At 38.5% G+C, this 144,179-nt stretch overlaps 4 protein-coding genes and 1 long non-coding RNA gene across 9 annotated transcripts; 4 read left to right on the top strand and 1 right to left on the bottom strand.

The window, feature by feature from the left end:
- Positions 1 to 897: 897 nt before the first annotated feature.
- LOC134311821 (von Willebrand factor A domain-containing protein 5A-like) lies at positions 898 to 41,407 on the top strand. Of its 4 annotated transcripts, none has more exons than XM_062993497.1 (22): positions 898 to 997; positions 10,943 to 11,024; positions 19,325 to 19,527; positions 20,909 to 21,131; positions 21,492 to 21,661; positions 21,752 to 21,866; positions 22,355 to 22,500; positions 22,623 to 22,711; positions 22,831 to 22,975; positions 25,208 to 25,287; positions 27,211 to 27,325; positions 28,042 to 28,191; positions 29,594 to 29,703; positions 30,079 to 30,296; positions 30,412 to 30,486; positions 33,436 to 33,489; positions 35,061 to 35,084; positions 36,008 to 36,058; positions 37,345 to 37,365; positions 40,067 to 40,206; positions 40,647 to 40,770; positions 40,885 to 41,407. In XM_062993497.1, exons 2-22 carry the CDS (start codon positions 10,985 to 10,987, stop codon positions 40,962 to 40,964), a joined length of 2,373 nt encoding a protein of 790 aa, XP_062849567.1. In that variant the 5' UTR covers positions 898 to 997; positions 10,943 to 10,984; the 3' UTR covers positions 40,965 to 41,407. The 4 variants fall into 4 exon arrangements, 2 of the variants coding, with proteins under 2 accessions (XP_062849567.1, XP_062849568.1); XM_062993498.1 differs by lacking the exon at positions 898 to 997 and adding an exon at positions 1,566 to 1,648; XR_010011484.1 differs by lacking the exons at positions 37,345 to 37,365; positions 40,067 to 40,206; positions 40,647 to 40,770; positions 40,885 to 41,407 and adding an exon at positions 34,360 to 34,573 and having other exon boundaries at positions 36,008 to 36,060.
- On the bottom strand, positions 40,026 to 43,807 carry LOC134311846 (uncharacterized). Its single transcript, XR_010011486.1, has 3 exons — positions 43,723 to 43,807; positions 40,573 to 40,960; positions 40,026 to 40,160 (listed from the first exon to the last, which is right to left on the bottom strand). It is a non-coding gene; the product is annotated as an uncharacterized LOC134311846 (long non-coding RNA).
- On the top strand, positions 43,390 to 64,048 carry hdac10 (histone deacetylase 10). Its single transcript, XM_062993504.1, has 20 exons — positions 43,390 to 43,581; positions 43,700 to 43,834; positions 44,986 to 45,082; positions 45,175 to 45,272; positions 45,488 to 45,592; positions 45,673 to 45,741; positions 46,734 to 46,860; positions 48,373 to 48,438; positions 48,522 to 48,581; positions 49,222 to 49,311; positions 49,411 to 49,517; positions 50,184 to 50,251; positions 50,843 to 51,077; positions 51,875 to 51,965; positions 53,056 to 53,141; positions 53,386 to 53,439; positions 54,861 to 54,942; positions 56,084 to 56,275; positions 59,471 to 59,633; positions 63,688 to 64,048. The coding sequence occupies exons 1-20, from the start codon at positions 43,520 to 43,522 to the stop codon at positions 63,741 to 63,743; spliced, it is 2,043 nt and encodes a 680-aa protein (XP_062849574.1). The 5' UTR covers positions 43,390 to 43,519; the 3' UTR covers positions 63,744 to 64,048.
- Positions 64,049 to 67,191: 3,143 nt separating this feature from the next.
- parvb (parvin, beta) lies at positions 67,192 to 96,531 on the top strand. Of its 2 annotated transcripts, none has more exons than XM_063003575.1 (13): positions 67,192 to 67,453; positions 86,109 to 86,198; positions 87,711 to 87,781; positions 88,370 to 88,472; positions 89,648 to 89,788; positions 90,764 to 90,879; positions 90,978 to 91,036; positions 91,133 to 91,152; positions 91,277 to 91,338; positions 92,197 to 92,265; positions 92,418 to 92,519; positions 92,640 to 92,712; positions 96,161 to 96,531. In XM_063003575.1, exons 1-13 carry the CDS (start codon positions 67,342 to 67,344, stop codon positions 96,235 to 96,237), a joined length of 1,095 nt encoding a protein of 364 aa, XP_062859645.1. In that variant the 5' UTR covers positions 67,192 to 67,341; the 3' UTR covers positions 96,238 to 96,531. The 2 variants fall into 2 exon arrangements, with proteins under 2 accessions (XP_062859645.1, XP_062859647.1); XM_063003577.1 differs by lacking the exon at positions 67,192 to 67,453 and adding an exon at positions 81,325 to 81,412.
- Positions 96,532 to 104,196: 7,665 nt separating this feature from the next.
- Positions 104,197 to 115,050, top strand: parvg (parvin, gamma). The gene is made up of 12 exons (XM_063004047.1): positions 104,197 to 104,251; positions 104,433 to 104,497; positions 108,863 to 108,965; positions 109,067 to 109,216; positions 109,332 to 109,447; positions 110,761 to 110,816; positions 110,922 to 110,941; positions 111,058 to 111,116; positions 111,727 to 111,795; positions 113,281 to 113,382; positions 114,700 to 114,772; positions 114,904 to 115,050. Exons 1-12 carry the CDS (start codon positions 104,197 to 104,199, stop codon positions 114,975 to 114,977), a joined length of 942 nt encoding a protein of 313 aa, XP_062860117.1. The 3' UTR covers positions 114,978 to 115,050.
- The last annotated feature ends 29,129 nt before the right edge of the window (positions 115,051 to 144,179 follow it).

Below are 144,179 nucleotides of genomic sequence, written 5' to 3' on the forward strand. Positions count from 1 at the left end.
CGAGTTAATTTTCTTGATACTGCAAGTGTTGTATAGTGTTTTCATTCAAGCAAACCATACTGTGATTTAATATTTACTGATTTATTATGTTAAATACATTTGTAGTCACACCAAGAACTGAACTTTTTAGTGATGAGCTGGACAGAGACTTTCATGTGAGTTTTGTATTTATTATATTGTATGTATATATTATGCTCAGGGAACGTTTTCATAACTTAAAAAAACTTTCTGAGAACATTAAGAAAACTGGACAGATTACCGTTGAAGGAACGTTCTAATAAAACATTCACACAATCAAAATGGAACGTTATGGGAACGTTCAGAGAACATCATTTTGAATGTTCTTAAAACATTCCAAGACAACGTTCCTAGAATGTTACATTATTGTTGCAAATGAGGTTTAGGTGACGTTCTATAAACGTTTTCATAACTTAAAAAAACGTTCTGAGAACGTCAAAAAAACTGCACAAAATAACGTTGAGAGAACATCCCAATGCAACGTTCCCACAACCAAAATGGAACGTTTGGGGAACGTTCTCAGAACGTAATGTTGTTAGATGGGGTGGATGTAGCCAATAGGCAGTGGTGTATAGTAAGTAATAATACTTCGTTACAATACTTAAGTATTTTTTGAGTATCTGTACTTTGCTTGAGTTTTAAAATCTACATTTCCTACAGAAAATGTATACTTTTACTCCGATACATTTGCCGCATGTAAATTCGTTACTTTAAAGTAAAACGTCATGAAATTTGGTAGCTAAATGACGTTAGATGTGTGACAGATGGCAAGCAAACAGGTGAGGCGCATGTGCGGTGATATGCGCTTGTAAAATAGATCAGTTTAAACATGTCAATGCGCAGGTGCAAACAAGTTCTCTAAAAGCGGATGGAGTAAAATATCCTTCGTATCCAGTGTCGCCATTCCTCGGGATTTTCCCTCAAACCTTGGGATTCGGGGATTTTACCAAATAATCTTGGACTTTTAATTTACACTCAGGTAATTAAAATATGCATGCAATTTTATGGTCTACAGTCATGAATATGGAATGACAGAGCGTACTCCCAGCTAACACAGAACGTTCCCGTAACGTTAGATTTTGGCTATGGTTATTTATAAGGAACCATCCCATAACGTTATGGTAACGTTCTATTTTCGTTAAAAAAAATCAGCGCTGTTCCCGGTAACTATGAAACCTAACGTTCTCTCATGGTTTTATGAAAACTAACAGAGAACGTTATCTAAAAGTTGCCTTAAGGTTTTCTTTCTTATGTGTTTAAAGTAACGTTCCAGTAACGTTCCCGGAAGGTTTTCTTAGTAGGTTTTTTAGTAGGAACTTACCAAGCAGCCTTTTGCTTGAGACGGTCCGTGTAGATCAACCTTTACTTACAAGTACCAACTATAAAACTATAAAACCTAACGTTCTCTCATGGTTTTATGAGAACTAACAGAGAACGTTAGTTAAAGCTTGTATAAGGTTTTATTTCTTATGTGTATAAAGTATCGTTCCAGTAACGTTCCCGGAAGGTTTTCTCATGATCCAGTGAGAGAAATTAGCTCTATACCGAGCATGCGCACATCGGATTTTGACTTGTTGAGGGGAACGCCTGTAATCCTCTACTGACTGTGCCTGACTTATTTCTTCCAGCGGTTAGTATTGTATGGTTTATTTTTAATTCCTTAAAAAGTTTAAGTATATGTAATGCTGTTATTGTGTGATTTTTTTTTTTTTATCTATATGAAAATATGCAAGGTGCTTAAATTAGCTGTACTTGATTGATTACTGCTGAATGTGTTAACGTTTAATTTAACCACGTTTATACATGCCTTTGTATGTGTAAGGTGTGTAAGGTGATTTTAGATCCGTTTTTCATACATATAGGTAATCCAGTCATTTTTAATTACATTAACTTTACGACAACATTTGGTTATTTTTCAGTTTTGTGCTTAATTAACAGATCAATAGGTACAATATTTATATATGTAAAACTATTTTTGTTGCTGCTCCCTTTTTAGTTCTATTCTAATTATTTGTTCCTTATTCCATGTTTTTGTAGCTATAGATAAGATCTGTGTGATCTAAAATTTTCCCACTGGGATCATATCCAACAGGGTATGATAAATCACTGAGACAAAACCTTAGAAGATATTTATCATAAAGGGTTTGCATATTATTCACTACAAAATGTTTTGTATACTGGCTAATACACAAGATGTTCTGTTAATACAGATCTGTAATTTTATCATGTTTTTATTGTTAATGTAGATGGAAAACTGTTACATGGAAGCTGAAGGGTGGTAAAACCAAAAAGGAGGCCAAACTCCTTTTTCAGGAATTTAACTCTACCCCAAATGGTGGACACACTGGCATTTTAAAAACACATTGTTTAAAAACAATGTGTTCCATATTTTACTGGCCTGGAATGTCAGTTACACTGGCAAATAGATGTTTGAATCATCTAGCAATTCCTATGATGTATGGATGAGTTGCCTTAGTTAATTCTACTAGTTGTTGACCAGGGCATTCTGTGGAACAACTTTTGTATTGTCATCTTGAAATTGGAGTATTCATTCATGCCTGTTTCTGTTGCAATTCTCCTTTCAGCTGCTCCAGTTATATACAGGGGTTGGACAAAATAACTGAAACACCTGTCATTTTAGTGTGGGAGGTTTCATGGCTAAATTGGACCAGTCTGGTGGCCAATCTTCATTAATTGCGCATTGCACCAGTAAGAGCAGAGTGTAAAGGTTCAATTAGCAGGGTAAGAGCACAGTTTTGCTCAAAATATTGCAATGCACACAACATTATGGGTGACATACCAGAGTTCAAAAGAGGACAAATTGTTGGTGCACGTCTTGCTGGCGCATCTGTGACCAAGACAGCAAGTCTTTGTGATGTATCAAGAGCCACGGTATCCAGGGTAATGTCAGCATACCACCAAGAAGGACAAACCACATCCAACAGGATTAACTGTGGACGCAAGAGGAAGCTGTCTGAAAGGGATGTTCGGGTGCTAACCCGGATTGTATCCAAAAAACATAAAACCACGGCTGCCCAAATCACGGCAGAATTAAATGTGCACCTCAACTCTCCTGTTTCCACCAGAACTGTCCGTCGGGAGCTCCACAGGGTCAATATACACGGCCGGGCTGCTATAGCCAAACCTTTGGTCACTCGTGCCAATGCCAAACGTCGGTTTCAATGGTGCAAGGAGCGCAAATCTTGGGGTGTGGACAATGTGAAGCATGTATTGTTCTCTGATGAATCCACCTTTACTGTTTTCCCCACATCCGGGAGAGTTACGGTGTGGAGAAGCCCCAAAGAAGCGTACCACCCAGACTGTTGCATGCCCAGAGTGAAGCATGGGGGTGGATCAGTGATGGTTTGGGCTGCCATATCATGGCATTCCCTTGGCCCAATACTTGTGCTAGGTGGGCGCGTCACTGCCAAGGACTACCGAACCATTCTGGAGGACCATGTGCATCCAATGGCGGTGCCGTGTATCAGGATGACAATGCACCAATACATACAGCAAGACTGGTGAAAGATTGGTTTGATGAACATGAAAGTGAAGTTGAACATCTCCCATGGCCTGCACAGTCACCAGATCTAAATATTATTGAGCCACTTTGGGGTGTTTTGGAGAAGCGAGTCAGGAAACGTTTTCCTCCACCAGCATCACGTAGTGACCTGGCCACTATCCTGCAAGAAGAATGGCTTAAAATCCCTCTGACCACTGTGCAGGACTTGTATATGTCATTTCCAAGACGAATTGACGCTGTATTGGCCGCAGAAGGAGGCCCTACACCATACTAATAAATTATTGTGGTCTAAAACCAGGTGTTTCAGTTATTTTGTCCAACCCCTGTATGTGTCCACACTAATTATTTTTAGTCTTTCTTGCATGATATTATGTCTCAGTCATATTATTCAGTTCTGTGCAAAAGACTTAAGGTAGAGCATTGAAACTATAGGTGCTACCTATAGTTTATAATAAGATATAAAGCTATTGAGATGTGCTACCTATAGTTTATAATAAGATATAAAGCTATCGAGATGTGCTACCTATAGTTTATAATAAGATAAAGAGCTATCGAGATGTGCTACCTATAGTTTATAATAAGATATAGAGCTATCGAGATGTGCTACCTATAGTTTATAATAAGATATAAAGCTATCGAGATGTGCTACCTATAGTTTATAATAAGATAAAGAGCTATCGAGATGTGCTACCTATAGTTTATAATAAGATATAGAGCTATTGAGATGTGCTACCTATAGTTTATAATAAGATATAAAGCTATCGAGATGTGCTACCTATAGTTTATAATAAGATATAAAGCTATCGAGATGTGCTACCTATAGTTTATAATAAGATATAAAGCTATCGAGATGTGCTACCTATAGTTTATAATAAGATAAAGAGCTATCGAGATGTGCTACCTATAGTTTATAATAAGATATAGAGCTATCAAGATGTGCTACCTATAGTTTATAATAAGATATAGAGCTATCAAGATGTGCTACCTATAGTTTATAATAAGATATAGAGCTATCGAGATGTGCTACCTGTAGTTTATAATAAGATATAGAGCTATCGAGATGTGCTACCTATAGTTTATAATAAGATATAGAGCTATCAAGATGTGCTACCTATAGTTTATAATAAGATATAGAGCTATCGAGATGTGCTACCTGTAGTTTATAATAAGATATAGAGCTATCGAGATGTGCTACTTATAGTTTATAATACGATATAGTGCTATCGAGATGTGCTACCTATAGTTTACAATAAGATATAGAGCTATCGAGATGTGCTACTTATAGTTTATAATACGATATAGTGCTATCGAGATGTGCTACCTATAGTTTACAATAAGATATAGAGCTACCAAGATGTGCTACCTATAGTTTATAATAAGATATAAAGCTATCGAGATGTGCTACCTGTAGTTTATAATAAGATATAGAGCTATCAAGATGTGCTACCTGTAGTTTATAATAAGATATAGAGCTATCGAGATGTGCTACCTATAGTTTATAATAAGATATAGAGCTATCGAGATGTGCTACCTATAGTTTATAATAAGATATAGAGCTATCGAGATGTGCTACCTATAGTTTATAATAAGATATAAAGCTATCGAGATGTGCTACCTATAGTTTATAATAAGATATAGAGCTATCAAGATGTGCTACCTATAGTTTATAATAAGATATAGAGCTATCGAGATTTGCTACCTATAGTTTACAATAAGATATAGAGCTATCGAGATGTGCTACCTATAGTTTATAATAAGATATAGAGCTATCGAGATGTGCTACCTATAGTTTATAATAAGATGTAGATCTATCGAGATGTGCTACCTATAGTTTATAATAAGATATAGATCTATCGAGATGTGCTACCTATAGTTTACAATAAGATATGAAGCTATCGAGATGTGCTACCTATAGTTTATAATAAGATATAGAGCTATCGAGATGTGCTACCTATAGTTTATAAGATATAGAGCTAACAAGATGTGCTACCTATAGTTTATAATAAGATATAGAGCTATCAAGATGTGCTACCTATAGTTTACAATAAGATATAGAGCTATCGAGATGTGCTACCTATAGTTTACAATAAGATATAGAGCTATCGAGATGTGCTACCTATAGTTTATAATAAGATATAGAGCTATCAAGATGTGCTACCTATAGTTTACAATAAGATATAGAGCTATCGAGATTTGCTACCTATAGTTTACAATAAGATATAGAGCTATCGAGATGTGCTACCTATAGTTTATAATAAGATATAAAGCTATCAAGATGTGCTACCTATAGTTTATAATAGCACGTCTATTGAGACGTGCTACCTATAGTTTATAATAAGATATAGAGCTATCAAGATGTGCTACCTATAGTTTATAATAAGATATAGAGCCATCGAGATGTGCTACCTATAGTTTATAATAAGATATAGACATAGTTTTAATGAATTTAAGAATATATGGACAAAACGTAAATATTTACTACAGGAATACATTTTGATAAGGTAGGACAAATCGACAGATATGATCTATAAATCTGCGCTACGGTAGGAAACCGTACGGTAGGGAAGCGCTTTTTTTTTTTTTTTCTACACTCTTTTTAAGTCTTACACATAAAACAGCAGTATAAAAAATATATTAAACCATGTTTTAAACAAGAAAATGAACAGAATTTAAACCAGCAATTTTATGTATAAAAATAAATCAAATACAATATTGTAGATGGCAGCACAGTGGCTCAGTGGGTGACACTGTCACCTTACAGCAAGAAGGTCCTGGGTTTGGGCTGCTCAGGTGGCGCAGGGGTAAAAACACACGCTGGAACCAGAGCTGGGATCTCGAATACATAGTATCGAATCTCAGCTCTGCCTTGCCGGCTGAGGGTGAGCGGCCACATGAACAACGATTGGCCTGTTGTTTATGTGGGTGGGACTAAGCCGGATAGGGTCTCTCTCATGACTAATGCAATTACGACCTCTGCTGGCTGATTGATGGTGCCTGCACTGAGATGAGAAAAGAGTGCTCTTATGGTGTGTCCCTCCTACGCCGCACTGCACTCGTCGGCGGGAGCGTGGGTTAGCTTTGTTCTACTTAATCAGAGCGGCATTGGTGGAGAGGAAGCATGATGCAGTTAGGCAATTGGACGCGCTAAAAGGGAGAAAAAAGGGGGAGAAAATGCATAAAAAAAATATATACAGTACAGTGCCATCAGAAAGTATTCACACCCCTTCACTTTTTCCACATTTTGTTACGTTACAGACATATTTGAAATCCGATTTCAGTATAGTTTTCTTTTAAAAAATCTACACGAAATAGCCCATAAGTAAAAACGTTTTCAGACATTTTTGTAAATCTTTTTAAAATGTAAACATTTAAACATAATAGGTACATAAGTATTCACACCCCTTGCTATGACGCTGAAAATTGAGCTCAGGTGCATCCAGTTTACACTGATCATCCTTGAGATGCTTCTACAACTTGATTGGAGACCACCTGTGGTAAATTCAGTTGATTGAACATAATTTGGAATGGCACACACTTGTCTATAAAAGGTCTCACAGTTGACAGTGCATATCAGAGCAGAAACCAGGCAATGAAGTCAAAGGAATTGTCTTTAGACCTCCGAGACCGGATTGTGTCAAGGCATAAATCTGGGGAAGGATACAAAAACATTTCGGCAGCATTGAAGGTCCCGAAAAGCACTGTGGTCTCCATTATTCGGAAATGGAAGAAGTTTGGAACCACCAGAACCCTCCCTAGATCTGGTCGCCCGACCAAACTGAGTAATCGGGGAAGAAGGGCCTTGGTCAGAGAGGTGACCAAGAACCCTGGCTAACACCATCCCTACTGTCAAGCATGGTGGTGGCAGCATCATGCTGTGGGGATGTTTTTCTGTGGCAGGAACTGGGCGACTAGTCCGCATAGAGGGTAAGATGACAGCAGCCAAATATAGAGAGATTCTATATATATCGAGAGATTCTATATATCTAGAAAACCTGCTCCAGAGTGCTCTGGAACTCAGACTAGGGCGACGATTTATCTTCCAACACGACAATGACCCAAAGCACACAGCCAAGATAACAAAGGAGTGGCTTCAGGAGCAGTCTGTGAATGTCCTTGAGTGGCCCAGCCAGAGCCCGAACTTGAATCCAGTTGAACATCTCTGTAAAGACCTAAAAATGGCTGTCTACAGACGCTGCCCAGCCAACCTGACTGAGCTTGAGAGGATCTGCAGAGAAGAATGGGAGAAAATGCCCAAAAACAGGTGTGCCACGCTTGACAGACATACCCAAGAAGACTTGAGGCTGTGATTGCTGCCAAAGGTGCTTCAACAAAATAGTAAGCCATGGATGTGAATACTTATGTACCTATTATGTTAAATTTTTACATCTTTATTAAATTTACAAAAATGTCTGAAAACATGTTTTCACTTTGTCATTATGGGCTATTTCATGTAGATTTTTAAAAATAAAACTATACTCAAATCAGTTTTCAAATATGTGAATACTTTTTGATGGCACTGTATATAAAAAGACGGTCCTGGGTTTGATTTCCAAGGGAAGCAGCCCGGATCCCTTCTGTGTGGAGTTTGCATGTTCTTCCCATTTCCTCCGGGTGATGCGGTTTCCTCCCACCGTTCAAAGACATTCAGTTGCCCTGTGTGTGTCTTGTGTATGTGTCTGTGTGTTTGCCCTGTGACGGGGTGGCGATCTGTCCAGGGTGTTTCCTACCTTTTGCCCAGTGAACTGCACCAACCGCGACCCTGATCAGGCTAAGCAGTGGTAAAACAGACAATAAATAAATGAATGAATGAATGAACAATATTATAGAGTAGATCAGACAAACAAACGTGAAGTGTGGTGCCAGTAATCCTTTGTGGGTGGAAAAATGAACACACCCATTATTAGTTGTGTAACCTAATAATCTATGATGGATGCTAGTCTTAATTGGATCTCCCAATTTCCTGTGCATGAATACACATTGGTGTGGTAAGCAATATGTTTAAATATCTAGTCATCAGGCACATCAAATATGTCAACGTCCTCTTTTTTTCCACTTTCTATTACAAGGACTGCCAGATGAATCCTCTGTAATCATACAGGAAATGGTTTATTGTGCTCTTCCAATTTTCCTGTTTTTCCCATTTTTAAGAAGGTTTACCATTAAGTGACATCTCGACCATTTGGTACAGGGTTTTTTGTTTGTTTGTTTTTTTTTTTTTTACAAAATATTACACCATATCACACAATTTATCATCATTTAAATAAATAATTCTGTTTAGGAGACTATATTAAATTGAAAAGATAACTTTCCTTTTATGGATGATTTTTTAGCTCCTAGCTTTAATTTGACATATACGTTAGAAAGAGTGTTTTCTTAAAATAACATCTACATCTGTCAACTGTCACCTACCAATATTTTTGAGTTTAGGGATATTCTTACAATTCGGTGCCTTTTTTGTCCCCAGTACTGATCATTGTATTTATTAAGTAAATTTGAAACAATACAATTTCTAAACATCTTATGGAAACAATTAACACTTTCAAATTCTAAACACATTGTTTGCAACCCCCCCCCCAAAAAAAATACATAAAATGACTGTATACATACTGTTTTTATCTCTTAGATAGCAGAGGTTTTCCCATGTCCCCAGTGCTGTACATTCTGATTTAGTGATGGATATATGAGGTTTAATCATGAAAATTTCTCAGTCAATACTGTTTAAAATGTTTTGCTTAAGTCCCTCTAAACCTTGGATTTGTTTTTCTTTATGAGTTTTATTTTATTGCTGATTATAAGGGTTTTTCACATGTCCCTCAAGTTGCTGTCCACCCTGTTATTTCTTACTACTGTCTCTTAAAATGAAGAGCTGTTTTACATACTAACATCATTTCCTGGAGCTCACATGATCTTTTTGGAGGGAAAACTACTGTGGAAGATTGAACTAAGTGGCTAACTCATGTTTAATGTTGTTTTTTCCACATTTTATCCTAAAAGTCTTATATGGTCAGCGATAACATGTCCACCCTGTTTTGGGATATATGAGAAAAAGCAATACGATTTCACACTAAATTATCACACTAAAAAGCAGAGAATTCTTTGTCTGAATTCACTTTTATGCTAGCATGGTTTTGCTCACTCGCTAGCTAATGGCTAATTTTATGTCAGAATGTCCACCTTGTTATGGTCCACCCTGTTACGACCTAATACGTAACAGGCTGGACGTCACAGTGTATAAGAGGTGCATGTGTAATTTAGCTTGACCAATATTAGTTTGGAACAGTATAACACATCCTTTTTATAATAAAATTTTAAAAAAGTTTTAAGGTCCAAAAGGCACCCAAACCCAGGAATGACCCTTTAACACTTTAACACCAAGGAGTAGATATGGCCCAAACAAGACTTTTTAAATAAAAAAGTTTATTTTTACCCAAGTATTTAGACTCAAAGTGAGCTCAACCAAATGGTTTAGCAGACCGTTAAAAGGCTAAAAGCACCATACGTTTTGTTAAAATCTCTTGAGTTTTGCTTCAAATTAATTTAGTCAAAATTCAGTGGTTATAGGTTATTGAAATATATCTATGACCTAAATGTACAACCCAAATCAGAAAAAAGTTGGGACAGTATAGAAAATATACTGTCCCATACGCAGTGTTTTTTTTACATTGACTTTTATTCCGTTGCAGATATGAACCCAAGATATTTCATGTTTTGTCTGGTCAACTTCATTTCAGCTCTTAATAAACATATATATGCATTTTAGTCCTACAACACATTCCAAAAAAGTTGGGACAGGGCAATTTAGGGCTAGTAATGAGGTAAAAAAAACTAAATAATGACATGATTTCAAACAGGTGATTGTAATCATGATTTAGAAGGAAGGAAGAAAATGTATTTTGTTTTATAAATTCTTGTTGTGAAGACCTGTTTTTTTTTCTGTACGTGTAGGGTAGGCTCCATTATTAAGGTGGTTTCATATTTTTTTAAATTCTGAAATGCTGTTTTTATTTACAGCATTTACTTTTTTCTACTTTCAATACTTAAGTACATTTAATATCAGAAAATTACTTTTAATACTTAAGTACATTGAACATCAGATACTTTAAGACTTTAACTTCTATCAAAGTAAATTTCTGGTAAGATACTAGTACTTTTACTCAAGTATAGCTTTTAGGTACTTTATACACCACTGCCAATAGCTGATTAACTTTTCTTAAGGTCATGTGGATATCTGATCTGGCACAGTTTTGCAGCTCTCCTGAATGTCCTACCTGAGATAACTCTTCTTTTGTAATAATACTAAAATGAGCAAAACTTTAGTGAGTTCACCTGAGAACAATGACGATTATAGCTGTATAATTATATACATCATGCTTTAATAAACATTGTTTACATTTGTTTCAGAAATTCACATTAATACTGAGCTCGAAATTTTAGCTGAGTAACATGGAGAACTGTGGCTTGCTTAAAAATACAAATGAACCAGGTAAGAAAACATTTACATTTTATTACATATTTTATGCACTTTAATTTTGCATTTATTTGTTACCACAATTAACTAAATAGTTGGTTTCTTTTATAGTGATGTATGTATTTGTTAGTAAAAACAATGTTTCTTTAAGAAAGCTTGGGAAGGATTTGCATATTTCTCCCTCTACAGTGCATAATATCATTAAACTATTCCAGAAATCTTTAGGAATTTCAGAGTGTAAAATCATCAATAGCTGATATAACTACATGGACAAGGGATTACTTTAGAAAACCTTAAGAAAGCTTGGGAAGGATTTGCATATTTCTCCCTCTACAGTGCATAATATCATTAAACTATTCCAGAAATCTTTAGGAATTTCAGAGTGTAAAATCATCAATAGCTGATATAACTACATGGACAAGGGATTACTTTAGAAAACCTTAAGAAAGCTTGGGAAGGATTTGCATATTTCTCCCTCTACAGTGCATAATATCATTAAACTATTCCAGAAATCTTTAGGAATTTCAGAGTGTAAAATCATCAATAGCTGATATAACTACATGGACAAGGGATTACTTTAGAAAACCTGTCAAGCACTACAGTACGGAGTTACATTTACAAATTTAACGTATAATTTTACTGTGCAAAAAAGAAGTTCTTTTACTTTTTATGATTTGAGGTAAAGGAAGTTGTATCAACTGTACATAAATAAATCAATGTGCACATGTATATAAATGTGTAAACCAGGAATGTCTAAACATCAGCCAGCAGGCCATTTGTGGCCCGTTACCATTTTTGAAACTGTTTGTGAGGTATTTAAGAAACAAAATTAAAGTTGGTCTGCTATTAAGCAGGATTTTTAAAAAAAACCAGCTTAAACCTGTTTTTGAACTCTGGGTGTCACAATGGCATAAGACAAATCTAAACTGGTGTTGCCACCGGTCGGCTGGGTGCCATCTGGAAGGCATAATTGGCAGTGCCTGCATAGTGGGGGCCGGACTACGTGTGGGTGGGTGGGTCTTCATACGCTGTGTAAGGTCCCTGGTTGTCGGAAGAGACACCTGTGCAGAAAGCACGGGTGAGAAGAGGAGGGCTGTGCACGTGTCGGAAGAGGTGTGTACAGCGACGTGCTCTCCTTGAATGCAATCTGGTATCTCTCAGCAGTGAAAGACAAAATTGAGTGTGCTAAATCAGGAGGAAAATAAGGAGAAAATGCATTAAAAAACATTAAGCTAATCTAAACCTTAAGCTAAACAAATATTTGACTAAAGTACCCTAAGCTATGCTACACAGTGCTAAAGATGCTAAAGATAAACTTGAAGTGGACCCACTGGATACTACTACTAACATGGACCTAACACACAACATGAACATAACTAGAACACTAACAAGAATTCTAAACAAGATTCCTGACAACCAAAGATCTATACAAAACAGCCTGCACTGAGTGATCCACTGCCTCACCTTAAATGCCTTGAGCACTTAATCTGCAATGACGTTTAGCTGTGGATAGCTTCAGTGACCAATCATCATGATCGGCTAGCCACTATAAACAAATTCACCTTCGACATGTGCTCTCAGAGTAGCACATAAACATGAACTCCAGGAGCACAGAGAGGTTGGATTTGTGACAAAAACAAGTTGCAGCTGAGACAGTGAAATCAATGCAATTGTTTGTCATATTTCTTCTGTTTTGAAAAAAACCCCATCACACCGACTGCTCATTTGCTTACTGGTGGTATGTAAATTAAAGCAGTATTTACATTTGACCAACTTGAACAATATGATGAAACCTACACACACACACACAGATGAAAGGAGGCAGCACGAATGCTGGCAGCGTGAAGTGGGTGGAGTTGCCAATGGGACAAAGTTGAACATCTAGATGACTCCCAATACTTTTTTGATAATATTTTTAATGCAGTGCCATTTGAAGGATCAGGGGATTCTGGATTTGCTGAGAATGTTAAGCAATTGGTGTTCTCATTGATCACTAAGTAGGAGTTAAGGTTAGGGTCTGGTGATTTTCTTTACAATAAATGTGTTTATTGATCTTGCACAGGATACTAAAACAGAAAATTGCCTTCTCCAAACTGTTGCCACAAAGTCGGAATTATATATTTTATATAAATGATTTTATACACCAGCTAGTGTTAGTTGTAGCTGAAATACTTAAATGCAATAATTACATACATTTGGAGTGTATGTTTTGTTTAAAAGTTGTATGTGGTTTGGCACAAAGCAAAATAATAGATATTACTTCTAATGCTTCTTTTGCTTCTGTTATTACACAGAGGTGACAAAGCATTGTGAATTTTAAATTGGTATTTCTAAATGTTCATAGATCAAAATGTTTAAAAACCTTTGACACGAATCCAGCCTCTTTGAGCTCCTGGAGCCCCTCTCTCCAGGAGCACATGTTAGATGGTGATTGGTCTCCGGCTAATTACCCCCAGCTGCACCTCGTCTGAGTAAATGGATTTTGACTCTGGCTGTCTGGCGCCTTTGTGCCTTGTTTTGGTTTGTTTGCCCTGTTTGTCCTGTTGGCCTCTGTCTGTTTGTTAATGGAGTTGGTGGCGGTACTGCACCTGAGGAGGGGTTGTCACAACCGGAAGGGATGGCGACGAGAGGAGGGCGTGACACGCTGTTACAGGCGGTTGGCAACGACTGGGCTGTGAGTGGACAGGAGTTTGCAGAGGGAAGTGACGAATCAGGAAATGAGATGGTCCAGGGAAGCGGGAGTTTTGACGAGTGGAATGTAGTAAGGAGGAGAAATAAACGTAAACAGAGGGATAAATCGGATGAAAGCGATAGTGATAAAAGAGCAAATGAAGTGAAAAGGAGCAGAGAGGAATATAAGGTGTTCATTAAAATGGAACAAAAGAAATCTACGTTTGATGATTGGAGCCCTATGCAACTAACCAAAGTGATACACAAAGCAATTGGGGAGGTAAGATTCGCTAAAAAACTAAGAAATGGATCACTGATAGTTATCTGTAAAAACGCAGAACAACAAAAGAAAGCAATCAAAATAAATATGATAAATGGCAAAAAGGTGAAATGTTCAATGGGGTATGACAAAAAAATAATTAGAGGAGTAATTTTTGGGATCCCTTTGACTGAATCACTAGAATCTATTAAAGAAAATATAACGAATGTAAAAATAAGAGAAGTAAAACGAATGAAGATGAAAAGAAATGGAAATATTATGGACAGTCTATCAGTATTACTTACATTTGAGGAAGAACGGCTCCCGGAAAAGGTACTTATAGGATACATGAGCTATGAGGTCAGACTATATATCCCACCGCCGCTTAGATGTTTTAAATGTCAGAGATTTGGACATGTAGCTGCAGTGTGTAAAGGAAAACAAAGGTGTAGTAAATGCAGTGAGGAACATGAATATGGTAAATGCAAAGAAGGAGCAGTAATGAAGTGTTGTAATTGTGGAGGGGAGCACAGCTCAGCGTATCGCGGCTGCATGATAAGTAAGAGAATGCAGGAGGTACAGAAGATTAAAGCTGTGCAAGGGATATCTTACGCAGAGGCTACCAAGAAGGTCCCAAGAGACATACCTGAACTAGAAAAAGGGAAAAAAGATATGTACAAAAACAAGGATCAATGCGCTAAATGTGATAAATTAGATGAAGAAACATTATTGGTGAGTAAAGGTAACTTTGTACTTTTTATGGCAGAGATAATTAATTGTTCAGCACAGACAACTAGAAAAAATGAAAGGATTAAAATAATAATTAAATCAGCTGAGAAATACTTGGGTATGAAGGGGTTGTCCTGGGAAAATGTGAGAGATACGCTTAATGTAGAAGCACCACAGGTTCAGACAGGGACAGGATCTTCACAAGCATAATGATTTTAAATATACTACAGTGGAATGCAAGGAACTTAATTTCAAATGGGCAAGAATTTAAGAAGTTTATTGAAAGTTTAAGCATCAAACCTAGCATTATATGCATTCAGGAATCATGGTTGGTACCAAGGCTGGATTTTATTATAAAAGGGTACACTGCAGTAAGAAGGGATAGGAAAACAAGAAAAGGAGGAGGAGTTGTAACCTTTGTTCAAAGAGGACTACAATACAGGGAATTTAAAAAAGGGAAGGATATGGAATATATAATTATAGAAGTATGGTCAAACAAAGGTAGTGTGAAAATAATTAATTATTAAAACCCATGTCAGCGGATAGAGACAGGACATCTTAATGAAATCTGGAAGGATTTAAAAGGGAAAGTTATCTGGTGTGGGGATTTTAATGCACACAGTACATTGTGGGGTGAGAGGGATGATATGAACGGAAACGTAATAGAAGAATTCATAGAAGAAGAACAGTTAGTATGCCTAAATGATGGGACAAGCACAAGAATTGATATTGGGAGGGGCTCAGAATCAGTAATAGACCTCACTATAGTAACAAAAACAATGTCTGATAGATGTGAATGGGAAGTAATAAAAGAAACTACCATAGGGAGTGATCATTACCCCATAATAATTAGAATAGGAATGGAATTTAAATTTGATCGGGAAATTAGAGAAAAAAAATGGGTCCTAAATAAGGCAGATTGGAATAAATTTAGAGAAAATAGTGAGAAACTTTTGTTGAGAATTGAGAATAAACAAAACATTGAAAGGATAAGTAGCGAAATTAGTTCAGGAATAAGTAGTGCTGCGGAAATAGCAATCCCAAAAACTAAACTTAAGAAAATAAATAAAATAGTCCCATGGTGGACACAGGAATGTAAGAAAGTAATAAAAGACAGAAATAAAGCATTCAAAATCTTAAAAAAAACACATAACTTTCAAAACCTAATTGAATATAAAAGGACCCAAGCTATTGTCAGAAAAACAGTAAAATATGCCAAAAAAGAGTACTGGCAGAGGTTCTGTAATTCAATTGGTAGAACTACACCAGTGGAAAAGGTCTGGAGTATGATAAAGAAAATGAAAGGGAATGGTAAGGAATATGACTTTCCAGTATTGATACAGGACCAAAAGGTAGTTACTACTAGTAAAGAGAAAACAGAGTTAATAGCAAAGACTTTAGTTAATGTACATAGCACAAATACTTTGAATGAAGATGAAAAGAGAGCAAGAAAATAAATAACTGAAAAGTATCAGGTTCAACTAGAAAATGAGAGAGAAGAAGGAGACGTATTGAACATGTTATTCTCAAGAGCAGAACTTAATAACGCACTAAGGAAATTAGGAAAAACATCACCAGGGGAAGATGGAATATGTTATTGTATGTTAGAAAACCTAAGTGACAAGGGAAAGGAAGTGCTGATAAGTTTATATAACAGGATATGGATAGAGGGGCACATTCCAAGTGCATGGAAAGAATCAATAATCATTCCAATCAGGAAGCCGGGAAAAGACCCTAAATATCCTAGCAATTATAGGCCTATTGCTCTTACATCTCATATGGGAAAAACAATGGAAAAAATGATAAATGAAAGACTGTCATACTGGATTGAAACTAAAGGAATACTGCAGAATCATCAAAGTGGATTTCGAAGAGGAAGGAGCACTATAGACCCAGTTATACGACTAGAAGATGACATAAGAAAAGCTCAAATAAATAAAGAGACATTGATAGCTGTATTTTTTGACATAGAAAAGGCATATGACATGTTATGGAAGCAAGGTCTGTTAATTAAACTAAACCAAATAGGAATTAAGGGACGAATTTTCCAATGGGTTAAGGAATTCTTAACAAAAAGGACAATAAAAGTTAAAGTTAATGGAGAAGTTAGTAAAAGTTACATCGTTGAAAATGGTGTTCCACAAGGAAGTATTATTAGTCCTTTACTATTCTCTGTAATGATAAATGAAATATTCAAAGATGTAGGACAGTCGGTAAATGTTGCACTGTTTGCAGATGATGGAACTATGTGGAAAAAAGGAAGAAATATAGGTTTTGTGATAAACAAGATGCAGCAAGCTATAAATAGTATCGAAGAGTGGGCCCTGCAGTGGGGATTTAGAATATCAATCGACAAAACTAAAACAATGTTTTTCACCAGAAAGAGAACAGATTTAAATGTAAAACTTAAAATATCAGGGAAGGAGCTGGAAAAAGTAGTCATTTAAATATTTAGGAATTTGGTTTGATAAAAGACTTACATGGGCAACACATATTCAAAAGATAATTGACAAATGTAAAAAAGTATTGAACATAATGAGATGTTTGCGAGGTGTTGAATGGGGAGCAAGCAGAACTGCGTTAAAGGCTATCTACACAGGGCTCATTAGATCAGTGTTTGATTATGGATGCTTGGTGTATGGATCTGCGGCCAAAAGTTTAATAACCAAACTAGACATTATTCAAAACCAGGCATTAAGATTATGTTGTGGGGCAGTTAAAACAACACCGGTTACATCAATTCAAGTAGAGATGGGGGAGATGCCTCTACATCTTAGAAGAGACCAACTGGCCCTGGTATATTGGGCAAATCTTAAAGGTCATAATGAAAACCACATAAGCCAATCAGTATTAAGGCAGTGTCAAGAAAGAGTGAAAGAAAAAGTTAGAAGCTATGGATGGACAATAAATAGCAAAGTTAATGACATGGAAATAAAACAGTTAGAAGTAAGTCCTACAGTGGCATATCCAGCTGTCCCTCCCTGGGTACAAGAAAAAATAACAATAGACTGGTGCCTGTTGAACAAAAGACAAGAACATGAAATAGACAAATACTGGGTGATGAATTATATGGATAAAAAATACAAAAACAATACTATAATATATACAGATGCATCAAAAAGAACAGACAAAAGAATGGGAATATCATATGTCATACCAGAACATAAAATATTCTGTAATAAAAGAATAAATGATGAGTTGGCTGTATATACGGGAGAATTAGTGGCAATTCAACAAGCAATGACATGGATAGAGCATAATAGACCAAAAGAGGTGGTAGTGGCATCAGATTCCAGCTCAGCTCTATTAAGTCTTGAATTATCTCAGGTTGAGGCAAGACAAGATATTGTATGGGAAATAAAACAGTTGGTAAATGACATAACAAAATCAGGGACAAGAATTTCATTTGTATGGGTTCCGGCTCATATAGGAGTAGCAGGGAATGAATGTGCAGACAAATACGCAAAACAAGCAGCAGGAAAAGAAAGAATTGAAATTAAGATCAAATATAGTAAAGCAGAAATTAAAGGTATTATTAAAGCTAAAATGAAAGACAAATGGCAAGAGTTATGGGACACAGCACAGACAGGTAGACAGTTTTATAATATTCAAAGAAGAGTGGGAAAGGGCAGAACCACAAGCAGAGGAAAACAAGAGGAAGAAGTGTTATCAAGGTTGAGATTTGGACACACAGGGCTAAATAGCACACTAGCAATAATTAAGAAACATGAAAATGGGAAATGTAATTACTGCAATAAACCGGAAACAGTAGAACATGTAATTCTTCACTGCTCTAGGTATCATTATTATAGACTCAGATTAATACAACAACTAGAAGAAAATAAACTTAAACTGAATGTTCAGGACATCCTAAAAAAAAGGGTCAGGAGAAATTGATTTTAAGATTCTTTTTTCTTTTTTGAAGGAAACAGGATTAGTAAACAGGATATAGGAAAATAGACTAAAACTCTACAAACTACTGGTTCCATACTCCAGTCTAGATGGTGGCGGTAATGCACCAAAAAGCTAGTTGCCATCCGCCAAAAAAAACAAGAAGAAGAAGAAGTTTGTTAATGTTCATGCCTTGTTTAGTCTTGTTTCTGTTTTAGTTTAGTTCAGTTCTTGTTTAGCTTAGGATTCATGTTAGCTTAGCTTAGGGTTTAGGTTTAGTTAGGTTCATGTTTACTGTGTTTAGATTAGCTTTAGCATTAGCATTTAGCTTAGTGTTTAGCATAGGTCCTTTGTTAATGTGCCTTGTCTTCAACCCCGTCTTGTTTCTTGTCTATTGTTTAAAATAAATAGTGTAAATGTCTTCGCGTGTATGCACCCACTCTTGTCCGTCCTAGCCCAAATTGTAAAAACCTTGTTAAAGAACAAAGCAGCATTCATTTGGTTTCTGGTTTAAGTTGGTTTCTGCTATTGAATACAATTTATTTACAGGCAGTTTAAATGCTGGCTGGTGAACAGCAAAAACTTGTTCAAAATACAAAAAATGATTATGATCATCTAGACCTGCTGGTCTGTTCTGTTTATTTTTCTTTTCTCAATGCTGGGAGTGGAACTATGTAATTGGTGTAGTTTAAAGAGATACTAAATGGTTCAGTGTTTAATCCAGCGCTTTCTTACCAAGTACTTGTTCTGTGTGTTTTTTGTTTAGTTCCACTAAAGAGCATTGAGGTGGATCTGCAGGTTCAGGGACATGTAGCAACAGTAACCTCCACCCTTCAGTATGTAAATGAGGAAGAAAACCCACTGGAGGCCATTTTTGTCTTCCCCATGCCTTCTGATGCTGCTCTTTGCCACTTCAGTGCCAAGATTGCAGACAAAGAGGTAGTGGCCGAGGTACAGGAGAAAGAAAAGGTAAGTGAAAATAAACATTGTTTAAAGAAACATTGCTCATATAATACAAGGGTTAAAACAACTACCAACTACCAACCAACTTCAAGTCCTAGATGCTTTAGTTTGAAATGCTGAATTATTCATTTAAAAATAATAAAGATAAGTACATTCCTACCCATGAGCTCATGTATACAAATTAATGCATTCATAGTAGGGATGCAAATGTTACTGACTGTCATTAGTCAGGGCTTATAGCATCATATCAAAATGAACTCATCACTGAGTTTAAGATCAACAAATCTTTATACTTCATTTATTGAAAATGCTGTAATGTTGTGCATGCGGTTTTAATAGAGAATAGTAGCATGAACATTAACATTGTAACTAGTTCAATATTCAGAATGTAGAATTAAAACAAATCTGTAGAAAACAGTTCGTTACCAGCACTAATTAAACATGCTATTCATAAAGAATAAAGATGCAGTCGTTATATTGATGCTCTTCCTGACAAAACTGTTAGATGTTAAGCAGAGTTTTACTGTTGCTGGGACATGATATTAATATGCTGGTGTAAAATAGCACACAGATTCATATGTTGAACATGAGGTGATGCAAAACAGCTTCTCTGTTATTATTTAAATAATATAAATGCATAAAGTTTTACTGTTTAGGTTAGACTGTAGTGCTCTTTATGTTTATACTTAGAAGTAGCACATGGGCACTGAGAGTCACCTTTTCAATTTCCACTCTCAATTTAATTCTAATCTATCAGCTGTTGGAAATGAATTGAAATGACATTTTAAACCAACAACTCAAACACTAAATTCATTCATTAATTCATCTTAACCGCTTATCCAATTAGCAGGGGGTGCTGGAGCCTATCCCAGCTTTTAAATAGGCGCAAGGCACACAGTAACACCCAGGATGGGGCGCCAGTCCATAGCAGGGCAAACACACACACATACACACACTTATAGGGAAATTCAGTGTCTCCAATTAACCTGACTGCATGTTTTTGGACTGTGGGAGAAAACCGGAGCTCCCGGGGGAAACCCACACAGACATGGGGAGAACATGCAAACTCCACACAGAAAGGACCCAGACCGTCCCGCCTGGGGATCGAACCCAGGACCTTCTTGCTGTGAGGCGACAGTGCTACCCACTAAGCCACCGTGCCGCCCCCAAACACTGAATTAAATATCGGTTAACCGCTTACAGTGTCATGCTGATTGACAAATAAGGAATAAATGCGATTGTTTACAGGCAGAGAGTAGATCTAATTATTCAGATAGCTATGTTAAATGCAGTGGTATATATTTTTGAGCCACTAAAGAGCCTGTGATGATAACTTTGTTTAAATACTCATCTAGCAAGTTAACCTGTGCGTTTGGCTGTGTTTCAGGCACGGGAGGAGTATGACGATGCTCTCAGTTCAGGTCAGCAGGCCTTTCTGCTGGAGGAGAGTGACGAGAGTAGAGATGTGTTCAGGCTGAGTGTGGGATCTCTGCCTCCAGGCCAGAGTGCCGCTGTCACCTTCATCTACGCCATCGAGTTGTGTGTACAGGCTGATCATTCACTGCGTTTCTGCCTGCCTGCAGTGCTTAACCCACGATACACACCAGCTGGTACTAAACACATACACACTAACACTCACACACAAAATATGAATTATCATCACATTTCAATTTACACATAAGTAACTGAGGTCTGATACACCCTACCATCATGTACCTACAAAATGTTAGCCCCCTAGGCCAGGCACTGTTTTATTGTAATATACACTTACACATACATTAATGTGCTTAGATTAGGGGCAAAGGAAAAAAATGGGAGTACCTGGGGAAAATCCTTTCAAACACATTGACATGGAATATCCAATACATGATATTTATTGTGTTATGCAATACCAGATACACAACTTACCTAAATGCAGAAGTTCATGCTAAACAATAACTCATATTAAATTTACTTCCTCTTCTTTCCAGGTACAGGTGGTGGTATTGTGTCAGAAATAACATCAACTCCATCTGGTGGTGTTCCCTACTCTCTCTCATTTACTGTTCATGTGAACTCTCCAAACCCCATCACTAAAATAGAGTCCAAATGTTCTCTTGAGCCACTGGAGTTCCTCAACACAGACCACACCAAAGCAAAGGTGTGTAATAATAATCTAGCATCCTAAATATAACACCATGAATACAGCTCACCTTAAATTCCTACTTGTTTGTGTTGTGTGTGTGTTTAGGTGACCCTGAGAGCAGGTCATAAGTTTGACAGAGATGTCGAGCTGTTTTTGCATTACCAGAATCCTCATCAGCTCACTGCTATAGTGGAAGCTGGAACTCCAACTGCACAGCCAGGTAAAACTTCATCAATTAGATTAGTCTCAAAAGCAAACAAACAAAAACACATAATTTAGTAAACTATTGGAACCATGATCCAAATGTAAAAATATATGCTGCACTACAAAATTGATTTGAAATGTCAGCACTGTTTTACTGCTGTGCCACCCGAGTCTCAGATAAACAATTCAAAGCAATTTATGTTTGTCTTGATATATCCAAATTAACAGTTCATTATATATGATTAAATATATAAATACATTCTATTTCCTGCATTCAAGATTTATGTACAATGCGCTTTTAGATAAGTGAATATTCCATTACTGAACTATTGATCTATATGCAGGCCAGCTCTACAGTTTACAGTATACAAAAGTAAAAAATAAATAAATAAAACACGGTCAGGTGTCAACACATGTAGTGCATGTACCGCTGCATTTTGTCTGTGGTGCAGGCACATTATCCATGTTTTCCTCTGATTTTTTTTTTCTTTTTACACTTTTTAGGGACTCTAATGGGAGACCCTGTTGTCATGCTAAGTTTTTACCCAGAGTTTCCTCACTCAGTAATGTCATCTGTGTATTCATGTGGTGAGTTTATATTTGTAATGGACAGATCTGGCAGTATGAATCGCAACATGGCATATGCCAGGGTAAGTCAATGGCAAGATTTGATTTGTATCACAAGAAATTTTTTCCCTTTGGTTGTTTATGCAAAACATGCATTTATATAGAGCAGATAAAGTAATTTATAGTGGGTATTGAATGTCCTTAGGATTCTCTGATTCTGCTACTGAAGAGTCTCCCCATGGGCTGCTACTTTAACATTTACAGCTTTGGCTCCAAATATGAAGCTTTTTTCTTGTGAGTAAACCCATGCTTAATTAATGCCATGCACTTACAATATGACATTAATGATATCGGGTTATTAAATATCCAATTGGTAAAGTCAATTTTGTGTTTGGTGTGGTGTTTCACTTCAGCAAGAGTGTGAAGTACAGTGAAAAGTCTGTGAATAAGGCTGTGAAGAAGGTAAAAAAGATGGAAGCAGACATGGGTGGCACAGAAATTCTGCAGCCTCTGAAACACATCTATAAGCAGCGGTGCATCCCTGAACACCCCAGACAGGTAACATCAGTTAACATGCAAATCTGCAGTGCTTCCCTGTTATAGCCTAACAATCTAGCTTTCATTTAACTGTTTGTCTGACCTGTTAATGATCCTTATTTTTTTCTCATTTAGTTCATATACAGTGCATCCGGAAAGTATTCACAGCGCTTCACTTTTTCCACATTTTGTTATGTTACAGCCTTATTCCAAAATGGATCAAATTTTTTTTCCCCCTCAAAATTCTACACACACACACACACACACACACACACAAACAAACATCCCATGATGACAAAGTGGAAAAAAGTTTGCTTAAAATGTATTAAAAATATAACATGTACATAAGTATTCACAGCCTTTGCTTAATACTTTGTTGAAGCACCTTTGGCAGCAGTTTCAGCCTCAAGTCTTTTTGAGTATGATGCTACATGAGTATGATGGGAGCGTCGGTGCACAGACATTTTCAGATCTCTCCAGAGATGTTCAATCAGGTTCAAGTCTAGGCTCTGGCTGGGCCACTCAAAGACAGAGTTGTCCCGAAGCCACACCTTTGTTCTCTCTACTGTTTGCTTAGGGTCGTTGTCATGTTGGAAGATGAACCTTCGCCCCAGTCTGAGGTCCAGAGCGCTCTGGAGCAGATTTTCTTCAATGATCTCGGTGTACTTAGTTGCATTCATCTTTCCCTTTATCTGGACTAGTTACCCCGGTCCTACTGCTGAAAAACATCCTTGCATCATGATGCTGCCACCGCCATGCTTCACTGTAGGGATGGTATTGGCTAGGTGATGAGCGGTGCCTGGTTTCCTCCAGAGATGACACTTGGCATTCAGGCCAAAGACTTCAATATTTGTTTCATCAGAGCAGAGAATCTTGTTTCTCATGATCTGAGAGTCTTCAGGTGCCTTTTGGCTCCTTAACTCCAGACGGGCTGCCAAGTGCCTTTTACTGAGGAGTGGCTTACATTTGGCCACTCGACCATACAGGCCTGATTGGTGGAGTGCTGCAGAAATGGTTGTTCTTCTGGAAGGTTCTCCTCTCTCTACATAGCAATGCTGGAGCTCTGTCAGAGTGACCATTGGGTTCTTGGTCACCTCCCTGACTAAGGCCCTTCTACCCCGACCTCTAGGAAGAGTCCTGGTGGTTCCAAACTTCTTCCATGATGGAGGCCACTGTGCTCATTGGGACCTTCAATACAATTCCTTGGACGTTATGGCTTGGTTTGTGCTCTGACATGCACTGTCTACTATGGGACCTTATATAAACAGCTGTGTGCCTTTCCAAATCATGTCCAATCAACATGTCTCAATCAAGTTGTAGAAACATCTGAAGGATGATCAGTGGAAACAGGATGAACCTGAGCTCACTTTTGAGTGTCATGGCAAAGGCTGTGAATACATTTGCAAAAACAGACTTTTTTCACTTTGTCATGGGGTATTGTGTGTAGAATTTTGAGGAAAAAAGGAATTTAATCCATTTTGGAATAAGGGTTAGCATATGACACTAAGAAAAAGATGAGTTTCAGCAAGGTGTGATGGATGACATCACAAAACATGACTTTAATATTATCCTTGGGCACATGAATGCTCAATTCAACTGTCAAGGTTCTGAAGAGATTGTTGGCCCATGTGCATCATCAGATCTTTGTAATTGGGCATTTGACCAAGTAAGAGTGGTGTCCTTGTTTGAGACCTGTTCGTCTGCAGGACCTTCTTTTTTCAACTGTCTTTTTGTGTGCAGTTCAGAACCTCTTTTATTTTGGTGAAAACACTCAAAATCAAGTTCACAAACCAGAACAGCCAAAAAGGGCTATGAGAGAACCAGCCAAACGTTGGAACGTAAATGTTGGAAAACCAAATTTGCCCTCAATATCTGGCAGAAGGGGGTCATCGTTAAAGTACTGAAATGGGAAACATGAGTGCACCAACTGGCCAGGCATCACCCCTCCAAGAAAATTGTTCTGCACAGTTCTGTTTTAGTTACAATCCACTGCTGACCAACATCTATGAGTACAACAGGCAGGCATTTTTAAATTTAATCTGCATCTAATGTATTTATTACATGTTTATTTACCTTAAATAACATAAGTTAGATGTTAAGATATGTTGTTGCTGAACATGCATTAATGAGCATTCCAGTACCAGTTTGAAACATTGTTTTACATTGTATTCTTGTGACAGAATGTTGTTTAGGTCTTTGTTTATTGTCAAATGCCACTGGTTTTCTGATATATTTATTTTTTTCTTTCCACAGCTGTTTATTTTCACAGATGGAGAAGTAGGAAACACCAAAGAGGTTCTTTCCTGTGTGAGGCAAAATGCTGATTTTCACAGGTATGTACTTCTCACAGCTTACAATATCTGTAAACATTTTACTAGATAATTAAAAGACTAATGTGCTAAATATAATTCTAATTTAGGAAACAAAAAGTTTACTAACTTACATTTATAGCATTTAACAGACGTTTTTAATCCGAAGCGACAATTATGAGCCATTGAGAGTTGAGGGCCCTGCTCAGGTGCCCAACAGTAGCACTTGGCGGTGATGGGGTTTAAACCAGCATTCTTCTTATTACGAGTCCAGTTCCTTAACCACTATGCTAACACTGCCCCTTTAATTATTTATATTTTACATTTACACATGTTCATACTTACACATTTCTGGCATTTAGCAGATGCTTTTAACCCTTTTTTGGCCCAACATGGCAACTTGGCAGAGGTGTGGCATAAACCAGCAAATTTCTGATCACTAGCCAAGTACCTTAACCACTAACCTACCACTGCCACTTGCACCTGCAGGTTGGGGAAGGGGGTAGGGGGTTAAAAAACTATTCTGTACCATTAACCTAATATTTAGTCAAGCTATAAAGCACATAAAACATGACATACAACCTTATTGTACTTGTGTGATTTGTGTGCAAGCTGTGAACTTGCACATCTGTATTCTGAATGTTCTGGATTCTTGATCTTCGTATATGGTGTGGCATTTTCCAGAATTTTTTTGATTTACTATTAAACATATATTTTGTTCCTAATATAAAGTTGGATTTCTCTGACACTTCCAGTGTTGTTCGTACTGCCTGGGTTGCTTTTATCAAGTCATATTAATAAGTTTGTCTCATTGGAGGCGCTTTGAAAATGTAATCAACAAACTGAATCAAAGTTTAATCAAGTCAACTTTAAAGGAAGAAAGCGCAGCGTCAAGCTAAACTGCACCACCGCATTCCATAGGAAACAATAGCAGCACAAAAGTGGTTTTGTTACTTTTCATGTGAAAGCACCCAAACCTCTACAACTTCACACATCTACAGGTGACATTTGTTCCACGTTGGCTGAAAAAGGCTATGAGAGAACCAGCCAAACCAGTCAAATGGCTTACCAGGCTGTTCAGTGAATGTTTGAGAACCAAATTTGTCCCTCATATCTGGCAGACCGGTATCATAGTCAGACTACTGAAAGTGCACCAACTGGCCAGAAATCACCCCTCCAAGAAAATTGTTCTGCACAGTTCTGTTTTGATTCACTGCTGACCATCTTATTGGTCAGCAGTGTGGCGTTATTTACAACCCCATCTAATAATTTCATAATAAATATCAAATCGTTACATTTTAAGTTGCAACATATTTTTCTTGTTTTGTCTCTTTGTCTCAATTTGGGTATAGCCCACTCTGTCATTTACATAAATGGATGGGTTGAAGCTCAAGAAAAAGTGGAAAAGTTCATGAGTGATTATCAGTCTTATCTGAGATGGATTGACACCAAGTGACCATGTGTGCTATCTGTTGATGAGTCCACTTTTTTTTAAAACAATGGGCATTGTGTTCTTTGCCCAGAGAAAAAAAACAGACCATACCATTTATTACAATTTTCAAAATCCAGCAATTGTCACCTGGACATTTAACCTCCCACTGAAAACCTAACTAAATGCTTAAATTTTCCCCCCAAAAATTACATCAGATATGAATTATGTAAAAATACATACATTTATTTTGGGACTGTAATAATGCAAAACCTTTTTAAATATAATTTCTAAGGTAAGGAAACAAAAATAAGTGTAAAAAGTAAACAAATATACACATAAATCCATAATATGAGGAAATATAGGAAATCTACAAATTGTATGTGTAGCCCAAGTTATGTCAGTAATCATTTACATTTAGGGGCTAATTTGTGTGTAATTGTGTTGTTGTTTTCATAAATAATTTACACGAGAATTGTTTATGAAATATAATTACTTCATGTCCTTTGTTTGAGCAGGTGCTTCTCGTTCGGGATTGGTGAAGGCGCAAGTACTGCCCTCATCAATGGACTGGCTGAGAACGCCTCTGGCTACGCCCAGTTCATCACTGACACTGATCGCATGCAGGCTAAAGTACGACTTTTTTCACCGCAGCAAAAAACAAACAAACAAACAAATGAATGTGTACTACAGACTAGCTGCTTCAGATGAATCACATATCAGCTCAATAATCAGGATTTATTTTAATAATTTGAAAAAGCAAAATTGATTGACATGGCAAAGAGATGAGGGATAATGGAGATCATTGCATGACTCTCCATACATGATACTGATCCCTGTGTAAAGCCACATTATGCAGCTTTAACTTTTCTTCTTCTTCTTTTTTTTTTTTTATTTCCCCCCATTTTTCCCCCTAATCTAATCATATCCAATAGCCCTGGTTGCGTTATGCTTCACCTTTACCAATACAACCCTCCACTGCTGACTAAGGAGCATCGCAACTGACCCCCCCCGGACAAATGCACAGTACCGACTGCCTCTTCTCACCTGCACAAGGCGAGTTCATATGTGGATCAGCTTTGTGTACGGAGAGCCACAATCTGTCCACATCATTCCTCGACCCTTGTGCAGGCACCATCAATCAGCCAGCAGAGATCGTAGCTGCATCAGTTATGAGGAACCCTGGTCCGGCTTTACCACCCTGTATGTAATGGGGGTGTAAAGAGCTGAGATTCGAAACGATGTGTTCGAAATCTCAGCTCTGGTGTGCTATAGAGTCTTTAACTTCTCTTAACTTTTTTTCCCACACATATAATGTAACATTGTCTGTATTAAACTGTGCTTCTTAGGTGATGCAGTCTCTCCGCTATGCTTTACAACCAGCTGTGGTTGATGTAAGGGAGGTGTGGTCGGGTATGTGTACCACCCATCTTAGCCCTCCCACTAAAACAATCTTCAATGGTCAAAGGGCACTTATTTATGCCCAGTTAAAAGGAGAGGTAAGACCTTTCATCACTCTGTCTGTGGTTAAATGCTCATTTTCCATACATTTGGCTATATGGCCAAAAGTATGTGGAAATACTATTTGACTATAAGCAAATCCATAAGCATTTATATGAAGTTGAGCCCTCTTTTGTTGCTATACTAGCCTTCACTCTCTCTGGAGTTGCATTCCCCTGTTTTGCTGCTACTGGGGTTTCAAACAGTATTCAGACACCTTGATTTTTTGCATACTTTTTATTACGGATTTAATTTTGAATAGATTGCACTGGACATTTGAAGTAGCAAAAAATGGAAATCTTAAATGAATGCATCAAAATCTGAAATTTCTTCTGAAAGGAATTCACACCAATTATCAATACATTGTATTATACAAGCCTCTTTAGCAGCAATTGCAGCTGCAAATGTTTTTGGATATGTCTGCAAGCTGTGCACACATGTTAAGGCGATTTGGGCAGTTTATTCCATTCTTCATGGAAGATCATTTCGAATTGGGTCAGATTGGATGGCAAACTTCTGTGAATTGCCATCTGTAGGTCTTTCCATTGATGTTCAATTTCAGTTACACATTTATCCTTTACTGCATTAGTAGGGATGTTATTTTATTGCATAGCAACATTAACATAAGCTGCATTTTGGCTAAATGTATTGTTATAAATAATAAATACATATGTTTATAAGATTCTTGTCTTTATTCTTATTTGTATTGACTACTGTAGTTTATGGTAACACATTGTCTTGTGCTCTGTTGGTGAATTATTTGCTTGTAAAGTGATCTCATACATCTGTTAGCAATTGTTGTGACAAAAAAACTACAGTTCAAAATTAGAAAAGTGTTCAAATGTTTTTGGCCAAGTGTTTACTCATCCATTAGATTATAATTACACACAATTAGGCATATTTAGTTTTGAAGGGTGGCACGGTGGCTAAGTGGGTAGTACACTACTGTCACCTCACAGCAAGAAGGTCCTGGGTTCAATTTCCATGTGGGGCGGTCTGGGTCCTTTCTGTGCGGAGTTTGCATGTTTTCCTCGTGTCTGCTTGGGTTTCCTCCGGGTGCTTCAGTTTCCTCCCACAGTCTCCAAAGACATGCAAATTGAATTGAGACATTGAATTGTCCTATAGGTACCTAGCTGCTAGGATGCATAAACAAGTGCATTATAGTGCCGGTCCCAAGCCCGGATTAATAGAGAGGGTTGTGTCAGCAAGGGCATCCGGCGTAAAAACTGTGCCAAAATCAACAATGCGAATAATGATCCGCCGGCAACCCCTAAACAGGAGCAGCCGAGAAAATAGAGAGGCATATTTAGTTTGGAAGAACTATATAACAACAGTGAGTTAAAATGTGAGTCTATGACTGGTTTTCACCCATGATTAAACCACACCTCTGTAAATTGCCAGGACTGCCAAAAGCTGGACACCAGGAGAGAAGTATTGGTAAAATACCACCTAGGAGATCAAGAAGTCACTAACACTCTTGAGTTTTATCTCAAACCTGAAGAGAACAGTGGGTAATGTATAAATTTCATTCAATTGTTTTGTATTGTATCTTTTTAAAGTATTTAGCTGTCTCTTAATTAATTGATAGTCTCCTTCTCATATAGGACATGAGTATTCATGTAGCAATAAGTAGGTGGGTGACCTTAGCTGATGTAATATAAAAAGATCACTGATGGTGCCTGCTGTTTGTTAACGATATATTTGTTAGTAGATGCAAAAGAAAGCATGAGTCTGTTTAGTATGAGCATTAGTATTTAGCTATGACAACAGGTTTTGTGGTAAATCCTTAAAGATGTTTCACTTCTCATCAGTTGGGCATATGTTTTATAATTCTTTTAGGCACATTTAACTTTAATCAGGTTAATTGTATATATGTGCTTGTACAGACTGACTATCCACAGGCTGGGGGCTCGCTCTCTGATCCGCTCTCTGGAAAGGGAGGAACAGGATGAAGTAGCTGATAAAGATGCTCTCAAAGCCCAAGTGGTGGATCTAAGCATCCAGTCTGGAGTAATCAGCTCCCACACTGCATTCATTGCTGTCCATAAGGGGAGTGGACAGGCTGTAAAAGTACCAATGCTGACAAGAAGAGTGCCTACAGCATGTTAGTTTTTATCATTACCATAACATGTTTATTAACATTTTAGTCATTTTATGCAAGTACACAATATACTGAGCACATAGTGATTGTAATCTCCTTTTTGTTTGCCTTTTACTAGTACGTATGTGCTGTTTACTGGATTCCCCTTATGATATTGAAGGAACAATACCTGCTGAACAAGCTTGGGAAGGATGTAAGTGTGCACAATCACGTTCTATTAAAATAAGTAGCTTGCATAAAGTTTATAGAAGTGGCATAGTATTATGTTAACATAATAAAATGTGGATAAAGTGAAGTGCTGTGAATACTTTCCGGATGCACTGTATTTCCTGTTAGTAACTCCTAAAATAACCAAAAGAATAAAAGTCAGCATTAAACAACCAAAATATATACACAGCTCCAGTCTCATTTCTTCTATTTTTTTGTTAATTTGTTGCATTTAAATATTTCAGATCTTCCAACAAATTTTTATTTAAAAATAGGATAAAGACAACATGAAAAAACACATATTGCAACTTTTAAATGGTCATTGTTATTTTATTTATTCAAAACTTATATAACTTATGTGAAAAATAATAGTCCATCTAAACTTAATAACTAATTGTGACGCCCTTAGCAGTAACAACTGCAATCAAACATTTGAAGTAACTTGCGATAAATCTTTACAAAACTGTGAAAGATTATCGGCCAACTCTTCTTTGCAGAATTGTTTTATTTCTGCTACATTACAGGGTTTTTAACATTGAAATGCCACAGCATCTCAACAGGTTTGAAATCAGGACTTCGGCTCAGCCATCCAAAACTATTATTTTGTTTATTTTTGCCATTCAGCCATTGAGAGGTGGACTTGCTTGTGAATTTCCGATCATCCTGTGGTTGAGCTTTTGGTCATGAAATAAAAAACAGACATTCTCCATCCCCCTTTCCAGTGGTTGTCTTGTTGTTGAATAAATGCATTGACCTAAAAAAAAAAAGAATCCAGATGAACATCAAAAGAACTGCAGACCTCGTTTGCACCAGTTGTGACTTCCTTTTTGGCGACCAAACAACTTTGAAAAATGCAGGTTTAGTGTTTTTTTACTTTTTAAAAATCCAATATGCAGATCCACAGCAACTTTAACGATGATAAGTCAATTAGTAAAAATAAATGAATGAAATATAAATTTTTTTGCTAAAAATGTGAACAGACTGTGCAATGACTATCCAGCTGGCTGCATTTTTAGAGAACTTACTGACATCAGTAGAGAACTAAAGTGACACTGGAACCCAAATAATATAAGTGGCATCAGGATTGAAGGATCACTGGATAGTGCTGTGCACTCATTTATCTACCTTAATTCCTGCTGCTATTTATTTGTATATTCATATACTTTTATTTTAATTATGTGCTGCCACTTACATCATATACTTTATAGTTTAAAATCTATGCTGCTGTATATTTCATTTGATATACTTTCATATCTTAATTCTATGATACTATGTATCAATGCTTTTTTTCGCCTACTTTTTTATATTCCATGCGGGCCAATTGCAACAAAATTTCGCTCTGCATACACTTGTGTATAATGAATGACAATACAGTTCGTCTAAGTCTAGTATGATAGTGTTCAGCTGATCTAGAGCACTGGTTAGACCTTCCATCTCCAACACCTGGGACCAACAACCCATTTGACAAAGTAGGAAATAAAATTAGAAAGTCCTAGGACTCCCACAACACCTGCACTGATAGCACTGTTATTTATAATTATAATCCGTTAATGATTTTGCCAGTCTGGCAGCCCTCCATTAGATTGTTAGATTGGTGTCCTGCATGGTACAGGTAACGGACCTTGACCAAAAGTACACAGCCCTTTCTGGTACTGAAACAAAAACCGTGAAGTAGCTTTTCTTGCACTGAAAACATGGCTGATTTAATTTGCTCTGCTTTGGATTCGGTGCTACGTTGCCAGTGCTACTAAGCTAAAACTGCTGGCCTTTTAGTTAGCAGTAACTGAGACATGTACGATCAGTCAAAATAGCCCTCACCTCATCAACTTTCCATTAGCCTTTTGCAGTTTGGTATAGGCAATTGGAAAGTTAAAAGGTTGTTTTATTCTTATACCTATTGTTCCTCAGGTTGCTCTTCAGGGTAGACTTAAGATACAAGATACATGGAGTTTAGATGTATTTGGGATTGTGAAATGTTTTAATGAGGTGGGACCTGTTCATCTTGTCTGTAATCAGTCACGTTAAAAACAAAATGAAATCAGTGCCAGTATTAGTATTTAACAGTGGGGTGACAAGGGGCAATTCTGAGCATGGACACAAGTGCCAAAGCTTGGGTGAGGAAGTATTTAATACAAGACTTGGGGACTCATTTATAAAGCTCTGCATAGATTCTGGAGTAAAAAGAGTGCATGTATACGTAAAAAAAATGTAGGCCATTTCCCCTGTTGCTTTTATTTAAGGGATCTTGGCCCATTTTTTTATTCTATTACAGGGCATGTAAAGAATGGCCCGTTCAGTTATTATTATTATTTAATTATTTATTTGTTTATTGGTAGTCTGTTTTTCATTGTTAAAATGAGCCTTTAATGGCAAAATAGTTGCATTTATTAATTTACCTTACACTCATTTGGATCGGCTGCTTGTTTTGTGTAGATCTGGCTATTGAATTTGGTATTCCACTTCTGCCCTCATACTGTTCCCATTATATTGCTTGCTTTGTTTGATCTGTATGTTAAATATGACCTTTGTTAATTATGGAGTTTTCTTGTAATTAAAAAAACATTTTAAACATCTACAATACACCTAATACACAAACTAAAAAAAACTTTTTATCTTTACACAACAGGTACAGTTATGGATTCAAATTTGTTCTCAGCATTCTAACCTGTTTGATCGTTTAGAGCAGCATTATAAAGATTAAACTCAGTGACAGCAATGTTAAACTCCCATACAGTTTTTTACAGTAGGAATGTTCTGTGGAGTATAGTTTGCTGGTTTAAAACGGGTGCTTTAATGTGTATGTTTTCTATAAGCTTAGGGTAATTTCTGTCTCTGATTGTCATTTACAGCACAATTCAATTTATTTACTTATCAATGTCTTTGGTTTAAGTATGGTAAATGCAATTCTAATGTCACCTTCAACTTATTTGTTTAGCCGAGAGGGGGCAAAAGCAAAGGGTAATGCAGACATCAGTATCTAAGAAATCAGGTAAACAGTTGTTTCTTTGCATGAAGATACTGAAGGTATTTAAAATATTCAGGGATATGCACAACCTTACTTCATACACAAATCCTTCACTAATTCTTTTATATTGGTCAAATGGATGTGTGTTAGATTATAGGCAAAGTGGGCCGTCGGTCATCAGTATGACAGTGTCCAGGTTTTTTGTCAGTCATAGATGGCAATCTTAGTTAGTATACTGTTAACACATAGCTTACTCCCCCTCACATTGCAGGTGCTAGACACTTATGCCTAGTTCACACTACACGATTTTCTACACCTGATCTTCACTCACCAAATGGTCGGCGCTAGATTTGCCGGCTCAGGAGCAACTCGGCTTTCACTCGGCGATTAAAACTCGGCTCTCAATCGCTATGTGTAAACCACTCAACAACTTGATTCGAGCGGCTCACAGAGCACTCGGTCGTAGAGAGATATTCAGCTTGTCCAATTTCTGGATCTGAGTTGCCCGACTGGCAATGAGTGCTATATCGAACAGCCAATGAGAACACAAGATATGGGGTGATAGGAAACGCAGGGAAGAAATTGTAAAAAGGTGGGACAGGGGCATAATATAGTTTATATCACAATACATAAGCGCACACACGTTTTACAGTATTTCTGACCCTATTGTTCTCTGCAAAACATAACATAAACATAACATGCTGCATTGCAAAAATATTTATTAACCTCCAACTCACTATAGAACAATTCATGCTGCTCCTATTGTTCCTAATTGTTCTTACGCTGCACATCAGCACACAAACTTTGATCGCTCGCTACTTATTGACGTGCATTTTTGGACGTGGTATCGTTAAACTTGTCACTTCTTGTGTTTGTTTTCATGACAAAACATAGTTTGGGAGACCAGAGAAGCTCGCCTGCGATTCCAGTTGGTGATAGATGGTGTAGTGTGAAACCCTCTATCGCCAGATCAGTCGTGTAGTGTGAAATACACATCGACTTGAAAGACTTCCGATTACAAGAGGATCCAGTTGTGTAGTGTGAACTGTACAGTGACCTGACGACTTGGAAAGTCATGTAGTGTGAACTTGGCATTACTCAACACTAGGTAATGATAGAAAATTTAAGTAACAAGACCTCTAGTGTCAGAACGGAGCGGTTGCACAACAGACATGATTATGCAATGCACCTGATATGTGTTACATTACACCACTGTCACATTGTAGCATTGTGTTACAGCAGAATATTTTTAACCCATGTGTCCAGGTATTTTTGTTAGCTCTGACTCTTGAATCATTAGTATAAGTACATGAACAAACCACTTGTAATGTCAAAAACATCATTTAATATTCCAATTTAATTTAATAATTTAAAGAACAAGCCCTAAATGAATCTTCGATTAATACATTTAAACATATATAGATACAATATTTTTATGATTTTAAAGTTCAGAGCTTGTTCGCTTGTTTAAAGCTCAGCTCCTAGAGGGGTGTAGAAAGTCTAAATAAATTAATATGTTAAAATTGTCTTTAGTATGTATACATTGCACAACCAATTGGCCTTGGTTAAAATGTCACTTTTTTTTCTTTTAACAGTAAGGTCACGTCGTTCATCAAAAAGTAAGTGTGCATACCTTATTTTGAATGTGACTTTAAATGATGATGTGGGCCAAAATGTGTAAAAAACTTGCATAGAAATGTGTTATCAATTGTAACCATAATTCGAAATAACTTCTTAATGTGAGTATATTATTTAAATAAATTACATGCTAATATTGACACGAACTATTTAGAAGTTACTGAAAGTAAACTAAAAAAAATTTTTTTGCCTTGACAACAATAAAAACAAAATTTTGTAACATTTTTAGTAAAAAAAAATTACATTACAGCTGTCATCAATAAACAAACAGGGTCTATTATATTTCACTTAGCTTCTCTGGAATGGGTATTTTCTGTGCTGACCCATTTTATAAATCCAGCTCTAGCTCAATGTGCATTATATAATAATATAATTTGGTGCAATTTCACCAATTTGGGTTTAATTTTGCAGATAATTTGTATGTATGTAAATGGTTTCTTATCAATTAAGCTGTTATTGTATGCCACTATAAAAATGATCTCATAACCCATATTTTTATCCTTGCACTTTCATGAAACATGAGACATTTAAACAATTCCCTAGTTAGAAGATAATTGTTTGCAATATACTGTATATATATATATATATATATATATATATATATATATATATATATATATATATATATATATATATATATATATATATAAATATAAATATTAGAACTGGAATTCAGTATAATCAGAATTATTATTAGCATAGTCATTTCCTGTAAACAGTGTTATGTTAAACCTAAAGATAATGTAGATTCACCTCAATTTATACTCTTTGGACATTTGGACACAATGTATATTGGGCACTGTCACAAGATTTAGCCAGTTCACAAGACAAAGCAGGAATGCAAATGTCAGATTCGGTGCACATGCTGAGTTTAAATCTGTTTGTTTTATTAACTTTTGTTTAGGTGCACAAGGTGCATTTGCATGGATAGGAAATCTGTTTAGTTTCAAATCATGTAAGTAACCAAACCTGGTTTAATATATTACTTTATAACTTGTTTTCCTTTATGAAATGTCTCTTGAAGTCACATATTGCACCAATGTAAAAACAATAATTAATAATGTAAAATAATTGACATAATATTAATAATTATGTTATTTTGCACATTCAGATGGATGATTGTTTCAATAGATTACTACATGTACAGCGCTGGGACCAAATAAAATTGCCCCACTGTCTACTCGCCTCTTTTAATGTATGCTTATCACGTTCATATCATTATCAGCCAGCAGAGGTCGTAATTGCAGCATTTATGAGGAAACCCTATGGCCCTCCAGCCCTCAGACAAGGCAGTCATTGTCCATAAAGGTGCCTGACCTGCCGGTAGCAAAGCTGAGATTCAAACTACTGAGTCTAAGCTAACACGTCTTACCACTGTGTCACCCGAGCGCCCGCAGCAAAGGCATTTATATTTAATTGTTCAAAAAGATGAATAAAGTAGTAAAGTTTGCTTAAGTGCTACTATGTTGCTGAACACTTCTCAGTATTTTCAAAATACTAATTTTAAATATCAGACTAACAGGCCGCTCAGGTGGCGCAGTGGTAAAACACGCTAGCATACCAAAGCTGGGATTTCAGATACATCATATCGAATGTCAGCTCTGCTCGGCTGGGCGGCCACATGAACAACAATTGGCTGTTGTTCATAGGGTATGTAAGCCGGACCAGGGCTCCTCATAACTGGTGCAATTGTAACCTCTGCTGGCTGATTGATGGCGCCTGCGTAGAGTTGGGAATTAATGCTGATCAGGGTGTCTCTCTCCGTGCACAAGGCTGATCGCATATGAACCGCCTCATGTAGGTGAAAGGATGCAGTCGGTACTGATCATGTGTGTCAGCAGCCCCTCAGTCAGCAGTGGAGGGTTGTATCGGTGCAGGTGAAGCATAATCAGGGTAATTGGATACAACTAGATTAGGGGAGGAAATTGGGGGGACAATTTAGGTCCATTATGAAATACGTTTGCAGTAATTCATATTGCACATTGTACATCCAGTGTTATGAATCTATTATTAATTGTAGTTTTAACTGGAGAAGCCTGACTGCATGTCAAAATAAAAACTATTGGTTTTTATTCATTTCAAAGGAGAAATTCCCACAGCCACTAAATATGCCAACAATATACATTTAAAACAAATGTTACACATGATAAACATTAAAAATAAAATATTTTAAAAATTTTATACAGCTATATTGCATCTATAAATTTGTTGGCTTTTGTCTGTTTTATATTCACAATATAGGTGGACAGTCTGTTGAGGAAGGTGAGTGTGTACCTTTTTGTCCAGTTTTATCTTTTTTAAATTGTGACTCCAAACAATCCAAGCAATTGTGGGTTAAGGGTCCTGGCTGAAGTTGGGGCTTAACCCTGCGACCTTCCAATTGTTAGTCCAATACTTTAACCACTCAACTATTCCTCAGGTATGACGATTAAGGTTTAAAGCTGAGGTTACATAAAGTTTTAACTTGCTCTACTGTATTTATCAAGCTGATATTTTTTTATTACTGGTAAAATAACTGCTTTTGTAGTTTGATGATAATGATATAACATGGTGCAGCTCTAAAATGTATGTTTGTGATTTAATAGAGCAGATAAGAAATACTTTATTTATGTACAATGCTAATTATGTAGCACAGTATGCTGCTAGGCTACATAAAAGATGGTTCAACCTTTAATTGAATTGCTCAGTACGGGTACAAGGTTCAAGTGTTGATGATTTTTTCCCTTTTTTTCCCTTTCATTTTTTCCCCCATAGCAGTCAATGCACATCTGCACCTACTTGTAAATAACCTCTCTAATGCTTTTTTTTTATTATTATTAATACTTGAAGTCTGTCAGTGTACCGTACTGTACACATTCATTGCACACTTTGATGCTGTACTGTTCATGTCACTGCTATATTGTTTCTTTTATTCCATGTTTATATATAATATACAGAAGACCCTTGAGTTACCAACAGTTTACCATATGAACATTTGACTTACACTGACCTGGACACAACACAGTTTTTCACTGTCTGTCAGCGTTCTGAAGCCGCACACCTCTCTTCCAAACTGATCAAAATATTTGTGTCTAATTGTTGTGTATTTTGGGCAGCTTAGAAGGAAGTGCACCTCTGTCTCAACCTCACCTGTCCTGCAGTGACCACACAGTCTCTCCTCTCTGGGGATCCAGGACTTTTTTAACCTGCCTCTCTCGATGGCCAGGCTGTGGTCACTCAGTCTGTATTTGGTGAGGATCTGTCTCTGCTTCGTATCTCGGACAGTGAGGAGATACGTGGCCAGGTTGTATTCATGTTTTAGGGTCAGATAGCAATTTAGTCTGTTTTGGGATTGAGTTTGGGTTCTCCAATGTTCCAGATAAGTGTTTTTGAGGTGTTTGATAATTTGGGTGATTCTGATTGGTGTTTGGGAAGCAGTGCTGGTCAGAGAGTTAGGGTTGTTAGGGGTCAGTGTGTTGGTCAGTCTCTGGACCAGCTGACACAGGGGACTCTTTTCAGGGTAGAGCTCTTGGGATTGGAGTGCCTGAAACTGCAGGCTTGTTGTGGGACTGGATTTTAGGTGCATCCAGAATTTAAGGGCTCTTTTTTTAATATTAATGACTAATGGGTATCGGCCTAATTCAGCCCTGCATGCGTTGGTTGGGGTTTTTCTCTGTACATGTAAAATCATTCTGCAGAATTCTGCATGCAGGACTTCAGTGGGATGCTTGTCCCATCTAGTGTAGTCATGATGACTGAGTGGACCCCATACTTCACTACCGTATAGCGCAATGGGCAGGATTATACTATCAAAGATCTTTAACCAGATTCTAATTGGGATGTCAATCTTAATGAATTTGTTTTTAATTGAATAGAGGGCTCTGCAGGCCTTCTCTTTCAGTGCATCCACTGCCAGACCGAAGCCTCCTGAGGCACTGATTTTGAGCCCTCTCTCTCTCTCTCTCTCTCTCTCATATCTATATATAGCGAGCGAATATTCGGACAGCGTTTTTCCGGTGTTTTCTTTATATTTTGTAAAATTCTATATTAAAATATCCCCAGAGAAAGCACAGTTTTTTTTTGTTGTGTAATTACTCATGCCAGTAGATGTCACTGTGTATCAGACAGAGGGGACAGTGAGTAAGAGAGAAGAAGGAAGTTATTCTTTCGTGCAATTACAAATGTATTATGGTGTATGGTACAGCACACGTACCCGTACTGTACTGAAATGTGGCGAGGTGTGTGTTATTATGTACAGTACTACTGTGTATCGTTGTTTATTATTGTTTATTACAGGAATGTCTATTCTATAATTTAAGATTTAAAGTAAAAAAAATATACTTGTATTTATAACAAAAAAGACAATTTAATACATTAGAGAGGTTAGGTAAGGGGGTGGTTTGGGAGGTCTGGCACGGATTAATTCTATTTACATTATTTCTTATGGGAAAAATAGGTTTAACTAACGAACATTTTGACTTAAGAACAGTCCTTCGGAACCAAGTAAATTCATGTCAAGGGTCTACTGTACCTTCTATTTTTTACTTAGTCTGTCAGTGTACCATACTGTACATCCTCATTGCACATTTTGCCTGACACTACTGTTCATGTCGCTGCTATATTGTTTATATACATATATACATATATATATATATATATATATATATATATAGTGTTCCTTATCTATTAATTAACTTGATGTATGTATGTTGACACTTGTATGTATGTTGAAAGCAACAGTTGCGAAAAATGCATTCCCCCCAAAACAATTCCACCGTTTCCACAAACTGTTACCAATGGCCCATCTGTTAAAACACTATAAACACTGTTGAAATTGGGTTTGTATATTGAAATTTGGCACACATGTGGGCCTCTTTTAATGTACAGTATTATGTAAATTTTGATGGCAGCTGGTTACACCAGAAATAATTCTACAACTTGAGTTCTGTTCTGTAGGTTTATTTGTGCACTTCTGTCTCTGTAGAGTCTTCTGAATCTGTAAAGGACCCCTTGACTCAGCTTGTTTCTCTTCAGAAAGCTTCAGGTTTCTGGGAAATGGATTCAACACTGGCACAGGTCTTCAAAAAGCAAAAAGAAGAGCTGGTTAAACAGATGCCAGCGGAGGTTAATGACAATCAAAAACTGTTTAACCTACCTTAATGTCACTTGTTTACATCTTATTTATAATCCCACATGACCTTTTTTTATAAGATTGAAGAAATATTTCTAATACAGTATATTTTAATCACATGCTAATTAATATTTTAAATAATTTTGTTTCATTTATATCCATTTATTTTTATTTGTTTTAAAACATATAAACAGTCAGCTCTGGAATCAGTCACTCTTTGTATATAATGGTAAAAAAAAACATCATGAGAATGTCTATGGTTAATTAGCTCACAAAAAATATGTGCAAAATTAATCATCTGAAAATGAGAATTAACACTCCTTTAATTGAAATGTACCACAATGTAAAAGTTCACCTACTAAGCCATCGATGACTTCCTGTTTTGGAATGTAGTAGTAATGTAGGCATGTCTTCAAATGTGGTTTATGTGCAGGTGGATCCAGGGGTCTGGGCTACACTGCTAGCTCTGATCTGGTTACATGGTTTTCAGATGGATGCACAGGTTGAGTGGCAGTTTGTGGCCATGAAAGCAGTGGCATGGATCCAAACTCAGAAAGGTAAACTCTGCACTTTAACCCGGACTTACTGCTTAAACTACAATAATATTTATTTAACCCAAATATTTTACAACTGTATTAAAATCGTAGTCAATGATTGTGTGTGTGTTACAGTGGTCACTCTGGCAGAGTGTGTACAGGCAGGTAATTCTCTCCTTGGCTGTCAGGTTACAGAAGATGCTCTTGGGATCTGAAGAATTTAATGAAGAATGTTGCAGCATTAAAGCAAAAGCTTAAATTATATATGTTTACATATAATATATTTTATCGTATGTATTTGTAAACTATTCTAACGGTTCTAACGGTTTTCCTTTCTACTTAACTGATTTCTGTTCCATTGATTAATTGTCATCGCCTGAGTAGGTCTGGTCCCACCCCTTTCCTTGATTCGGTCCCTATGTAGCCCCATGCCCAAGCTGTTCTGCTGTTTGGCAGCATAAGCAAACTGTGTGGATGTGTGATTGCATGTAAACCATTTACATTATGCGATTTACTGACTAATTGGTGAAACTGTGCCTATGTAATCAAGCTTTGTGGACATTGAACCATTTCAAGTTGTGACTGTAATCCTCAGTAAAGAAGGAAACCTTAATGTAATTCTCCTGTGTCCTGTTTTACACAAGAAATAATATGCTTTCCATTTTCCATCCGTTCAGGTTTTTTTACCTCAATAACTAGGAACAGAGCCCTGACCACAATCAATGTGGGGTGACCTTAACTTAAATCTCAATATAAACAATGAGTAGGAAAAAAAAAACTTTTATTTATTTATATTATATCACTTTAAACAATTATATTGTTTGAGACTTTGAGGCTGAGACGTTGATTTGCTTTAATCTTTGTTGTGGATGAAACCCCTTTGGCATTAAGGAGAAAAACACCAGTTAAACAGTGACAGCATTGTAGCCTCTCTATACAAGTGATAAAAGACTGGCTTTGCGTTTAAGCTTTTATGTGCATTACAGAATAAAGACTTCTGTGTCTGCAGAAGATTCCCACATTTACATTTAAGCATTAAATTTGAGGGCCTTACAACTGCTAGTCCAGGACCATTGCCCTCTGAAAAAAAAAAAAAACATAAGTTGGATTTGATGCTGTACAAGTGAATGTGTGATGCCCTGGCTTAGATCAGCATCAAATGCTGATGTGGTGTTGCTCTGTGCCCAAGCCCCACATCCAGACCTTTAAGCCCCACATCAGGATATAGCAGCAAATATTTATTTATTAGGATTTTAACGTCATGTTTTACACTCTTACATTCATGACAGAACAGGTAGTTACTCATTACACAAGATTCATCAGTTCATGAACAAGTCATGAACAATTCTGCATCTCCAATTCACCTCACTTGCATGTTTTTGGATTGTGGGAGGAAACTCACACAGACAAGGAAAGAAAATGCAAATTCCACACAAAAAGGACCAGGACAACTCCACCTGGAAATTGAACCCAGGACCTTGTTGCTGTGAGGCGACAGCGCTACCCTATAGCAGCAAATAAAGATAAATCGTGTACAAATTCATTTTAAGCACATGCAAGTCATTAATCAATTATCTGTCATATCTGACTTCTGAAGTTAGTATTGTATTCTAGAAATAAATCATTTTATTTATTATTTTGATCAGAATATCTCTTTTATAAAGAACAACCTGACAGGAGTTTTATAAACGGTACCATTCAGTACTTAAAGTTACTGTATTTTGAACAATTGTTACTTCCACCATTTAACCTTAGTTTGTCTGGCAAATTTAACTAGAATTTGGTGAAGTAAATTGGTAACCGGAAACCGGAGCTCCCGGAGGAAACCCACGCAGACACGAGGAGAACATGCAAACTCCACACAGAAAGGACCCGGACTGCCCCACCTGGGGATCGAACCCAGGACCTTGCTGTGAGGTGACAGTGCTACCCATTGATCCTCTGTGCCACCCTACTACCCACCTCTAGAAATCACTAGAAATATAGCATTCAGCTTAGCTAACTTTATTCAGGCTATTATTATCCAATAGCCTAACCCAAACTTTTAATAGAATCTCTGAACTAGCTAAAATATTACACATTTAAAAAAATGCAATTATGCACAATTAATAATTTTTTTAAAGAAATGTACTGCTCTAAAATTTAGAACACCTGAGAAGTCAATCTTTTATTTCCTTTCAAATTCTTAATATCTCAAATATATGCATTTTTATTTAAGGATTTTGACTTACTTTAATTTTCAGCTTAAATGTTGACTTTCATATACCAAAACTGACTTTTCATCTTAGTGTCTTTTTGACCTTAAAAATAAGCTACAAAAGTAACTTACTATGGGTGTACTCGTAAGAAGTGTTATACAAAAGAAGATACAATTTGCAGTGATGACTTTTTGTTTAAGAATCCAGCTATAATTAAAACATAAAAAGTTTAATTCGTCTGAGACACTGAGGCTTGACTCTGAATGACCACACAAATTGCTTGTTTCTTTAACACCGCTATGGGACGAATTCCAAATTGCTTCCGGCTATACAAGCACGCAGCTATACAGACAGGGTAAAAGCACTAACCCTATGTAGTGCACTTATATAACTAAGATCTGAGGGATTTAGAATACAACCCAAGCCTACGCTCGACGAGTAAACAACATGGCAGCGCCCTGAAACAAAGAGATACCTGTGAAATCCACAATTTAAGTGACGGGAACATTACTATTAGCTTGTCAAGTTTTTCTTTGTGTTGTGGTTTGATAGCGTTAAGCAGGTTTGGCATCATGGCTGGCACGGCATTAATCTACGATGAAGAAATGACTCGGTACAAACTTCTCTGGACTGAGTAAGTTTAATAACTTCTATAACTTCTCCAACTTAACCATGTGATGTGCAGTTTTGATTTGAACAAGTTAAATTTGAACAAGTTAAAGAACATGCCTGGATTGTTTTGTTATGTGCAGCCCTGCGTGTAAAATCGAGGTACCTGAGCGATTATTAGTAAGCTATGAGGCGCTGAAGAAGGAAGGTTTGGAGCAGAGGTGTGTAAATGTTCCCACCCGCCAAGCAACTGACGAGGACATCCTTCTGTTCCACAGGTTGGGTTTACTCACTGCAACACACTGTACAACCGTGGTAAAGTCTCGCTCTTGGCCAAAAAATGACATGTACAACTTACTACATTATATCACAGTATAAAAGTCCTACAGTATGAATACAGTAATAAATCTTATCTGTACCTTAACTGTAGGACATTTAATCTGCGATACAGGTGTAGTGAATAGTACATGTCACTGGTTAACTACTACAACCTTTAATGTATTTTAAACAGTTTTTTTTTTTTTTTGCGTCATGCACTTTTTAGACGCTCCCTTAGTTTTTCGACGCAGATGAACCTCTCATTTAAGAAATAGCGTTAACTAAAAAGTAAGGGAAGATTAAAAAAAAAATGTATTTGATTGTAGTTTGTTCCTTGTTTACTGTAGAGTCAGTTCATGCTATTTTATTCATTTTGGATGTTTTTTGGCCGAAATCGAGACGAAAGAACTCAAACGTACAGCGACTATAATATAAAACAAACTTTACCACGGTCGCAAACTACTAGCGATGTTACTTTTTTATATATAGCACATATAAGTTTTTTTTATTAAGGCAGTAGCAAATTAGCATTATAAACACCAAGTCGTGTTATTAAAACCCGCACACTTTCTGACTCACAAAGTCGACCAAATTAGGTTTAAATTGAATGTGAACCGAATCGAATAGCAGAGAGTCGGATCAGAAAATAGTCGATTCGCTGAGAATCAGTTGTGGAGTAGGTTCCACTTAAACACAGCATTCAGTTAATTAAACATTGATTAGAAAGAGTCTTCTAGCCCAGAAAAGCTGGATTTATTATAATTAAAATGAGAATTCTTACAAATGAAAAGCTTGCATCAGATATTTTGCTGACAGGAGCACCGGTTGGTACTTGATGAGAAAGAAGTCCAGCGATAATCAAATATGCCCAATTGTGCTTGTTGGTCACATTGCTTTGTTTTTAGCACTGCTGAGATTCGAACTTGAGAGCTTGAGCTTTCTTCAGTGGTGGACATCAAAATATAACTATAATACCTAACACTTTTGAGTTTCTGTTTAGTTTTATTGAATGAGATTTATTTGAGATTATGTTCAATACATTACAGTTTACCAAAATGACAGATAGTCAATCTAAAAGGTCATAATTCCCCTTAATGCCCCTTGTGTGCAGCAAAGAATACCTTGAAGCTGTGAAACAGACTCCGCACATGAGCTTACAGGATCTGATGACCTTTACTCAACAATTTGGTGATGTCTATTTCCATCCAGTAAGGACTACCATAGACTCAATTTTCCCTCTTATTTTCAATCTCGTAAACATGTTTTATTTTAATTTGTTGTATTTTTGCCATGTGTATAGAACATATACCACTGTGCTAAGCTGGCAGCTGGGGCTGCCCTTCAGTTGGTGGACAGTGTGATGACTGGGAAAGTGAGAAATGGAATGGCCCTTGTAAGGTAAGAATGAACGATATTATTTTAGATTCAATTCTTCTTTAATTTTTCTTATTTACAGTTATTTAAAACGAACAGTAGTTAAAATGCAAACACTTTATTAAAGATCAGTACTGGTTGCTTAAGTTTTTATGTTTGGTGCTGGTGACTCAGATATTACATTTTATCTTTATTTTCTTCTTAGGAAATAATTTCCATTTTTCTTGTGTTTTTTTTAGGCCTTCTGGTCATCATAGTCAGCGGAGTGAGGCCAATGGTTTTTGTGTCTTCAATAACGTGGCTATAGCTGCTCTGTATGCCAAAAAACAATATAAGCTCAACAGGTATGCTGTTGCATAGCTGTAAATAGTGTCAGTGGAGGCAAACTTATCACTCTAGCCTGAGGTGGTTTTTATGTGTTCAGGATATTGATTGTGGATTGGGATGTTCACCATGGACAAGGGATACAGTACTGCTTTGAAGAGGATCCCAGGTAAGCATAGCGTTTTTAATCTGAGAATAAAAAAACCTAAGACCTAATTTGCAAAACTTTTTACAGTTAATGTTAATCTTAAAATCTGCTTTAAGTATGTTGATGTAACGATACACTCTACCCACGATGCAATGCGATTCATGATACTGGGTTATTTTCCCCATTTTTAAACAAAATTAAATTGAAGATAAATTATGACAAATGTTTTCTTTTCATTATTTCTCTTTAAAAAAATAAAATACTGTATTTGTGCTTATCTTTTAGTTATATAAATAACAATAATGAATGTCCTTTTATTTTTGAGGTAGGTACAAACTATGCAAAACAATGCTGCACATTTCCCTTTTTGTGTAAAAAAACTGAAATGAAATAAATCCCACATTAAATAAATAAATGAATAATACAAGTAAAGAAAGTATCCTCACACAAATGAATTTGGCTGGAAAATTCCGAACTTGGCAACCCTGTAGTGACGTTAACAAGACGAGGTGTGTAGCGCCAGTGCCCTCTGCTGTTTAAAGTGAATATTGATTAATTATACATGTAATCGAATAGAATCGTTACAAATGTGAATCAATTTTTAACTGTCTTGTGGTGCATTTTTACATCCCTAGCTTTAAGTAAAAAGGTAGTCAATAAATATATGAGCAAACTAGGATTTGCACTGTTAGGACAAAATCTTTTTCATTAAAATCATTTGCAATCTATAAACGGGCCATAGTTAAAATGGTTTAGTAACACTGTCGCTGTCCGCAGCAAGTTTAAACTTGTAAGTTTACTGATTATACAGTACATTACTTTACATATTAGGTACGAATTTAATCTTAGTCCAGCTATGCAGGATACAATCCTGGCAAGGCTACTAAAATGGCCAAATGTTAAAAAGTTCTCAGTTCACTTTTGCATATACCCTAGCAGCTTTATGTTTTCTTCCTGTCCTGCTATCTCCCTTTTCATACTCTCCTCCTCACTTTTTTTTCTCTGTTTTACAGTGTGCTGTATTTCTCATGGCATCGTTATGAACACATGAGTTTCTGGCCCAACCTAGCAGAGTCTGACTATGACAGTGTGGGTAAAGGCAAAGGAGCTGGCTTCAATATCAACCTGCCCTGGAACAAGGTGCTAATTCATATTAAGACCAGTTGAGGTTAGGGTACCAGTATGAAAGGAAATACTAGTTTCAAGTAATACTAATACAGATCTAGTGATTTAAAGTTTTTTTTATATCAAGTAAAGAGCATTCAGCACCTGCATGTTGCATGTCAAGTAATTTGTTGACTGTCTCAATTAAAGTAATATGGTTAATATTGTCATTAATATACAGTATATGTCATAAATATTGTCAGGTACTCTAATGCACATTGCCTTGCACAGAAATACATTCACTGCACTAAAAATTAAACAACAGCATAACTTTGATGTTTTAGGTACACCAGTATCTTAATGAGGCTTACGGCTTTTGTTTGTTGTGCTCTGCAATAGTCTGTTGTGGCTCTACCACAATAACAGCCTCCACCCTAGTGGGAAATCTTTTTCCAAGAATTTTGAGAGTGTGAGTGAGAATTTGTGTCTATCCTAGCATGCAATCAGTGCTTAAATTCATCCCATAAATGTGTGATAGGTTTCAAGCAGAACTCTTTGCAAGTCACTGCAGTTCTTACCCAAAAAAATCATCAAACCTTTTCTCCCGATTTTTAGCGCATCCAATTTTTACCCACTTGCGTTATGCTTCCTCTCTACTGGTGCTGACCCTCGCCCCGATTGAGGAGAGCGAACTGACACACGCCCTCCTCCGACACGTAAGCAGTTGCCGACTGCGTCGTTTCACCTGCAGGAGGCGGGTTCATATGCGGATCAGCCTTGTGTACAGAGAGCCACATCCTGATCAGCATTATTTCTCTACTGTGCAGATGCCATCAATCAGCCAGCAGAGGTCGTAATTGCATCAGTTATGCATAAGTTATGCATAATATAAAGCATCTATTTTATTTTACATATTGATTTTATGTGGGTGTTTCTGAAACACCTGAACACAGTAATTATAGACTATCTTATAGTGTATTAGGTTAACTACATAACTTTGTAGGTAAGTAATAGCATCACCACTTTATTATGTAGTTAAATGTTATTGTGTATGTGTGTGTTTTTAATACATTGTTAAATTAATGATATATAAATATTCATTATAAATAGGGAAGAAACTAACTTGGTACTGGCTATATCTTGTCCATGTTATAGATTTTTCTAAAGAGCTGATTATTATTGTTGTTATTTGTTCTTTGCAGAAATTAAAGCGTATTATTGCCTAGATATCAGAAAATATTGTGAATTAATATCAGTGACTTACTACAGATGGGTCACTAGATAAAGTATGGAAAATGAATAAAATCATGTAGATGAACACTTTACTACCAGAGTTATTAACCAACAGTTTGTCATCTATAATTATTTATATTCTGCTCTTCCTAACATGTTCTCACACCAGTTTAAACCCTGCACTAAACCAATAGAAAAAAGGAAAATCTAGAAATGTATCTAATGACTACATATTGACTACGGATTGACTTTTTTACTATTACTCAGTCTAACTAAGAAGGTTTTATTATTTTTTTCATTTCCTGTTTGGCACAGGTAGGAATGACCAACAGTGACTACCTCTCTGTGTTTTTTCATGTTCTTCTTCCTGTAGCATATGAGGTGGGTATTGTAGACTCCAGGCTCAAAAATGTTTCTGTACTTTTCCAAAGTGCGTCTGTTAATCGTCCCTCTCATTGTTGCAGTTTGATCCGGAGCTGGTGCTGGTCAGTGCAGGGTTTGATTCTGCAATAGGAGATCCAGAGGTGAGCCATTTTCTAAACATAGTAATCTACTTAGGCTAAATCTGTGTTCACCAAAGTGCTCATTTTTGTGATGGGAATTCCAGATCTTTTCAGTAAGTCAAATCAGCTGGTTTTACATGGTATTTCTTCTGGGTACTCGAATATTCTTCCAAATACATGCAAAAGGTGTATTGGCTGCTCTGAATTGTCTCTCAGCATTAGTAGGAGAGTGAGTACATGTGTGTGTTGCCCTATGATTGATAAGTGATCTGTCCAAATGAAATGAGGACTGTTGCTATTTATAAACTATGATAATGTGTATTATAATATATGATCTTTTTTGTATGTATGTATTACATACATTACTGATGTATTATCAGTCTTTATAAGGAAATTTCATTATAGTTTATCTGTCTGCATTTTAACCTTAATGCAAAAGCTTTGGTGTCCAAATGCTACTCACATATTCATAGAGAAGACTTTACTACCACCTTTATTGTCCAAGTCGGAGCAAAACCAGACGTGTTTTTAATGTTATTACATCAACATTAAACCTAGAACTTCAGGTTCAAAGTGTAGTCTGTTTTACAAACAACTGGAGTAATGTGTATAAATATAATACCCAATATTAACATAGTAATGTTTGTGTTTTTTCCCATAGGGTCACATGGTTGCTTTGCCAGAGATTTTCGGCCATCTTACACACCTACTGATGTCTCTGGCTAATGGAAAGATGTGCGTTGTTTTGGAGGTGGGATCATGTACAATGCTGTGAACCTAAATAAATGGTTGCGATTTGTCTAGTACTACAAAGAAATATCAGAATTTTTCCTATTTTTTTGTTTTTTAGGGTGGTTACAACTTGACCTCTCTTGCTCAATCAGTATGTCAAACAGTGCAGACTCTTCTTGGAGATCCCACTCCTGTACTGACTGGTATTGGCTCACCATGTCACAGGTGGGTTTGGCAACAGTAAAACCTTTTTTTTTTTTTTGCAGGATAGTGCTCTATTCTGATAAAAATTGCAAGTAGAGGTTGTACCAAGTGCTAAAACAGTTGCTTGAGTAATTGCAACCGTAATTTAAAAATGTGGGGAAATGTATTAAATTGATCATTATAAAACGGATAGTTCCGGTCCTAAAATCTGATTGGCTGAGCCGCATTCGAAGCCGTTGTAAAATCCCCGATAAACGCACACCTAGGACCACCTCACATCATTCCATATTAATACGCCACTGAATAGAAAAAGTTAATGTTATTTTCGCCCTCATGTTGCCTAGCAACACTGTTAATCGAACTATTTTGCGTCGCGGAAGAATGCTTTATTGTAAGTTTATACACGATAAATACATTTATGAATTAAACATTGTTGTATTTATTTTTTTTTTTTTTGACCGCCGTTTTATAAAAGCAATAAGCCACTTGAGACCGTGCATTACTGTTATGATTTTAGCACGGGGAAAGAAGTTTTCCCCGTGAACGTCATCCCCGTGCTAAAATCACAGTAATGCACGGCCTCTCGTGGCTTATTGCTTTAGTGTTGCATAACAGATGTATTTGTATAATCCTGCATACATAATTATGTTTAGCCCAACACTTATTATCTTAACATTCTCTCTTTAGTGCTCTGGAGTCTATTCATAATGTTCGAGCAGCTCACCATAAGTACTGGGGCTGTTTTAAACACACAGGTAAGTTAGATTTTTATTGTACAGACATGGACTAATTTGTTGGTAATAGCCTGAAACTGCCTAAAGTTATTGTCATCCATCATTGTTTAATCCATAGTTAATAAAAACGTATAAAATAAAAACGGACTTTACTTTTGATTTTTGATTTAAAAGAATAAATGACAGGACATATAACTTAATTTTGATGTACAGCTTTTAGAGGCAATCACAAAAATTAATATGTGTGTATATGTTTATAATTCTGATATATTCACACACACATCAAAGACACAGTGAAGTGAATGGCAGTGGGAATGGGACTGGCATAGATGGTCAGTTAGCACCATCACTAAGCTACTATTGATGATTAATGAAAGCCTTGGTCTGGCCAGTAGCCACAAATGGATGTGAAGCATGGACCCGGAAGAGGGAGAAAGAAAGATGCTTTCAAGGTTCTGAAAACAAGCATTTGCATATAAATTATGTAAACCCAGATCATTAAGAACTTTCACTAGCTGTCTTAAACCATGTATGGTCATGATCAGCACTTAAAATACTGATATTTTCAGACCAGCAATTCAAACTCATTCTTGTAATAATCTGATGTTCTAGTTATAAGCCCGGTGTCGGAGCCAAGCAGTAAGCGCTGCAGATTGGAGGACAAAGATGGTGAGCAGAAAGATGAGGAAACTGAGGATATAGTGTGGCCTCAGCCTTTAGCTAGACCTGCTCCTCCTGTGCACACAGTTGTGGTGGTACCCACAGATCTGGAGGATGTGCTGCCAGAAACTTGTAAGCACCTGGGTGAAATATCACCTAAATGTGTTGAGGAGGCAGAGAAAATTAGGTAAGCCATGACGAGTTTAATACAAAAATACAGATTTTTAAAACTGATATTAGAAATTTCATTATTAAATACCCAAGACTGTAACATTTTACAATTTGCAAATTCTGAACTCAAGACTGTCAGCAGTCATCTTCTAGCTTTACTGATTAATAACAATGTGTTAATATTCTTAATGTTATACACACTATAACACAATTTAGTGTGTTCACGAGATTATTAATATTCATGAATTTATGATATTCTTACTGAATCTAGTGTGTGTACACAACTCATAGAGACATCTTTGTATGCTGTTGAAAATAAGTCAACAAGAACCTCACATTGTACCACATTAAAAAGGTTTTATTTAATGCTGTTTTTGCCACTGTCTGACATGATGGTCCACTTCACTGCAGTATCAGCAGCGCTACGGGTCTTGAAATGAAAAAAGTCTGTACATTTTGCACCACTGCTGAAGCATAATTTCTATGTTCTTGGTTCTGAGTTTCTTTTATTAGAAACTAACATTATAATAATTAATAATATTTTCAGCTTTTAAATTGTAAGTTTTTATGGAACTATGCAGTGGAATTATTGGAATTATGCAAAGGCAAAAACAAGGTTTCAGTGAAATAAAATCATTTTGTATTTTAGGGGTTTTTATGGTTGTAAAATTACCATTGTCAACTCAATTATTTTCATACGTCAGTCACTAGAGATGCTTTTCCAACAGTCTTAAAGTTTCCACATATGCTGAACACTATTCAAATTTATTCTTGATTTAATGTAAGAGTTTTTATGTATATTTTGTCCATCAGGAATGAACATTTTAAGAATGTCACAGATGAGCAGTCAATAAAGAGCCTTCAAAATGTTGTTTCAGTTTTGGAGAAAATCAAGAGCAAAGAGGTATGTTATCGTTTATAATTAACACGTACACCCAATAGTAAGTAGTTACTTCAATTCGCTGGGTCTTCATCAGTTTATAGTAAGATTTGTTTCTGTTTTTACAAAATCTACCATCAAAAATAACTATCAACTAAGTCCTTAGCTCAACATTTCATAAATGAAAAAATATTAGGTATTCTGTGGTTATGTACAGTACATCCAACTAATCAGGACAGAGTGGTACCACTACTTACCAGTAGGTCACATCACTTATAATTTGGTAATCTACTAGCTTTAGATTAAACAAAACCAGCTTTAGATTAAACAAAACCAAAAAGAGGGAAATATCAATCCTGAAGTCATTTTCAGGAGGTTGCAGTGTGGCTGGTGCTATCCAGAAAAGAGCACAGAGTAAGACTCTTGCCTGAACAGATTCCAAAGTCTGGACCTAACACACTTGCATATTAACTCACTCACACTTACGTGGATTTTAGAGCAGCTAATCCACCTTTTGCATGTTTCAGGGAGCCTGGAGCAAACAGGGAAGCACCTGTAGAAAAATAATCATTGCTAAACTTTAAACAAGCAGTTTAAATCCATGTCTGCAAGACCACGTTGCTTGTTCATATTAGATACATATACACTTCCTCTTGTGTTCTACTGCTTTAATGTAACATTTTGAACAAAATCATTTTAATTGTTCAATTTTATAAACAAACATCCCTTGGATTTTTACCTCAACGTTTGGTTCACAAATATATGATTTGATGAGTTTGATATTAAGGAACTCCTGTGGCCTGCACAAAACCCTAAATTAATCCCATTCAACAATTTTGAAATGAACTGAAACGTTGATTAAAAACCAGGCCTTTTTTAAATTTATTTATTTATTTATTTATTTTTTAACCATTGACCTTTCAAATGCTCTTTTGACTGAATGGACACAAATATTGTGCAAACCTTTTTAAAAGAGTGAAGACTATTATAGTTGTAAACCAGGGGGTTACTCAATATTAATTTATTTACTTTGGTGAATAGGGTGTACAACATGTAGTGTAGCTTTATGCATGTGTTTGTGTAATGAACAGTTCTAACCACCAGCTATTGGCAGGTGCGGAATGGCTTGCTTGTGGTACCTGATGTGTTCATATCGCTGAACTGTGCAGTGAAGCATGCCTTAAACTCAATGTCTAGTCGGTATGAACTTTTTATAATTATTTCTTAAGTAGTGTTATTTTAACAGAGCTAAACGTCACAAACGTTATATAACATATGCTTTAGCACTTATTAAGCCCCTTGTATGAGTAGTAAATACTTTTTGAGATGAAAGGGATCTGGAAGACTAAAATATAGATATTTATCAAATTGTTTTTAGAGATACTACAACTGTAAACATACAATTTATGGTGCTGTATGTTGTTGTTTCTGCACATTATTTCAGGGTTTTGGTGCTATTTGTTGGAGATGCCAGTGTTCCAGTTGATACTGAAGATGGGTATGCATTTTACTAGGGCTGTCACGCGATTAAAAATTTTAATCGAGATTAATCGCGATTAAATAACAAAATTAATCACGATTAATCTCAATTAATCGCAAACTAATAATTAAGCAAAATTTGAACAGTTATGCACATTTTAATTGCAAGAATATGTTTACCAATGAAAACATTTAAAAAATATTATAAAATTCATTTTAGAAAGCACATTATTTGACAAAAGTGAGGATCTTTTCCTGTTCATAATACCCCCCCTCCAAACTGTTTTGGAGGAGGGCCAGATTTGATGATGTGAAAGTGCCTGAGTACCAGCAGTCCCTGATGACAGTATTTTAAACAATAAAATATGCATTGGTACCTTTGGAGTATTTCCTGTCATACATAACCATAAGACAGACGAGAAAAAAGACTTTCATATTGAACAATACTTGACAGTTTACTTAACTCAGAAATAATGCTTTTCAAAATATTTTGATCTAATATTATGCATCAATAAAGCATCAAAACACAGATATGATTATTTCATAGATCTATTAAGAAAACCTTTTAATACTGTGTTTGTGCAGAAACATGACTGGAAATACTGTTCTAAATTACCATTGAAACACCTATAAATACCTAAAACAGTCAAATTACCAGACATTATAAGTTATTGACTGTAGCTATAAAAAAGTGTTAATTAATACAGTCCATGTAAACGCTTAGTCCATATAAATATCAGATACAAATGTGTTTTTAAAACACTACAAATATCACAAATATAAATCATGTTTATAACCATGTGATTGAATAAGCTGAATAAACTGTAGAGATGAAACATCACACAGAGTTTCACTTCTTACCGGAGGGGAAGGAGGAGGAGATATGTGGTTTTGATGGGCAGCTCTAGCAGCCAATGGAAATACTCATTACAAAGATCACGTGATTTCATTCATCTTTTCAGTAACACGTAAAACTAGTGAAAACCGCTTAAAGCAGTTTTTCATCGGACAGCGACGATAATTTATTACTTTTTCTGTTTGAACAATTTAAGACAGTAGACGGGCCGTACAAAACCCGATCGCGGACCTGCCTGCTTTATACAGTCCATTGTGATCCACTTAACAGCAGTGTTTGTAAAGTTCCGTGTATAGTTCATGCGCTTTACATCATCTGAAATACAGTTCATTACCACAGAGACACATATGTATGTGGCACAAACAGCCAAATAAAAATATTTAGATTAAAAATTTTAATGTTGATAAATTTTTTTAATCGCGATTAAAATATTAACGCGTTAATTAACGACAGCCCTACATTTTACACATATGTATTTTTTTTTTGTGTTAAGTGCAGCGTTATACATGAAGATGTAAATCAACAGAGCTGAAGAAAAGTAACTGACTATTAATTATTAATTGACTCCCTGGATCTTTCCACAGAAACGTACTTCTCCTGCAGATATGCAGAAATGAGCCTAAAGATGTCAAGTCACCCTATCATGTACCTGTGTGTCTGAGCAAGGTATGTTTCTCTGAGCCATTCGTGATTGGATGTAATTATTATTAGTAGTAGCTTGATTTAAAAAGGCAAGGCAGCATACAGTCAACATACACAGATCAGGCATAACATGACCACCTTCCTAATATTGTGTTGGTCCCCCTTTTGCTGCCAAAACAGCCCTGACCCATTGAGGCATGGACTCCACTAGACCCCTGAAGGTGTGCTGTGGTATCTGGCACCAAGACGTTAGCAGCAGATCCTTTAACTCCTGTAAGTTGCGAGGTGGGGCCTCCATGGATCGGACTTGTTTGTCCAGCACATCCCACAGATGCTGGATTGGATTGAGATCTGGGGAATTTGAAGGCCAAGTCAACACCTCAAACTCGTTGCTGTGCTCCTTAAACCATTCCTGAACCATTTTTGCTTTGCTTTTTGTAATGTTCTGCTGGGAAACCTTCATCACCTGCCATCCATGTGAATGTTACTTTGACACGTACCACCTATCTAAGCATTGTTGCAGACCATGTTCACCCTTTCATGGAAACGGTATTCCCTGATGGCTGTGACCTTTTTCAGCAGGCCTGTGCCCTGCCACAAAGCAAAAATGGTTCAGGAATAGTTTGAGAAGCACAACAACGAGTTTGAGGTGTTGACTTGCCCTCCAAATTCCCCAGATCTCAATCCAGTAGAGCATCTGTGGAATGTGCTGGACAAACAAGTCCGATCCATGGAGGCCCCACCTCGCACAGGGGTTAAAGGATCTGCTGCTAACATCTTGGTGCCAGATACCACAGCACACCTTCAGGGGTCTAATGGAGTCCATGCCTTGACGGGTCAGGGCTGTTTTGGCAGCAAAAGGGGGACCAACACAATATTAGGAAGGTGGTCATAATGTTATGCCTTACCGGTGTAAATAACCAATCATATCACGAATTTCTAAAGGCACACTACATAGTCATTTGACCATATAACATATTTTACTTTGGGCCACATTTTATAGAAGCAGAGGGACTCACCTGGGAATCTGGATTAATAACACACTTTAATCTGGCCTTACTACATCTAAAGTGCATTTATTAAACTGAATTGCTGCAAGGCATTACACCTCAGTGTAGCATTAGCATTTGTCATCATGGTTAAAATCTCACTTTCTTTTTTTCAGCAAGTTTTCTCCAAGGCAAGTGTCATGGCAGCAGTGCTGGGTTTACTTTTGCCACTGACATATGAGTATAACCCAAACCTGGTGATTCAGGTCTTGCCAGATAACAGTGGTTTGTTGGAGGTGCCAACCTGGGCACAACTCACCAGTCTGTTGCAGGGAGTGGCTCAGGGCACAACTGTGGCACTGCTTAAAGTGAGTGGCAGCCTAACACGCACACACACACACACTGCATTAGCTTTAATCAGTTAGCTATGTTGGCTGTAAAGTATGCAGACACGATCTGCCAACTGCAAGTGCAAATAAAATACCAGACTTAGCACAGTGTTATGCTGGATGGCCTTCCTGAAGCGCTAAGAGTGTACACCTACCAGTGGCTTGGCTATTTCAGCCATCCAGCCAGTCATGTCTGTTCTGACAGTGGCCAACACCACTGGATGCTGAACAGTGGGGCACCCTTAAATAAGCCTGATATAATACTGGTGTTTAAAACAGAGAATGAGAGTTAAACTCTTCAATTTATCGCAGGTCAGCACATACTCCTCCACTGACTGACACATTTTAAATTCATACAATTCATATATTTAGCCACAAATTCAGTTTTTAGGTATGATTGCTGATTATATGATTAATTACGTAAAACATAATTTTTTTTCAGTAAATTAATATTAAATTATCTTCTGCAGTATCTGCAAATTTGTTTGCAAATAATGTGTTTCAGCCACTGCAATTGCTAACAGGTGTAATAAATTAGTTATATAAAGGAAATGACATGCTTTTAACTTAATTAAAATTATTACTGCATAAACAGTTTAGGGAAGGCTCTTTCCTGTTCCAGCATGACTGAATGACCACTGTGCTCAAAGCAAGAGTTATAAAGACATAAAGAAAAGCTTGCTTTAAAGAAATTTCAGGAGCCTGACCTTAGTCTTGTAATGAACTGGAACATCAATTAAGTCTTTCTTGATCAACATCGCCCAGTCATACAAATTCTCTTTTGACTAAATGGGCACGGATCTTTACTAGCTCCTGTGAGAAGAATTGTCAGACGAGTGGCTACTGATATAGCTGAAAAGATCACATAGCGCTCACTCTATTTTAATATCATTTTTTTGTGTCCAGCAAGTTCATGGTCCAAACACTCTGTCAATGTACTGTTGGCCATATAGTGTCAATTGGTGTTAATTGATTCCTGGTCATTGAATCACAATTTCCTTATATATGACTGTTTGATTTTGATGTGGCATAATAATAGACTAGTTTCTAGTAAATCTAAAACATACAGATGATTGTTTTTGTTAATTACGTATACAATTAAGTATATGAAAGTATCAAGTATACAGATAAGCTTTTTTCTGTGGCATTTCAGTATCAGGCATTTTGCTATCTTTAAACTGATACCTAACAGTCATTATTTGATCTGCCACTAACCAACAAGCTAAGTGCCACCCATTAAATTATGAAACATTAGTGTGAGTTTGAGTTTGATATTCACATATGTTTAGGTATGACATTAATATAAATGCCATGGACCAGAGCAGGTCTAGCATTTAAAATACATACTTTAAAGTTGGAAGTTAGCAGTCGATTACAAGATGGAACTAACCAAAAATGGTAATTAAAGAATACATGAGGCCAAATATCCTTATCGTTTTTTTGTTGAAAAATAACATTACACCCATTAATATTGAATATTAATATACAGTGTATCACAAAAGTGAGTACACCCCTCACATTTCTGCAAATATTTCATTATATCTTTTCATGGGACAACACTATAGACATGAAACTTGGATATAACTTAGAGTAGTCAGTGTACAACTTGTATAGCAGTGTAGATTTACTGTCTTCTGAAAATAACTCAACACACAGCCATTAATGTCTAAATAGCTGGCAACATAAGTGAGTACACCCCACAGTGAACATGTCCAAATTGTGCCCAAAGTGTCAATATTTTGTGTGACCACCATTATTATCCAGCACTGCCTTAACCCTCCTGGGCATGGAATTCACCAGAGCTGCACAGGTTGCTACTGGAATCCTCTTCCACTCCTCCATGATGACATCACGGAGCTGGTGGATGTTACACACCTTGAACTCCTCCACCTTCCACTTGAGGATGCGCCACAGGTGCTCAATTGGGTTTAGTCCATCACCTTTACCTTCAGCTTCCTCAGCAAGGCAGTTGTCATCTTGGAGGTTGTGTTTGGGGTCGTTATCCTGTTGGAAAACTGCCATGAGGCCCAGTTTTCGAAGGGAGGGGATCATGCTCTGTTTCAGAATGTCACAGTACATGTTGGAATTCATGTTTCCCTCAATGAACCGCAGCTCCCCAGTGCCAGCAACACTCATGCAGACCAAGACCATGATGCTACCACCACCATGCTTGACTGTAGGCAAGATACAGTTGTCTTGGTACTTCTCACCAGGGCGCCGCCACACATGCTGGACACCATCTGAGCCAAACAAGTTTATCTTGGTCTCGTCAGACCACAGGGCATTCCAGTAATCCATGTTCTTGGACTGCTTGTTTTCAGCAAACTGTTTGCGGGCTTTCTTGTGCGTCAGCTTCCTTCTGGGATGACGACCATGCAGACCGAGTTGATGCAGTGTGCGGCGTATGGTCTGAGCACTGACAGGCTGACCTCCCACGTCTTCAACCTCTGCAGCAATGCTGGCAGCACTCATGTGTCTATTTTTTAAAGCCAACCTCTGGATATGACGCCGAACACGTGGACTCAACTTCTTTGGTCGACCCTGGCGAAGCCTGTTCCGAGTGGAACCTGTCCTGGAAAACCGCTGTATGACCTTGGCCACCATGCTGTAGCTCAGTTTCAGGGTGTTAGCAATCTTCTTATAGCCCAGGCCATTTTTGTGGAGAGCAACAATTCTATTTCTCACATCCTCAGAGAGTTCTTTGCCATGAGGTGCCATGTTGAATATCCAGTGGCCAGTATGAGAGAATTGTACCCAAAACATCAAATTTAACAGCCCTGCTCCCCATTTACACCTGGGACCTTGACACATGACACCAGGGAGGGACAACGACACATTTGGGCACAATTTGGACATGTTCACTGTGGGGTGTACTCACTTATGTTGCCAGCTATTTAGACATTAATGGCTGTGTGTTAAGTTATTTTCAGAAGACAGTAAATCTACACTGCTATACAAGCTGTACACTGACTACTCTAAGTTATATCCAAGTTTCATGTCTATAGTGTTGTCCCATGAAAAGATATAATGAAATATTTGCAGAAATGTGAGGGGTGTACTCACTTTTGTGATACACTGTAGATATTACATACAAACCTGTTTGTGGCTCTTGAATGGTATTTAAACCTTATTTTAGTTCCTAGAGTAATATTTGTTTGTATTTTTCATTTAAAGCAAGGTTGTGAGAAGGACATTGTGAGTGCTACAGGAGCTTCTCTCTCTGGGGCTTCGGCTACTTCACTCAGGCCTTTGGATTCTCCTTTGGCAGAGGATGTGAAAGCTATAGAGGCACAGAGGAACAGACTTCAAAACCACTGGGGACTATTACGGAACACAGGTTGGTTTCCATAAAGTTTGTCCCACCACAGTTTCTGATTGTCTTTTTATAGTTTTTAGGCACACTAATTTTGATGAGTGTAGAGGGGTGGCTTAGTCATGCAGCTGTTATAGGGTCTTGGGCAGGCTACAACAGCTGAACAAATGTACCAGTCTGTTTACAGCTTAAAATAGTTTTGGGTACATATTCTTATTACAGTACAGTTTTAATTTGTTGTAGTTATATACAGTGTATCACAAAAGTGAGTACACCCCTCACATTTCTGCAGATATTTAAGTATATCTTTTCATGGGACAACACTGACAAAATGACACTTTGACACAATGAAAAGTAGTCTGTGTGCAGCTTATATAACAGTGTAAATTTATTCTTCCCTCAAAATAACTCAATATACAGCCATTAATGTCTAAACCACCGGCAACAAAAGTGAGTACACCCCTTAGTGAAAGTTCCTGAAGTGTCAATATTTTGTGTGGCCATCATTATTTCCCAGAACTGCCTTAACTCTCCTGGGCATGGAGTTTACCAGAGCTTCACAGGTTGCCACTGGAATGCTTTTCCACTCCTCCATGACGACATCACGGAGCTGGCGGATATTCGAGACTTTGCGCTCCTCCACCTTCCGCTTGAGGATGCCCCAAAGATGTTCTATTGGGTTTAGGTCTGGAGACATGCTTGGCCAGTCCATCACCTTTACCCTCAGCCTCTTCAATAAAGCAGTGGTCATCTTAGAGGTGTGTTTGGGGTCATTATCATGCTGGAACACTGCCCTGCGACCCAGTTTCCGGAGGGAGGGGATCATGCTCTGCTTCAGTATTTCACAGTACATATTGGAGTTCATGTGTCCCTCAATGAAATGTAACTCCCCAACACCTGCTGCACTCATGCAGCCCCAGACCATGGCATTCCCACCACCATGCTTGACTGTAGGCATGACACACTTATCTTTGTACTCCTCACCTGATTGCCGCCACACATGCTTGAGACCATCTGAACCAAACAAATTAATCTTGGTCTCATCAGACCATAGGACATGGTTCCAGTAATCCATGTCCTTTGTTGACATGTCTTCAGCAAACTGTTTGCAGGCTTTCTTGTGTAGAGACTTCAGAAGAGGCTTCCTTCTGAGGTGACAGCCATGCAGACCAATTTGATGTAGTGTGCGGCGTATGGTCTGAGCACTGACAGGCTGACCCCCCACCTTTTCAATCTCTGCAGCAATGCTGACAGCACTCCTGCGCCTATCTTTCAAAGACAGCAGTTGGATGTGACGCTGAGCACGTGCACTCAGCTTCTTTGGACGACCAACGCGAGGTCTGTTCTGAGTGGACCCTGCTCTTTTAAAACGCTGGATGATCTTGGCCACTGTGCTGCAGCCCATTTTCAGGGTGTTGGCAATCTTCTTGTAGCCTTGGCCATCTTCATGTAGCTCAACAATTCGTCTTTTAGGATCCTCAGAGAGTTCTTTGCCATGAGGTGCCATGTTGGAACTTTCAGTGACCAGTATGAGAGAGTGTGAGAGCTGTACTACTAAATTGAACACACCTGCTCCCTATGCACACCTGAGACCTAGTAACACTAACAAATCACATGACATTTTGGAGGGAAAATGACAAGCAGTGCTCAATTTGGACATTTAGGGGTGTAGTCTCTTAGGGGTGTACTCACTTTTGTTGCCGGTGGTTTAGACATTAATGGCTGTATATTGAGTTATTTTGAGGGAAGAATAAATTTACACTGTTATATAAGCTGCACACAGACTACTTTTCATTGTGTCAAAGTGTCATTTTGTCAGTGTTGTCCCATGTAAAGATATACTTAAATATCTGCAGAAATGTCAGGGGTGTACTCACTTTTGTGATACACTGTATGTATCATTTGCACAATACATCTGTAAAAAAATATAATCAAAAAAATTAATCCAGATTAACAAGGTACAAGTACAGTTACAAAAATAATGAAAAACACATTAGGTATTTTTGAAACATAAGGAAGCTGAATTGCAACTGTCCTTGAAGCAAACCTGCCATTCCACTGGCTTTTACCTGCTCCAACACGTCACTAATACACCAATCAGGCATAACATTAAGACCACCTTCCTAATATTGTATTAGTCCCTCTTTTGCTGCCAAAACAGCCCTGCAACTGTGATGCACTGTGTATTCTGACACCTTTCTATCAGAACCAGCATTAACTTCTTCAGCAATTTGAGCTACAGTAGCTCGTCTGTTGGATGAGACCACACGGGCCAACCTTCGCACCCCACGTGCATCAGTGAGCCTTGACCCCATGACCCTGTCGCCGATTTATCAGTCTTCCTTCCTTGGGCCACTTTTGATAGATACTGACTACTGCAGACCGGGAACACCCCACAAGAGCTGCAGTTTTGTAGATAGATAGATAGATAGATAGATAGATAGATAGACAGACAGACAGACAGACAGACAGACAGACAGACAGACAGACAGCTTTATTAATCCCAGAGGGGAAAGTCAGTTATTACAGCAGCTCCAGTACAGTAAAGCCCAAATGTATTAAAGTACAGAGAATAAAAGTACAAAAGTATAAAAATACAAGAATTAAGTACACAAGTAATGTTGTACACACTATGTAATTGAATAAATAGAATAAAAAATAGTAGTATAGAAGTATCCTGGCATTAAATATTCAGATAAGATATGTAATGTGATATACTAAGCTGTAGTAGTGTTAAATAACAACAGATATGTAGTATAGTCTTTATGAACAGAATGCTAGAACCTGCTCTATGGGTCTGTCCTGAAAGTGGTTTAGTGTTCGATGATGTCCCGAACTAGTGAATTGTTGTACAGCGAGATCGCTGCTGGTATAAACGATCTCCTGTACCGTTCCTTATTACAGCGGCGCTGGATGAGTCTGTTGCTGAAAGTGCTCTGCTGTCTGACTAACAGGTCATGAAGGGGGTGTGATGGGTTGTCAAGTATGGTAGTGAGTTTATTCAGTGACCTCCTTCCAACCACCAACTCGAAACTATCCAGTGAGCAGCCCAAAACTGAGCCAGCCTTCCTGATCAGTTTATTGAGTTTCTTTACATCCCCTGCTCTGAGGCTGCTTCCCCAACACACAGCTGCAAAGAACAAAGCCCCCGCAACAACAGACTGATTAATGTGTGCAACAAAATGTTGACCATCTTTTAAGGACCTGAGCTTTCTCAGAAAGTAGAGTCTGTTCATCCCCTTCATGTACACTGCCTCCGTGTTAGCCCTCCAATCCAGTCTGTTGTCAAGCCAGACACCCAAGTACTTGTACGTGTCCACCAGTTCCACATTTTGACCCATGATGGTGACAGATGCTCTGACCCAGTCGTCTAGCCATCACAATTTGGCCCAAACTCACTCAAATCCTTATCCTCAACTTTGATTGAATGTTCACTTGCTTCCTAATATATCCCACCCACTAGCAGGTGCCATGATGAAGAGATAATCAGTTATTCACTTCACCTGTCAGTGGTCATAATGTTATGCCTAGTCGGTTTATATCACAGTGCATTACTTTATCACAGATTATACTTATTTTAGCACAGCTAATCTTGAAATGAGAAATTTTAAAATTATGGGAGGTGTAAAGAAACGAGAGTACAGACAAAACTGTGTTGGGAATTGAACTGTTGTTTCTGTTTGTCCCACTTCATCAGCCACACCACCGTTGTGCCATATGGTAACACACATGAGTAGAGTATATGCTGTAAATTGCTCCTAAATGAAAATATGAAAATGAATGAATATGTGTATCCATCTGATGGATGAGTGCTGTGTTTTAGTGTATTCCTGTCTTGTGCCCAGCATTGATTTGTGCCAGTGATTTGTTTAAGCATTAAATAATAATGCCCAGTACTGAATTATTTATTTACATAACATTTAATATATCGTTCATGCCAATGAACTAATAACAAATAATGTGGAGTAAGATTTGAATTGTATGGTGTTAAAAAATTTAAAAGGATGATATAAGGTTTTAGAAATGCTATGATATTTAGTTCTGAGCAGTTGACTTTAATGACCGTGCATGTGTTTAGTTTCAGAAAGCAGAACTAAAAGCAGTAGAGATGAACAATCACCTGCAGCCCATTAAGGACTACATGAGACATTACTGTAATTTTTTTACACATAATTGCTGTTTTTTTAAATAGTAAAACAATGCTGTTACTGACTATCATCTGTTTATAATTGGTGGGAAAAATATTGTTTAAAATGTAATTGACAGCATGCTGTGTTTTATTGTGTTAGTTCACAATGACTTGTTTATTCTAATTTAGAGGACAAATAATAAATGTTTTAATCAATTTGTGTTTCTCAGTTTATGTAATTAAATATTTTTAAATAAAGAAAAATGTATAAATGTCTCCTTTAAAATTTTAAGATACTTTTTATCTGCTACTTCCAACAATATTGTGATTTCTTTTAAGTTTCTTTGTTTTTTTAATTTTAAATAAAGTACAATTTACCTTGTTTGATATAAAAGTTGTGATTAGAGTTTTGCCTCAATTGTTTACAAGCAGCAGATTGTGTCAGAGTGAAGGGCACATAAGGGCAAAACCTATAGTGTGAATAGCAGAAACGTGGGTTAACTAAGCTTGGGGGTCAGGCGAACTGGAATAAAATCAATATTAATACATATGCAATTTTTTTTCTAACGCTGTGTAACAACCTTTCACATGATAAAAATGTACCTAAAGCTACTAAAGTTGGGCATTTTGCAAAAAGCAGTAAAATAAGAATCTGTGATTTAGGAATAATCTTGAACCTTAATTTAACTGTAAAAGAAAGTACAAATACTTTTAATATTTACAATATACAACTTAGTTGGTCAGCCAAAAACAATAACACATTTTAAATGTAATACCTGTAAAACAAACACAAAAAGTTGGGACAGGGTGAAATAAGAGTAAAAATATATAGACTATTTATGCTACACTGTTTTGCAGCATTCCACAATAAGCTGGTAAATTGTTAACAGGTAAGGGTATCATGATTAGGTATAAAAGGAGGACTCTCAAAAGGCTGAGGTTCAGGCTCAACACTTCAAAAAATCATGAGTAATGCAAATCATTTAAGACTTTCCCCATCTACCATATGTAATGTCGTTACAATATTCAGGGAATATAGAAAAATATCGGTCTGTGTAGGGCAAGGAAGTAAACCACGATTAAATCTGTGTTACATTCAAGCCCACAGACAGCAGTGCATAATAACTTGTCATTATACTGTAATAAACTAAGCCACATGTGCTCAGAAGAACTTTGGGTATAAAAACATGAACACAGTTCACTGCTGAGGTAACAGTGCTACCCACTGAGCCACTGTGCTGTATACACCGATCAGCCATAACATTAAAACCACCACCGTGTTTCTAAACTCACTGTCCATTTTATCAGCTCCACTTACCATATAGAAGCACTTTGAAGTTCTACAATTACTGACTGTACTCCATCTTTTTCTCTGCATGCTTTGTTGGCCCCCTTTAATTGACACTGACCCCCTTGCAGTGACACTGACATGGTGGTGGTGTGCTAGTGTGTGTTGTGCTGGTATGAGTGGATGAGACACAGCAGTACTGATGGAGTTTTTAAACACCTCACTATCACTGCTGGATTGAGGATAGTCCTCCAACTAAAACATCCAGCCAACAGCACCCTGTGGGCAGCATCCTGTGATCACTGATGAAGATGACCAATTCAAACAGCAGCAATAGACAAGCAATCGTCTTTGACTTTACATCTACAAGGTGAACCAACTAGGTAGGAGTGTCTGTGAGTGGACACAGTAAAAAACTCCAGCAGCATTGCTGTGTCTGATCCACTCATACCAGCACAACACACACTAACACAGCACCACCATGTCAGTGTCACTGCAGTGCTGAGAATGATCCACCACCTAAATAATACCTGCTCTGTGGGCGTCCTGACCATTGAAGAACAGGGTGAAAGCAGGTTTTAAAAAAAGTATGTAGAGAAATAGATGGACTACAGTCAGTAATTGTAGAACTACAAAGTGCTTCTATATGGTAAGTGGAGCTGATAAAATGGACAGTGAGTGTAGAAACAAGGAGGTGGTTTTGGCTGATCAGTGTATATGTATATTAACACAGATATTGATAACTGAAAGTCACAAGTTAAAAACACAGGTTGATCCAATCTGCGTGTGTACATTTCATTACAGCAATTTAGAATGTAACTACTGTGTATGGCCCGGCCCCACGTTCCTGTATGCAATCCCAACAATGCCTGGACACACACACACACACACACACACACACACACACACACTCAAACTCAAAAGAAGCTTTATTGGCATGACAAAATAGGACATTCTTATTGCCAAAGCTCAGTTACAGAGAAATAATAAAAATAACAATAACAATAAGAACAAATATATATAAAACAGTTACAATAGGTGCAAAAATATAAAATAGAATAAAATATTAATATAAACAGTGCAAATAATAACAATTAAAAAGGTGACATTTACAATATTGAGGTAGTTAAAAAACGTTTGTTGTGTGTGTGTGTGTGCTTGTGTGTGTGCGTGCGTGTGTATGAGACATGGTCACCCACTGTCCCTCACCTGGTGGCAGATGTGTGTATAGAGTGCTGCTAGTGTGCAGTTCTCTCTGTGCTCCCACAGTAGGTGGGGCAGTTTGTCGGGGTCTGGGAGGGAGGTGAAGTTGGGGATGATGGTATTAAATTTAGGGAAGAATTGGGAGCGGATGTGGTGGTACTTGGTACACTGGGTGAGGAAGTGCAGCTCCGTCTCTACTGTACTGAAAGTGCAGTGCTGACACAACCTCTCCTCCCGGGGCAGCCAGGACCGTGTGTGTCGCCCCCGTCTCCACGGCCAGGTCGTGTGCGCTCAGTCTGTACCTCAAGGTCAAGGTGTTTCTCAATTTATGGTCGGATACTGTGCTCATAATGTGCTGCACTGTAGTGTCTGTTTAGGGCCAAATGACACTGCATTTTACTCTGAGTTTTAGTTTCAGTTTCCCAATAATTTAGATATTTACTTCTGAGTTTTTGTGTAATTTGGTTTATTCTGATTGGGTTTGCAGATTTCTTCTGTTCCTGAGTCTTTATTGTGTTAGTGTGTGTTAGTGGTGTATCAGTGTGTGTTATTAGAGTGTCTGTGTGTGATGTGTGACTCAGGACCAGTTGGATGAGGGGACTGGTGTGTTTGGGGAGTGGTATATTTCACACACACACACACACACACACACACACACACACACACACACACACACACACACACACACACATGGGATTCAAAAGTATTTTGCTGTTTTGTCACTTTGCTCTCTTTGTCTTGGATTTGATATAAAAATCTAAATAAAGAAATCTCTTATTACCAAATTATTATTATTATTTTTTAAATATCTTGGTTGTAGGGTAGGAGAGGATTTGAAAGAGAACTTGAGAACTGACAGACCCTTTTGGCGTCCCATATGGCAGCTCCGTGGCTGACTCACGTTTCCATTCGGGTTAATTTGGGCCGCTGGTCATTGTTTCCTATATAGCAGCGTGTGTTGATGGAGCTCTTCCGTTTTTTAACTGTACATCCTTCTTCTGAAAGCCGGTAGCACCAGGTTCTTTCTGTCTCTGACTGTACTAAGTGAACTGAAGGTGTGTGTGTGTGTATGTGGATCTGAATAAGAAATCCGGTCAGACTGAGATTGAGAGATGTCCGCCACTACAACCAGACCAGCAGCGCAGCAGGGAAAGATGAAGAAGGACGAATCGTTTTTCGGGAAGCTCGGTGGCACACTGGCTCGCAGGAAGAAATCAAAAGAGGGTAAGAAAATACCCCCACAGCTGGTGAATCACATCTGGATACATGTTGTGATTTATTACCGCTACTGTCCATGGTGCTGTACAGATAAACCGTTATGGATTATTATTTAACTGGTGCTGTACATAGATTAATATTTTTGTTTATAGCATTACAAATAACAAAAAAAAAAAAAAAAATAAAAAAAAAAAAATAAACATTTAAACAGTAAACAATCATATCACATTACTAATTAACTAAGTATTAGTTAGTGAACTTTAATTAACTTAATGGTTTTACTGTTGAAGTTTACATATATGGCTAAAAATTCATGGGAAAAAAACTTAAAATTGCTTTATAAATATGACCACTGTATTGTTTTATAAATATGACAATTGTACTTCACAATCCAACTTATTATTTATTTAAAAATAATTTTAAAGTGTTTGGGGTTATTTGAACCCAGTTTGTGATACTGAAAGACTGAATTGCATTCTAGAATTAAGAATTTCAAGTTAATCTTTGCTCTTTATTATAATAATTTTAAGGTAATCCTTTCCCTGCACTGTTCCACTGTTCATTTCACTTTTTGTAATGCAACAGTTCTATACTGTAATGTTTCTACCACCGTGTTTCATTACAGCGGTGGGACATTGTAGCCTAGTGGTTAGGGTACTGGACTAGTAATCAGAAGGTTGCTGGTTCAAACCCCACCACTGCCAGGTTGCTGCTGTTGGGCCCTTGAGCAAGGCCCTTAACCCTGAATTGCTTAGACTGTATACTGTCACAGTACTGTAAGTCGCTTTGGATAAAAGCATCTGCTAAATGCTGAAAATGTACATGTAAATGTGTTTAACAGTACGTACAGTGCTTTTGGACTTTCAGTCATTGTGGCAAAATTGGACCACATGGACAAAAACAGCCACCTGAAGCATCTAAATTAACTTGAGTTGCTTTAAAGTCAAGCTTTAGGGTGCTAGTTTTGAAGCAGTGACTGCTTTTTACTTAGCAACATTTAAGCCCATGATGATGTAAAGCTTGCTTGACTGTGGACAGTGTCAGTATTCCAACAGCTTATTTGTCAGACCTGTTTTTGTGGTTCTATGCGTTCAGATTTCCTCACAGCATAAGATGGGTTTTATTCCTGTACTTGACAACAGAGAATTTTATACTAATTATTGCTGTATGCATATATGACAGATTTTGTTATATTTTAGAAACACCATACTATTGTATTAAACAACTCTGTGAGTTTGTATGTGTTTTAAGTATGCGTTTCAATCACTGCCACACTGAGGGACCAGTTGCTGCAACCATTAAAATTCCATGACTGCCATGACAGATAAAGCATTTATGTGAACCTTTGCCAACATCCCTTCTGTAAGTCACATACTAGACAAGTCATCAATGCCCTGCATTTCTCAAACACAAAAACATTCTAATATTTTTTCCCCCACTTGATATTTTAGTAAATCTGACCGGACTGTGAATGTATTAAAGGCATGTGAAAAAGACAGATGGCAGACTGGCTTTGTTGCTGATGAAATGTACATAAATAGACATGGCAACTATGCCTGCAATGCAGGCCTGTTAAGATAATGTAAAATATACTAAATTAATAATCCCTTATGTTCTTATTGCTTAAAATGAAATAATGCTGTTGTTGATTTTTTTTTTATTCAACCCCCCTTATCGTAAAGTCTTTATTTGAACAGCTGTGTGTGTCTGTGTGACAGAGAGAGAGAGAGAGAGAGAGAGAGAGTGTGTGTGTGTGTGTGTGGTTTTGAGCTGTATTAAGTTTCTTTGAAGTCAGACACATAATTGCTGTGTTCCTTTAAATTGAAGCAAGTGTTTGTAGAAAGCTATGACTATTACACTGCAGTGCAAAATTGGTTGTTTTGTTATGTCAACATCGTTAGCCCATGATGCTTTGCAGATGCCTGATATACTTTTAAAACATAATATAGAGTAAATGATTACGTGTAATGTGTTATCATAAAAGTTCAATTTAAGTTCAGAATTTTCTTTTAAAAAAAGAAAAGAACTATAACGAGGTCTGTGGTAGCTGGTGAACGTGCCCCGGGTTCCCAGCGAAGCAGACATTACAGAGCTCAGAGAACAAAGGCCTCTTATACCAGGCCTCCTAATTAGTGCTGATCACCCGCAGCCGTGGGGCTGACTACTTAAGCCAGCTCCACACAGCAGCGGGTGTCGCACCTTTGTTTGTTTTCCGGTCCGTGGTGGCAGTCGTCCACACGTTCGTAGCCTTAGCTGGTAGCCCTGGTGGCGTATGCCATTCGGGTAAGTAAAACCGCAAGGTTTGAGGTAACTGGTATGTTCTGTTGGTCTCGTAGATATAGTGTGGTGCGACGCGGTGCAGTCCTCGAACTGCAGTTCATTTTGCGCTAGCAGTTAGCGTTAGCGGTTTCACTCAGCGCTGTGTTAAAGCGCTGAAAGTATTCTGGCATCAGTGCCTTCAGTTATTCTGAACATTGGATTCTCCAACCGCTGGGTGGCGACTCCGCTGAGCAAGCGGTTGCCGTGCTAAAGACCCTGGTTCGAATCCGCAGTCTAGAACTGCCTAACTTTGTTTATTTGTTTCTTTCTGGTTTCAGATTGGTGTGTCAGCTCCGCGATCCAGGGCGCGCCGACCGGTCACTGCGATTGTTAGTCGCGGTGTTGGGTCTAGCGCTCCTCGGAGTTCCCCTCCTCTCCCTTCGCTCCTAAGCGTATTAGAGGTTCTCGCGCTCCCGTTTTCCAGCACCACTACAGTGCGGTGGTAACGCTCCCGGCTGCCACGCGGCTGACCGGGGTTCGCGTCCCGCTTCCTTCTGTTTTGGTTTCACTTTGTTTATTTTTCATTTAGTTGCGCCAGCAGCTCCGTCGGAGTTTCCGATCGGGTTTTTTGTGTTCTGTTTTTCGTTTGCTGTTTATCTTTCTGTTGTCCTTATAATTAAATAAAATATTATTATTTTTATTTACTTCTGCATTTGCGTCCTTTCTTCCCACGTGACAGAAAGGTGCGACCAACCATGGACGCAGCAGAAACGCCACCCCCTATCGACGTATTACGCCACCAGGGTGTGGCGTTAGGCAGGCACGAGGTGGCCATTAGCCAATTGGCGCAGCAGGTAGCTGCGCTTAGCCAGCAGTCTCCAGCTTTAGGAGCCGGCCCACACCCCCCACCCCATTCGGGAGGATGTGGAAGCCGCGACACCCCCATTCCTCCTCCTGAAAGATATTCGGGAGAGGCCAAGAGGTGCCGTGGCTTCCTCCTCCAGTGCGCGCTAGCCTTCGAGTTGCAGCCCTCCCGCTACCCCACAGAGCGGTCGAGGGTTGCCTATATCGTTTCTCTATTGACTGGCCGAGCCTTGGAATGGGCTACCGCCCTCTGGGAGCAGAACGCTCCGGAATGCTCATCCGAAAGCGCCTTTAAGGAGGCCTTAAAGGAGACCTTCTTCCACCCCTCGGGGGGTCGTGAGGCAGGCCCACGCTTACTTGAGCTAACCCAAGGTAATCGGCCAGTCGTAGATTACGTAATCGAATTTAGGACACTAGCGGCGGAGTGTGGGTGGGATGAGGGCTCTCTCACCGCCATCTTTCATCGTGGCTTATCGGAGAAGATAAAGCTGGCCACCAGGGACTGTCCAACGACCCTTAAGGCCTCCTATACGCTGGCCACAGCCATCGATACCCGTCTTCGCCAGCGAAACCGGGAGCGGGGTACCTGCCCCCCGTTTACCCGCTTGCTGGCGCCCCCTAAGTCTCCTCCACCGGCCCTGGATCCCGAACCCATGCAGTTGGGCTCAGCCCGTGCCAATGCCCGTTCGGCATCGGGTTCGTTCTCCCGACCTCGGCGGCCGGAAAACATCTAGGCCGCTCTCGAGTCAGGGACTCGGGAGTGAGCCGACCTACCATCCCTGCCCAAGGTCTGCTTTTGCAGGCCCGGTTGTCCTGGGGCCTCGGGAACACAAACCTTCAGGTTTGTGTCGATTCAGGTGCGGTGGAGAATTTCATTGACAGCGATCTGGTACACAGGCTGGGGATTGAGGTCCAACCGCTAGCATCACCAGTGTCGGTCCATGCGGTGGATGGCCGACCTGTAGCGGGCAGCCCGATAACCCAACGGACAAGACCTCTCACGTTGCGTCTGCAAAACCACGAGGAACGGATTACCTTTCTTGTAACTCACGTTCCTCACCTCCAGGTGGTTTTGGGGTATTCGTGGCTGCAAAGACACAACCCTCAGATCGACTGGGCCACCGGATCAATCTTCATCTGGGGAACGCGGTGTCGCGACTCGTGTTTGCTGCAAGGTGGCACGGGTTCTGCTCCGACGGAACCGAAGATGGAGGTGCCGGATTTGGCAGCTGTTCCCCCTGTGTACCATGACTTACGGGAAGTTTTTAGCAAGTCCCGGGCGCAGGACTTGCCCCCCCCACAGACCGTTCGATTGCGCCATCAATCTTTTGTCCGGCACTACTCCTCCTAGGGGGCGCCTTTTTTCGCTCTCCGGTCCAGAGAAGGTGGCTATGGAGGAGTATGTGCGTGAGGCACTTAAACAGGGGTTCATCCGTCCTTCCTCCTCCCCAGCTGGGGCAGGGTTCTTTTTTGTGAACAAAAAGGACGGCACCCTGCGCCCCTGTATCGATTATCGCGGTCTGAACGCCGTTACGATCAAGGATCGGTACCCGCTGCCGCTGATGGCCACGGCTTTCGAAGCCCTTCAGCGAGCTTCTGTTTTTTCCAAGCTCGATCTTCGCAGTGCGTACAATTTGATCCGGATCAGGCAGGGGGATGAGTGGAAGACTGCGTTCATTACGCCCACTGGCCACTATGAATACCGGGTGATGCCATTTGGGTTAATGAATGCCCCCGCAGTCTTCCAGAGATTTATCAATGAGGTCTTGCGGGAGACTCTTGGTAAATTCGTCTATGTTTACTTAGACGATATTCTTATCTTTAGTCGGTCCATCGACGAGCATATAGGGCATGTCCGACGAGTTCTCCAGCTTTTGCTTGACAACCATTTGTTTGTCAAACTGGAGAAGTCAGTCTTTCACTCCCCCACGGTTTCGTTCCTGGGGTTTGTAGTGGCCGAGGGCACCCTGCGCATGGACTCGGCTAAGGTATCAGCTGTGGAGAAGTGGCCAACTCCAAGTTCTTTACGCCAACTGCAAAGGTTTTTGGGCTTTGCAAACTTTTTTCGGCGTTTCATTAAGAACTTTAGCTCAGTCGCCTCTCCGTTAACGGACCTTACAGGAAAAGGTCCGTTCCGATGGACGGTGCAGGCCCAACAAGCTTTTGACGAGCTAAAAACACTCTTGACAACTGCTCCCGTTTTACAGTTGCCCGACCCAGAGGAACCCTTCGTTGTCGAAGTGGATGCCTCCGAGGTCGGAGCTGGGGCAGTTTTGTCCCAAAGAGTGGGGCCAGAGAAGAAGCTGCATCCATGTGCCTTCTTCTCGCACCGCCTGACTCCAGCCGAGCGGAACTACCCGGTTGGAGACAGGGAACTCTTGGCCATTAAGTTGGCGTTAGAGGAGTGGCGACACTGGCTCGAGGGGGCCAATCATCCTTTTCTTGTCTGGACGGATCACAAAAATCTGTCATTCATCCAGCAAGTCAAGAGGATGAACTCCCGTCAGGCCCGGTGGTCCTTATTTTTTGGAAGGTTCAATTTTACACTGTCTTATAGACCGGGGTCCAGAAACGTCAAACCGGACGCTCTGTCTAGACAGTGGGAACCGACCAGGCCGGAGACCGGACCTGATCCCGTGATCCCCTCGACCCTGATAGCGGCCCCAGTCACATGGGGCATATCGAAGGTCATTCGGGATGCCCACCGGGCTGAACCCGACCCCGGTGGGGGACCTCCTGACAGACTGTACGTACCTTCATCCGTACGGCGTCAGGTTTTTGAATGGGCCCATGCTTCCCCATTTTCGGCGCACCCAGGTGTGACTAAGTCCCTGGTCTTGCTGCGCCGAAGATTTTGGTGGCCGGGGATGGAGAACCAGGTACGTGACTTTGTCCGTGCTTGCTCTGTGTGTGCTCTGAACAAGACACCCAGAGAGCGCCCGCGGGGCCTCCTTCATCCGTTGCCAATACCTGCTAGACCGTGGTCCCACATTTCTCTGGACTTTGTGACAGGCTTGCCAAAATCCAGAGGGTTCACGGCGGTATTGGTAATTGTCGACCGGTTTACCAAATCTTGCCTTTTTATCCCACTGCCCAAGCTACCATCCGCCATGGGTACTGCGCAAATCATCCTGAATCATGTGGTGAGAGCACATGGGGTCCCATCAGACATTGTGTCTGATCGGGGTCCACAGTTTGTAAGCCAGTGCTGGCGGGCCTTTTGCCAACTTCTTGGCGCCACGGCCAGCTTATCCTCCGGCTACCACCCGGAGTCGAATGGGCAGTCGGAGAGGCTGATCCAGGATCTGAGCAAGATGCTCAGGTGCCTGACGGCAGGGAATCCGACCACGTGGTCGGATAAGTTGATATGGGCAGAGTTTGCTCACAACACCCTGCATCATTCGGCGATTGGAATGTCACCGTTTGAGGCTCAGTTCGGGTACCCTCCGCCGCTCTTTCCTGAGCAGGAGCAGCAGGTAGCGGTCCCGTCTGTACAGCTTCATGTCCGCCGCTGCCGCGCCGCCTGGCGCAAAGCTAGGCAGGCACTTGTGGCCACCCAGCGCTCTGTGAAGCGCAAAGCTGACCGCAGGCGGCAGCCGGCTCTTACCTTCCGGCCAGGCCAACGAGTACTTGTGTCAACGAGGGATCTCCCCGTTCGAGGTGCCCCACATAAGTTGGCACCCAAGTACATTGGTCCGTTCAAGGTGGTAAAGCGGATTAATCCGGTGACGTATAGGTTGGAGCTTCCTCCCCGTATGAAAGTGCATCCAACCTTTCATGTCTCCCATCTCCGACCATTTATGTGCGGGGGAGTTTTACCCCCTCCCCAACCTCCCGCCCCTCGTATCATCCAGGGTGCCCCTGCCTTCACCGTCCGCCGGTTGCTTGACAGCAGGAAGGTTCAGGGTAGCACCCAATACTTGGTGGATTGGGAAGGTTACGGCCCTGAGGAACGTTCATGGGTACCGGCTCGCCAGATCCTGGACCCTGAACTGATCCGCGAGTTCCGGCGCAACCGAGCTGCGGGTCTTGGGACCTCAGGAGCTGTCCCTAGAGGAGGGGGTTCTATAACGAGGTCTGTGGTAGCTGGTGAACGTGCCCCGGGTTCCCAGCGAAGCAGACATTACAGAGCTCAGAGAACAAAGGCCTCTTATACCAGGCCTCCTAATTAGTGCTGATCACCCGCAGCCGTGGGGCTGACTACTTAAGCCAGCTCCACACAGCAGCGGGTGTCGCACCTTTGTTTGTTTTCCGGTCCGTGGTGGCAGTCGTCCACACGTTCGTAGCCTTAGCTGGTAGCCCTGGTGGCGTATGCCATTCGGGTAAGTAAAACCGCAAGGTTTGAGGTAACTGGTATGTTCTGTTGGTCTCGTAGATATAGTGTGGTGCGACGCGGTGCAGTCCTCGAACTGCAGTTCATTTTGCGCTAGCAGTTAGCGTTAGCGGTTTCACTCAGCGCTGTGTTAAAGCGCTGAAAGTATTCTGGCATCAGTGCCTTCAGTTATTCTGAACATTGGATTCTCCAACCGCTGGGTGGCGACTCCGCTGAGCAAGCGGTTGCCGTGCTAAAGACCCCGGTTCGAATCCGCAGTCTAGAACTGCCTAACTTTGTTTATTTGTTTCTTTCTGGTTTCAGATTGGTGTGTCAGCTCCGCGATCCAGGGCGCGCCGACCGGTCACTGCGATTGTTAGTCGCGGTGTTGGGTCTAGCGCTCCTCGGAGTTCCCCTCCTCTCCCTTCGCTCCTAAGCGTATTAGAGGTTCTCGCGCTCCCATTTTCCAGCACCACTACAGTGCGGTGGTAACGCTCCCGGCTGCCACGCGGCTGACCGGGGTTCGCGTCCCGCTTCCTTCTGTTTTGGTTTCACTTTGTTTATTTTTCATTTAGTTGCGCCAGCAGCTCCGTCGGAGTTTCCGATCGGGTTTTTTGTGTTCTGTTTTTCGTTTGCTGTTTATCTTTCTGTTGTCCTTATAATTAAATAAAATATTATTATTTTTATTTACTTCTGCATTTGCGTCCTTTCTTCCCACGTGACAAGAACTGACTAATAAAACAAATGATAAATGATGAACTATTTTTTTTTTTTAATAATGACTTTTTATATTGTTTTATTTTTTTAAATATGCAAATATATAACAAACCAGAATACACATTTAATTTTTTTAGGATGCTAAGTGGGTAGCACTGTCGCCTCACAACAAGAAGGTCCTGGGTTCGATCCCCAGGTGGGGCGGTCCGGGTCCTTTCTGTGTGGAGTTTGCATGTTCTCCCCGGGTCCGCATGGGTTTCCGCCGGGAGCTCTGGTTTCTTCCCACAGTCCAAACACATGCAAGTGAGGTGAATTGAAGACACTAAATTGTCCTTGACTGTGTTCAATATAACCTTGTGAACTGATGGGGAGAAAATGCATTAAAAAAGGAATACTCTGAAAAAAGCGTTTATCCATCACAGGGCTTTGGCCAACCCTTCAGACATAGACAATCATGTCTGTGTAGACGCCTGACGGGCCAGTAGCACCGCTGAGATTTGAACCTAGAACTAATAGGTGGTGGGCTAATGTAATGGACTGCTGTGCCATCTGGCTGGTCCTACTTTCTTGTGTAGGGCAAAATCTTTGTCGACAAACCCCCAAATTTGCCACTTAGTTAAGTAAGATGTTTACATACACTTTGTTTTTACACAGTAGCCTCTATATTCAATGAGAATCAAGCTTGCTTGACAATATATTTTGAATCAGATTTGTGAGGAAGATAACTCACCATCTACAAACTGCACATTGTCAAAACACTTGTTTAAAGCCATGCATTAATACGATTAGAAAACTGAAAGGAAGTTTTAGTTAATAATGCACGTTATGTTACACTTTAGATAAGCAAAGAGGAACTGCGTGTCTAATCTGACAATTCAACTGTCTAGTATTTTTGCAAGTCATTGTCTTTTACATACTTACAGAGTTTACTTACTGCTTACTGTAGCGTTTGCTCAGGTGCTAAGAAAGCTGCTGAAAGTAAGTTGTGTATATTTTTTACTTCTTAAAGTATAACCAGGGATTAAAATCAGGAGCATGGCAAAATATTGAGAAGTAGTAACAGTATATTTATTACAGTTAGCTAGTATGGAGTGAGCCAGAATTTACAGAACAGCTTTAGTCCTTTTTGGAATTCCCTCATACAAGTGTGTAATAGATTGTGGTGGGGATGTTAAAACATTCCCTATGATTTATTTTTTCAAATGAAATAAAGGTGGTCAAAATCTACTGCATAGTTTGTAAAACTGGACAAAGCTTCAAAAATTTTAACATCTTGTGATTGGAAAGGCTATGCAAGGAGCTTGTCTTAATCCTGGTGTTCATCTAACCACTCTAATATACCACTATACCACTACAGTAATCCCTCGCTATATCGCGCTTCGACTTTTGCGGCTTCACTCTATCGCGGATTTTATTTGCAAGCATGTCTAAATATAAATCGTGGATTTTTCGCTGGTTCGCGGATTTCTGCAGACAAGGGGTGTGTTTGAAAAGCTAGCTCTCTCTCTACATAGACGCATTTTATGTCATCCTGTGCGCGCTCCCGATTAGGAGGCTGTTCCAAATCCTAGATGCCTTAATATCCTCACTTCTTAACGTTTCAACGTTATTTTCACTCAAAAACGAGTGAGCATCCGACACTGCCTTAGTGATCAAGACAATCCCAGAATTCATTGCGGGTCAGGTGCTCCTCTCTCGCAGAAAAATAAACATGGCTGACGGTACGGTTCTTTTCAAACGTAAATAAAATATTACTGATTTTTAACTTGTATAAACTTGTACTAAGTGTTTTTATTTGCAAGTTTGGGCTTGTCAGGAAATGTAACCGTTATCGTTACATGAAGAGAGATGTTATATTGACGTTAGCATGCTGTGCTACCCCAATCCATTGGTTTTAATGACAAGATGCTAAATGCTAAAGCCGATGGAATCGGGTTATAAAAATAACCATATAAACACATGTTTTTACTTCGCGGATTTTCACCTTTCGCGGAGGGTTCTGGAACGCAACCCCCGCGATTGAGGAGGGATTACTGTATACCACTATAATATTTGTGATTTTTTAAAGACTATGATTCTGAAATATGGACACAATATTAAATACAACCCCAAATCAAAAAAAGTTGGGACAATATGGAAAATGCAAATAAAATAAAAATGCAGTGTTTCTTACATTTACTTTGACTTTTATTTGATTGCAGACAGGATGAACCTGAGATATTTCATGTTTTATTTGCTCAACTTCATTTCATTTATTAATATACCCTGCATTTCAGGCCTGCAACACATTCCAAAAAAAGTTAGGACAGGGGCAATTGAGGGCTAGTAATGAGGTGAAAAAACTAAATAATGATGTGATTCCAAACAGGTGATGTCAACAGGTGATTGTAATCATGGTTTGGTACAAAAGCAGCATCCAGGAAAGGCTGAGTGTTTGATGAGCAAAGATGATCAGAGGATCTCCAGTTTATCAACAAATGCGTCAGAAAATAATTGAAATGTTTAAAAACAATGAACCTCAAAGAAAGATTGGAAGGGATTTGCATATTTCTCCCTCTACAGTGCTGAATATTATTAAACCATTCAAGGAATTGGGAGGAATTTCAGTGCATGAAGTCCAAGGGCGCAAGCTTAAGCTGAACGCCTGTGATCTTCAATCCCTCTTCGATCCCTCTGTCTCAACTTTTTTTGGAATGTGTTGCAGACCTGAAATGCAGGAATGGATGTATATTAATAAATAAAATGAAGTTGAGCAGATAAAACATGAAATATCTCAGGTTCATCCTGTCTGTAATGAAATAAAAGTCAAAGTAAATGTAAGAAACTGCATTTTCCATACTGTCCCACCTTTTTCTGATTTGGGGTTGTAGTCTTATAAAATATTGAGTTACTGGGTCTGTAAACACACTAAATATTTATTTGCTGTTTTAAAACCATGCAAAACAATCACCTAGTGATTTCCAACAGATACTTCTGAATCCATTAAAGATCCCTGACCAGCAGTTTGGAGCAGACATACTTTGACTTCTTCCAAAATTACATTTGTACAGATGTAGGAATGATTTACATAAATATAAAAGAATGCTAGAGAATTCTTTTTCCTAGGTATACTGTAATGAATGTGTGTGTGTTTACTTGTCAAGTTCTGGTGTGTAACCAGTTTATTGTTTTTGTTTATTAACGCACATGGTTATACTGTATGCTAACATAATAATCACATTATTATGCAACACCTTGAAACATTGGGTAGAGGGCACGGATATATTCAAGACGGTGATAATGATCCTTATTCTTAAATGTCAATCAGTGCACATATCTAGGGGCACTTCCGAGAAGCCAATTCACCATGTTTTTTGTGAGATTAGACAAAAAGTTACACAGAGGTAAGCCAGTAGGACATACTCCTCACAGACAATGACTAGAGGTGAGGTCTGAATTTGGGTCCCCAGGACACATTTTGCCCTGTGACATCCAACATATGTTTCACCATAAATATTCACTTTCTTGATTGAAATACAGTGGTACCTTGTAACTCAACTTCCCCTAAACTCAAAATCTTTGAAACTCAATGCCCTTTGTCGAGAAATGTGTACCCTTAAACTCAACGTGTTCAGTTTCTTTAAAAATGTTACATTTCAAATTACCAATAACCAGCCCCTTTGTTTAGCACTTGGCTTGAGCAGTGCAGTAAAACGTCATCAAAGTGCACATATGAGACAAATCTGCATTTGTGTGGAATAAACGTCAAAGCTCCACATGTATCTGTGTTTAGCTGGATTTTTCTCCTGTTTCTCTTTTAAACTTGTGTTATAGCTTGAGGTTCTGAGAAATTGTAAGAATAGTATTTGAATAGTAGTAAATTATAAGGAATTTCGAGAGAGTCTAAAATGCTTATCGTTAAAAAGCTGTGCAAAAGCTAATCTGCCGCTTCTCAGGTCAATGTGCCTTTACTGAATGGAATATGGTATTCCAAGATCATGCATCTCTACGATTAAGAAGCATAAGGAAACAATAAAGAAGGAAAGGAGAAGAGCAGGTTATTGTATTTTATATTGATGTCTAACTGTTTTTAATTGTATTTCAGTGTTTTATATTATATCTATTGTTTTTAGTGTATAAGTGTATATCCTTACTTTACAAAGCAGAACATTCTCCATCTGTGACAACCACGTGCATTTTTCAGACCTAGACAAATATGCATTGAATGTCTAAGCCTTCAAACTCTTACATTTCAAATAATAAAAAGAAAATCTTAGACTGTAGATTAGGGTAAAAATGCTGATAAAAAAGCATGATCTTTTAGATGAATTACAATAGTATTGATCCGTGCTGGCTGAAAGTGCAGTGTAGGCTGTGCCAGTGCAGTTAGATGGAGACATTCTGCTTACTTGCATTTTGCTAATGGACTTGAACATGAAAGTGGTTTTAGAAGAGTGGTTGTAGATTCTAGGATATTTATAGCATGTCAGTACAAAGATATACATTTTAATTTAATAGTAGGACAACCTGATATCAGAATCTTTTTTTGTCCTTGTTTGTGTTCATGGCCATATTTTTATGGTGTAAAATATACACTGATTTAGTGAATTTAAAAGGCATATGTGAATTTGTTTTAATGCCTAATGACTTGGTTTCTTTCTCTGAAGTATCTTACATGAAAACTATCAAACTATTAAAAATTTCATAAACAAACAGAAAGACTTTCCAGTCAAGTAGAAAATAAAGCTATCACTTACTCTCATACAGCTAGGAGATTTAGTAAAGACAGTCCATTTTCTGCATACATATTTTATGTTTTCAATGTTTTTGCTGATTGATGTAATTGTATTTTGTAAACACATGTAGAATTTGATGTGTTCCATCCCCTTTCCTGTGAATGGGACTTTATAAGTTTGGAAAATGAGGATATTTGGCTCTCCTCTTCATGCTACACCATATATTTTGAATAGGATATAGATATGGACTGTAGGCAGGTCAGTCCAGCACATGCATTTTGTGTCTACTGTTGTACAACATACTGAATGATGCCTTTGTATCTCTGGTACATTCACGTATGCAAGTCACCTATGCCATGGGCACTGATGCTCCCCATATAATAACAAATGTTGGCTTTTTCACCTTTCATTGATAACAGTGTGGAATGTCCTTTTCCTTTTTGGCATTGCATTTAATAGATTTTGGACTTTAATGTGTAACAAAAACACACTTCAAAGTTGGATTTGATCTACGCTAACAAACTTGTTTATATTAATACATTTTCTGCCGTTGTCCACCTGTTATAAATATGGCTATGCCAAATACTACAAAATTCTAAAGTTCATGTTTTTCTTACAGATTTCTTTTTACAACTTTTTACTTAAATTGTTGAGATGATTTTAAAATTTTTAGGTAAAACATTGTATCAATTTGGACAAAAATGCAAAGTGGAAGCATGTTACTAGTGGTCTTTATGATTAAGTATTTTGATACAAAAAACATATTTTAACAAGAACACCTTACATTATTAAGAACTCATTAGTAAGTACCTTTTTTGGCTTCAGATGTTATATGTTATTTGTATGACTTTTATTCAAGATTTTCTTTAGCTGCTCCTGTCCCCTCCTCTCACATCCTCCAGTGAAACAGGAGCAGCATGGTGTAGGGGGTTGTGCCACGGACAGAAATAACACATACAGACACAGAATTCAATGCCATAGCCCCACAGTAACAGCAGCCCACTGCATGCACACAGTCATATACCTAGCCTGCTGGATCAGGGACTGTATTTTGTGATATGGCTGGCCTGCTGTGTGGGACTAAGAAGAAGAAACAAGGTAGAATTGTGTTTAAGGAAGTGCTAACCAGTAACAGTGTTTAATTATTTGATTATGTTTTATAAATTGCCATTAAACATAATTATATTGCTTCATTAGTAGGAATCAGTGTTTAAAAAAATTACTTGGTACAACTGGTTTTAATTATTATATAATAACATAATTGCAATTATTTAGGATAATCAAAATTGTTTGATTCTGTTATCTTGTTTCTATAATAATGTATTAGCATAATGATCACACATTAAGCTACAAGTATACAAAATGCCTAAAAATAACAGAGTAGACCATTTTTAATTGGAATAATGTATGACAAATCTATAATATCAGAATTGTGACAGATGTTCTACATGAATTGACATTATACTCCTTTTATGTGCAAAACATGCATCAAATTCTGACAGACTGACCCCACAATATTTGAAATTGGTGCCTTTAACTCATATAAAACCTTATCATGTTTTATCTGACCTCTACAGCAGTAAAATATATTTATTTGTATTTATATATTGGAAATGTGTTCACAGTTCACAGAATTTATTTAATTTCCTCATTTGAGGAACTTATGAGGTCAGGCAGTCATGTTGAACGAGAACGCTTGGCTCACAATCCTGTGCACAGTGTTTCTGTGTTTCTATATTTTTGTATACTATAAATACTTAGAAGGAAACAAAACAGTATAATAGGCATATAGTATTACAACTTTCAGCCCTATAATGCCATACCTATAATGTAACTCCATTAGGCCAACTGCAAACTGTTTGTCTGTTTATAAACATCCATTCCTGCATTTTAGACCTACAACACATTTCAAAAGTTTGGGGCAGTTGGGAAGTCTTTACACTTTTGTAATGTTGCTGTTTGCTCTCACAAGACTTAAAATACTTTTTAACACAGAGTAAGTGATTTAGTGTTTCAGGTTTTATTTTGTCCCATTCTTCCTGTTAACATGTGTTAAGTTGTGCAACAGTACAGGGTGGTCGTAGTTGCATTTTTTTTCCATGCATTCATTATTGTGGACAGGTCAGGACTGCAGGCAGGCCAGTCCAGTACCCATACCGTCTTCTTCCACAGTCTTGTTGAAAAATGCATGAACATCCCTGGAAAAGATTCAAAGTACTTTTCTGCATTAATGCTATCATGACAAAAGAGTAAAATACTTTTACCAAGAGCACTGACACAGCTCCATACCATGACAGACTTTGGTTCTTGGACTTGTTGCTGATAACAGTCTGGATGGTCATTGTCTTTGGTCCAGTCCAGAGCACACTGCGTCCAGTACTTACAAAACATATCTGAAATACTGATTTGTCTGACCACAATACACATTTACACTGTGTGATGGTCCGTCCCAGATGATTCTGAGCCCAGAGAACCCGATGCCACTTCTGGACATGGATGCTTCTTTTTTGCACAGTACTGTTGAATTGCAGAAATGCATGTATGAGAGATTTTCTAAAAGTTTCCGCACTTTTATATTTTGGTTGGAAAAGGTGAGGGTGGGAGAAGTAGTAATTGGTCGTGTCTGAGAGACTTATAGCTTATAGTCCGGATTTAGCACCATCTGATCACCTTTTTGGACGCTCAAAGAAGCTTTGAGGGGAAGAAGATTTTCATGTGTTGATGTGAAAGCAACGGTGCATCAGTGGCTACACCCTTGGAGAACCCCTCGTATATTAACAAATGTAATTAAGTTGACCAGACAAAACATGGAGTATCTAGGGTGCATACTATCTACAATGACATACAAGTCAAAGTAAAATTAAGAAACTTTTTTGGCATTATTTTCCATATTGTCCCAACTTTTTCTGATTTGGGTTTCTGAATAATTTAATAAAAAAATTATTTATTATAATCACTTTAATATCTTCCATTAATACCTTCATTTTTAGTGTGTTTTGTTGTAAATTTTAGTCCAGCTAATGTCTAACTCTCCTAGAAGTTGACTGGAGGTCTGAAACATTTAGCCAGTGCAATTGCTTAGGGAGGAAACAGCCTAAGCTGTAATTACCAAGAAAATGCTGATTTGCAAGAAGTATGACCTACTGTAAACTGTTTACTACAAGGCTCTCAGTAGACCTCGAATGTGTAATTAAAATGAGAGAAGCAGGAGCTGATCTGGCCTGGCCTATCATTTAATTTTACTAAACAAGAGTATGAACTGTATTAGCTTCCTGGCTTCATAACATCTTAGCTTACAGCTGTATTAACATATGAGAATGGATTCCAGATATAGGATTTATTTGTCACATACACAGTGATAGGTGGAATAGTAGTGGGTAGTGCTGTCACCTCACAGTAAGAAGGGCCTGGGCTTGATTTTTCAGCCAGGTCATTTTTGTGTGGAGTTTGCATGTTCTTTCTGTGTCCACATGGGCTTCCTCTGGGTGCTCTAGTTTCCTCCCACAAGTCCAAAGACATACAGCGAGGCCAACTGGAGCTACTAAAATTGCCTTAAGTGTGATTGTGTGTGACTGCCCTGTAATGGACTGGCGACCTGTCCTGGGTGTTTCCTGCCTTTCCAAAAAATCAGACCCACCACGATCCTGACCAGGACAAAGCGGTGGTAAAACAGACAATGAATTAATGAATAAGTGAATACACTGTTATACACAATATACCACCTTCAGTGAAATGCAAGACTGGCCCAAAATAGACAGAATAATAGATTAAATAGATAAAAGATAGATTAAATTGATAAAACTAACCAGTGTGCAAATGATGTATTAGAATTGAATGTGTGCATTTTTTTGCAGAATAGCCACACAAGTAATCAGCCTATGGTTGGTGTGGCTAAGATGCATGTTCTTTTTGAGGAGTCCACCCGAGCCTCTCGGTTTCAGTCACCAAACCTGAATGCAGGAGGCTAAACGGATGTGTATGTGTCCACCCTATCTCTAGGAGGATCTGATGATAGAATCAAATGAGACAGTTCCTGCTGTTTGTTGTACCAGTAAGGAAATGAGTAATTTTGTCACTATAAATATTACTGACTCACTGAAATAGTGGAAGAGAAAACCAGGAAAATGTGATGGTTGGGGGTGGGGTGTATTGTAACTGTCATGAAGTTTAATTTAGGAACTTGTCTGTTTAAAAAAAAACTCCAGCAGTGCTGCTGTGTCTGATTCACTCATACCAGCACAACACACACTAACACACCACCACCATGTCAGTGTCACTGCAGTGCTGAGAATGATCCACCACCCAAATAATACCTGCTCTGTAGTGGTCCTTTGGGGGTCCTGACCATTGAAGAACAGGGTGAAAGCAGGCTAAATAAGTATGTAGAAAAATAAATGGACTACAGTCAGTAATTGTAGAGCTACAAAGTGCTACTATATGGTAAGTGGAGCTGATAAAATGGACAGTGAGTGTAGAAACCAGGATATGGTTTTAATGTTATGGCTGATCGGTGTATACAATAAACTTACACTGGTAGATAAGATCAGCTCTTGAGTTTGGGTTATTTTTTCAATCAATTATTATGTCTAGCGTAGCAGAAACCAGTTCCTCCATCACCAAATGATCTTGTGTTCATCAGCTGATGAAATCAATGAATTAACTTACTGAGAAGTTGGGTATTTAGTAGATTTTATTTTTTTATAATAAATACATTGGGTATTTAGTAAATATGTCATTCAAACATGAACAAGAGCAGTGATATTCGATTAAGTTGGTCCGATGTGTAATTTTTCAACCAGTCTGCATTGCACGTCAGCAATTTGTTTTGAAAAATCTGATTACAGGGTGTTAAAACCCATAGGTTCTTTGGTTTAAACAGAAGTTTAATGTGGTAACTCACTCATTGGCTGTATTTTGACATAGCACTCGCTGCCACTCGCAACCTGCTTGCAAATCCTTTCACACTACATGATTCTGAGTCGCCGACAGGTCCAGATATTTGACATGCTAGATATTTTTCTTGAGTCTGTGAGCACTCGGCGAGCCGCTTGGCGAGCCATTGAACAGTTTACACATAGCGATCGAGAGCAGAGTTTTGATCCCTGAGTGAACGCCGAGTTGCTTCTGAGCTGCTTCCGAGTTGCCACATCTAGCGGCAAGCAGTCAGCGAGCAGAGATCAGGGCAAAAATCGTGTAGTATGAACTAGGCATTAGAGCCCAAGCTCTGAGTTTAAATCACAGCTGTGCTTCCAACTGACCAGGTGCTCACCCAGACACAATTAGCAGTGTCTGAAGGGAAGGGTGTCGACCTGGTTCCTAACTGCTGCTGTGGTTGTGGCCTCTGCTGGTTGAGGTGCCTGCACAAGTAATAGATGATTCCCTATTCTGCTCTTTGTGAGTCGCTGTCAGTCGAAAAGATGCAGTTGGTGACTGTGCCTTTGCTGGGGTGTGTGAGTGATAGTCTGTGGCTTTTACCAATTGGATAATGGGATATGAGAAGATTGGGAGAAAAAAAAGGGGAAAATTGAAAAAAATATTCATATTTACAAGCAAACGTAGATCAAATGAATAATTTAGGCACAAATTGGACATTGCTGATTACTGTATGGAAATTGGTGAACTAATGTGTAGCAAATGACAGTAACCAACACACTGGCTTTCAAGGAGTAATTCTTTCAAGGTTTTCCTAATCCAGTAGAAATGAAAATGAATAGTTAAAATGTTCTTCTGTATCTAAATCAATCTTACTATGCTTAAATATTGTTCTGTGGTTGTCTGTGTTGTTTCTGTTTAGTGAGTGACCTTCAGGAAGGAGGGAAATATGCCATTAATGCCCCACTCCTCCCAACCAGTGCAAACCTGCTCCCTGAGGACCTGCTGCTAGGTAACATACTCCTCCCTCTTCATCAATTTAACTTAATATATCATCTTATTGTTCCTATTATTATGACTGTTCCTTCTCAAATAGAATTTTATTTATATGGCACATTTAACAATATAGATTGTGTGCGAGTATCTTTCTAGATGTCAATGCCTTACCCAATTTGAGCAAGAAAACAGTGGCAAGAATAAAGTCCCTAAAATAAGTCTAGGAGAAAAAACAAAAAACGTTTGGAAGAAATAAGCCCAGAAAAGAACTGAAGTCATATGAATAAGAACCTTCTTGTTTACAAGAACTTTGAAAGGTGCCAATAATTCTGCCACATGGTTTTGTTCAAAAAAATTATAGACATTTATATATATAAAAAAAACGTACCTTTTATCATTGACATTTTTGGTGTATGCTTTTTGTTTGTACCTTTGTACCTTTATTACAATGCCAAAAATTTGTAGCTGAATATAGCTGTAATCTATTTAGCTATGCAAATGTAGTATATTGTATACTATATTATAGTTTTTTTATAATGTAGTTTTTGTTTCATTTACTAGATGAAAATGGGTTACTTTCTTAAACAAGCTGCATTATTGTAACTGTCACTCAACTGTCTCAGTCTCTCTGTTGAGCGCATGATCCCATTGTGGGAAAAATTAGTACACCCTCCCTACTTCCACAGTCATTAAGAGTGAAATTAGCAGTTGGTGTTACTAATTATATGCCAAAGATTATAATTCTATGTTTAATTATCATGATATTTTACAGCCTCTATTAAAACCGAATGATTGGCAGTTCTGGATTGCTCAGGTATATGCCCATATCATGCCAAAATATCAGTTATGACCACAGATAAGCAATTGTTGCTGGTCATCAATCTGGAAGAGTTATAAGGCATCTCCAAACAATTTGAAATTCATTTGTATACATTAAGAAAGAATGTTTACAAACTGAAAGACTTCAACACAGTTGCCAGTCTTCCCAGGAGGTGCCCCAGCTAATTGTTTCCAAGAGCAGACCATGTAATACTCAGGGATATAAAGAAAAATCCAAGAGTAACTTACTTGACCTAGTGTGCAAAATTGCACCTGAAGAAACTGAAAATTTAGTAGCAATATTATTTAGACTGATGAGAACAAGGTGAAGATGTGTATTTATTATGCATAGCTCCATGTTTGTCAAAAATCAAACACAGAGTATAACCACGAAACCCCATACTAACTCTAAAGCATGGAAGTAAAGGGCAGATAATTTTGGCTTATTATGCAGCCAAAGGACCTAGGAAACTTGCAATCATTAAGAAAATGCTGCTGCCGCTGAAATTGGGTCATGCAGCAGGACAGTGATCCCATGCACACTAGCAAACTGACATTAAATTGGCTAAAAAATAGCTGTTGGATTGGCCAAGTGTATTTTGGAAATGAGAGGGTGGAGAGTTATACATGTGAGTAAGAAAGCAAGTGATGATCTGTATTGTACATACTTTATGAATGTATTTGTGCATTCTTAATTTTTTCTTTCCAGAGGAAAGTGCTGAGAGAGTTATGTTGGATCCCACCTCCAGAGAGAATCCCAAATTTAAAGACCTACAGAAGGTGTGTTTGTTTGCTAAGTCTTTACCATTGGCAAGGCAGTTTACCTAGTTTCTCTTTGGATAGGGCACAGTTCTTTCATATTTATTGTTAATTCTGAGCTGCATTTGTTTTAAGTCTACTTTTTGTTTACTTTGTGTATACTAGATTTTGTCATACAGTATGTCCCTTTAGAATTATCAGATTTCTGGAAATGCTTAAGTGAACACCCAGTTGGTGTTTATTGTCCCTGTCTGTACTCTCTTTGTGTTCCAATAATCTGTTGTCTTGTCTTTAGAATGTAGTTTTATAAATGTAGGGTTAATTTTATGTTCACAGACTACAATTTTGTGCTTAATCTGTTTTCACAATAACAAACGATGAAACTAAGCATTTTGCATGCAATATAGTCCATAATTTTTTCACATTTAAGAAACAATTTTTTTCTGAACACCTATGCTAAATATGTATAGGTTTTATTTTATTTCATTTACAATTGAATTAATTGCCTATTCTTGGTTATTTTCATAGCTAAATGTTCAGTCTACAACTTCAATTAAAGCTGGTTATTAAATGATTAAGTATTGTTTGTTTTTCCCTCACTATACTCAGGTTCTAATTGAATGGATTAATAATGAGCTAGAAGAAGAGAGGATCATTGTTAAGGATCTTGAGGAGGATCTGTATGATGGGCAAGTGCTGCAGAAGCTGTTTGGTAAGACAATGCATAAGGAGAAAATGTGAGAGAAACATTATTAGGTAAAGCTCTGAGGTGATTGTTTCCAGTGCAATTGCAATCTTAGTGCTCACTTAAGAATGTAAAAGTTGGGTCTTCAGTCAGTGGTTAAAAATAGCAAGAACAGGTTAAGTTTACTCCACCGTCTAAATGTCAGTACTAAGAATAGTCCTAATGCTTGTCTTTCTTGAATACTATTTGTTTTAGCAAAGCTTGTAGTTCCAAAGAGAGAAAGTACAGAGTGGGGTTTAACAAGTGCTTTTAAGTAGTTAAGGTATGGCCTATTTTTGGCTTTGCAATGAAGAATAAGTATTTTACAGCTGCAGAAAGGAAGCAGATGGTACACAGCAGTGGGCTGATGAAGGAATACTAATATCAGACATGTGGCTGACTTGTTTAAATTTTTTATAACAGTTGTGCATGTTGGTCTGGGATTTATTTAATGTTGAGCTTCTGTTAGTTACTCATATTACATGTGGGAAATGCAGCGGAAATGGGTAGCATAAAGATCTAAGTAAAGACTCAGGTTGAAGTATTCATTTAAGCCGTGATGAGTACCCACAACAGTGGTCCAAGAAGGGTCAAAGTTTTTAGGCGGCCAAGACATGAAAGCTGTGGTATCTGGTATGGAGTACCAGAAGAGCTACTACTGCTTAATTTGCAGATAATTCTGTTGAGTTGAATGTGCTGTAATACACAGTACATCAAACAATTCTGTATATGGGCTGCATAGTTGCAGGCCAGTCAAAGTGCCCTTGCTAACTTTGGCATCGAAACTGGACATCTCAACAAAGGAAGAAAGTTGAAGAAGATGGCAAACACGTGTACTGTTTACTTGCATGGCATCAGGATGCACTGTAGAATGATCCACTTTACAGCTTATAAAACTGGCTGGTAATGTCCTGGTACCAGATACCACAGGACATTTTTCAGATGTCTTGTAGAGTTCATGGCTCGACAGGTCAGACCTGTTTCGACAGTATATTAGGCTATGGTCTTTTGGCTCATCTGTGTATTAATGCAATAAAATTATATTTTAGTACTTTTACTCACATACTCATTTTTGAACCCCAGATCTCAATGCCAGTTGACACTAATTTAAATAACAGAATGTACAAAAGAATTATTTTTATGCCGTCTTTTTTTTTGAACAGAGAAATTATCAGGTTATAAGCTGAATGTTGCAGAGGTAACCCAGTCAGAGATCGGTCAGAAACAGAAGCTACAGACTGTACTGGAGGCAGTGAATGAACAGCTTCGACCTCAGGGATGGACCATAGAATGGGGAGTTGACTGTAAGTACAATATCATGATGATGTGTTAATAGGGATGTGCAAAATTAATTTAATATTTTTATACAAAATTCTAGACTATAGTAATGCATAAGGTGCACTTGAGGATTTTTCACTAAACAGAGACATACCTGCCAAGACTTTACAGAATCTGATGGCCAGAACACAAAAGGTGCTTCTGCAAGTTACGTTAGTTTGGGCATGTTATGAGGCACCCACATGACCCTCAATGTCAGTGTTTCTGACAGGACTTGTGGAAGGACTCAGGAGACCAAGAATAAGCTGGACTGACAATATCACTGCATAAATTGCAGTATCGGTGGTTAGTCTGCTCTGAGCAACACAAGACAGAGAGAGAAAGCTGACCCATCTGTGCAGACAACCATCACAAAGCAATGACAGCATAGTGACATAACATGACAGAATCCATTACAGTTTCCTATATACAAGTGCTGCATCATTTTTTTTACCTCTTTCAAATCACTTGAATTTTATCATTGTTTTTATTTAGTTTTTATCATTTATATACAGTACACACACTGTCCCAAATTGGATAAATTAAATTACGTGGTACTCTGGTGCCCCCTCTTGCTTGCATTACACGTTTACTGGCCAAGGAGGGCCACAGTTCTCTGCCACCTTCCTGTGTAAAGAAAAGTGTCTGGTGGCATTACAGAGATATGGACCATGCAATGCTCTTTGTAGTTCTTCACCATTTGAACTGACGCCCTATCCTGAGTAGTACTTGCTGTTGCAGCTCTTCCATTTTTTCCTTTCTTAGTGATGGCTGAATGTGTATGTAGATTCCCTTAACTGTTGATCTAGCACATTAGACTGCTGCACTACCCAAAATAAGTTCAATGTTTTACTGTTTTATATACTTGTTATTATTCTACAATATTATTTTATGCACAATTATTTGGGTTAGTGAGAAACTGAGTGTCTTCTGAGTGTCTTGATCTTGATTCCATTTATCAGCGATTCACTCAAAGAACCTGGTGGCCATTGTATACTTACTGGTGGCTCTGGCCATGCACTTTCTGGCCCCTATCAGGCTCCCTGAGCATGTCTCTGTAAAGGTGGTGGTGGTCAAGGTGAGTAAACTTGCATAAAACACAGATATGCTTATTTCATGCATGACGTGGACCAGATGTTATATGTTTCTATTTCCTATGTTGATTCTGATCGGCAGAAAAAGGAGGGAATCTTACATACATCTCATGTAACCAAAGAACTCACAACCACAACGGAGTAAGTGGAGCAATTTAAGTCTGCAGGTCTCATCTAGTGTTCAAATATAACATTTAATTCAAATAAGCATTATGGTTGTTTTCTTTCTTTCTGCAGGATGATGATGGGAAGATTTGGTGAGTAGGTAAACTTAGTGCTTTATACTCATGGTACCTAATAAGAACACTAAAACCTGCTAGCACGGGTACATTCTTAAAATTTGTTTTATTCTGATTTCATTCACGTTATTTTGGATTGCAGAGAGGGATGCCTTTGACACCTTATTGGACCATGCACCTGACAAACTCAATGTTGTCAAAACGGTAATATACTATCCCACTGTTTTTTTCTACAATACACTGACTGAATTGATTATTGAATTAAAAGGAATGCTTTTTCATGTACATCCCCAAATTCTAGTAAAATAACATTCACAGACTTTTTAAATGCAGTTTAAGTGGCAAAACTCTGACATTAGAGCTTTAGTTAATTTGGTTTACACATATGTGAGAATACACACCTGTAAAAAAGTCTAAGCAGAAGTATTTATTTATTTATTTAAGAATAGAATGGAATGGCTTTATTTGTCATATATACAGTACATATACATGTGTACAGTACAATGAAATGCTTTTTCTGTATATTCCAGCTTGTTTGGAAGCTGGGGTCAGAGTGCAGGGTCAGTAATTGTACGACGCCTTTCTAGCAGACAGGGTTAAAGCCCTTGCTCAAGAGCCCAATAGTAGCTGCATGGCAGAGCCGGGATTTCTTTCAACTAATTGCCCAAAGCTCCAGCCACTAAGCTACCATTAGTTTTTAAATTTCAAGTCTAATACTAAGACACCTACTTTTTTGCCCTATGTTTTTGCACTATGTTGCTGACAAACAGAATACACATGGATATACTGTACATGTTCAACACAGTTTGTGAGAAGTAGCTTAAAAACAATTAAACAAGGTGTGGATTAAGGCAGTTGTAATTCTTTGTTATTTAATAATTTTCCACTAGCTGCTTTTTTGCTCAAAAACAACATTGGTCAATATTTAAAACCTGTAAAGAGTATAAGTTATGTATTTAATAGTGGCAAGACAAGGCAACTGAATGTGATGTATTAAACAATACTTAACATTTTATACTATGACAAGGTTATAGTATATGATAAGGTTATTCTCTTTTTCAGTCCCTAATTACCTTTGTTAATAAACACCTGAACAAGCTGAATCTGGAGGTCAATGAGCTGGAATCACAGGTGAGACTGCACTCCCTTCAGAAAAAAAGCTTGCTCATGTTTTATGCTCAGAACTATAAATCTTTTGATAAAATTCAGCAGTAATAGCATGTCTCTGTCAGTGTAAGTGGTTACGTTTGTATTTTTGTGTGGAATCATAGATGTGTGTGTAGTTTGCAGATGGTGTGTATCTGGTGTTGCTGATGGGCCTGTTGGAGGATTACTTTGTGCCACTATACAACTTTTATCTCACACCAGAGAGCTTTGAACAGAAGGTGAGAATCTACTAATGTGTTTAACTGGTACTATTTGTTGGATAGACAAACATGTTTGCATTGTAAAGAGTAAGTGGATATATTGTTATTATAAAATATATATTTTTGTGTGTCATTCAGGTACACAATGTAGCATTTGCATTTGAGTTAATGCAGGATGGAGGACTTAAAAAACCCAAGGCTCGACCAGAAGGTATTGATATCTAGTCAGTGTAAAGGAATACTAGGTTATGATTCTAGGTTACAAAATCAGAACAAGTATTAAAGTATAAATCACTTTAATGATTTTTAACGTTGTTGGAAGTTATACTAGGTGATTTAAAGATGCATTAGATTAATGGTTTTTACTAATTCAAATGTAATGGGTAATGTAGAGAACATGGTGAAGCGTCATTGTCGAGGCAACATAATCATTCTTAAATATTAAATATATTGTATGCCTAAGGAAAAATTACACTTAAAATGTTTGTGTTGGCTTGTGTACATCCCCCTGCTAGTTACAGAGTCATTTACTTTTTACATACTTTAGTGTATGGATATAATCCATGTACAATCTCCCATAATGATGAAGTAAAAACATAGTTTTTTGATGAATTAAAGGTTAATTATTGAAATCTCTCACAAAAGTTTTTAGGTCAGGTGCCTCCCTTTTGCTTTAAACATCCTTGAGATGTATCTAAAACTCAAATGGAGTCCACCTGTTACAATTTGAACTGCATGGACATAGTTTGAAAGGACACACCTGGGTTTCTAAGAGCCTACATTTAACACTGCATTGTCAGTACAGAAACCATGCCCTGAAGTCCAAGGAACAATTTCTCTGCAATCTAATTGTGGAAAGGCATAGATCAGGGCAGTGATATAAAATAAGAGCTAAAGCTTTGAGTATTTCCAGGACCACAGTGGCCCAATAATTGAGAAATTGAAGAAATTTGGCACAACATGTGCATTAAGCAAGAAGGGCCTGGGTCAGGGAGGTAAGAAAGAACCCAACGGTTGCTCTCTAAGAGCTTTTTTTTTTATTATTTTTTTCCCCCCTTTTTCTCCCCCTTTAGCGCATCCAATTGTTCAATTTGCATCGTGCTTCCTCTCTGTCTATGCCAAACCCTGCCCTGACCGAGGAGATCGAAGCTAACCCACATCCCCTCCGAAACATGGGCAACAGCCGGATGCATTTTTGCCACCCACACATTGATGAGTGTGGCGCCACCTAGCGTTGCATGCGGAGAGACACACCCTAAGGGCACTCCTCCTCATCTCTGTGCAGGCGTCTCTAATCAGCTGGAAGGGGTTGTAATCGCATTCTGACAGAGAGAGACCCACATCCGGTTCTTTGTCTTACCCCCCAACTGAGCAACCGGCCAATCATTGCTCATACAGCCACTCAGCCTCGAACCGGTAAGGCAGAGCTGGATTCGATACGAGGTACTCAGAATCCAGCTCTGGTTGCAGTGTGTCTTTTTACCGCTGCGCTACCTGAGCGGCATTAGAGCTTTTAAAGTCCTGTGCAGAGATGGAAGAATCTGCTGGAGTGACGATCATCTCAATGACACTCCATCTGGCCTTTATGGCAGAGCGACAGGACAGAAGCCAATGTTGAATAAAAGTCATATGACCGCATGTAAAAGCAGGAATCTGGCAACATGACTGAAAAATCCTTTAGTTCTTTATTCTCTTAAGATAAAAACACTTACAAGCCTTGTACTTCGCTTGTGTTATCCTTTCTGCTCACTAGATGGAGACACTTCACCAGTCCTCCAGCGCAGAGGTTTTGCAATTCACTGCCCACACAACCCACCAAAGACATTAATATAGATTATACTGCTCAAGAGACAGTGTAATCTAAATGAATGAGTTTCTGTCCAGATGAATTACCTACTTTATACCAACAATGTTTAGACTTACCAAGATACATGTTTAAAAACAAGTTTGTTTAACGTGCTGTAATATAGTAACATTGTAACATTTCTACAGCACTCAGCAAAAGACATTTGTTCCAAATTAAACCCTATTTTACTGATGGTATGGCTTATTTATTTCCCCTCAAAAGATTTGATCAATGGCATCATGGTCTCTGTGCCAAAAGAACTCATTTATATTTACCATATAAAAATATTAATTTTACTCTTGAACCTTGCATTCCCCTGGTTCATGCCACCAAACTAATTCTTAGTGGTTGATTTCTCCCTATGTAAGATACAAACAAAGGATCTCACTGGCCCAATTGGTCTCCTTTTTATTAAAGCACATGCTTAGATGACTTGTGGATGAACATGTTGAATTTATCTAGTCTTTATAAGTTTGTCTAAATTGATAAACTTTTAGCTGTTTAACAATTGTACATATGGCTGCAACAATTACTAGGACATTCTAAAATATATGCATATGTTTGAAGATTTAACTCTTCACTCAAATTGTTTTGCTGATTATATGTTTTATAATGAAAATACTGTAAATACTGAAAATACACAGATCAGCCATAACATTAAAACCACCTCCTTGTTTCTACACTCACTGTCTATTTTATCAGCTCCACTTACCATATAGAAGCACTTTGTAGTTCTACAATTACTGACTGTAGTCCATCTGTTTCTTTACAAACCTTTTTAGCCTGTTTTCACCGTATTCTTCAATGGTCAGGACCCCACAGATCCACTCATACCAGAGAGCAGGTATTATTTATATGGTGGATTATTCTCAGCACTGCAGTAACATGGTCATGACATGGTGGTGGTGTGTTAGTGTGTGTTGTGCTGGTATGAGTGGATCAGACACAGCAGCGCTGCTGAAGTTTTTAAATACTGTGTCCACTCACTGTCTATAAGACACGCCTACCTAGTTGGTCCACCTTGTAGATGAAAGTCAGAGACGATCGCTCATCCATTGCTGCTGTTTGAGTTGGTCATCTTCTAGACCTTCATCAGTGGTCACAGGACACCGCTCACGGGGCACTGTTGGCTGGATATTTTTGGTTGGTGGACTATTCTCAGTCCAGCAGTGACAGTGAGGTGTTTAAAAACTTCATCAGCATTGCTGTGTCTCATAGCAGCACAACACACACTAACACACCACCACCATGTCAGTGTCACTGCAGTGCTGAGAATGACCCACCACCTAAATAATACCTACTCTGTGGTGGTCCTGTGGGGGTCCTGACCATTGCAGAACAGGGTGAAAGCAGGCTAAAAAAGCATGAAGAGAAACAGATGGACTACAGTTAGTAATTGTAGGACTACAAAGTGCTTCTATATGGTAAGTGGAGCTGATAAAATGAACAGTGAGTGTAGAAACAAGGAGGTGGTCATAATGTTATGCCTGATGTATGCTGTTTATACTAAAAATACTGAAAGTTTGGTTAGTGGTCAAAGATTCGTTTTTCTTTCCCATTTCACAAAATATCCTTTTCCAGAAACAGGGTTTGTACTCACCCTTATTCCAGTATTAGTTATTAGGTGTGAGAGAGATATTTTGTTGATTTATAGAACAATTATACATGAGGATGATAATGTGGGACAGCAGACACTATTCTGATCTGCTTTTACAGGGCTTGTTTGGCTTGTGTGAACATTTGTGGACTAGAACTATTTTTCTTATTTAGCAATGTAACTTTGTTAAGATTTGTTTTTGTTTTTTTGTTGTAGATGTGGTGAATCTGAACCTGAAGGCTACTCTACGAGTCCTCTATAACCTCTTTACGAACTACAAAAGTGCAGAGTGATGGAGGAGAGTTTTCTCAGCAGGAGAGTCTTACCCTGTGCCTCACTGGTGCTTACTGTACACTTCAGTTTAAGAATGCAGCCTTTTGAGTTGCCTGTCGCTTTAATGCTCTACGGATCAGATGCTGCTGTGATGTCAGAGCAAGTACCCCAAGTATAGAACCACAAGTATTATGCATAATTTATATAAACAAAGCTCACTGTTGCTTATGGTGCTGATTGTTTTATGACCTGTTTGCACTGTGGATTATTTTGATTAACTTATTAATTAAAATAAATGTTTGTAATATATTGAATGATGCCTTTAAGACTTGATATTTGAATGCGATATGCATTGAGTTTCAAGGTATTTTTTTCCCATAAGGATGTATGGGAAACCAGTTAATGTGCTCCATGGTCCAGTGGAACTGCATACATTTTAGGCTAATGTATAATAATGGAGTTGTTATGACATGTATCCACTGAAAATACCACAAATATAGTATGAAAAACAATACAAAATACAATTGAAAAACCATAAAGTTTAAAATCCATATAAAAATACAATAAAACTTGCACTTTAACATTACTTCTTTATTGAAGTATTTGCAGTATATTGCAGAACAAATATGTAAGATTAATTATTTGTACTTAATAGTGTCATTAATCAACACATTTGTGCCTTTTTGGCTCTAAAGCTCTGTCAGACTCTGTCCATACACATGAAATTTATCCCTCCTACAGTTCTTCACCTCATTCAGTGAAAAAGCAAATCACTGAGTACACTGAATCACTCAGAAACGACTCTTTTTAAATGAATTATTTATTGGAATCTAATCAGGGAGCTGTGCTCTTGTCTATGGTAAAGATTCATTCGTTTTGCTCAGTAGATTAGTTCGGTTTTTGTTAGTTAGACAAACACAGTTGGATATGGATTTATATATTCTGGAATTATTCTGGAAATGTTCTGGAAACATACAAGACGGCTGCCAAGAAGAAAAACAAGTGGATTATATCTCTAATGGAACAACACACGGATATAGATCTGGTCTTAATTTGAAGAAGAGAGGCTCAGGTAAGCAGCGGTAATGATTTTATGCTGGGTCACGGTGCTGCTGTTTACCATGTGCTTTCATTTTGCAATGATAGCAAATCATTATCATAGCATAAATGTGATTGTGAGATTCTGCTGGTTTGTTTGATATAAATATTTTGACGTTTTACCGCACCGCTCAAGACGACCGCTGAACAAAGTACAGTCACACACACGCCGAGTTTAAAGGAAACGTCAAGTTTAAGAGTACAAATTTCAAAGATTTCGAGTTTGGGGGACGTTGAGTTACAAGGTACCACTGTACTTAAAAAACCTTGAATCTTTGATGCAGTTGGATATTTCAGGGGGACAATAACCCAAAACACATGTTAAGACATTTTAGAGTGACCATATAAAGACAAAAGTTGGCTTTTGGAATTGCATTCCAATAGTCTTGACCTTAACCCTATTGAAAATATGTGCACTGCATTAAAAAAGTTTAGCTTGTTTGACATGGTTAAAGATCCAAGCAGAGATATGTGCCAACGTCTCCAAAAGCATCAAGGTAACTTAAATTATTACGCTAATGTTCTATTTGAAATGTTTTATTCACAGTTGGCTTATTAAAAACAACCAGCAGAAGATCATTAAAGAAAAGAGTATGTACAAGCTGTTTCAAAAAATAAAAAAGAAAGGAAACTTGACCTCTGAATTATACAAAAATCGTTACTAGGCCGTTGCAAGAAGTTTAGTTCAAGAAGTAAACGTTATGTTAAAATAATGTTAAGTGCAAATGTTAAAATATAGCAAAACATGTATGCCTGTGGATGATCATGCGTAACCAAAAACACTTTTATAATCTAAAACCAAAACCTTTATTGTATATACAGTGGTACCTTGAAACAATGTCAATTGGTTGTGGGACTGCCGTTGAGTTTAAAAGGCGTTGAGTTTCAAGGTATTTTTTCCCATTAGGGTGTATGAAAAAACCTGTTAATTCCCGTGAACCTGCATATATTTTAGGCTAATGTAAAATAAAGGGGTTGTTTTTGACACTTATACACTGAAAATAACAAATATACAAATATAATATTAAAAACACTGAAATAAAAAGCTGATTCTTACAATTTCTCAGAACCCCAAGCTATAACACAAGTTTAAAAGTGAAACAGGAGAAAAATCCAGCTAAACACAGATACATGTGGAGCTTTCAGAGTGAATTTGATGGTTATTCCACATAAATGCCGATTAGTCTCATATTCACACTTTGATGACGTTTTATAGCACCGCTCAAGCCGAGTGCTGTTCATTGTTAATTTAAAATTAAATAAATACATTTTTAAAAAACAAACTGAACACATTGAGATTAAAGGAAACGTTGAGCTTAGGGGTGCAAACTTCTTGACGAAGGGCGTGGAGTTTCAAAGATTTTGAGTTTAGCGGACGTTAAGTTACAGGGTACCACTGTAATAATTAATACAATGAACAAGTTACGTAAATCCTTGCATTTACAGCCTTTGTTAACAGCGATACTATTTTGTTTAGATTCTGAATAGACCTATTTTGTGAACAATAATATTAATCTCGCAGCTCTTTAATATGCTCCTTTGCAAAGCTAAATTTTGCTTTATATTAAGTTTTTATTGGTTAAATGCAAGACCGTAGCCATGAAATAAAAATTGGGGGGGTGGGGGTCCTGCCACTCTAAAACATTCCTGCCATGACAGGAATTTATGGGAACACTGACAGATCCTAATATTATGCAAACTTAATGAGTGAAAAAAAATTCTTTATAATTTTTACATCAGTATCATTGTTTGTAAAGACTAATCCTTGATGGATTCTCTTTTTATACCAAATCATGATTCCCTTACCTGTTCACCTGCTTTTAGTGGAATGGCTTAACATTAACTTATTAAGACACTTCATTATGTTGTGGATAATTAATAATAAAAAAGTTGTTCTTGAATACTAAACTGAGGTTTAAAATTCTGGCTCAGTTAGAAACCTAAGCAAAAGCCCTGCTCTGCTTAAATGTAATTGTATTAGCACAGTGATTCAAAACCTTAGATGACCTGCAACAGTAGCCAATTAGTGCATTTATATAAAGGAACAATTTGACTATGGTAATCAAATGCCCACATGCTGCAGGCTGAGAACCGACGTATTCGGAAGTCTGGAATTAGGCCCTTGCTTTTTCTATTTTAATGTGATGCTTCTAAACTCGTTTATTTCTGAATTAATCTGGATTTGTCTGTTTGCCAGATTACCATAGCAACCTCCCTGCCCAAATTACTGCTGCTTACACAGGGAATGAAAAAGAGCCTTTCTAATGTACTTACCTTTCTATGTCATTTTAGTTCATTCTTTATTAAACTTTGAATTGTCAATCTGCATTATACAACCCCCAAATCAGAAAAAGTTGGGACAGCATGAAAAATTTAAATAATAAAAAAACACAGAGTTTCTTACATTTACTTTGACTTTTATTTGATTGCAGACTTGAACCTGAGATATTTCATGTTTTATCTGCACAACTTCATTTCATTTATTAATAAACATCCATTCCTGCATTTCAGACCTGCAACACATTCCAAAAAATTTGGGACAGTAAAGCATTTACCACTTTGTAATGTTGCCGTTCCTTTTCACCACACTTAAAAAACGTTGTGGCACTGAGGATACCAAGTGATTTAGTGTTTCAGCTTTTATTTTGTCTCATTCTTCCTGCAAACACGTTTTAAGATGTGCAACAGTATGCGGTCATCTTTGTCACATTTTTCGTTTCAAAATTCTCCACACATTCTCTATTGGGGACAGGTCAGGACTGCAGGCAGGCCAGTCCAGTACCCGTACCCTCTTCTTTCGCAGCCATGCCTTTGTAATGTGTGCAGCATGTGGTTTTGCATTGTCTTGTTGAAAAATGCATGAACGTCCCTGGAAAAGATGACGTCTTGAAGGCAGCATATGTTGCTCTAACATCTCAATGTACTTTTCTGCATTAATGCTGCCATCACAGAAGTGTAAATGACCTTTGCCAAGGGCACTGACACAACCCCATACCATGACAGACAGGCTTTTGGACTTGTTGCTGATAACAGTCTGGATGGTCCTTTTTCGTCTTTGGTCCGAAGCACATGGCATCCATTTTTTCAAAAAAGACCTGGAATGCTAATTCATCTGACCACAATACACGTTTCCACTGTGTGATGGTCCATCCTAGATGCCTCAGAGCCCCGAGAAGTCGACGCCGCTTCTGGACATGGTTAACATAGGGCTTCTTTTTTGCACAGTAAAGTTTTAAGTGGCATTTGTGCATGTAACTCTGTATTGTAGTGCTTGACAAAGGTTTGCCAAAGTAATCTCTTGCCCATGTGGTTGTATCAGCTATTGTTGAGTGGTGGTTCTTGATGCAGTGCCGTCTGAGGGATCGAAGATAAAGGGTGTTCAGCTTAAGCTTGTGCCCTTGGCCTTACGCACAGAAATTCCTCCCGATTCCTTGAATTGTTTAATGATATTATGCACTGTAGAGGGAGAAATATGCAAATACCTTCCAATCTTTCTTTGAGGTACATTGTTTTTAAACATTTCAATAATTTTGTCATGCATTTGTTGACAAACTGGAGATCATCTGGTCATCTTTGCTCATCAAACACTCAGCCTTTCCTGGATGCTGCTTTTGTACCAAACCATGATTACAATCACCTGTTGACATCACCTGTTTGGAATCACATCATTATTTAGTTTTGTCACCTCATTACTAGCCTTAAATTGCTCCCGTCCCAACTTTTTTTGGGATGTTTTGCAGGCCTGAAATGCAGGAATGAGGTATATTAACACATAACATGAAGTTGAGCAGACAAAACATGAAACATCTTGGGTTCAAACTGCAATCAAATAAAAGTCAAAGTAAATGTAAGGAACACTGCATTTTTATTTTATTTGCATTTTCCATACTGTCCCAACTTTTTCTTATTTGGGGTTGTAGTTTCCATTCCTTCCAAATTAAACTATATGTGTATGTCAGCTCCATACTAAATGGAATACACACTTGTATGTTCATTTTGTAACTATTACGTGACATTACAGCTGTACCTAGAGCAACACAGCAGCAATTTTTTTGCTTCCGCTCTTACTCAAGACCACACAACTGAAAGAGGAAGCATTACTTCTTTACTGTCACTTCCTTAGCAAAAGCGTTTTTTCACTGAATATGAATCTTTTTTCATTCTGTTAGGCTGATATCTTTTTGTACTTTATACTGTTTCTTGATGGAACTGTGACAGTGCTGTGTGGAAATTTGGACTTGATTTAGTATTGGCTTGCAAAGTCACGCATAGGGGCCGACTCAGGTCTGAGATCAAGGATAAAATCTGATTGCTGTTGACGCTCTGCTAAAGGTAGGCCTGTTTATTTAGACCTTTTTTGAAATATGGAGTCAAAGCTTGTGTCACCTTGGGGCAAACAGGCCTAATAGCATCAACACACAAAGACACAAGTAAACATCTTTATCTCTGTTTCAGGGAGGATCATGCTTTTATTGTGTCAAGTCAGTTTTGTGCCAGTGCATGTTATAGCAAAATATAAAGTAGAGAAACAACAAAAGTACTTCTTTCTGCAAATTTTCATGCACGAGGAGTATTTTAGAAAAATATTCTCCACAAGCAAGCTTATTTGTCATAAACAAATTATAAGAAAAATCTTTTCTTTTTTGGAAAATATAATGTATGACACACAAACATACAAACTATAAATATAAACAAATCAGTGTTTTAATAATGCTAAAGCCCTAAGTTATTATGCTTTTAATACTTGTGTGTTTTGAAGTTGTTGAACAGTAAATGGTATATAATAAATATATACACCGATCAGTCATAACAATAAAACCACTTCCTTGTTTCTACACTCACTGTCCACTTTATCAGCTTCACCTACCATTAGGGGCACTTTGTAGTTCTACAATTACTGGATCATTCTCAGCACTTCAGTGACACTGACATGGTGGTGGTGTGTTAGTGTGTGTTGTGCTGGTATAAGTGGATAAGACACAGCAGCACTGACAGAGTTTTTAAACACCTCACCGTCACTGCTGGACTGAGAATAGTCCACCAACCAAAAGTATCCAGCCAACAGTGCCCTGTGGGCAGCGTTCTGTGACCGCTGAGGAAGGTCTAGAAGATGACCAACTCAAACAGCAGCAGTAGATGAGCGATCGTCTCTGACTTTACATTTACAAGGTGAACCAACTAGGTAGGAGTGTCTAATAAAGTGGACAGTGAGTGGACATGGTATTTAAAAACTCCAGCAGCACTGCTGTGTCCACTCATACCAGCACAACACACACTAACACACCACAACCATGTCATTGTCACTGCAGAGCTGAGAATGATCCCCCACCTAAATAACACCTGCTCTGTGGTGGTCCTGACCAGTGAAGAACAGGGTGAAAGCAGGGTAAAAAAAAACATGCGGAGAAACAGATGGACTACAGTAAGTAATTAGGGAACTACAAAGTGCTTCTATTTGGTAAGTGGAGCTGATAAAATGCACAGTGAGTGTAGAAACAAGGGTCAATTGAACAGTATCCCTCATTTTGACCATGACCACAGAGTTAGTGCCCTGGAAAGATGAATAACGTAAGTGGGATGGCATTGTGAATTAACATTTTAAAGCAAGAAGGTCCTGGGTTCAAATCCCTGGGTGGACAGCCAGGGTCCTTTCTGTGTGAAGTTTGCATGTTTTATCTGTGTCCTCATGGCTTTCCTCTTGGTGCTCCAGGTTCCTCTCACGAGTCCAAACACATGCGTTTAGGCCAATTAAAGCTACTAAAAACTAACCCAATTGTGAGTGTGTGTTAATCGTAATGTGTGTGTCTGCCCTGTGATGGACTGGTGACCTATCCGGGGTGTTTACCACCTTTTGCCCAATAAATCAGACCCACCGCAACCCTAAACAGGATAAAGTGGTGGTAAAACATACATTTAATAAAAAAAATAAATGAAGTAACCTTTTAGTGAATTAGCTTAATAAAAAAAAAAGAAAAAATCCAGCCTTTAATTGAAGAAAAAGAAATAACCACATCTGCATTTAATACTTTGTAATACCTTCTTTTGAAGGTAGATAGAGGTGGTGTCTAATTGTAGTTTTAAAGACTTGGTGATTCCAAGATGCTGTTTTTTTTTCTCTTCCCAATATAGTCATATTCAATTACCCGATTGCATTATGCTTCCTCTTTACTTATGCTGACTTACACTCCTGACCGAGGAGAGCCGTGAATCACAAAAGCCCACTTCGACACATGTGCAGTAGCCGACTGCATCTTTTTACCTGCATGAGGCGAGTTCATATGTACTGTAGATCAGATTCGCACACAGAGAGTCACACCCCGATCGCATTATCCCTCATCTTTGTGCAGGCACTATCGATCAGCCAGCAGAGGTCATAATTGCATCAGTAATTGAATCAGTCATCAGGAATCCTCTTCGAAAGAGCCAATTATTGTTCATGTAAGCGCCCAGCCTACTGGTAGCAGAACTGAGACTTGAACTTACGAGTTTAAGATGTCAGCTCTGGTGTGCAAGTGTGTTTTACTGCTGTGCCACCTGAGGGTCCCAAGATGCTGTTTTTTGTAACTTTTCAACAGTATTTTTTTGGCAAAACAAAGCTGAATCCTCATCCAGGCAAAAACAGTTCCAGTTAGCTTTTTTACAGCCCTAAGTTAAGAAGGTCATACATTTCTGTTTTCAGTGAAAATGCAAGTCATGGATTACTGCTTGAAAGTTCCTAAGACTTTGTAGGGGTTTTGTTAAAAATAATCATTTTTTGATAAAGGAGTTTTCTTTCTCAAATGAAATTAAAACTAAATTTTGATATTTATATGTGTGTGTGTGTATACTGACTGCCTACAGAGCAATCAATATTCAATTGTGCACTAATCACAGTACATAACATGGATGAAATGGTGAAATCTGCGCAAGACAGCGAGACATCAGCATCTTTCCAAGGTATGTGTGTTTTAGTGTGATGGATTTTTCTTTCAGTCAGTTCATTTTTTATCGATGTACTGTACATGAACATCAGAGAGTTGGCTTTGGCTCAGCACCCTCTATAACATCAGAAAGTAAAGGAGGAAAAGGCTACTTGTGTGAGTTTCAAATGTTAAATGTGATTCATTTCCTTATCCAGGAGAAAGACGAAAGATCATCCAGCCTGCATCTTTAAATGATCCCAAACTAGCCAAGCTTAAAGAGGTGAGATATCCTATCTGCTCTTTACTGTTTTGCTACCATACGCATTATACTGTATGTCCAAATGCATGGGAGACCCCTACTCATTATTGTGTCCTGGTGGTTTGGTCATACCTACTGCTAACATATGTAGACAATAAAAGAACAGATTTTATGCTTCTTACTTTATAAAAACAATTTGGACAAGGTACTTTTTCTGTCCCAGCAAGGCAAGCATATAGTGTATGTTTTGGTCTGATACTGTTACATACTGTATTACTTTCTAAACTTGCAGAGGTGAGTAGGGTAGCCAGAAACCCTACTGTAACCTGAAGTTGAACAGTCACGCAGTAAAATATATTAATTAACAATTAACTACTAAAAATGTTTTTTACACACTGCACTCTTTCATTACAGACTTTTACAATGTATTACTACTATATTTCAGGGAATATAGGGCATATAGGGCAAGTCATAACCTAGTGGTTAAGGTACTGGACTAGTGATCAAAAGGTTGCTGGTTCAAGCCCCACCACTGCCGGGTTGCTGCTGTTGAGCCCTTGAGCAAGGCCCAAAAGTATAAAGAAAATGTTTCCACTGTTTGACCAACTAAATTGTATTATGTAAATATAAACTGAATTTGATGACTGCAACACGCTAAAAAAAACTAGAACAGGAGAATTTTTACCATGGTGTTTTATCTTTTCAACATTTCCTAATAATTTAACTTTTTTATTTTCATGGAGACGGGGGATACTAATTATTACACTCATCCAAGTAGAATTTTTGCCTATTTTTTAGCTGCTCGACAGTCTGTGGTCGCTGTTGTCAAATTCTTCTCTTAATGTGTTTCAGACCGGCACACACACTCTATAAAGTATGAGCAAAAAGGCCTGGAATTGTCTTGCTGAAATAACCATTAACATCTGAGATAAAGATAAAGTCTTTCTTAAATTGCAACATATGCCTTTACATCAATGTTACCATCACACCTATGCAAGTCACCCATATAGGGAGCACTGATACACCCCAATACCATCAGTCACTCCAAAGACTAATCCTATGGAGGATCTTTCTTTTATACAGTCATGCACTTCATCCCTGTTGCAGCTGAGAGAGCTTTTTTAAATGACAGCTTCATTGGCCTTCTTGCCACATGTTGCATGGTGTTTGCACTTTCCAGACACCTGCACTCTATAAAAGGCCGATCTGCTTTTCAAGAAACTCAGACAGTGCTGTAGTGCCTCTTGCCTGGTATAACTGTCCTGGATAAACAAGCTGCCTCAAAAGATGTGGCATTATTGCACCTTTTCTGAACAGAGCCCCACATATGGATCCACTGGCTGCATCAGCTGGTGGAGTGGCTGCTCGGCTCCTTTTATAGCCACCCTCAGCTTTTACTGAGTTCCTTTTTTTAATGCTTTTTCCAAGAATGTGGGTTATCACACATTGGTGAACTGAGTATTTATCCTATGTCCCAGTATATAGCCACCTGAGTTTTTTATGTTCACTGGGGACAGTGTAGGCCTATGTTCCTTTGTGGAGAGCATAATCTTTTTTTTGCATGGAGTGTGATCCTCATACTTTGACTAATGCGCATGTCTATCTGTTCTATTGCCTCCATGTTTTAGGGCTTGAAATTTGCTTTTCGATTTTTGATCTTCTTTCTCCTTTTTGTTTGTGGCTTTTTAGTCACAGTATTGTTCTACCTTGGTTAAGTATCCTGCAATTCAGTTGATATATTATGACAAATATCAATTCTGTCCAACTATCCTGGAAGCAACATGACTTTTAAAACTAAAGTGTTTATATGAATTAATAATATGAAATATAAAAAGAGAAAATTAGTAAATACATTAATTAGCATCTATATGATTAAACTTGAAGATTTTAAACTCAATATTGCATGATGTAATGCACAAACAACTATAGCAGACAAAACATTAGAAGCTGCTTCAACAAACACAACAATGTAAATACATTACAAGTCAATTAACCTGTAATGTATTTACGTTGTTGTGTTTGTTGTGTCCGCAAATGGCCATATAATGACTGTAGCATGACACGATTTATGCCATATTAATCACATTCCATACACATTATTGCTATTTTGGTAGCTGATAGGATACTAGGAAACCAGCTAGTGGATACTAGGAAACCAGCTAGTGGACAAGCCAAGAGGACTGGACTTTTTTTGGGGGAATTAGTTTTGCCACTTTAAGAAAGAAACTAAAATGACAATGTAATGAAGAAACATTTTTTTGTTTTATGGCTTTAATAGTAAATAACACTTTTTTTAAAGCTCCTGAATTATACAGAGTTGTACTCTCAGTATACTCTCAAAAAATCGGTTTCATTATTCTTGTTAAATATACAAAAACACACACATATCTATTCTTAGAGTAAAATATAACTTATATTTTACAGACAATACTAATACAGACAGTGATAATAATAGTAATAATAATAATAATAATAATAATAAATAGCAATAATAAAAAGCAGTGATTTCCTAGGTCTAAGTACTGGATTTTGCCCAAAATGTGAGTATAAGACCATTTCTGAAGGAGGATAGGACACAGAAGCACTATGCCAAATTCTATGTCAGTCGCACAATCTTTCTTTGCATAACATCATCTTGCATGTTAGAGCCTTACCTAGCACTGCAGTTACACCATATTTTTTGCCATAGGCTACAAACCGCCCACGGTATGCCTCTGCTTTGAAGTTTGGTGACAAACGGTGCAAAGCTTTCTGAGTTAGAGTAGTATTTTGTGGGCTTTATGCTTGGCTTGCTTCACTCACATTTTTATTGGCATCTGGCAACAACACTGTGTACCAGTGTTAATTTTGACAGCAAATTTTGATTTAGTTTTAGTCATAGTCTTTTGACTAAAATGTAATTTAGTTTTAGTCATAATTTAGTCATCTGAATTGTTTTAGTTTTAGTCTAGTTTTAGTCGACTAATTATCATAAGAATATAGTCGACCAAATCTACAGTCGATTCAGTCGACTAAAATACATATTTGTTTGTTTATTAGGATTTTAACGTCATGTTTTTACACATTGGAACATTCATGACAGGAACGGTAGTTACTCATTACACAAGATTATATCGAACACAGTCATGGACAAATTTAGTATCTTCAATTCACCTCACTTGCACGTCTTTGGACTGTGGGAGGAAACCGGAGCACCCGGAGGAAACTCACGCAGACACGGGGAGAACACGCAAACTCCACACAGAAAGGACCCGGACCGCCCCACCTGGGGTTCGAACCCAGGACCTTCTTGCTGTGAGGCGACAGCGCAACCCACTTAGCCACCGTGCCGCCCTAAAATACATATAAAGGGTGTAAAATGTAAAAGCTTTTTTATCACTTCCCTTAAATTATTTAAGTCATTATATACACTTACACAAAATGAAACATTTTTAACCAGTTATGGAATATTATTAATGTTTGAATGTGCAATACACACAAAACCAGATTTAACTTATTTCAAACATCTTTATTTAACTGACCTTGCTTATTGAGCATAACAATAACAAAATATTAATGACCAGTAGGCTTGCTCTGCCTGAAAAATATATGTATTGTTCATAACAAATTGCATATTACATTCTTTATAAAACTGGGTACCGTAAAAGCAGCTGTGACATTATGTTTCCATTATACTGCCAGCAGTGCCAGATGTTTCAGATTTGTTGTGTTTTTACCCTAGATCGCCCCACATGGTTTACACATCGTCTTGTTTTTCACGACGTCAAATGAGAAATGTGTCCATATATCGGCTCTCCTCTTTCTCCCTGTTGACATTGTGGAGTTAACCTAGTTCCATGAGTAAAGAAAGTTCACAGGCTAGTCTGGTCTTCCCGGGTTTAGATCAAACTTGTGCGAGTGTGCTCTTACCGCGGTACAGAGCTATCTCTATCTACGGCTCTGCCGCGGTACTGCAAAAGATTAGTACTGATTGGATGGCTACCCGGCTTGTCCTGCCCCTCCACATACACTAAAGTAGTTCTGATTGGATCTCTTTCTAACTTGTCCCTACCTTCCACAAAACTAAATCAGTTCTGATTGGATGTCGCCCCTGCCAAACATTTTTGTCTCGTTTTTATTCGTTGACGAAAGTGTCGATTAATTTCGTCATAGTTTTTATCTTTTTTTGTAGTTTTTATTTAGTCATCGTCTCGTTTTTGTCATGAAAAAAAGGTTCGTTGACGAAAACTATGACGAAAATCATTCGTCAATGAAATTAACACTGTACAAATGATAAATATTAGATGATAAGTGTAATCTGAGACTAGTTTGCACTTATATATTTGGTTATAAATTTATAAATAAATGTAACAAAGTAAACACAGTAAATTACTTTCTAAATGGCAGGTGCTGGTGGAATGGATAAATGACACTTTAAAGGAAGAGCACATTGTGGTCCAGACACTGGAGGAAGACATTTATGATGGAATTGTGCTTCATCACCTACTCAGTAAGACATCACCTACTCAGTTAGAAAAAATTTTCTGTAGTTGGAATCAAAACATCTCTCTATGTAAAATGCCAGTTTTCACTGTACCACTTTGACCTCAGGAAAGTTAGGAGGAGTGCAGCTAGGGGTAGAGGAAATTGCAGTAAACAGTGCAGCCCAGATATCCAAGCTGGAAGCCATTCTGCAGGTCCTCAACCAGAACCTAGAGCTTAATGCTCAGTCAAACAGTACAGCTAAATGGAATGCCAAACGTGAGTAATTATTTGTTTTCTGGCACTTTTTAGGTTTGAGTTATACACATCCAAATACTAGTATAGAATTGATGGAATACTGTGTTATTAAAACTGTGTCTTCTCTGCTGGACAGTCATCCACAGTCGTGACCTGCTGGCGACTCTTCATCTGCTGGTGGCCATTGTGAGATGTTATCAGCCTGAACTTGGTCTTCCCAGTAATGTCAGTGTAGAAGTCATACTGCTTGAGGTGAGCATAATAAACTTCACAAATATGGATTTTAAAGTACACATGGAAAAGAAATTTGCAATGTCTTAACCTATTTATAAAAACAATAGAAGCCTAAAGAGAAAATTGCAGCATGGGATACCCTTAACATCTGCATTAAAGAAAGGTGAAAAGCAAAGAATAGCTAAAAAAGACTATATAATGTCACTAAACTTGACATTTAAAAAACTGTAGCCAGACTAACACAGCCAAATGTATATATATATTCATACACACCGATTAGGCATAACATTATGACCACTGACAGGTAAAGTGAATAACACTGATTAACTCTTCATCACAGCACCTGTTAGTGGGTGGGATATATTAGACAGCAAGGCAGGAGTCAAGTCCTGAGTGGCTAAAAATAAACAAAATGTATTTTTGGTCTGGCACAAGTTATGAATTTAACAATTTAACAAATTTAGCAACAGAAATGCTAAACATGCTAATCCCTCTGTATTTCTCCACCACTCATACCGCCGCCTTGACCAAAGAGCAAGTATCTTTGTTGCAGTCCCTCCCTCACAAATAGGGCAGTTGTAGCATAGCAGTTAAGGCACTGGATTAGTAATCATAAGGTTGCTGGTCCAAACCCCACCATTGCCAGGTTGCCATGGTTGGGCCCTTGAACAAGGCCCTTAATCCTTAATTGCTTAAAAACTGTATACTGTAAGTCGCTTTGGATTAAAGTGTCCTTTAAATGACGAAAATGTAAATAGCCAGTAAAAAATCCATGACTTGAAATTTGGGCTAGTGTTTTGTACTACTGTGTCACTTGAGTGTTGAGCAAGCTATTTCTAAACCTGCAAGCCTATTGATAAATGACAGGCCCATTAGATTTAATAACAGAAATGTTTGACTGGTCAGGCACTGTATTAAATGTCTTTTTTTAATTTCAAGATTATATAATTTTTTTCGATTCAAAGTCAAAGTGCATTTAAACTCCTACACAGCAATGTGGAAGAATGATATCAAATGATTGAACTTGTCCTTTCTCAGACATTGCTGCTAAAGGTGGTAAAAGCAGTTAAGGAGGCATTTATGGGTGATATGAGTATGAATGTGTAGTTGTGTATTGTGTAATGTTATGTAATACACCTTTTTCAATTTCTAGATTCAACATTTTGTTTTCTAAACTATTTCAAATCCTCCTTTTTTTTTGCTTAAAATTGTTTTTTAATTTTCGTCTGGCTACTTTGTTCACTTCTGTTTTAACTTTACATAAGGACCATCATAATTAGGTCTATGATTATTAGCAATCAACGTATCAGCTAACTGATTTTCAACCATAGGTGAACAAGAGTGGCATTAAAACTGAGAAGCAAATAGAATACATTACGCTACAAAGGTATAACTGCACAATTACAACTGTTCCTTATAAATAAATCTTGTGATTTACAATGAGTAGTACAATTGCAGTAGTAATTGATTATTATTTTTGCTGTGTTTCCAGTGATGCTGCAGGATTTACAAGTAGGTGTAAACGTTCTCATCATTGTCATTGGTTATTTAATTATTAGCAGCCCTAACACACTGAAGCATAACCTTTTCACTTTGGCTTTTACGTTTTACTGTTCTCGAATTAGAAGAAGACCCTATAGATGAGCTGCTTAAGCTTGATGAGCACAAGATTTCCACAGTAAAGAAGGTAGTATCATATCGTATTCCATTTACATACACTATATTGGCAAAAGTATTTGGACACCTGACCATGAGCTTGCTGGGAGGAAAAAAAATCACATTTTTAAAAAATAGTATTAAACAAGTGAGCTTTATGTCATTTTTTAAGCTATAACATCAGTTACTCTTCTGAGAAAGACTCTCACATGACTTTTGAGCCATGTTTGTGAGAATTTGTGCATGTTTAGTCAAAAATAAATTGTATAGCTGGGCACTGATGTTGGTCAAGAAAGCCTTAATTGATGTTCCAGTTCATTTCAAAGCTGATCAGTGCAGGCCACTGGAGTTTCTTTAAATCAAGCTTTTCTTCATGTCTTTATGGACTTTGCTTTATGCACAAGAACACAGTAATGCTAGAACAGGAAACAGCATTCCCTTAACTGTTGCTGCAATGTTGGAAGCATATAATTTACTTTATCTAATTATTTTAATACACCTGTTAACAATCGTTGAGGCTGATACACATGAATTCAATAATTAGAAGGATGTCCTAATACTTTTGTCCATATAGTGTAAACTTAAACAGATGGTTAAACCATAAACTGATGGTGATACATTTATATTTCCATTATCCACAGGCCATTTTGCACTTCATCAATAAGAACATGTCATCACTAAGGTTGCAGGTGTTGGACATTGAAAAACAGGTAAATAAATGCAAGTAAATCTTAGCGGAGGCACAAAGAGGTTTGAAACTGTAAGTAGGGTATAGATGCATCTAGAGTTTCTTTCTGATATAGTTTATACCCAAGAGGTCCCACCAGAAGCTTTGGCTGAACATTGACATAAAACTATTGCTTTACAACCAAGCTGTTACAATTAAACCTTGTTAAATTATAGTTTGACCCCATAACTTTGTTGTCTTGCTTTTTGTCATTACTGCTAAGCAATCTAGTTTTATTTATCCTGCCAGTTTCTGTAGGATTTTACATTTATGGCATTTGGCAGGCGCTTTTATCCAAAGTGACTTACAATTATAACTGAATACAATTTAAGCAATTGAGGGCCTTGCTTACAGTGGCAACTTGGCGACAGTAAGGCTTGAACTGGCAACCTCAGATTACTAGTCCAGTACCTTAACTGCTGAACTACCACTGTCCCCTGTTTTATTATGTTTTGCTGTTATGTTTTTCTCCCAGAAAATATGCAATGTCCATCTGCACTCTGGCACCCCTAGCGTAACACTCTTTTCTTTAGATTGACCTGCAATAAATTCTTATAGAGAATCCTAACATGTAGAGAGGAAGATGGCTCATGCCAACTTCAACTAAACAGTAACTGTTTCTAAATGGTATTGAGGTGACTAATGGACAATAAGGTGGACTAGTGTGTTAGACTGCTATTCACACCCGACTGAAAAAAAAATCATTTCTTTTTTTTTTTTTCTCTATTTTGCATTTTACCCAATTTTTCTCCCAATTTAGCTTAGTCAATCTGCTGCTGGGGACCCCTGGTGGTGCCCAAGAAGGGAGTGACTTGACTAACACAAACTCCCTCCAATGTGTGCGCAGTCTACTGATCCCTTCTTATACACCCACACATCAGTGGATTTGCGAATGAGGCTAGCTTTGCGTGTGGAGAGCCACGCACCGACCTCCGCGCTCCTCCACCGCTGTGCAGGTGCCATGGGCAACCAGGATCCTTACACAGCCCCACCCCTCTATTAAATCTGGTAATTTAGCAGTCTGTGAGCCAATTTGTCTGCTGCAGGCATTAGCCACTTATGCCTGCTAGAAAGCACCCAGCTGACTGGTAGTAGAGCCGAGACTGAAACCTGGGAGCTCAGAATCTTGGTGCTGGTATGCTAGCGACTTATCACGGAGCAAGCCGTTTCTACGTGTAGGTCTACCAATGTATATCAGGCCTATTGTGCTTAAAGCAGGGGTGATTGTTTGGTTTGTTAGTCATAGGGTGTCAGCATATTAAATATTTTACCCCATTTTATTTCTCAGTATTAAACTGTTTTAAAATTCAAGTTACATGGTCAAACTTTTTAGGCAGCAATTTTAGTTTAGTGTCGTTTTATTCATGTTTTTTCATTTCTAACAAATATGGTTCACTCAGCCATATGAATTATAGATTAAATATTTAAGTATTATATTTCAAATGCTAAGTGATTCTGGTATAATCAGTTTGCAGATGGAGTGATCCTGCTCTTACTGATTGGTCAGCTGGAAGGATTTTTCATCCCACTATTCGAGTTCTACATTTCTCCAGGCTCCCCCTCAGAGATGGTAATATTTGCAACTTTGTTTCACTGAAAGAATAATTAAATTTCAGTGTGTAATTGGGAATCTTATTTTAGTGATAATTAAATGTTAGTAAGTTTGTGAGTTACAAGACATTTAAACTAGAAGCCATACATTTAAACAAACATTTTATTGATGCAACACACCCATTTGACTCTTATCAATGCATGCAAACATGACTTGACTAAGTCAGGGGTGTCAAACTCATTTTCACCGAGGGTTATTTCTGTTTGTAACGTATCCTGCTGCAATTGGAGTCTGCCCTTTAATTCTTTGACAATTTGCTGTTTTTCTTAGAGGCTAAATTTAGCACACTTAGTTCCGTGTTTATATTGTATTTCTATATCGATATTGTACTCATTTACCACAGACACAGCCTCATAACACAAAGGACATACCAGTTTTTCTTCTTGAAGCACAAACTTGTATTCGCTTTCCAATCTTTGATTAAATTCCCTTCCTTCTGCTTTAATTGTCTCTTGTACATTTTGTGAATATTTGTATCCTCAACATCAGTTGATCAAACCCACCTTAGTTAGATGCTGATGTGATTCTAGTGGCAGGATGCGGTCACTTCACAAGTCACAAAATCAACATTCATTGTGGGAGATGTAGTTTATGTACGATTTTACAATGTATTTTAAGACAATCATATGCCTTTTAGCCTCTCACGGCCACATAAAAAGACCTGGCGGGCCGAATTGGGCCTTGAGTTTGACACATGTGGACTAAGTTGTAAGTGTCTAAGTTGTAAGTGTCTAAGTTGTAAGACTTTGCTATACACATTAAAAGCAATGTGCATTTGCTTGTTCATTGAAATAAAAATGTTCAACTTAAAGTTATTTCATTGAGACACAATACCATTAAAATGGCACCAAATTTGAGCAAATATAAATGAGACAAAATGACACCAGAAATTCTTAAACATTTTTGATCAGTGTCCCAAATTTTAGGGGTTGAAATTTTGCTATATATATATATATATATACACTCACTGTCCATTTTATCATATACACACCATGGATCTTCAAAAAGTTTCTGCACTTTTATATTTAAGTTGGAAACGGTGAGGGTGGGAGGAGTAGTAATCAGTCGTGCCTGAGAGAGATCTTATAGACCGGATTTAGTGCCATCTGATTTCCACCTCTTTGGGCCACTCAAAGAAGCTTTAAAGGGAAGAAGATTTTCATGTGATGATGATGTGAAAGCAGTGGTGCATCAGTTACAACATGCTCAACCAAAAACAAAGCTGGGAAAAATGCATCGGAAGATGACTATGTTTTCTGTGTATCTCACTCCTAGCTTCACAATGTGACCCTGGCATTAGATCTTCTTAATGACAGAAAAATACAAGTGGACAATGTTGCCCCTGAAGGTAAGAGAGAATTTTAGAATGTTATTTTTTAATTAATGTCATTGACACTGTTTAATACTCAATCATGAATATTTCTTTCACCTCAGCCTCATGTGTTTAATATTCAGAGCCTTGTTCTCTTCTCTTGACAGATATAGTTTCTCAAGATGTCCCTGCCACACTGAAAGTGCTGTATGCCTTGTTTAAGAGGCACAAGAACAAATAATCCTTGTAACCATGTCTGCAACCTCTAACATAAATTACTATGAATGTCTAGCATGAGCTAAACTTTTAATTAACTTGGAGTGCAGTGCTGTCTTTAATGTTCTTTTGACATTGCAAAAGCAATTCAGAAGCGAACACAGTTGTCCGGTGTCACTGAATTCAATCACAGAGATTGGATTTGGAAGGTGACAGCATGGTTACTGTCATGACTGCACTTACTGCCCCACCTTCCTCTTCCTTTCCTATCCTCCCACACATTATCCTAATGAATGGCTGCACTTGAACTTCATGCTGGCAGTGATGGACAGAAATGCATTAGAGCTCTGTTGTTCACTAGGATTTTCATCCCTTTAAATAATTACCTTTTTTGAGAGGCTGTACACTAGTGTTCTTCCTTTATGCTGTGCTTTGTCAGTTAGCTTTGCAGGATTAATTAGTGGTAATAAGCACACTGCCACTGGCCTTTTGCTTTCAGCTGATGAAAAGTTCTTTTAAACCTAGTCACTTAAACCTAGTCACAGGGGCCTTTTCTGTAATAGGTTTTTGTAATGAGCAATCTTATTATCAAAATGCTATGTGTGTACTTTAGATTATATGGATACTCTTATAACTTGTATGCCTAACTTTTGCATTTATAACTCACAACCACGAGGGATGCAAACTTTTGCACTCAACTAAGTACACAGAACTTTCGAATCACAGGTTATTGTAGTTCAGCTTTTTAATAATTTAATAATATAACATATAATAATGTATAATTCATTTTTAATAACTTGGGTGGAGGGGGTTAAATTCAACTAAACAAAAATGTGTGAATGTGTGGTGTAATCAGACAGTAGACAGATTTTGGTGACCAGTTTGATCTAGCCTTAATTAGTATGTACAAATAAAAAGTAATGCACAGTATATTCTAATTTATGAAACAGTGAATTGTCATTTTAAGTTCAAAGTAAATTTAGTACAGTTTAGGTTTAAAATATGCTTATTTTAATAGCATGAGTGTTTATAGTAATTTAGTGCTTTTATCATAGTAAATATCAAATTATGTTCTTGTAAATAATTTGTAATTGTCACCATGTGTTATTTGAGGCCCTTCCTCTCCGTGTGCAAGAGTTTTTCTGTATACATATGTGCTCTTTTAGTTGATGGAACCTGTTACTACATATGTTCAGATGGCCCTGGAGTACTGCATAGCTTGTGCTAAAAACAAAACAAATCTGCTCTGTGTATAAGTATTAATTACAGAAATAAAACAGATAGAGCAAAACTGCTCTCTGATCAGAATGTGACAACATATAAAACTGTAGAAATGATGGGCATTATGTGTGAGCTGTTTTAAAATAGTCTAATGTGGATTGCATTGGATTTAAAATTCTCTCATAAAAATAAATAATTTGAGATATGATATAATGGTCACAACATTTATTTCATTCAGTAAATTATCAGCTATCAGTACATTTTAAAGATAATTATTAGACGATTAAAAAATAAGCTTTGTATACAGTACTTTGTTCTATGTGATTTAAGCAAAAATGTACACTTCTTTGTTTGTCATTTAAGCACAGACTAAAAGGGGAGAAATTTTAATAATAAGATGTAGAGTTAATATTAACCAGCTCTGTGTAAATTGTTATTACTACCAGTGTTCCATACAGTGACTCAGTTAGTGTATACATTTATTTTTATTTGACTGGTCAAAACATTTACAGCATTTAAAGGACCCTCTTATCCAGTGCAGGTTACAGATTATTTTACCCAAAGCAACTTATAGTTATGACTGAATACAGTTTGTGCAATTGAGGGTTATAAGCCTTGCTCAGGGGTCCAACAGTGGCAACTTAAACCGGCAACATTCTGATTACTAGTCCAATACCTTAACCACTGAGCTACCACTGTCCTAAGTTAGTTACTTAGTCTCCATTTAAGAACTTAGTAAAGCGGTGTATAGCATTTGAACAGACAGGGGAAATTTATTCCACCACCTAGGTGCTAGCACAGACAACAGTATATGCAGGTGTTTTAGAAGGTTTTAAAAGGAACCAAGAAGAGCCAAACTTTTGGCTTAAAGGGAACAAACCAGTCAGTGATTGAAAGACATTACCCCGGAAATAGAGACCTTTGGTCTTGCTTCTGCACTGTTATATGAATGAGCAGTTGTAAACAAAGAAATGCAGAATACTATACACGGCACTTTCATTTAAAGCACATCATAGTTTCTTTATTTTGAATTGACCAAATACTGTGGAATTACTTAACCTACCTCTTCTGTTCAAGTTTGTGCAATAATACCACTTTGCATCATCAACCACTAAACAACTAATACAACTAACTAAAAACGAATAAAAAAAAGTGTTAAACTGTAATTAACAACCTAAACAACAAGAGAAAATGGTTGCTACTCTGAAATAGTTGAAACTCTGAGATACTCTGACATTTACAAGTATGGAATTTAGCTAACGCTTTTATCCATAGCAACTTATAATTGGGACTGAATAAAATGCAAGTAATTTAGGCTTAAGGGCCTTGCTCAGGGTCCCAACAGGGACAACTTGACAGTGGTGGGGCTTGAACCAGCAACCTCCTAAACAGTAGGCCAGTATCTAAACTTCTGAACCATCCTTGCAGTGTAATGAGGTTTCTTATGTTTTTAAATGATACCAGACGATTCTAAACTAAATGAAAAAAGGCACCAAATGCTGCATAGAAAACCTCTACATTTATTGTAACATTTTAGACTAAACACTTGATTTTACTATGGCTTTTATGATCTTTTTTGTACACAAGCTTTTTTCATTTAGTACACCAGGAATTACACTACAACCATAGGAATGTTAAAGGTAAGTTAGTTAATTTCAGATAAAATCAGACAACTTACCGTCCATATACATTGTTGAGATTACTTGTAACAGCTAATTACTTGGGCAAAGTTTGGGCAATTTTTAAAATTTATTTGGTTATAAAGATTTTTCATGAAGCTGTGCCTAACAAAGCAAATATGTTTGTTAATAGAATTCCTCTGCATGTGGTGACTTACTTTAATTCCTGTTAACAAGACCAAGTTTAGAGAAGCAATACATAAGAAAATTATTGAAATGTTTAAAAAACAATGTTTGTCAAGAAAGATTTGAAGGGATTTGCATATTTCTCCCTCTACAGTGCATAATATTATTAAATGAGTCAAGTAATCAAGAAGAATTTTAGTGCATAAGGGGAAAGGGCACAAACCTAAGCTGAACGCCCATGATCTCCGACCCTTCAGACATCACTGCATTAAGAAGATCAGTCATTCATCAATAGCTGATATAATCACATGGGCAATGGATTACTTTGTCAAACCTTTACTTTTTATATTTTGTCAAGTTTTGTGTGATAGGGAAATATAAAACATGTGAATAAAGACCAAACAACGAGAGGTAGAATTGTTTTAGGAATGCATAGAGCGGTCCTGGTGTCAGGTAATTCAGAATAACATCATAACAAAGCTGAGCCACCAGACTTACCTTGTAAATGTGTAAATTTAAATATAAAACTCAGGTTTGGAGAGACTTATTCTAGATTTCTAGTGATATTCTAAATCCAGGTCACAGCTGCAGACAGAACACAGCCTGGAGTATTAGTTTTAATAATGTCTTCTAACCACAAGAGTCAACATGGCTCACAAATGGATTAGCTGCTTCTGTAAGAAAAACGATCAAAATATCGACAGACAGAAAATGCTTTTTGACCATAAGGTACTAGTACTTGTACTATGTACTATAGTACTATGTGCACAAACATTTCAACAAGTACAAATCTTTTAAACCTAAAGATGATAATGTTATTTGTATGATTTCTGCAGATGATCCATGCAGTTATTACATACCCTCACTGTTATGGATGAATATCTCTTGCTCTCCTAAAAGACACCTTCTTTGAAAAATGAGTTAGAAAGACTTTCTAAAGAAATACTTTTTTGAATTGGTGCCAAATTTTGTGAGACAATCGACAGTCTGTACAAACTAGGGCTGGCATCGATTCGATACTCTGTATTGGTCCGATATTGGCCCAAATCACTGGATCGGATATCGGAAGGAAAATAAAATGTGTAATCCGATCTAATACTGTTGCATAATGTAAATAACACTTAATGTAAATAAGGCCATTGTTTGTGTGTAATGCAAATAACACACAAAGATACGTTCCAACAGAGTGCCGTTTATTGCCAGCTTACTCGGCAACTGCCATGACCAAGTGCATTTTGATGACATCATTAACATGTGCCACTGATCTACAACTCATCTGCCAACAGCCATTCAGAAATTAAAACACACTGATCTACTTCAACTTTTAGCATTTTAAAAAATCATCTACTACTGCCACATCTAAAAACACTGTTTAAACATAATAAAAATCGCTTAATAAATGATAAATCGCACACCTGAGACAAATAACCTATGACAAATAACAAATAATTTTGGCTTGGAGATATCTAGGGTTAGATTATTCCCGTTTTCCTCTTCAGAATCCAGCAGGGTTTTTTAATAAGCCCGCTTTGGTTTTTAATAATCCAAAAACGTGACAGAACTTTAACGAAAAATTTCAACTCTGCGTCAATTCTAATTGGTCCATCGCGTTTGACTGACATCCACATCCTGTTGTAGGTTATGTATTTATTCCTATAGAATATTTGTTTCACAGTCTGAGCATTGTTATTTAGATAGCTAGTTTAACCATGGTGCATTGAGAAATGTATTATTACTGCTTAGTTGTTTGAGAGGAGAAATGATGGTATCGGATTGGTATCGGTATCGGCAGATTGCAGTCATCTCAATCGTATTGGACATGAAAAAGTGGTATCGAGCCAGCCCTAGTACAAACCAAACATTTTAACACAAACAATTATGGTTCACCACATAATATTGTGAAAAGGAAATCAGGAAAATCTAAGAAAACCCAGAGAAATCTCAGTTCATGAAGGGCTGGACTAGAATGACTGCTGAATGTACGTGACCTTTAAGCCCTCAGACAGCATTGCATAAGACACCATCATTGTACTGTATAATTAGAGCCACATGGGCTTGGGTGTTCTTTAGAAATACAGTTCACATTGTCAAATCAAATCTATGCAGAAACCCCACTGTGTTCTGGGATGAGCTGGGCCCAACTTTATCTCCTTAGTGCTCCCAATCACCCAAATTCTGATCCCAATGTGTGTTTACTACAGTGTTTTGTGTTACAGAATGCTGTGCCCAGGCGTAATAAGTGCTGCACACGCTCCTATGAACACTAATGGTCAGACGGTTAGCCTGGAAGACATTCTGGTAACAATGGCAAATAAACCAACTTCAAAAGCAAAATACCAGGATAATGCAAATGCTTACCGCTATCATGCGGTGAAAAGAAAGGAAGGCAGGTGAGAAGATACTCAATCTACAACAAGGCAGGAGCTAACGCACTGACTTTTCTCACTCTTACAGCAAGTAGCAGTTGGAATCAGTCAGCACTCATCACTGCCTAATGGCTAGGCATCCACCCTGACCTACAGACCCAAATGTCTTTCAGGGATTACTTCCTCTCCCTGGATCAGCTGATTGCCCTGTCAATCAGGCTGGACAACCTCATTTGTGCTTGCAAGTCCACCAGGAGCTCTGCATTGCTCCAGAACCCATTTATATAAACCAGTCCAAAATCTCCTTATCTGAGACAAGGACTGTGCTTATACTGCGACAGGAATGGCCTTTTCCAGTCTATCTGCCTGAGGAAACCCACAAGAGTGTAAGCCAGTGAGTCACTTTTTTACCACCATAATAATAAACTCACCTTTGTTATTAGTAAGGCTAAAGTGGGATAATCAATCCTTCGACATTTCAGGAAACATAGATCCTGGAGCCACTGAAAGCTCCATCTCCAATCAAATAGTCATTGAACTCCACTTGCTCACTCAGCCGTGTACGCTCACCTTCTGGCAACATTGAAGGGTTGCCAACACATTTCATGGACCATTGTCTTCAGATCCAAGGCGGACCACCACCATGGAGGAGTTGACACGATCCCTGAACCATACCGGTGCTTCAAGTGGGTATTTAGTAGGGAACGGGCCAGTGTCACCCTTCCTTGTGCTAGGGCAGGGGTGGGCAATTACATATTCCAAGGGGCCACATAAGAAACTGGGACTGTTGTGGAGGGTCGGACCAATATGGTGAACTTAATTCTGCTCAATATTAGTTGTACAGTATTATTAAAAGCAGTACATTGTACAGTTCTGATAAGCTGTTACTGTTAAGATTGTATGTTACAATCAGGCAATGAAAATAAGAAGCAGACAGAGTAAAAACATCAACAATTATTTCACTTTTTAATCAACTTTCTTAAAAACAGGTGTGAACAAAATGTGAATGTTTGGTTCCATACTGCACCAAGATTCTTGGTTTGATTCAAAGTTCTGGTTACTGTCTTTGTATCTGACATGTTCTTTCTTTGTCAGTATACATTGATCAGCCATAACATTAAAACCACCTCCTTGTTTCTACACTCACTGTCCATTTTATCAGCTCCACTTACCATATAGCAGCACTTTGTAGCTCTACAATTACTGACTGTAGTCCATCTGTTTCTCTACATACTTTTTTAGCCTGCTTTCACCCTGTTCGTCAATGGTCAGGACCCCCACAGAGCAGGTATCATTTAGGTGGTAGATGATTCTCAGCACTGCAGTGACACTGACATGGTGGTGGATCAGACACAGCAACGCTGCTGGAGTTTTCAAATACCGTGTCCACTCGCTGTCCACTCTATTAGACACTCCTACCTAGTTGGTCCACCTTGTAGATGTAAGGTCAGAGATGATCGCACATCTATTGCTGCTGTTTGAGTTGGTTATCTTCTAGACCTTTATTAGTGGTCACAGGACGCTGCCCACAGGGCGCTGTTGGCTGGATGTTTTTGGTTGGTGGACTATTCTCAGTCCAGCAGAGACATTGAGGTGTTTAAAAACTCCATCAGCACTGCTGTGTCTTATCCACTCATACCAGCACAACACACACTAACATACCACTACCATGTCATTGTTACTGCAGTGCTGAGAATGATCCACCACCCAAATAATACTGCTCTGTGGTGGTCCTGGGAGAGTCCTGACCATTGAAGAACAGGGGGCTAACAAAGCATGCAGAGAAACAGATGGACTCATTACAGTCAGTAATTGTAGAACTACTAAGTGCTTCTATATGGTAAGTGGAGCTGATAAAATGGACAGTGAAACAAGGAGGTAGTTTTAATGTTATGGCTGATCAGTGTATTGGCTACTGGTAATTACCCCAGGTGTGTGTGAGTGAGAAATGCCCCGAAATGAACTGACACGCTGTGTTCTTGTACCTGTACTGTGTTCCACTTTGCACTGAATGTTTCTGCAACAGACAATGGATCCATAAATAATGTAAATTATATTATTCATTAACTTTAGTAACCGTTTTTCCTAACAAATGAGACTCAGAATCACTGGGAGCAAGGTGAAAATACACTCTGGACAAATTTTGATGAATTTTTAGTTCATTGGATGTTAAAAATTATATAGTTCATCACGACAGAGATGGTTCAAAGAATATGTTAAAATGTGTTCATACTCTGAATACATCATTCATGGTTCTAGTTAAAACAAAATAGTCAAAATGAAGACAAATAACTTTTTTATTTTTAAACATAGCTGAAAAGATTTTTCCCAACTGGAACATTACAAAGTTTATACCTGCAAATACAAATCAAATAAAGACTTTTCTTGTTAGCTACTAGCAGAACAATAGTATACAGCTTACAGTGTTTGTGTGGGTGTGTGTGTGACTGTAACATCTGCTTCAGCTAACCAGCTACAGTGCTGCTGTTTATACAGGTGTACAGTTAAGGCAACTGTTGCCAAGACAATCCAAATGAAAAAGGATAATTGTTGATTTCCCCATTGTGGAAAAAAGGACCTTAACATATTAACTTATTAAAATCTCTTTTTCTGGTTTGTTTCAGACATTCAATGATGAGCTATTTTTGGTATTAATCTAGAACTTCTGACATCTTCTGAATTCACATTCAAATATTAACAGCTATTTATAGATTATAGATTATAAAATGACCCTGTACCAGACATCACACAAATTCAAATACCTTTAATAAATAAACCATCTGCTTAAGATCCAAATTCTTTGACCTTTCATTTTACCTCAAGTGTCTATTTAATAAGTGTAAGTGTCCACGCTCCTCACATTCAAATGTGCTAAATGTTAAGCTGATATATTTTTACACCAGAAAAAAAATATCTGGCCTTGAATTCATTCCCTTTTTCTCCCAATTTTTAGTGTGTCCAATTTATACCCAATTGCGTTATGCTTCCTCTCTACTGGTGCTGACCCCCGCCCTGATTGAGGAGAGCGAACTGACACACGCCCCCTCCGACATGTGTGCTGTAGCCGACTGCATCTTTTCACCTGCACAAGTTGAGTTCATATGTGGAGCAGCTTTGTGTATGGAGCGTCACACCCTGATCAGCATTATTCCTCGACCTGTGCAGACACCATCAATCGGCCAGCAGAGTTCGTAATTGCATCAGTTATGAGGTCCCTATCTGAAATTTTTCTCCCCTGTATGAACAACAGCCAAACGTTATTCATATAGCTGACCAGCCCAGCCGGATGGCCGAGCTGAGTTTCGAACCGACGAGTTCGAAATGTCAGCTCTGGTGTGCTAGCATGTTTTACCGCTGCGCAACCTGAGTGGCAAATTTCACCATTCTAAGGTCACCAGCAAAACCAGCTTCAACAAGCTTATCAACCAGCAAAACCAGTTTACCCAAGCTGGAAGAACAGCAAGAATACAAGAATACCCATTTTAGACCAGCATAAATACATCCAAAATCTTTCTAAACCAGCAACAGCTGTCATTATAAACTTTATTTTTTTAGCATATTTTATTTGATATAATTGTCTTCATCAACTTATTAGCAACACTAGCTTTATGGATTCAAATCAAAACTCATAAAAGCTAATTAGATAGACTTGAGTAGAGGGAACATTGAGTAACCACACTATTACTCATAGATTAGCATTTTTAATATGGTGAAATGCCACGAAAGGTTTCAAAATGTCACAGTAATTTCTATGCACGGCACTTTCTCAAGTCATTTGACATTGACAGATTACCTGATAAATTTGGTTTGTAAGCAAAAGCTAAACAGATTGGGCTTGCTTCTAGATTGTAAATGAAATGTAAAATCAGTTTATACAGTTTAAATTGGCATAACTTGTGTTCTGGAGACCTTAGCCTGCTTAAGCAAAAATTACATGACTGCTCTTGTTAGGGTATAGCATGAATGATTTGACATTCATAAATAATAACAATAAGTGTCATATGGTTCTTGCTACATCACAGTCAGGTATGTAAAAAAATGCAATTGTGTGTACTATATGTATACTTACCCCCCAAGGTGGGCTGAACGTACATATAAATAGTGATATTATTATGAATGAAGAATTGCTGTAACATAAGTTGTCAGTTACTAAGCTGTCAGTTGTTTAAACTATGCACTATGAAGAATTTTTGTGCAGCAGTGGCATTGTCTTAGTGGTTCCTGATTGAGAGAGGGTGTTTCTCATAATTGTCCCTGACTGGTATACATAAATAAAGTACAAATAAATACTCATACCACAAAGATATTTACAGCAAAATTATAAATATCTTCTCGAATGTCTTTTATAAACACTTCCACTGTGAATGATGAAAACAGTTTTACCCTTGTTCCTTCTCAGCTCAGTTCAGCTCCTCTAATTTCCTTAAAGGTCCAAGCTCTGATGTCAACCAAATACACCAGTGGGTATTCGATGTTTCTCTCGTTGGTTTTAACAGGAGATCCTTGTAGAGTAAATTAATCCATAGAGACGATTGTGCTTTAAGAGAGATGGGTGTGTAGGGAACTTTCCCACAGGCATACACATTTTCACCTGAGCATTCCTCACCATCTGTCAATCTCTAAAAAAACAAAAAAATATACTTGCAATTGCATAAAGCCACTGACAATTTATTAACCAATTAATAAATCATGCCCCCTGAGATATTAAACCTCCTAAATCCCCTGTATAGCTTTTTACAAAAGCCCACATTTACACATATGTGTAACCAGGGATGCTTCTATACATTGTAGATTAGTATAAATACAAGCCATTAAATGTTATCACCCACACACAAACACATAGTAAAATCAAATGATTGATACAATGCACATACACTGATCAGCCATAACATTGTTTCTACACATATTGTCCTTTTTTCAGCTCCACTTACCATATAGAAGCACTTACAATTACTGTAGTCCATCCGTTTCTCTGCATGCTTTGTTAGCCCCCTTTCATGCTGTTCTTCAATGGTCAGGACCACTACAGAGCAGGTGGTGGTGTGTTAGTGTGTGTTGTGCTGGTATGAGTGGATCAGATCAGTCACTGTCAGTGCTGGACTGAGAACAGTCCATCAACCAAAAATATATCCAGCCAACAGCGCCCCATGGGCAGCATCCTGTGAGCAGTGATGAAGGTCTAGAAGATGACCAACTCAAACAGCAGCAATAGATGAGCGATCGTCTCTGACTTTACATCTACAAGATGGACCAATTAGGTAAGAGTGTCTAATAGAGTGGACACGGTATTTAAAAACTCCAGCAGCGCTGCTGTATCTGATCTATCTCATACCAGCACAACACACACTAACACACCACCACCATGTAATTGTAACTGCAGTGCTGAGAATGACCCACCACCTAAATGATACCTGCTCTGTGGTGGTCCTTTGGGGGTTCTGACCTTTGAAGAACAGGGTTAAAGCAGGTTAAAAAGGTATGTAGAGAAACAGATGGACTACAGTCAGTAATTGTAGAACTACAAAGTGCTCCTATATGGTAAGTGGAGCTGATAAAATGGACAGTGAGTGTAGAAACAAGGTGGTTTTAATGGTCAATTTGTCTTCTGCTGCTGGGGGATCCCTGATTGCAGTCGAGGTGGGTATATTGCTGCTCACGTCGCCTACGACCCACGCGCAGCCCTTAGCAGAATCTTCACCCATGCATTCTGCACAAGCGCCTCTCTATCTGCCAATCAGGATCCTTACACAACGTTTGAAGACCCCACCCACATAGTCCGGTCATCCCACCCTAGCAGAACCGTGCAGGCACTGCCAATTATGCCCACTAGATGGCGCCCCGCCGACTGGTGGCACAGAATCTCAGCGCTGGTGTGCTAGCGGAATATCCCGCTGCGCCACCTGGGCGCCAGGTGTTGTCTCTTTTTGTTCATTATACACACATAATGCCAGATACAATTTTCAAACAGACTAATTTTGTGTTTACACAGGATGACCTCACTCACTCACTCACTTTCTTAACCGCTTATCCAATCAGGGTCGCAGAGGGGGTGCTGGAGCCTGTCCCAGCTTTACAATGGGTGCAAGGCACACAGTAACACTCTGGACGTCTGCACATACACCCATTCACCTACAGTATAGTGCAATTCAGTGTCTCCAATTAACCTGACTGCATGTTTTTACACTGTGGGAGGAAACCGGAGCTCCCGGAGGAAACCCACGCAGACATGGGAAGAGCATGCAAACTCCGCAGAGAAAGGACTCGGACCACCCCGCCCGGGGATCGAACCCAGGACCTTCTTGCTGTGAGGCATCAGTGCTACCCACCGAGCCACCGTGCCGCCCCAGCAACAACAACTTTTATGTAATTTGTTAAAGTGTAAGTATGTGATAGACATAACCTGGACAACAACAGCCAATTGTTAGTGAAATAGCTAGACTTTTGTCATTTCCTATCATTAGTGATCCCTCATTTCCATTTTAGTCACCATCAACCCACACTGTCAAAACTACAGGGTCCTTTTCTGACCTTTTACTTTTTTCCTCATGCTTGTTAATTTTTACTTCACAATGCTCTTTCTGTACAAAAGTCATCCAAGTTCTTTTTTCTTTGGTCATTTAATTGTTTTTTTTTTTACAAATATTCTTTGATTCCCTACTGCTTTGATTTCCTGCTGTTTTAGTGTCTCAAAGCCATTAAAGTCCTACATGTACTAATCCTTTTTTAGAGAACTAGGCCACATTGTGAAAAAACTGCATTAATTATTAGAAACCTGTACATTGGTTGTGCAATGAGTTGTGTAATTGAGATATTGGCTGTGGAGCTTATTATATATTCTGGTCGATTTCAATTTACAGCAGTTGCTTTTGAACAGTTTCTACATGGTTGCAGGGTCTGTTTATTCTGTAAAATTTTTTTGAGAATAATTAACAGTTTTAAATTCAATAAATTTAGCAAAGAAAAACAGTGGGTAAGAACTGAATAAGAACTGAATTGTATTGTCAGATGCATTTGAAGTGCACTGTGCTCTTTGCATCTTTATTTATCTACTCATAGCTTGTTAGCCCAGGAACAGATTATAAATTCATGACAGATGACAGGAGATGTTGGCTATGGACCAATAAATTGTGCAGCTGCTGTAATTATAGATGATACTGCTAAAGCAGCTGAAAAGGGGTTTACCTAAACACTTCTTTAAATAGACACTAAAAATATGACAAATGTCAGCCACATTCTCACGCATCAAATAGCCTGGATGATGACACTAGATAATTTTATATTATTAAATGAATAATTGAAAGAAAGGAAAGAAAGCAAGGACAAGAAATGATTGCTGGTTTCCTGCAAGACCTCAGTTGGGGTTGAAGCATGCTAAAAAGGGAATGAAATGACTGTCATTACAATAGGAAGCACGAGTGAGTCACAATTTCCTGACTTTAGAAACTTGCTCAGTTGATCTCAATTAAATTAAAATGATAAATTTTTTTCTTCCTCTGACCTGTAACATTAAATTAAAGCTCTAGACGGGGAAGATTTTTATTCTTTACAGGATCCTTCTGAAAGTGTTAGCATTTCTGTAAAAGTTAATAATCACCAGTGAGATTTTAAACCTGGATCTCAGTGGTGGTGGGTTGGCTAGAGTAAATGACTAGTAACACAGTTAATACTTGGAATAGTAAAGTCAGGCCAATAGGATCTACAACAATTGTCATAAGTGTGAGTGTATGTGAATGTGTGTATGTGTATGCCCTGTGATTGACTGGCGACCTGTCCAGGGTGTTTCCTGCATTTCACCCAATGAATCAGACCCACCGCAACCCTGACCAGCATAATATATATATATATATATATATATATATATATATATACGTAACACATATATACTGTATATATATATATATATATACAGTATATATACAGTATATACACACACTGATCAGCCATAACATTAAAACCACCTCCTTGTTTCTACACTCATAGTCTATTTTATCAGCTCCACTTACCATATAGCAGCACTTTGTAGTTCTACAATTACTAACTGTAGTCCATCTGTTTCTCTGCATGCTTTTTTAGCCTGCTTTCACCCTGTTCTTCAATGGTCAGGACCCCCACAGAACAGGTATCATTTAGCTAGTGGACCATTCTCAGCACTGCAGTGACAATGACATGCAAAGACGTTTGATCACATCACCCCAGTCCTGGAGCAGCTTCAATGGCTGCCCATTACCATGCGCATACAGTACAAAATTTTACTTCTCACCTATAAGGCACTCCATGGTTTGGGTCCCCGTTATCTTTCAGACCTCCTAAAATTTTACAATCCCTCCCGTAACCTAAGGTCATCAGATGCCGGTCTTCTAGTGGTTCCCAGGTTCAGACTGGGCACCATGGGTGGCCGATCTTTCAGTGTTGCTGCCCCTGCGCTTTGGAACTCTCTTCCATCTTCGCTACTATTCCTTTATCCAAATTTAAAACTTTACTAAAAACCCATCTCTTTTCTCTGCACTTTTCCCCTTCCTCCCCTGCTATTTTGGTGTGATTGTTATTTTTTTTATTTTTGTTTGTAAAGCGACCTTGGGTTTTTGTGAAAGGCGCTATAGAAGTGTAACTTATTATTATTATGGTGGTGGTGTGTTGGTGTGTGTTGTGCTGGTATGAGTGGATCAGACACAGCAGCACTGCTAGAGTTTTTAAATACTGTGTCCACTCGCTGTCCACTCTATTAGACACTCCTACCTAGTTGGTTCACCTTGTAGATGTAAAGTCAGAGACGATCGCTCAACCACTGCTGCTGTTCGAGTTGGTCATCTTCTAGACCTTCATCAGTGGTCACAGGACGCTGCCCACGGGGCGCTGTTGGCTGGAAATTTTTGGTTGGTGGACTATTCTCAGTCCAGCAGTGACAGTGAGGTGTTTTAAAACTCCAGCAGCACTGTTGTGTCTTATCCACTCATATCAGCACAACACACACTAACACACCACCACCATGTCAGTGTCACTGCAGTGCTGAGAATGATCCACCACCCAAATAATACCTGCTCTGTAGTGGTCCTGGGAGAGTCCTGACCATTGAAGAACAGCATGAAAGTGGGCTAACAGAGCATGCAGAGAAACAGATGGAAAACTTAAATAAATATTTAATGAGTTTACTGAAGACCCTAAAAACTCGCTTGTTTGTATGCTTTCATTTTAGGTAGCATGGGGTTGGGATTTGCCCTGACAAATAAGATATTTTGAATTAGTGGTCTGGATCAAGAGTGTCATTTATTTTTCATTGTAGCAAGGCCTTTGGTGCCGGGCTGTGTACTTGAAAAAGTACTTGTATCTACTATAACTGACTATATCATTGCATCTGTCACACTAAAATCATTTCAGTTAGTTAACTTACAAGGGGAACACAATAAAAACAACACAACATATGTTAGTAGTAGTAGTTAGTAGTATTTTAAGGTATTCTAAACCAATGTTAATCCTGTCCAGGTCCTGACAAGTCTGTGTTATATTAAAATCCTAAACACTCCAATCCTAAGGCCAGAGACATATGCAGTTCTTTGGATGTTTTTATGGAATGTTTTGTGACTGCATTCAGACTGCAATCAAAAAACAACCTTTTTACAGCACTGTGTATAAGTCACAAATATCAAAAGAAATAATCATGATAAGTTAGAATTTGCCTGCTTTTTAGTTTCCCAAATGTACCAAAAAAGTGTGCTGCATATTTATGAATAACTGCGCCACTGCAACTGCAACTAAACAATAATACCTCGATTCCAATTTTATTGAGTTTAATTTGTTTTTCCTCAAAAAAGCGATGTTGTCTAGGTCCTGTCACAGCAAGACACCTTCACACAATTATACTACAAACAGCTTTTGCTTGACTGTTGATATAATCTGATTACCATGAACCACTGTTTGCTTTTCCTAAAACATTATGAGACTTGTTGTTCAAAACCACTATTTTGTACTGTGTATTTTTGTCAGATATGCAATGATGTTTCACATGCTTAGCAGTGTTTTCCCTCTTCAATCTTACCATGAATCCTAGCTTGTATTAGATTAGTCATAAACACCTGAATCTAGAGACATACACCGATCAACCATAACATTAAAACCACCTCCTTGTTTCTACACTCACTGTCCATTTTATCAGCTCCACTTACCATATAGAAGCACTTTGTAGTTATACAATTACTGACTGTAGTCCATCTGTTTCTTTGCATGCTTTTTTAGCCCCCTTTCATGCTGTTCTTCAATGGTCAGGACTCTCCCATAACCACCACAGAGTAGGTATTATTTAGGTGGTGGATCATTCTCAGCACTGCAGTGACACTGACATGGTGGTGGTGTGTTAGTGTGTGTTGTGCTGGTATGAGTGGATAAGACACAGCAATGCTGCTGGAGTTTTTAAACACCGCACTGTCACTGCTGGACTGAGAATAGTCCACCAACCAAATATATACAGCCAACAGCACCCCGTGGGCAGCGTCCTCTGACCGCTGATAAAGATCTTAAAGATGACCAACTCAAACAGCAGCAATAGATGAGCGATCGTCTCTGACTTTACATCTATAGGAAGGACCAACTAGGTAAGAGTGTCTAATAGAGTGGACAGTGAGTGGACACGGTATTTAAAAACTCCAGCAGCGCTGCTGTATCTGATCTATCTCATACCAGCACAACACACACTAACACACCACCACCATTTCAGTGTCACTGCAGGGCTGAGAATGATCCACCACCTAAATAATACCTGCTCTGTTATGGTCCTCTGGGGGTCCTGACCATTGAAGAACAGAGTGAAAGCAGGTTTAAAAAGTATGTAGAGAAATAGATAGACTACAGTCAGTAATTGACTACAAAGTGCTCCTATATGGTAAGTGGAGCTGATAAAATGGACAGTGAGTATAGAAACAAGGAGGTGGTTTTAATGTTATGGATGATCGGTGTATGCTAAAAAGATGTTCTTTATGTTTTTCAGATGTGTAATCTTTTGGATACATTTTTGCTAAGCATGTTAGCTTAAAAAAAAAAAAAAAGATAATCATAAGTAAAAAAATTATAATCTTGTCTGCTTTTCAAATTCCCAATGGTACAAAAAAAAAGTGCTGCATATCCATTTACATAAACAATCCAGAAGGAGCCCTCTCACTTGTCTTTTTATTTTAATCGCAGGTTTATTTTTAGCTTGGGTAATGGTATGTCCCCCCTTCAGCGCAGTCAGACAGTTTAGTAAATCTCAGCAGGCTTTAAATGTTTATACTTCAGCCAACCCATTTGGCTGTCTTCTCCTCAGTTGGACTGCAAAAGCTGACCTGAATGACCAATTCTAGTCTACAAGGACACTGCCAGACTGTACAACCAGACAATTCTAGTGTTGACCAAGGCTTAATTGACTGAATCTTACCCATGTTTTGGTAATTAATTATTAATAGCAAACCTGTTTTTGATTATGCCTGGCTTTCATCTGTCCATGAGACAAATTTTCTTTTAGCATTATATGACAGTTTGGGTTTTCATTTTGACATTATATTAATGTTCTTGCTGATGGTAGTTAATTGTACATATGTTAAATGCAGCAAATACAGACAGCATAAAGACCTGAGTGACTTTGACAAGGGCAAATCATTGTGGCCAGATGTCTGTGTTGTAGCATCTCCAGCAAGAGGTGCTCACAGGCAGCTGCAGTGAGTAGAGACAAAAAACAAGTGACAAAAGGTTGTTGGGGCTATGCCGCCTCTTTTCAACTCAGTTACAGAGGAGTGGCCTGCAAGAGATATAGCCAATGGAAGTTGAACTTCCCTTTCCGCCAACCATGCAAGTTAACCACTTGTGGTCAGTAGGTAATGCAAAAACCTTAGTTTTGACAAAAAACATTCTAAGTTGGCTCCCAAAGCAACTTTTGTAAAAGTTTGTAAAACCTTTTGTGAAAGTTAATTCTTAATATCACTAGCATAATAAAAGAACAAAATCTAAATATGTAGATTATATATATATATTGTATATATATATATATATATATATACAGTGTATCACAAAAGTGAGTACACCCCTCACATTTCTGCAAATATTTCATTATATCTTTTCATGGGACAACACTATAGACATGAAACTTGGATATAACTTAGAGTAGTCAGTGTACAGCTTGTATAGCAGTGTAGATTTACTGTCTTCTGAAAATAACTCAACACACAGCCATTAATGTCTAAATAGCTGGCAACATAAGTGAGTACACCCCACAGTGAACATGTCCAAATTGTGCCCAAATGTGTCGTTGTCCCTCCCTGGTGTCATGTGTCAAGGTCCCAGGTGTAAATGGGGAGCAGGGCTGTTAAATTTGGTGTTTTGGGTACAATTCTCTCATACTGGCCACTGGATATTCAACATGGCACCTCATGGCAAAGAACTCTCTGAGGATGTGAGAAATAGAATTGTTGCTCTCCACAAAGATGGCCTGGGCTATAAGAAGATTGCTAACACCCTGAAACTGAGCTACAGCATGGTGGCCAAGGTCATACAGCGGTTTTCCAGGACAGGTTCCACTCGGAACAGGCTTCGCCAGGGTCGACCAAAGAAGTTGAGTCCACGTGTTCGGCGTCATATCCAGAGGTTGGCTTTAAAAAATAGACACATGAGTGCTGCCAGCATTGCTGCAGAGGTTGAAGACGTGGGAGGTCAGCCTGTCAGTGCTCAGACCATACGCCGCACACTGCATCAACTCGGTCTGCATGGTCGTCATCCCAGAAGGAAGCTGACGCACAAGAAAGCCCGCAAACAGTTTGCTGAAGACAAGCAGTCCAAGAACATGGATTACTGGAATGCCCTGTGGTCTGACGAGACCAAGATAAACTTGTTTGGCTCAGATGGTGTCCAGCATGTGTGGCGGCGCCCTGGTGAGAAGTACCAAGACAACTGTATCTTGCCTACAGTCAAGCATGGTGGTGGTAGCATCATGGTCTTGGGCTGCATGAGTGTTGCTGGCACTGGGGAGCTGCGGTTCATTGAGGGAAACATGAATTCCAACATGTACTGTGACATTCTGAAACAGAGCATGATCCCCTCCCTTCGAAAACTGGGCCTCATGGCAGTTTTCCAACAGGATAACGACCCCAAACACAACCTCCAAGATGACAACTGCCTTGCTGAGGAAGCTGAAGGTAAAGGTGATGGACTAAACCCAATTGAGCACCTGTGGCGCATCCTCAAGTGGAAGGTGGAGGAGTTCAAGGTGTCTAACATCCACCAGCTCCGTGATGTCATCATGGAGGAGTGGAAGAGGATTCCAGTAGCAACCTGTGCAGCTCTGGTGAATTCCATGCCCAGGAGGGTTAAGGCAGTGCTGGATAATAATGGTGGTCACACAAAATATTGACACTTTGGGCACAATTTAAACATGTTCACTGTGGGGTGTACTCACTTATGTTGCCAGCTATTTAGACATTAATGGCTGTGTGTTGAGTTATTTTCAGAAGACAGTAAATCTACACTGCTATACAAGTTGTACACTGACTACTCTAAGTTATATCCAAGTTTCATGTCTATAGTGTTGTCCCATGAAAAGATATAATGAAATATTTGCAGAAATGTGAGGGGTGTACTCACTTTTGTGATACACTGTATATATATTCTGCAAACATTTCTGCCAGCAGCACTCATGCAGCCCAAGACCATGATGCTACCACCACCATGCTTGACTGTAGGCAAGATACAGTTGTCTTGGTACTTCTCACCAGGGCGCCGCCACACATGCTGGACACCATCTGAGCCAAACAAGTTTATCTTGGTCTCATCAGACCACAGGGCATTCCAGTAATCCATGTTCTTGGACTGCTTGTTTTCAGCAAACTGTTTGCTGGCTTTCTTGTGCGTCAGCTTCCTTCTGGGATGACGACCATGCAGACCGAGTTGATGCAGTGTGCGGCGTATGGTCTGAGCACTGACAGGCTGACCTCCCACGTCTTCAACCTCTGCAGCAATGCTGGCAGCACTCATGTGTCTATTTTTTAAAGCCAACCTCTGGATATGACGCCGAACACGTGGACTCAACTTCTTTGGTCGACCCTGGCGAAGCCTGTTCCGAGTGGAACCTGTCCTGGAAAACCGCTGTATGACCTTGGCCACCATGCTGTAGCTCAGTTTCAGGGTGTTAGCAATCTTCTTATAGCCCAGGCCATCTTTGTGGAGAGCAACAATTCTATTTCTCACATCCTCAGAGAGTTCTTTGCCATGAGGTGCCATGTTGAATATCCAGTGGCCAGTATAAGAGAATTGTACCCAAAACACCAAATTTAACAGCCCTGCTCCCCATTTACACCTGGGACCTTGACACATGACACCAGGGAGGGACAACGACACATTTGGGCACAATTTGGACATGTTCACTGTGGGGTGTACTCACTTATGTTGCCAGCTATTTAGACATTAATGGCTGTGTGTTGAGTTATTTTCAGAAGACAGTGAATCTACACTGCTATACAAGCTGTACACTGACTACTCTAAGTTATATCCAAGTTTCATGTCTATAGTGTTGTCCCATGAAAAGATATAATGAAATATTTGCAGAAATGTGAGGGGTGTACTCACTTTTGTGATACACTGTATGTATATATGTTATACACCTTGAACTCCTCCACCTTCCACTTGAGGATGCGCCACAGGTGCTCAATTGGGTTTAGTCCATCACCTTTACCTTCAGCTTCCTCAGCAAGACAGTTGTCATCTTGGAGGTTGTGTTTGGGGTCGTTATCCTGTTGGAAAACTGCCATCAGTTTTCGAAGGGAGGGGATCATGCTCTGTTTCAGAATGTCACAGTACATGTTGGAATTCATGTTTCCCTCAATGAACTGCAGCTCCCCAGTGCAAGCAACACTCATGCAGCCCAAGACCATGATGCTACCACCACCATGCTTGACTGTAGGCAAGATACAGTTGTCTTGGTACTTCTCACCAGGGCGCCGCCACACATGCTGGACACCATCTGAGCCAAACAAGTTTATCTTGGTCTCGTCAGACCACAGGGCATTCCAGTAATCCATGTTCTTGGACTGCTTGTTTTCAGCAAACTGTTTGCTGGCTTTCTTGTGCGTCAGCTTCCTTCTGGGATGACGACCATGCAGACCGAGTTGATGCAGTGTGCGGCGTATGGTCTGAGCACTGACAGGCTGACCTCCCACGTCTTCAACCTCTGCAGCAATGCTGGCAGTACTCATGTGTCTATTTTTTAAAGCCGACCTCTGGATATGACCCCGAACACGTGGACTCAACTTCTTTGGTCGACCCTGGCGAAGCCTGTTCCGAGTGGAACCTGTCCTGGAAAACCGCTGTATGACCTTGGCCACCATGCTGTAGCTCAGTTTCAGGGTGTTAGCAATCTTCCTATAGCCCAGGCCATCTTTGTGGAGAGCAACAATTCTATTTCTCACATCCTCAGAGAGTTCTTTGCCATGAGGTGCCATGTTGAATATCCAGTGGCCAGTATGAGAGAATTGTACCCAAAACACCAAATTTAACAGCCCTGCTCCCCATTCACACCTGGGACCTTGACACATGACACCAGGGAGGGACAACGACACATTTGGGCACAATTTGGACATGTTCACTGTGGGGTGTACTCACTTATGTTGCAGCTATTTAGACATTAATGGCTGTGTGTTGAGTTATTTTCAGAAGACAGTAAATCTACACTGCTATACAAGCTGTACACTGACTACTCTAAGTTATATCCAAGTTTCATGTCTATAGTGTTGTCCCATGAAAAGATATAATAAAATATTTGCAGAAATGTGAGGGGTGTACTCACTTTTGTGATACACTGTATATATATATATACAGTGTATCACAAAAGTGAGTACACCCCTCACATTTCTGCAGATATTTAAGTATATCTTTTCATGGGACAACACTGACAAAATGACACTTTGACACAATGAAAAGTAGTCTGTGTGCAGCTTATATAACAGTGTAAATTCATTCTTCCCTCAAAATAACTCAATATACAGCCATTAATGTCTAAACCACCGGCAACAAAAGTGAGTACACCCCTAAGAGACTATACCCCTAAATGTCCAAATTGAGCACTGCTTGTCATTTTCCCTCCAAAATGTCATGTAATTTGTTAGTGTTACTAGGTCTCAGGTGTGCATAGGGAGCAGGTGTGTTCAATTTAGTAGTACAGCTCTCACACTCTCTCATACTGGTCACTGAAAGTTCCAACATGGCACCTCATGGCAAAGAACTCTCTGAGGATCTTAAAAGACGAATTGTTGCGCTACATGAAGATGGCCAAGGCTACAAGAAGATTGCCAACACCCTGAAACTGAGCTGCAGCACAGTGGCCAAGATCATCCAGCGTTTTAAAAGAGCAGGGTCCACTCAGAACAGACCTCGCGTTGGTCGTCCAAAGAAGCTGAGTGCACGTGCTCAGCGTCACATCCAACTGCTGTCTTTGAAAGATAGGCGCAGGAGTGCTGTCAGCATTGCTGCAGAGATTGAAAAGGTGGGGGGTCAGCCTGTCAGTGCTCAGACCATACGCCGCACACTACATCAAATTGGTCTGCATGGCTGTCACCCCAGAAGGAAGCCTCTTCTGAAGTCTCTACACAAGAAAGCCCGCAAACAGTTTGCTGAAGACATGTCAACAAAGGACATGTATTACTGGAACCATGTCCTATGGTCTGATGAGACCAAGATTAATTTGTTTGGTTCAGATGGTCTCAAGCATGTGTGGCGGCAATCAGGTGAGGAGTACAAAGATAAGTGTGTCATGCCTACAGTCAAGCATGGTGGTGGGAATGCCATGGTCTGGGGCTGCATGAGTGGAGCAGGTGTTGGGGAGTTACATTTCATTGAGGGACACATGAACTCCAATATGTACTGTGAAATACTGAAGCAGAGCATGATCCCCTCCCTCCGGAAACTGGGTCGCAGGGCAGTGTTCCAGCATGATAATGACCCCAAACACACCTCTAAGACGACCACTGCTTTATTGAAGAGGCTGAGGGTAAAGGTGATGGACTGGCCAAGCATGTCTCCAGACCTAAACCCAATAGAACATCTTTGGGGCATCCTCAAGCGGAAGGTGGAGGAGCGCAAAGTCTCGAATATCCGCCAGCTCCGTGATGTCGTCATGGAGGAGTGGAAAAGCATTCCAGTGGCAACCTGTGAAGCTCTGGTAAACTCCATGCCCAGGAGAGTTAAGGCAGTTCTGGGAAATAATGGTGGCCACACATAATATTGACACTTCAGGAACTTTCACTAAGGGGTGTACTCACTTTTGTTGCCGGTGGTTTAGACATTAATGGCTGTATATTGAGTTATTTTGAGGGAAGAATAAATGTACACTGTTATATAAGCTGCACACAGACTACTTTTCATTGTGTCAAAGTGTCATTTTGTCAGTGTTGTCCCATGAAAAGATATACTTAAATATCTGCAGAAATGTGAGGTATACAGTGTATCACAAAAGTGAGTACACCCCTCACATTTCTGCAAATATTTCATTATATCTTTTCATGGGACAACACTATAGACATGAAACTTGAATATAACTTAGAGTAGTCAGTGTACAGCTTGTATAGCAGTGTAGATTTACTGTCTTCTGAAAATAACTCAACACACAGCCATTAATGTCTAAATGGCTGGCAACATAAGTGAGTACACCCCACAGTGAACATGTCCAAATTGTGCCCAAAGTGTCAATATTTTGTGTGACCACCATTATTATCCAGCACTGCCTTAACCCTCCTGGGCATGGAATTCACCAGAGCTGCACAGGTTGCTACTGGAATCCTCTTCCACTCCTCCATGATGACATCACGGAGCTGGTGGATGTTAGACACCTTGAACTCCTCCACCTTCCACTTGAGGATGCGCCACAGGTGCTCAATTGGGTTTAGTCCATCACCTTTACCTTCAGCTTCCTCAGCAAGGCAGTTGTCATCTTGGAGGTTGTGTTTGGGGTCGTTATCCTGTTGGAAAACTGCCATGAGGCCCAGTTTTCGAAGGGAGGGGATCATGCTCTGTTTCAGAATGTCACAGTACATGTTGGAATTCATGTTTCCCTCAATGAACTGCAGCTCCCCAGTGCCGGCAACACTCATGCAGCCCAAGACCATGATGCTACCACCACCATGCTTGACTGTAGGCAAGATACAGTTGTCTTGGTACTTCTCACCAGGGCGCCGCCACACATGCTGGACACCATCTGAGCCAAACAAGTTTATCTTGGTCTCGTCAGACCACAGGGCATTCCAGTAATCCATGTTCTTGGACTGCTTGTCTTCAGCAAACTGTTTGCGGGCTTTCTTGTGCGTCAGCTTCCTTCTGGGATGACGACCATGCAGACCGAGTTGATGTAGTGTGCGGCGTATGGTCTGAGCACTGACAGGCTGACCTCCCACGTCTTTAACCTCTGCAGCAATGCTGGCAGCACTCATGTGTCTATTTTTTTAAGCCAACCTCTGGATATGACGCCGAACACGTGGACTCAACTTCTTTGGTCGACCCTGGCAAAGCCTGTTCCGAGTGGAACCTGTCCTGGAAAACCGCTGTATGACCTTGGCCACCATGCTGTAGCTCAGTTTCAGGGTGTTAGCAATCTTCTTATAGCCCAGGCCATCTTTGTGGATAGCAACAATTCTATTTCTCACATCCTCAGAGAGTTCTTTGCCATGAGGTGCCATGTTGAATATCCAGTGGCCAGTATGAGAGAATTGTACCCAAAACACCAAATTTAACAGCCCTAAATGACACATGACACCAGGGAGGGACAACGACACATTTGGGCACAATTTGGACATGTTCACTGTGGGGTGTACTCACTTATGTTGCCAGCTATTTAGACATTAATGGCTGTGTGTTGAGTTATTTTCAGAAGACAGTGAATCTACACTGCTATACAAGTTGTACACTGACTACTCTAAGTTATATCCAAGTTTCATGTCTATAGTGTTGTCCCATGAAAAGATATAATGAAATATTTGCAGAAATGTGAGGGGTGTACTCACTTTTGTGATACACTGTATATATATGCATTTTCTCCTATTCTCCCAATTTAGTGTAGTCAATTTGTCTTCCGCTGTTGGGGATTCACGATTTTTTGCAATTGAGGTGGGTATATTGCTGCTCACACCTCTTCCGACCTGCGCGCAGCCCTTAACGGAACCCTTTTCCACATATGCACTCTGCACAGGGGCCTTTATCCGCCAATAAGGGTCCTTATAGTGTTTGAAGACCAATAGTGTTTGAAGACCCAACCCACATATCCCGGTCATCCCTCCCTGCAGGCACTGCCAATTATGCCTGCTAGATGGTGCCCAGCTGACCGGTGGCAACGCCGAGTTTCAATCCGAGGAGTTCAGAATCTCGGCGCTGGTGTGCGCCTAGATTTGCTTTTTTTTTTTTTTTTTTTTAAGCCAAAACGTAAAGTGTAATACATAGAATTAAAAACCATTAATTCAAGTGAAACAAACAAGGTTATCAGTTTTGGTAATACTGATTTAGTTAGCCTTGATAAAACAATTAGTCAACCTGAAATAAATACAATAAATACAAAACATAAAATATTCATTCAAATTTTGCTCTCCACTGGGATGCTTTTGGGCCGTTTTGTCATACAGATTTTGAACATTATAGCAAGGTGACTGCACAACCTTGGCATCAGGCTGCACAATCTGGCATCAGGATTACCCAAATGAACTGTTCCTACTACTGTCTGTATATTACAGTCCACGTGTCATGCTTTGTTTTTGGTAATGTACATTATGCTTATAGCACAAACGAAAACATTTCCTTTTTGGTGGCTTTACTGCTGACTATTTTTACCATTAAACAGCACAGTATAAACAATAGTATTATTAATATTATAAGATTTTTCGAAAAAGTGCATAGCATTAGAACTATTTATTTTAATAAAGTTCAATAACGTTTGATTTATAGGCACTGCCATATGTATCGATATACAGGTCCTTCTCAAAAAATTAGCATATTGTGATAAAGTTCATTATTTTCCATAATGTAATGATAAAAATTCAACTTTCATATATTTTAGATTCATTGCACACCAACTGAAATATTTCAGGTCTTTTATTGTTTTAATACTGATGATTTTGGCATACAGCTCATGAAAACCCAAAATTCCTATCTCAAAAAATTAGCATATCATGAAAAGGTTCTCTAAACGAGCTATTAACCTAATCATCTGAATCAACGAATTAACTCTAAACACCTGCAAAAGATTCCTGAGGCTTTTAAAAACTCCCAGCCTGGTTCATTACTCAAAACTGCAATCATGGGTAAGACTGCCGACCTGACTGCTGTCCAGAAGGCCATCATTGACACCCTCAAGCAAGAGGGTAAGACACAGAAAGAAATTTCTGAACGAATAGGCTGTTCCCAGAGTGCTGTATCAAGGCACCTCAGTGGGAAGTCTGTGGGAAGGAAAAAGTGTGGCAGAAAACGCTGCACAACGAGAAGAGGTGACCGGACCCTGAGGAAGATTGTGGAGAAGGGCCGATTCCAGACCTTGGGGGACCTGCGGAAGCAGTGGACTGAGTCTGGAGTAGAAACATCCAGAGCCACCGTGCACAGGCGTGTGCAGGAAATGGGCTACAGGTGCCGCATTCCCCAGGTCAAGCCACTTTCGAACCAGAAACAGCAGCACTGGACTGTTGCTCAGTGGTCCAAAGTACTGTTTTCGGATGAAAGCAAATTTTGCATGTCATTCGGAAATCAAGGTGCCAGAGTCTGGAGGAAGACTGGGGAGAGGGAAATGCCAAAATGCCTGAAGTCCAGTGTCAAGTACCCACAGTCAGTAATGGTCTGGGGTGCCATGTCAGCTGCTGGTGTTGGTCCACTGTGTTTTATCAAGGGCAGGGTCAATGCAGCTAGCTATCAGGAGATTTTGGAGCACTTCCTGCTTCCATCTGCTGAAAAGCTTTATGGAGATGAAGATTTCATTTTTCAGCACGACCTGGCACCTGCTCACAGTGCCAAAACCACTGGTGAATGGTTTACTGACCATGGTATTACTGTGCTCAATTGGCCTGCCAACTCTCCTGACCTGAACCCGATAGAGAATCTGTGGGATATTGTGAAGAGAAAGTTGAGAGACACAAGACCCAACACTCTGGATGAGCTTAAGGCCGCTATCGAAGCATCCTGGGCCTCCATAACACCTCAGCAGTGCCACAGGCTGATTGCCTCCATGCCACGCCGCACTGAAGCAGTCATTTCTGCAAAAGGATTCCCGACCAAGTATTGAGTGCATAACTGAACATAATTATTTGAAGGTTGACTTTTTTTGTATTAAAAACACTTTTCTTTTATTGGTCGGATGAAATATGCTAATTTTTTGAGATAGGAATTTTGGGTTTTCATGAGCTGTATGCCAAAATCATCAGTATTAAAACAATAAAAGACCTGAAATATTTCAGTTGGTGTGCAATGAATCTAAAATATATGAAAGTTTAATTTTTATCATTACATTATGGAAAATAATGAACTTTATCACAATATGCTAATTTTTTGAGAAGGACCTGTATATTCCCTGCTCAGACATTACTTGCTAAAAACATGTTTTCTTACTGATATTTTATGCTTTCCAAGCATTTCCAGAACAATGTTATCACTAATAAACACAAACATTTATTTGTATTTTTTTCATAAAAAATTGCTACTTTATTTAAACATAAAGCTTATAAAGTTGAAGCCAGTTCTGCTGTTTTGAACACACTGCCTTAAGCTAAGTATAGTTAGTGGCTGGTCTTCAAACCCAGTTTGCATGATTAGTAATTCTTGTAAATTCTTGTTAATGTTGCACATTGTGGATGCACCAAATTCTTTGTAGTGCCAAACCCTTTCACATATGTACATCTGCTCAAATTGCAAACATTTTATTCAGTTTTTAATGTTAAAACTGATGATCTGTATGTATTTCGACAAATAAACGAATTTGGATAGAATTATTAATTCATTCATTGTCTGTTTTACCACTGCTTTATCCTGGTCAAGGTCATGATGGGTCTGATTCATTGGGTGAAAGGCAGAAAACACCCTGGACAGGTCGCCAGTCAATCACAGGGCACACACACATACGCATTCACACTTAAGGCAATTTTATTAGATCCATTTGGCCTGACTGCATGTCTTTGGACTTGTAGAAGGAAGAGATAACATGCAAACCCCACACAGAAAGGACCCTGGCCACCCTGTCAGGGAATTAAACACAGGACCCACTTGCTGTGAGGCAACAGTGCTACCCACTGTGCTACCAAGCCACGCTGTATATTATTGTGTTTAATTTGATAAGGGTTTTTCTTAACTTGGCTAAAAATATGTTTACATCTTGTGCCAACAAGTCCTTGTGCTAGTTTTGGTTTGAGTCCAGTATTTTTTGGGTCACATCCCACATCTGGGAAAATGTTCCTGTCTAAACAATGCATAATCAAACAAAGCATAATTGATGCTTGATACACAGCATGACAAACTCTACAATTGTAGAGGTTTTGCTCCCATGTTTCTTTGCAAGTTTATGCAAGCTACACTGCATGGTAATGCAAATGCACTAATGTGCTTGCCTGCAGTAAGTCAGTCAAAACTGACATGCACATCATTTGCCCAACCAGACTGCATTAATCAATTTCCTTTGAGAAAGACTTGGAACCTTTTTCTTTGGCACTAAAAAGGCAAGAATTGGTCACAGACCAGAAGTGGTGGCCCAGAGCAGCAGGAGCTGGAATGAAAAACTAGGCTAACTTTAGCTACTGCCCTCTCCATTAATTACTTTACAAGCTGTTAAATAAAACACAGAGATTTATGAGGCACTTTTTCATAGGAATTTTATAAATAAATATAAGTTCTTACCAAAAAATATCCAGTGTGCATAGTCTTACCAAAAAGTAAGACACCCAAACATTCATATGTGGTTGTTGAATATTTTTATCCAATCAAAAGACATTATTGGGTTCATCAATGGATGATGGATGGTGATCAAAAGGCTGTGATCAAAATTGTTCATCCTTGGACCTAATTTGCTTTACACTACTCCATCTGATCGAATTGCGCATTATGAGCTTAGGCTTGTGTGCAGTTGCTTTATTAAAAAAACCCAGTCCATAAGGTTTTGAGATTCCTTATGCTGACAGTGCTTCCAGAGGCAGTTTAAAACTTGTTAGTGAGTGGTGCAACCATGGACAACTGATGTTTATGTGCTACTGACTTTAGCACACTGTGGTCACTTTCTGTGAGCTGTGCACTGGTTCAGGACTCCTAAATGTATTTCTAAGCAATAAAAAATATTACAGTTACCCAATGCCACTCTTACAGTCACCCTTACACTTACCAATACAGATTACAAAGTAAATAATTTAGCATAACTGTAACTCACTATGTAGCAAGTTAATCTGCTAGACTTGGCTTCTGTGTTCACTGGTCTTAAACAGTTAGCTACAGAAAAGGCACTGCAACTTCACTGAGGTAACATCAATGACAAATAAGGTTTAGAATAGAATGTCTTAGAATAGTAACAGTCTGTGGGGCTATTATTGCTAAAGTTACTTTACAATTAAAGGATAAAATAATCAATATAAAGAAATACAACACCAGGTTAGTTTAGTTCTTGAAAATTGTAGCTGTACTTTGATCAACATGTTTAGCCAGTATTTTATCACATAAGGAGTAGAACAGAGCAAACCTCCTCAACCTCCACAAGTGCAATAGAGCACTGAGAGCTGAAAGGCAAGATAACAGAATACATACGATGAAAGCTAAAAGGTGCTACAATTCGCTCATGTCTGGCTAATCTCTAGTCTCTAACTGCTAAAGCCAGTCAGACAAATTCAC

This window comes from Trichomycterus rosablanca, chromosome 1 (genome assembly GCF_030014385.1).
Source record: "Trichomycterus rosablanca isolate fTriRos1 chromosome 1, fTriRos1.hap1, whole genome shotgun sequence".
Classification (NCBI taxonomy): Eukaryota; Metazoa; Chordata; class Actinopteri; order Siluriformes; family Trichomycteridae; genus Trichomycterus; species Trichomycterus rosablanca.

What these genes read in the sequence shown, in the direction of transcription:
- parvb (XM_063003575.1), top strand. Translation starts at nt 67,342, where the DNA reads ATGTCCGCCACTACAACCAGACCAGCAGCGCAGCAGGGAAAGATGAAG. An exon ending in CCCTGAGGACCTGCTGCTAG is followed by an intron (nt 86,199 to 87,710) that starts GTAACATACTCC and finishes TTTTCTTTCCAG; the next exon opens with AGGAAAGTGCTGAGAGAGTT. An exon ending in GATGATGATGGGAAGATTTG is followed by an intron (nt 91,153 to 91,276) that starts GTGAGTAGGTAA and finishes TTTGGATTGCAG; the next exon opens with AGAGGGATGCCTTTGACACC.
- parvg (XM_063004047.1), top strand. Translation starts at nt 104,197, where the DNA reads ATGGATGAAATGGTGAAATCTGCGCAAGACAGCGAGACATCAGCATCT. An exon ending in TGTGCTTCATCACCTACTCA is followed by an intron (nt 108,966 to 109,066) that starts GTAAGACATCAC and finishes CTTTGACCTCAG; the next exon opens with GAAAGTTAGGAGGAGTGCAG. An exon ending in TGTTGGACATTGAAAAACAG is followed by an intron (nt 111,796 to 113,280) that starts GTAAATAAATGC and finishes TGGTATAATCAG; the next exon opens with TTTGCAGATGGAGTGATCCT.
- LOC134311821 (XM_062993497.1), top strand. Translation starts at nt 10,985, where the DNA reads ATGGAGAACTGTGGCTTGCTTAAAAATACAAATGAACCAG. An exon ending in CTGATCGCATGCAGGCTAAA is followed by an intron (nt 27,326 to 28,041) that starts GTACGACTTTTT and finishes TGTGCTTCTTAG; the next exon opens with GTGATGCAGTCTCTCCGCTA. An exon ending in TGGACAGTCTGTTGAGGAAG is followed by an intron (nt 37,366 to 40,066) that starts GTGAGTGTGTAC and finishes CTGTCTCTGTAG; the next exon opens with AGTCTTCTGAATCTGTAAAG.
- hdac10 (XM_062993504.1), top strand. Translation starts at nt 43,520, where the DNA reads ATGGCTGGCACGGCATTAATCTACGATGAAGAAATGACTCGGTACAAA. An exon ending in AATGGAATGGCCCTTGTAAG is followed by an intron (nt 45,273 to 45,487) that starts GTAAGAATGAAC and finishes TGTTTTTTTTAG; the next exon opens with GCCTTCTGGTCATCATAGTC. An exon ending in TCAACCTGCCCTGGAACAAG is followed by an intron (nt 46,861 to 48,372) that starts GTGCTAATTCAT and finishes TGTTTGGCACAG; the next exon opens with GTAGGAATGACCAACAGTGA.